The sequence below is a fragment of the Rhinolophus ferrumequinum genome, chromosome 18 (assembly GCF_004115265.2).
Source record: "Rhinolophus ferrumequinum isolate MPI-CBG mRhiFer1 chromosome 18, mRhiFer1_v1.p, whole genome shotgun sequence".
NCBI classification, from domain to species: domain Eukaryota; kingdom Metazoa; phylum Chordata; class Mammalia; order Chiroptera; family Rhinolophidae; genus Rhinolophus; species Rhinolophus ferrumequinum.
In genome coordinates this window covers 39,353,024-39,466,274 of record NC_046301.1, presented here as the reverse complement: position 1 = coordinate 39,466,274, position 113,251 = coordinate 39,353,024, and the positions used below count along the sequence as shown (strand labels likewise).

General features: G+C 49.2%; 1 protein-coding gene, 1 non-coding gene and 1 pseudogene across 12 annotated transcripts; 2 read left to right on the top strand and 1 right to left on the bottom strand.

Annotated features, from left to right (window-relative positions):
* The first annotated feature begins 11,139 nt into the window (after nt 1-11,139).
* SMARCA4 (SWI/SNF related, matrix associated, actin dependent regulator of chromatin, subfamily a, member 4) lies at nt 11,140-96,191 on the top strand. Of its 11 annotated transcripts, none has more exons than XM_033133621.1 (35): nt 11,140-11,285; nt 25,259-25,508; nt 27,558-27,690; nt 28,451-28,855; nt 29,149-29,247; nt 30,174-30,432; nt 32,475-32,601; nt 33,152-33,325; nt 34,810-34,983; nt 36,185-36,352; nt 36,438-36,488; nt 41,249-41,379; nt 41,563-41,620; nt 51,104-51,225; nt 51,564-51,714; nt 53,119-53,282; nt 58,618-58,684; nt 59,703-59,813; nt 61,345-61,587; nt 63,315-63,428; nt 64,087-64,194; nt 65,282-65,368; nt 66,253-66,299; nt 67,435-67,601; nt 69,945-70,108; nt 72,174-72,401; nt 72,658-72,756; nt 73,013-73,090; nt 73,832-74,050; nt 78,152-78,414; nt 92,535-92,643; nt 92,988-93,089; nt 93,832-93,964; nt 94,167-94,309; nt 95,653-96,191. In XM_033133621.1, the coding sequence occupies exons 2-35, from the start codon at nt 25,287-25,289 to the stop codon at nt 95,683-95,685; spliced, it is 4,953 nt and encodes a 1,650-aa protein (XP_032989512.1). In that variant the 5' UTR covers nt 11,140-11,285; nt 25,259-25,286; the 3' UTR covers nt 95,686-96,191. The 11 variants fall into 11 exon arrangements, with proteins under 11 accessions (XP_032989512.1, XP_032989513.1, XP_032989515.1 ...); XM_033133622.1 differs by having other exon boundaries at nt 11,229-11,285; nt 25,256-25,508; XM_033133624.1 differs by lacking the exon at nt 11,140-11,285 and adding an exon at nt 11,307-11,481 and having other exon boundaries at nt 36,441-36,488.
* LOC117037534 (pancreatic progenitor cell differentiation and proliferation factor-like) lies at nt 43,758-44,369 on the bottom strand (annotated as a pseudogene).
* A 13,520-nt stretch (nt 96,192-109,711) lies between the features above and the next one.
* TRNAN-AUU (transfer RNA asparagine (anticodon AUU)) lies at nt 109,712-109,785 on the top strand. The gene has a single exon. It is a non-coding gene; the product is annotated as a tRNA-Asn (tRNA).
* Nucleotides 109,786-113,251: the final 3,466 nt, after the last annotated feature.

Sequence of the window (113,251 nt, the reverse complement as noted above, 5' to 3'; positions counted from 1 at the left end):
CCGATAATCCTCTGCTGTGGGAGCCACTCTACATTCTCATTATATCTGAATTTACATATTCAAGGTTTAGAAGAGTAGCTGGCCCCCAGGAAGTGCTATACAAGGGTTAGCAGTTATTGCTGACTCCCTTGAGCACCTACCCTTTGGCTTGCTAAGCTCTTTCAACTCCTTTCAAAACGGAGTCCCCTCCTAAGTGTCCCTATTTCTGGGTGAGGGGGTAGAAGGTAAATCTAAGTTGAATCTTTACGCAGTAAGCCAAGGAGGGAGGCAGAGAGAGCATTCAGGCTGAGCAATTGTGTGCAAACATCAGGGACCTGCAGTTAGATGTGTATGACTATTGTTATGAAGCAGGTGGTGAAGGAACCCCAAGGGGGGAGGCAGGAGGGGAGCAGGGACTTGTGGGCCTTATTAAGACACAATCAGGGCCTATTTTGAGCCATTCAAGGATTTATGTAAATAGATAAGGCAGGCATTCAGCCCCGAGGGGTGTCATTGTCTTCCTTTCTAGACAATGGCTCCTCCCAGAGATCAGACCAGAGCTCTGCTGAGACAGCCTGCCACCTCCCAGCTCCTCAGCCCTGCTGTGGGAGCCGGGACAGCTTTCTGAACCTCTGGGCTCAGCTGCCTCACCCATGACAAGGGCAGCAGGGTGACAACCGTCTGAAACCTTGCCAGATTGCCGAGAGGATGTCATCACCTAACACAAACGGTCCCTGGCCAGCAGTGACAGCATCACCTGGGAGCTCCTTGGCAATGCAGGTTCCCAGGCTCTACCCCAGATCTGCTGAACACGACGCTCTGTGGGCAGGACCCAGTGATCTGTGTGTTAAGGGGTCTTCCAGGGGATTCTGACAGCCACACTAAACACATGTTTTCTAGCACACATTTAAATCTAGAGTTTAAAAAAATGGTCATTTTGAATTAATCACGTGGCCACAATGTGTGGGAATACCTTGTTGGAGTTCCCCCCCTTTCTCTGAGTATCGGCAAGCAGGTGGGGTACGTCTGAGAGCCTGTGGATATGCCCCACTGAAACCTGCTTCCTCAGCTGTTCACAGACGTTCTGGATGGTGGGACTCATCAGGGGCACTCTTTAGGAACAAATGCGAGGGCCCCACCAAGAGGGTCTCAGAATCTCCAGGAGATTCTCCAGGCTGTTTTAAACAAGCCCCCTTGGCAGTTCACCTACCTGGTGAATGTGGGGAGCACTGCACAGGCCAATGTTATGTCTTTGGATATTTCTCTAAAGTATAATGTCCATTGGGACGGAGGTGGTGCACAGTACATACCGTTTCCCCCAAAATAAGACCGAGCCGGACAATCAGCTCTAATGTGTCTTTCGGAGCAAAAATTAATATAAGACCCGATCTTATTTTACTATAAGACCGGGTATACTATACTATAATATAATATACTATAATATACTATAATATACTATAATATAATATAATATAATACCGGGTTTTATATAACACTGGGTCTTTATAATGTAATGTAATATAAGACTGGGTCTTATATTAATTTTTGCTCCAAAAGACTAATTAGAACTGATTGTCTGCCTGGGTCTTATTTTCGGGGAAACATGGTATAAATAAGCCAAGTAATGAATTGGTTGAATTGTTTTGCCATACAATGTGACTATGGATCCCAAAAGGGAGTCCTTCTTTCCTTTTAATTTTCTTCTAGCAACTAAGGTTTAATTGTAGCAGAGAAGGGACCCAACATATCTTATGAGATCACTGACAAGCGGATGCATCTCCCTCAACCCGATCGGCTATTCATTTGCCCAAATTCATGTGAGCTCCACAAGCCAGATGAAGTTAAATAATCACGTTATATACAGCTCGTGGTAAAAAGCGGAGGTGGTGAGTTCTGTAGACTTCAGAATATTGTGCCTTGTTCCTACGGACCTTGGAGGGAGAGTGACACAATCAGAGTTTAAACTGTGCCCTCATCATGAATGGACTGGGAAGGAGAAGCTGAGTGCACTCACCAGATCTCATTGGTGCTCCCGCTGTTGCCCAAAAAGGCCCAAGATGTTTAATGTCATTAGCCATTAAGGAAATGTAAATTAAGAACACAATGAGAAATCACTACGTCTCTATGAGAATGACTAAAATAAAAATTAGTGACAATGCCAAATACTGGTGAAGATGTGGAGAAACGGGAATGCATTGGAACACATGAATACATTGCAGGTGGAGATGTAAGTGGTACAGCCACTCTGGAAAACAGTTTGGTAGTTTCAGAAGAAACTAAACAGACATCTATCACATGATCCAGTAATTATACTGCTGGGAGTTTATGATAGAGAAATGAAAACTTATGTTCATGCAGAAATTTGTACATGAACGTTCAGAGCAGCTTTATCTGTAATAGACAAAACCTGGAAGCAGGCCAGGCGTCCTTCACACAGGTGAATGGTTAAACAAACTAGTCCATTCGTGCCGTGGAATACTACTCAGCAATAAAAGGGAATGAACTATTGAGTTGTGCAACAACCCAGATGAATGAATCTCCAGGAAAGGAGTGTGATACCTATTCTCTCTCTCTCTCTGCCTGAATAGCAGCTTAAAGACATTCGAGGAAATACAAGTGATCTGAAGCTTTGCTTTATTTAACCTCATCTTAATATTTTTATGAAAATTTTATCCCAAGGATCTTTAAGATCTTCATATATACGTATACGTTTTAAAAATCTTTGAAGGAGACTCTTACACTGCAGTATAAAACAAAATACTTGTATAGGAGTCAAAGCATAAAATAATGTTAGGATTGATTAATTACCTGCATACTGACTTAAGTTTTTAATGGAAAATTTTATTGAGATCATTGTTGATTTAGATGCAGTTGTTTTGTCTTTTCTTTTTTAACCGGTTTTGCAGTTGTAAGAAATAATACAGAGAGATTCTCACACTTTCTCAGCTTCTTCCAGTGGTAACCCCCATTTTTTAATGTGGTAAAATATAAGTAACATAAAATTTGCTATTTTTTAAGTGCACAATTTAGTGGTATTAAGTACATTCACTTTGTTTTGCAAACATCACCGTTATCCATCTCCGGAGTTTTTTCATTTTTCTACACTGAAACTCTGTCCCCATTAAACACTAACTCCCGGTCTCCCTCCCCCGTCCCCAGTAAGCTCTACTCTTTCTGTCTCTATTTGCCTGGTACCTCATATAAGTGGAATCACACAGCATTTGTCCTTTTGCATCTGGCTTATTTCATGAGCATGATGTCCTCAAGATTCATCCATATGGTAGCATGTGTCAGAATTTCCTTCCGTTTTAAGGCTGAGTAATATTCCACTGTGTGAATGGACCACATTTTGTTTATCCAGTCATCTGTTTGGACACTCGGGTTGCTTCCACATCTTGTCTATTGTAAGTAGTGCTGCTATGAACATGGCTGTACAATTATTTGTGGGAGTCCCCAATGGTAATCTTTTGTAAAACGATAGTAAAATATCACAGCCAGGATATATTTATATTTATTTAATGTAAATAACTCCATTATTCCCCCCCCAGCTTTATTGAGATATATGAGTCAGCATACTGACACTGACACAATTCATTGATCTTATTCAGATTTTCTCGGGTTTACTTGTACTCATTTGTACGTGGGGTCATACAATTTTATCATGTGTGTGGGTTTGTGCTTCCACCACTGCAGTCAAGATAGCAAACAGTTCCGATGCTCCAAGGATCCCCACTGCTGCCTTTTAATAACCATGCTCACTTCCCTCCTGGAAACTGCTAATCTGTTCTCCATTTCGAAAATGTTATATAAATGGAATCAGATCGTCTTTAACCTTTGTGAAAATGGCTTTTTAAAAATGCTGTGCTCATCATAATTTCCTGGAGATTCATTCATCTGGATTGTTGCATAAATCAATAGTTCGTTGCCTTTTATTGCTAAGGAGTATTCCACGGTACTGACGGACCTTGTTTAACCATTCAAGGACGCCTGGCCTGCTTCCAGGTTTTGTCTATTACAGATAAAGCTGCTGTAAACATTCATGCACAGATTTCTGCATGAAGTTTTCATTTTTCTACAATAAACTCCCAGCAGTATAATTACTGGGTCATGTGATAGTTGTCTGTTTAGTTTCTTCTAAAACTACCAAACTGTTTTCCAGAGTAGTTATACCACTTATATCTCCACCTGCAATGTATTCATGTGTTCCAGTGTATTCCCGTTTCTCCACATCTTCACCAGCATTTGGTGTTATCACTAATTTTTATTTTAGCCATTCTAATAGGTATGTAGCAATTTCTCCTTGTGGTCTTAATTTACATTTCCTTAATGACTAAGGAAATTAAACATCTTTTCTTGTGCCACTTTGCCATCTGTATATCCTCTTTGGTCAAATGTCTATATCAAATGTGTGTGTGTGTATAAAACCTATTGTCGATTACTCTTGATGGAGGCCCAAAGTGTAATGATTCAAAACTAGTGTTTTAGAAGAGTTTAATAAATTCAACCTAAAATAAAACATACTCTACCTAGAACAAAACACCTGTAAAATTATGACAAATGTGGGTAGTTAGATTTCTACCTGTAGTTGCAGGAAGTGGTATGGTTTAGTGCAAGCATAATGTGACATACTGGTTATTTGATGTGTTGAATTAAAATCATGGCTGCCTGCTAAAAGAAATCTATTGTCCTGCATTTGTAATTTAGAAGAACTGCTTCTTGTTTTCCCACACTACATGTCTCACTGTCTGATTTGGGAAAATTACTTTCTTGTGAGGCCGTTTTCAGGGTAGTAGGTAATGTTTGAGGAATAAATATACATTTGGTTAACAAATAAGCAATTTCATGTTGCAAGGAAGATCTGGAGAGATTACTCAAAAATTATTCACTTTATAGTGACAACTGATGAGGATGTATTTTACATTTTCACATACTGGACATGGGTGAGCTTTTTATTTCAAGCCCTTGCTGCTGAGTCGGAGAGAAATCAAATTTTCTCTGTGATGGTTGGTTTTATGCATCAACATGGCTAGGCCATGGTGCCCAGTTGTTTGGTCAAACACCAGACTAAATATTGCTGTGAAGGTATTTTTTAAAGATGTGATTAACATTTAAATCAGTTGATGTTGAATAAAGTGATGAACATCCATAACGTTGGTGGGCCTTGTCCAATCAGTTGAGGTTTTTACAGCAAAGACTGAGGTTTCCCAAAGAAGAAATTCTCTTTATGACTCTAGCATAGAAACCTTGCCTAAATTTCCAGGCTCCTGCCTGGCAGAATTCAGACTCAAGACTGCAATATCAACTCTTACCTGTATTTCCAGTTTGCTTGGCTGCTCTGCAGATTAGATTTTGGACTTGCCAGCCCCTACAACGTGAGCCAATTCCTTAAAATAAATCTCTACCTAACAACAACAAAAAAGGTCGAATAAAAGCAAACCAACGAAAAAAATCTCTATCCTATCTAAATATATGCATATTATCTCCCCTCCCCCAAATATATATATATATATATATTTTTTTTCCTCTGTATATTTTGTTTCTTCAGAGAAATCGTATCAATAGTATCAATAGGGTGTATATGCATATATCCAACATCTGATTGCTTCTGCATCTCTGGAGACCCCCTAACAGATCCTCTGAGCCACATGAAAAATATGAGAAACTCCCACCTCATAGGCCAACAGATACACAGGTTGTAGACATGGACACAGACTGAGATTGTAAAAACCAACAGTGAGTTTTATCTTCGCCGCGTGGAGAGTGATGCTGGGAACATCTGGTCTTTTACACACCTTTTTGTATTACCAGTACAGCTTTCCCCATGCACCTCAGACTATCCTTCCTACCTGGGAAGGCAGTAGGGTCAGGTGTTACGGCCCCACAGGGCAGATGGGGAAGGTGCCATGGTCAAGGACACGAGATGTGGGCAGAGCCCAGTGCAGTGTAACTCCAGGCCAGGGCCTGCGCCTTCTCCTCCCTATTGGCATCTGGGAAGCTGGGGGATAGTACTGAGGCCTCAGGAAGCATCCCATAGACCCAGATTCCACATAGGAGAAGCAGCATCGAGTCACCCCGAGAGCTCCTTCCTTAGTGCCCACGCGCTCATTCATTCATCCTCTTCTTTGCACCAGGAATCTGGTGCTTTGCGAGGTGCTGGGGAACACGTGGGTGACAGAGACAGACACAAAGCTTATGCTCCAGCATGGGGGATGAGTACCACAGAGAAAAATGACCTGGGCATGCAGGACGGGGCATCTGCAACATTACACGGCCTCTGGGACAGAGCCATGCAGGTGTTGGGAGCATACAGACAGAGGCCCTGGGGCAGGAATGTGCCAGGTTTGAAGAACAACAAGCAAGGAGGTGGGTGGCCGAAGTGGAGAGTCAGGAGGGTAAGAGGAGATGCTGTCAGGGAAGGAGCAAAGGGCCTGTAGGCCCCTGTGGTGACTGACTTTGGCTTTTTTTGTTTACATTTTTAAAATAAACTTTTTAGAGCCGTTTTAGGTTCACAGCAAAACTGAGCAGAAAGCAGTGTTTCCATATACCCCTGCCCCACAGGTGTACAGACCCCTCCCCCAATAATCCACATCCCTCACCAGAGCTGTGTATTTGGTATCAGCGATGGACCTACACTGAATCAGCATCAGCACCCAAAGGCTGTAGGTTACAACAGGGTCACTCTTGGTGTTGTACATTCTATGGATTTGGACAAATGTATAGTGACATGTCTCTACCACCATTGTGGTATCTTACAGAGTAGTTTCACTGCCCTAAAAATTCTCTGTGCGCCACCTATTCATCCCTCCCTCCTCTCTAATCCCTGGAAACCCATGATCTTTTTACTGTCTACATAGTTTTGCCTTTTCCAGAACACTAGTATATAGTTGGAACGATATGGATAAACCTGCCCAGATTGCTTTCTTTCACTTAGTAATATGTATTTAAGGTTCCTCCAAGTTTTTATGACTTGATAGCTCGTTTCTTTTTTAGTGCTGAATAATATTCCATTGTCTGGATGTACCACAGTTTATCCATTCACCTTCTGAAGGATTTCTTGATCATTTCCAAGTTTGGGCAATTGTAATTGAAGCTGCTATAAACATCCATTTGCAGGTTTTGGTGTGGACATCTGTTTTCAGCTCCTTTGGGGAAGCACCAAGGTGCATGATTGCTGGGTCACATGGTAAGAGTATGTTTAGTTTTGTAAGAAACTGCCAAGCTATCTTCCAAAGTGGCTGAACCATTTTGCACTCCCACGAGGAACGACTAAGAGTTCCTCCACATCCTCTCCAGCATTTGGTGTTTCAAGAGTCTTGGATTTCTCCCATTCTGATAGGTGTGCAGTGGTATCTCACTGTTGCTTTAATTTGCAATTCCCTAATGACACAGGATGTTCAACACCTCTTCATATGCTTATTTGCCATCTTTGTATCATCTTTGGTGAGGTGTCTGTTCAGGTTTGTCCATCTTTAAATTGGGTTCATTTTCTTATTGTGGAGTTTTAAGAGTTCTTTGTGTATTTGGTAACAGTTCTTTTTCACGTGTCTTCTCATTCGCTCTCTCCCAGCCTGTGGTTTGCCTTCTCTTTCTCTTGATGGTCTTTGCCTTTTATTCTTGGAAAGATGGGAGCCATTGGGGGATTTTGAGCAAAAGAGGGACATGATGGAACTGAAATTTTAGCTCCTATATAATACTCAAGTGGTGGTGTCTGAGAGGTCATTTTCTGGAGCTCGAGGGTGAGGTCGAGGCAGGAAATAAACATTTGGAAATCATTAGCATGTAGACACTTTTCTAAAAGATTCATGTAACAAAACTGAATATTTTAAACTGAACGATTTTGTAGCATTTAGTACATTCACAATATTGTGTAAGCACCACCTCTATCTAGTTCCAAAATATTTTCATTGTCCCAAAATAAAACCCTTTATCCACTAAGCAGTTACGCCCTCTACTACACTCCGCCCCTGGCAATCTGCTGTCTCCATAGATTTGCCTATTCTAAACATTTGAAATAGATTCATACACTGTGTGGCCCTTTGTGTCTGACTTCTTTCGCTTAGCATGTTTTAAGGTTCATCCACATTGTAGTATGTTTTAGGACTACATTACTTTTTATGGCTAAATATTCCATTGAATATATAACACAACTTGTTTATCCATTTATTTGTTGAGGAACATTTAAATTGTTTCCTGTTTCCATCTCAGCTATTGTGAATAGTGTAGTAGCAATAAACATTTGTTTACGAGTATCTGAGTACATGAGTACATGTTTTCAATTCCTTTGGGTAGATACTACCAAGGAAGTAGATAGTTTTTTCATGTCACAAGACTGGAAGCCAAAGGGGTGAATGTAGAGAGAGGACGAAGGTCTGAATCCTGGGACAGGTCATTATTAAAAGGCCAGTATGGGGCAGACGGGTGGCTCAGTTGGTTAGATCACGAGCTCTGGGCAACGGGGCTGCCGATTCAATTCACACATGAGCCAGTGAGCTGCGCTTCCAACTAGAATGAAGTAAATGAGCTGCTGCTCAGCTCCCGGGTGGCCAGATGGCTCAGCTGGTTGGTGCGTGGGCTCTCAACCACAAGGTTGTCGGTTCGACTCCTCCTCGACTCCCTCCAAGGGATCGTGGGCTGCGCCCCCTGCAACTAAGATTGAACACGGCACCTTGAGCTGAGCTGCCCCCAAGCTCCCAGATGGCTCAGTTGGTTGGAGCGCGGGCTCTGTGGTTGCTGGTTCAACATCCACAAGGGATGGTGGGCTGCGCCCCCTGCAACTAACAATGGCAACTGGACCTGGAGATGAGCTGTGCCCTCCACAACTAAGACTGAAAGGACAACTTGACTTGGATGGAGCTGATGAGTCCTGGGAAAAACACTACTGTTCCCCAATAAAAAGTCCTGGAAATACACACTGTTCCCCAATAAAGTCCTGTTTCCCTTCTCCAATAAAATCACACACACACACACACACACACACACATATATATATGTTGTACACACACACACACACACACACACACACACACACACACACAAGACATCCATTTTGCTTAACCCGGATTCCAATGTACAGTCATGAACCACTGGTATACAGGATTGTTCCCAACAGATATCGTATCCTTCAAACAGGACTCCTGACCCTTTCTTGCCAGAGTTTCCATGTCCCCATCATCCCAGTTGCAGAGAAAGCTGGGAATTCACTCTTGACCCTCCTTTATCTCTTCCTCCTTCCACTCTTCCAATTTCTATCTATTCTTCCTCCAACTCTCTGTACCTCTTCCACCTTCACACTAGTGCAAGCCACCACTTTCTCTACTCTGGGCCACTGCTATGGCCTAAAGGGACTCCCCACTTCCTCTCCTTACCTGCTGGCCAAGTCTCCACCCAGCAGCCAGAACAGCCATGGGGTTCTCCTGATTAAAGCCCTTCAACTGCTTCCCACTGTGCTCCAGAAAAAGCTGAAGATGCTCACCAAAGCCCACAAGGCCCTATCTGGTATGGCTGCTACTCACCTCCCCCTCAAGCCCCCTTGGGCCTTTTTCTGTTCCCACACTCTTTTCCTCCTCAGGGCTTTGGCACATCCTGTTTCCTCTCTAGTGTCATCCTCCTCTTTGCTCTTGCTCATCCTTTGGATTTTGACATACGTACCTCTCCCTCAGAGAAGTCTACCTGACTTCTCCATCCCAGGAAGATCCCATGTCATGACCTCATCACACCCTAGGCTTTTCTTCCGTTGCATTTCGAGTTTTCTATCACGTATTAGTGTGATCAGTATGGGAGACTGTCAACTGAACTCATTGACTGTCCGCTCCATGGGCAGGAGCCCTGCCTTTCCAGTGTGATCACTGCAGGCCCGATCAGCTCAGTGCTTAGCATGTTGAGGGTGCTTAAAAATATTACTTAAAGATCGATGTGGAGACCCCACTTGCCCATTTACTGTGTATTACTCAACATTACGAGGTAAGGTTTAGGGAACTCCAAGGTGACCTGCATATGGACTCCTCATAACCAGCCTGTGGAGATGGGCGCCATTATTATTTCCATTTTACAGGTGAAGAAAGGGTAGTGTACATGAGTCCAATAAACTTGCCTGGCACCCACCAGCTACTAACATAGAGTCAGGTTTTAAATCCAGGTCTTTCTGATTCCAGTGTGCGATCTCCTCTTCTACTCTACGCTACAAAGCATGCTAGCGATGCTGGGTATTCACTAATGACTAAAATTAACTTCTTTGTCATTTAAATTGAGGGAAGGGAGACAGACAGCAGAAAAGAGGGTACCCAAGAAATGTGAAGGGAAAAGGAGTCAGTGGTCAAAAAGGAGGCGAGGCTTGAGTTGGTGAATCAGCTGACACCTAAAAAATGAAGAGCAGGATAAAGAGGCAAGGTGGGGAGAGTCACGGGCTGTGGAACCTGACCTTGGGGAGCGTTTGTCCAGTTGGGGGACTAAATGAGGTGGCACTGGAGATACTTTCAGAACACAGAAGAGGCCGCCTAGAGTTCTGGGCCTTCACACTAGGAACAAGGCTCTCTCACTGCTTTGATGTCGACTCAAATGTCTTCTTCGCATCGGGCCCTTCCCTGGCTGTCCCATTTAAAATGTTCACGACCCAAGATGTCTCTGTCTCAACACAACGTATTTTACTTATTTCTCTTGTCTCTCACTTGCCTCCCTTACTAGACCGTGAGCACCACAGCGGTCTGAGATTTTTGTCTGTTCTGTGCCGCTGCACTTGCGCCTGGGACACAGGAGCAGGTTAATAAATATTTGCTAAACTAATTAATAGAACTAGGTAGGCAGAAAAGACAGGTATGGTGGGGGCCCACCTGGCTTCGCAACAGGCCCCGCCATCCCCCTACCAGGGATGAAAGCGATTCTCAGGCCCGCGCTTGGCCGACTTTGCTCAACCTCAGTCCAGCTTCACGCACAGGGCCTCAGGTCCTCATTCCGACTATCACGACCACTCGGCCATCCCTTCCCTGCAGACGCCACCGCCTCCCCGTCCCATCCCCCAACGTGCCGTCGCCGCCGCCACCACCGCCGCAGTGGCGCCCGCTCTGCGCACGCTCGGCGGCGTCGGGACGCGCGACGTGCGGAAGAAGAAGACGCCTGTGCGCAAGCGCAGGACCTTCCTGGAAATCGGTGGGAGGTGCGTCGGGCGCGTACGCTCTCTCTGGTCCGGCCCACCTCCCCTAGCCCTCGTCCCACGCGCACGCGCGCTGGAAGCGGAAGGGCGGGCGGGCGCGCGCACGAGGCCGGGCGGGCGGCGGAAGCGAGAGAGGCCGTCCGTGGGGGGGAGGAAGCCGGTGAGTGCGCGCGCAGCGGGGACGCGGGAGGCGTGGGGGGGCGGCCGAGGCGGGCGCGCGCACGAGGCTTACTCTCGCTCGGTGGCGGCGGCGGCTTCTTTGTTTCGTGAGGAGAGGCGAGAAGCTTACTCTGCCTCCGGCCCCGCTCGGAGGGTCGGGGGCGGTGCCGGGAAGGCGGCGGTGCCGGCGGCTCCCGGTAAGGAACGCGGGCCGCGGGGGGAGCGCCGCGCGGGGCTTGGGAGGGTGGTTTGAATGGAGCCGGGGGGCCGAGGGGGGAGGGGGCCACTGGCGCCCAGAGCAGGGCTGGGGTACGGCGGCGCCCGAGGGTCAAGAAGCCCGTCCGGCACCGCGCGCGCGGGGAAAGCCACAGTGTAGCGAGGCCGCGGCGGCTGTAGCATCCGCGCGGGCGGGTGGGGTGGGGGCCCGGGCCGCGTGGAGGCCGCGCGACCCCCGCGCGCGCTCTCGCCAGGGTCGCGGGACAAAGCTTGCTGCCCCCTTGGCGGGCCAGGGGTCTCTGCGGCGGCTGCAACAATAGCCGGGCTTCGGGGATTTTCTGGCTATGTTGTAAAAGGTCCGAACCGAATATTGCCCTTTAGGGAGGCTGTGATCGAGGCTCCGTAAGAAAAAACCCAGATGTGTCCAGTGCCTCCTGGCAGCACCCCTGGGTTAGCCGACCTAAGATTTTATTTTAAAAATCACTTATTCTAGGTTTTCAAGGAAAGGTAAATGACTTGGCCCATCCCTTGCAAGTAGTGACTTCAAAATGTTTGCCCTGAGTGGTCGACAGCAAGTGGAGGAGGACCGGCACTGTTTGCTGTTGAAAGCATTGTATTTGTTTTGCATCCTTTTCCCTTCCTCCCAATTGATTTTCCAGATGAAGGCTTTTATTTAAAACATGGTCCTTTAAGAGAGTGTTTTGACGGTCTTGAAGACACCAGTCTTGATTTTTATTTTTTTCTCCCAGTGAATCCTTGGAAAAGTAGGGAATAAATAAGTGTAAGAGCCACTTCCCAGGAATTTGAAACAAGTTTTCAGTTTGAATTGACAGACGGAATTAGGGTTTCATTGCTGGCGCTGTCAGTCACTTAGCTGTGTGACTTTAGGCAAATAGTTTAATCTCTGTACCTCTTAGATTCCTCCTTTGTGAAATGGGAATAATGTCACAAATGGAGCTGGTGAAAACCTGAAAAATGGTTCCTGGGAAGTGAGAAGCCCTGTTGTTACTGTCTGGTTCAATCTCCTTCTTCATTGTTCAGCAAATATCCATTGAGTCCCTAACTGGGTGTCAGATGGTTGGTGGTTGGATGCCCTGAGGAGCCTCTCCAGTCTTGTAGGAGAACAGGTGGTAAATGTGGGAACTACTCCCCTTGGCCTTTCATTTAATCCTCACAACTCTTACTGTGAAAGGAACACAGTGGATACCCAGGGGAGTAGCTGGAGCCTGAGATCAAGGAGGCTGCCTGGAAGAGGGGGCCTCTACTCGAGTCAGGGAGGATGTCCAGGCTTGGCTTTTGACTGCCCTGTAATAGTCATTGTTCCCTCTGCTACACTCGCACGTTGCCTTGGTCCTTTCCTGTGTAGACGTTCACTCCGGGTTGTAATTCCACATCCAGTCTTCTCTGAGGGCCATCAGAGTAGGGTGCTGTCTCCCGCAGTGTTCTTTGGGCCTGGCACATGGTAGGCCCTTAGCAAAACGTTTGTGCAATGAGTGAAGGGCCCTTGGGAGGATTGAGTGAACATGTGCGTGAAATGCTTGGTACAGGACTGATTAGTGGTGGGTTGTAAGCAGGAAACATTTTAGTTGTTGTTGGTTTTTAACTTTCTAGGCTATTGTTTCCCAAACCTCATTCCCCCAGAAGGAGGGTGTGGGTTGGTAGTTAGTGTGGAATGGTGGTGAGGAGTGCTGTTCTGGAATCAGACCTCCTGGATTCTAAATCTTAGCTTGACCTTGAGCAAGGTACTTATCAGTGGGTCCCCCCCAACTTGTGAAACAGGCATGACAGTGATGCCACCTCAAACGGTGGTTGTGAGGATTGAATGAGGTAACATACCGTGTTTCCCCGAAAATAAGACCTAGCCGGACAGTCAGCGCTAATGCGCCTTGTGGAGCAACAATTAATATAAGACCCGGTATATATTATATTAGACCCGGTCTTATAGTAAAATAAGACCGGGTCTTATATTAATTTTTGCTCCACAAGGCGCATTAGCGCTGACTGTCCGGCTAGGTCTTATTTTCGGGGAAACACGGTTTGAAGCTGCTTAACACACTGCAGCACCCGGCATATGGTGAGCTAGTTATATGTATTTTACTAATTTGCCTTACAATCAATGCATACATAATTGTGAAAATAACAAATGTTTGTCCTCGTGCCCTCTAAAATCATTTTGTGTCTCACTCTTCTGGAGACATTGATCTTCCAGGGTTTGAGTCCGGTGGGGGTGGGTGACATCAGTGCCGTGGTCTCCAAAGTTTTTTCTGTCTGTGCAAAGCATCCCACATAAACACATTTTTATTTACATACCTTTGCCACTCCTTGTGGACCCTCAAAACCCTGGGAGGTAACCCTAGAGCACATGTGAGAGGGTGGGAGGAACTCCGTATTTTGGGTGAATGGCTGGTGAAAACATTCTGCTAATGAAGAAACTGACATCCAGGGCTATTTCTTCACCTGGGGCTCTCCAGTCAGCCGTCCTGGTTTTGACTCCAGGCTTTGCTACTTTTTTTCTTGGTGCCTCAGAGAAATGGGGTTGACAGTAGCTTACTGGCACATAGTAAGTCCTCAGATTTGCCAGCTGATTTTGGCCTCGGTCATCAGGGCTGCCATGGCACAGGGGACCTATTCACATTGACGGTAGACCAAACACAATGTGAAAGGTGCCTCCTGGAGTTGTGCAAGACTTGGTCCAAGAGGGACCCATTCACACCGACCACAGATAGAACACACTGTGAATGGAGTTGTGCAAGAGTGGCCTAAGCACTCATGTCCCATTCATACAGTGAACAGACGTGCACCGAGTGCCTGCCACGAGCCAGGCACTGCTAGGGCTGGCGATTCCATCGGCAGCAGGCACACAGGGGCCCTGTTCTGCTTCGCTCAGATCCATCTCCTTATTTGCAAAGGGGGGCAGTAATAGTACCCAACTCGGGGGATTGCTACAGACTCAACAGCAAAATGACAAATGTAGAGTGCTTAGAAAGGTGTCTGACACATATTGGTAGCTGTTGTCATTTATGAAGATTCCTACAATACCTTGGTGGGTACAGAATATATTTTTGTCCCTTTGCAGTAGTTCCATATGTTTTCAAGGTGTTAACGAAGGCATCAACTCCTTCATTTTGTCCTTAATACTTAAAAGTTTGTATGCTTTGCAGTTTCACCATAAGGCACTAGAAAGAGGGAAGTGTGTTTGGTGGCATGGCTTTTGAAAGATATCAAATGTTCATTGTTCACGTATTTTCTCATAACTTGTAACATTGATTGGAACACTTCAGAGCGAATCAAAGTTTTTAAAAAAATATTAGAATAAAAGGGGTGTGGAAAACCTATGAAAAGGAAGTAACAGCTGCAGGAATATGGGGGGAAATGTCAGAGGAGCAACATGTCAGAATTGGGTCTGAGGCCAATGGAGCTGCTGTTGCTGTCAACCTTATAGCTGTCACCCCGAAGAAGTAGTAGGCTCATTAATATGCTCAGTGATACCTTAGTTGGAGTTCTCTAGTTGCACGCTGCTGTTACTAATTTTTCAGGATATGGAATTGACAGACATGGGAAATTTGGCCTCTGCTCATCTTCCTATGTGGGAAAGGGCCTGGAGGGAAGCGCCAGGTGGAGCTGGGTTTGTGGGGGGATTAGATTTCACAAGGCAGAGGAAGGGAGGGGATGCATGGGTTTCCCTCCAGTTATCTCAGGGCAGGGGCTTTCTTTAGAAAACGGGATGTGTTAACAGGACATAAACCTGCCCTGGCCCCTTCCTGGCCTTTGCACCCAGATTTGTTTCCAGAGCTTTACTTCGGGACTCATTTACTTTGTTGAAGGGGCACGTCTTCATTTTTGCATTTTACTGAGAACAGTGAGTTTTGTTCAGTGTGAAGTTCACCAACTGTGAGTGTGATCAAGGAGGATGGACCCCAGTTTTAGTAGCAGTGGCCTTTAAAATGTCTCCTTGGGCTGCTTTAAATTCCTCTTTAGCCAGCAGGTCAGCCCCACTGGCTCAGGAAGCAGGTGGCCACATGACAGTTGCTGCTTCACCTGTGACAGTCTGAGACTTGAGGCGGCAGGGTTTGAAGTGTGCCATCCTGACTTGCCCGGAGTGTTCCAGTAAAGTATCACGGTCCTAATGGTGACACTCACTGCACCCTGCGAGCTGCATCTGGCCCTGGTGACCACTCATCGCAGCCTGGGCTGCAGGTGTGCTGAGTGCCTTTGCCCATCCCCACAGATTACCCCCTACGTGCTCCTGCCTGTAGGAGGGCTTCCCTTTGCCTGCACCCCACATCCTGCCAGGCTCTCTGCCTTCTGATCTCAGCCTGAATCAGTTACTCAGACCTTGCAGTCATACTTGAGGCAGGATTCTACTTCCTGTGTGATTTGGGGCAAATGACTTAACCTCTCTGACCATACAATCCTGAACTCCCGTAGTCTCCCCACTTGTCAGTATTGAACGAAAGGGATGTGAGTTGGGGCTGAAATCTAGCCTGGCTGGGCTTTGCCAAGCTTGGCGTCAGGGCTGAGCAGCCCCAAGTCTCAGGAATAAGCCATTTCTGCAGGGTCACCTTGCTCGTCCTTGACCCCCCTCGCCCCACATGCCCCACATCTGTTCCATTAGCCTGTCCAGAGAAATCTAAAACCATCATCAGATCGAGCCACTGCCCTGCCCAGAATATTCCAGTGGTTTCCCATTGCACCTGGAGTAAGACTCCTTCCTGACCACTGCCTTCAAGGCCTGCGATCTGCTCTCCTTCCCATCTCCGACCTCATCTGCCACACACCCCTTGCCCCCAGGTCCCACCCCAGGGCCTTTGCACTCGCTGGTCCCTCTACCCATAGATAGCCATGTGACTCCCCTTTCACTTCAGGTCTCTGCTCAGATATGTCCCCATCACTGAGACCATTCCTGGCCACCATGATTGAAAGAGCACCTTCCATCAACTAAACTGCTTGATCATTTTCTCATAGCACTTCTACCCCCACATGATGTCATGTCACATTTGTGTATGTGCTTGTCTCTGTCCCTCAGTTCTCAGTCCCACCAGGCAGGGACTTTGTTCTCTGCTAGGTGCCCATTGCCTGGAACCTTGCTCAGCCCAGAGTTGGTCTTTGGGTGGCTGGGAGTGCCTGTCCCAAGTGATACTCGGCAGGTGTGGGGGCCATGCCTCCCAGCTCCCTCTTGCCCACTCTCGCAGTTTCTGAGCTCCTGCTCTCCTGCCCTCTCCACGTGTCGTGCTCAGTGGTGCGTATGCACAGCAGGCACCACAACATACCCAGCGGTGAGGGATGACATCCATCTAGGTTTGACCAGCCTTAAGGGGACCAGGGTGAGGAGGGATTTGTAAAACTTGTTGCAGTTACCTGAGGTGTGTTTGTGTTGGGCCATGTCCTGACTCTGGGTCATGGTCAAAAGAGTTTGAAAAGCGTCCATCTGGTGGATAGATAGGATAGTGTTCGTGTTCTTAACCGTATAGACACTATCCCTATCTTCTGGATTAGAGTGTGAACTGCCTCGGCAGAAAACCAGTGGTTTTCAGGTGAATGAAAAAGTTTTTAAAGAGTAGGGGGTGGATTCCAACGAATAAAGTGATACATAATTCCCAATGCTAAAAATAATACCTGTTAACAATTTGGCTTGTCTACCTTTTAGGTACCTATCCTGCTTCCCTGAAAATAAGACCTAGCCAGACCATCAGCTCTAATGCGTCTTTTGGAGCAAAAATTAATATAAGACCCGGTATTATATTATATCATACCCGGTCTTATAGTAAAATAAGACCGAGTCTTATATTAATTTTTGCTCCGGAAGACGCATTAGAGCTGATTGTCCGGCTAGGTCTTATTTTCAGGGAAACAGTAGAACTGAGACGACATTGTAATTGATCATCATAGCATGACTTTTTCCTTTCTGAAAGGCATTCCCTTTTAAATGTAGGGCAAGGTTTTGCTGCTTAATTATATTGCAAGGAAAATGCTGCAGGACACCCAGCATTGGGGAAGCACAGTCTCAGGAATAAGCCATTTCCTCTGGATCCTTAAGACCACAGATGCCTCGCCCCTTAAGTCCCTCCCAGGTTCAAGGACTAGAGCGCCCCACAGCATCAGGTCCCCTCTGGAGGGTTTTCTTAGTAGAGTGAGTATTCAGAGGGAAATGTTTTGTATTTTAAATGTAACGAATGGGGCTGGTTTTGCCCAGCTGCCGTTGATGGCTTTGAGCACCCTGCCATAACTCGACTGCCCTGTTGTATCTGCTGATGAAACGTGTTGTATCTGCCGATGAAACGTGTTTCTCCACACCCATAGACAACATGGCAGATATCCTGGGCCAACCTGGGGCTGTTTTTCTGGCAGCAAAACAAACCGTAATTCCAGCAGGCAGATATTAGAGGGTCCCTGCCACAATGGCTGGCCATCAGGGTCCTTTTTTATTTATAAGAGAAAAGCAAGGGTGTTAGGAAAGAAGAAACTAGACCTTTAATCCTCCAGCAATCTGGTTCCTCATTTGAATGGCGACAGACGTTTCTATTTTAAATGATAATTTTGATGAAGTTGAAAGTAGATGGAAAATAATGCAGTCCTCAGACCCTTTCATCTTTCTCTTTTATTTCCACAGAAGGCATCTTTTCTGGGTATTTAATTCTCGGGTATTTTTCTGACCTAGGGTTGTTTTCTTTTAAGTGTTTTATAAAAATCTGATTACAAAAGTAATAGAGGGTTATTGTAAAAGACAAACACACATAAAGGAAAAAAGCACTAGAAGTCCGTGATGTGGAAAATGTAAGTTCCCCATCCAGAAAGAGCTGCGTGCTGGCCGCTGCCAACCAGTTTGGTGTATATTTTCTTTGGGCTGGCTTCTAGGCTTAGATTAATGTGTACACAGTACAAATGACCCTTGAACAATGTGTGGGTTGGGGGTCCCCCCTTCCCCACCCCACCCGGTTGAAAATCTATGTGTAACTTTTGACTTCTCCAAAACTAAACTAATAGACTACTAATAGACTACTGTTGACCAGAAGCTTAGCGATAATATAAACAGTCAACTAACACATTCGTTGTATGTTACGTGTGTTATATACTGTATTATAATTTAGAGAAAAAGAAAATGTTAAGAAAATCATAAATAAGAGAAAAAATATATTTACAGTATTGAAAAAAAATCTGCATATAAGTGGACCCATGCAGTTCAAACCATGTTCAGGGGTCTGCCTACCAAAATGGGGCTCAGTCCACGCACCTGGACTCTTTCCCCTGCTTCGTTGGGATAATCCTCTTGGTCCACGTGTACAGAGCTCCCTCATTCATTGTTAATGGTGCCACGACTTCTGCAGCACAGATCATGGGGGCATTTTATGGTGGTTTGGCAATTGAGGTGGTTCTCAGAGAAATCGAGGTAATGTGGCCAAGTCACTTCCAGACCCTTTGGCCCTAGGAACCCGGGAACCTGTTTTCATTTGTGTCCTCCTGAACGTCTTAATTTTCAGCTTTTTGATTCTTGCCCCTAGTAGTTTGACTTCCAGTCACATTCCTTTGGGCTGCACTCCTGGATTCCCAGGCTCTCTTCCTCCTCGTGGAGCCGTGATGCACCCAACCCATGGGCCACACACATCTGGATTAGGCTCCCAGACACACATGCTAGCACTTTCGCCATTTTGACCCCTGCATTCCCTTGTCCGTCATTTCTTTCTCATCCGCTTAGGTGCGGCTGTCTGGTTTGAGATGGATTTCAGTGTTGTGTGAAGTCGTGTTCCCTTTCTCAGCCCAGAGACCAAGTGACACGTCAGAGAGAGACTTGCTGCAAGAGTCCGGGCAGCACCGTAGAAGCCACCCGAAACCTTCAAGACCTGACTTAGGATGACCTCGGGGACCCAAGGAATTTGCTGGAAAAGCCAGCTCTTTAGTTTCCTGTAGAGAAAAGGTCAGGGGTGTTTGGTGATGAGGGAAGAAGGGGTGGCGAAAAGGGGCGTCCCTTGCCCTCTCTCTTCTCGAATTCCTGTCTGGCCCTCTTGGGTAGGCATCTCGCTGGAGGACAGTGGTACCCCATCCCACACCCGTCCCAGCTCTCAGCAGGGCCAGGCCGACCCCCGCCCCTCGGGAAGGGTTGGCTGGCACATTTTGTGGCAGTGGGAACCTAGAAGTTAAGGGAGAGTTTGCAGTACCCCAATCCTGCCCATTGAGTTCCAGGCTGGACTTTGTTTGCACAGTGCTGTGCTGCTCTTCAGGGAGCCGCTGTCCCTCCAGTTCAGCAGTTTGCCTTCTGAAGACTCTGCTTCTGGACGGGACAGGCGAGCATGGTGTCATGAGCACCGAGGGCCGGGAGCATTAATCCAGGTTTGCCCTGCAGGGAGGCTAAACTTAGGAAGTTCTCCAGAGTGGTTACTTATTATATGGCTCGTTCCCTCATCTCTGTATGGGGAAAGAAGGGTGGAAGGACTTTATCTGAGTGACACTTCTAGGACAGCAGTGACCAGCAATAAGCAACTGCTCGGTAAATGTGAGGACCCTCAATTTCAGCAGAAGTGTGGTAGCACTTCCTGCCTGTATGAGCCTTGCTTGTGTTAGCTCATCTCATGCTGGCTGCGACCCCTGATGGAGGCACGGGTCTCAGCTCCAGCCTACAGAGGAGGAACCAGAAGCTCAGGTCACGGCACTCACCCAGCGTCGCGCAGATGGCAGGGGACAGAGTCCATGCTCGAAGTTTGGGTTGCCCTGCAGCCTGGCCTTGTGATCCCAGCCCCTCTGCAGACCTGCTGTGTGGTTGCCGAGCCTCAGGGACCTTTCTGTCCACGAGGCCAGTAACAGTCCTTGCGTGTCGTGTGGTGGTGCAGGCCTGGTGAGGAAATCCGGGTCCTGCCCACAGCCCTGCTTCCTTCTCGGGCTGGATCTTCCGCCCTGTGATTTCTTTGTGACTCAGCAGTTGTAAGTCACCAGGGGCAGGGGCAAGTCACAATCCCCTTGGATATTAAAGTATTCCTTCCCTTCTATCCCATGAGCTTGAGGTAGTAGAGGGAAACCTGTTTCCTCTGCTCACACTTCTGACCCCAGACGTAGATTTCCCACATCAAGCAATTCTCCAAGTTTCTGCACACACCGACTAGGTATTCTGCAGTTCCGTTTTGGGAATATATGCACGTAGTGCAGATTCCACACATTAAGGGCGCAGTCCCCCAGAACTGTCCCCACTTCTGATGCCAGTCACAGCTCGTGGCCCTCAGGCTACCCACTCTTCTTCTGTCTGATTTAGCTACAAATCAGGAGTTCCCAGAACTCACTCCTCACTTTTGAAAATGTGCTAGAACGTCTCATAAAATTCAAGGGACATTTACTTATGTTTCCCAGTTTATTTTAAAGAATATAGATGTACAGTCAGATGAAGAGATACAGAAAGTGAGGTCTGAAACGGTCCTGGGTGCAGGCGCTTCTGTCCTCATGGAGTTGGGATGCATCACCCTCCTTACCTGTGGATATGTTCACCAACCCAGAAGATTCTGGACTGTGTAATTTAGTTTTTATGGAAGCTGCACCACGTAAGTGATCAATTAACTCAAACCCCAGCCCTTCTCTCCTCCCCGGAGGACGGGGAGTTGGACTGCAAGTTTCAAGCTTCTAACCATGGCTTGGTCTTTTTGGCAGCCGACCCCCATCCTGAAGCTCTCTAGGAGCCAACCTCTTTAGAACAAAAGGCGTGTGTATCACCCAGGAAATTCTAAGGGATTTTGGAGCTCTGTGGAATATGCTGCTATCACCCTTGTCACTTAGGAAATTACAAGGGTTTTAGAGGTTCTGTGTCAGGTATAGAAGGTAGAAACCAAATACACATTTTTTGGTATGTCACAGGTAGACAAAAGTCTCTTAAACAGGACCCCCGCAAACCATTAACCATAAAGGAACAAACTTGATAAATCAGACATGATTAAAATTGAGAACCTCCTTTTCATCACAAGACACCAGTAAGTAGCACAGGTGAGTCATAGACTGGCCATGGTAATGCCAACCACTTGTTCCCAGTCAGATGTTAGCGAAAACGTAGAACCTTTACAGAAGTGGCTATTTCAGTGGCCAGTAAGAATACGGAAAGGTGTTCAGCACCATTAGTCATAAGGGAAATACGAATTAAAACCGTAATGAGATATGATTATACATAACGCCCAAAGAACGGTACAAACTAGAAAGACTGACAGCGCCAAGTGCCGGTGTTGACGTGGAGAAACTGGAAGGCTGACGCACTGCGGGGGTGGGGGGGGGGTGGGGGGGGCGGCTTGTCCGACCACAGTCCTACTTGGGAAAGCACACTATCCACCAAAGCTAGTTATGCCTTCCTAATGGCCATCAGTTCGAGTCTTGGATACCCAAGAACAATGAGCACCCACACTCCTCAGATGACATTGTTTGTAGCAGCTTTATTCGCGCTAGTCCAAACCTAGTAGCATGAGCTCCATGAACAGGACAAGTAAGAACAAATGACTGCTACACCCGGTAACATGCATGCCCCCCCAGATAAGCCAGAGGACACTGCTGTGTGGTCTTCTTTTCAGATGCAGTTCAATATCAGGTGAAACCAACGTGCAGTGGTCGAGTCCGCACTGTGGTTCTGCCGGGGAGGAGGGTCTTACAGGGAAAGGGCCCGCGGTGCCTTCTGAAATGTTGGAAGTGCTATGTCTGGTCTAGGCTTCATGCAGCCGTGTGCCTAGAATCGGGCATTTCAGGTGTGCTGCCCCTCAGGTCAGGGAAATAAAAGGAAGAGCCCCTCCCTCCTCAGCACTACGCTGCGGGTCAGAGAGCCATTCCCGGTTCCACTTGTCCTGTCGTCTCCAGCACCACAGCGCATGTCCACTTGCAGGACGAGCACTTGATTGGGCACCTCAGTGTTTGATGGAGCCCCACCCGTTGTGCTGCTTAGGACAGCTTTGTATCGTGTCTGCGCTTTTTTTGAGTCCCCATTACTGTTGCTCCTCCATGTGTCTGAGCTTTCACTCCAGAAGACTTGCTGGTAGTGGCTCTGTGCGCTTCCTGCTTCGTTGCAGCCTGACCCTTCAGAGGGGGCAGCTTCTGAAGCAAATATCATTTTCAAAGTTGTGAAGTGCTGGGCCTCTCAGAAGCCAACATTGCCATATTTGGGCACGGGAATCTTTGTGTGTGCCCTCCAGTGTCAGTGGTGGCCTCTGTGCTGCCGATGAAGTTAGCAGTGCTGAGTGGAGGCAGGTAATTCCTGGAGGTGCCATGCACTTCGATGGGAAGAGGAGGGGGAAGGGCCGATTCTAAGTATAAACCACCTTTAGATGAGCCATCATTCCAAAGACACTTCCAGTGTTGGCTGGTTGGCACGTCTGCCTTTAGACAGGGAGATGATGTCCCCGAGCTGGCATGGAGTCTGTTTTGCTGTCAGTTCCAGTTGGCTTGACTTAGAGTAGAGACCTCCAGGTGAGAAAGAAACCCTGGATTGCCAGATGCTGCAGGAATCCTTAAGGATTTGCAGGACCACTGTGCCTCTTCCCACCTCACTGCAGTGCTCTGTGGACCTGAAAGGGCCAGAGGGAAGCCCTGGGGCGCCATAATCGTCCATGCAGCTGCAGCCATGTCCCTGTCATTTGGCTTCAGACCTGTGAAATGTGACCGCAGGGGCATCCTCCCCTGGACTAGGGGTTTCAGACTCCAGAATCAGCATTTTAGCAAAAGAGATACGTGGCACAGACTGCTGTCACATGGCAGAGACTTAGATGGCATCTCAGGATCAAACAGGATTCTGTTTCCTTGGCAGAATGTGTGAATATTCACATAGAAGTGCATTAGATCAGGTTTTGCTTCCAAATGAATTTGTATCAAATATATCTGTATTTTAAAATTTGTGGGTCCCCCATTCCCCGACCCCAGCTTATTGGGTTTAGATTTGTGGGGAAGTGATTGTGAGCAGACAGCAATTCTCCAGAACTCTGTATGGTTGATTTAAGGTCCAGCACGGAGGCTCTTTGCACTTTGGAGGAAATCCAGGATGCCCAGAGGCTGGGGGAGCGTTTTCCTCACACTGGGGTCTGTTCCCATCAGGCCACTGTGCCGGCTGCTGGTGCCTGCCCTGCTGGCCCTGCCGAGGTTTCGGACCCTCTCTGCTCCAATTATTTGATCAGGAAACTGGAATGAAGAAGTTTGGGCTTTTGATCTATTATCGAGGAAAATGACCCCACCTTTCAAATTAAACCTTTTTTTAATCAAGAGAATTGAAAATGTTCTTACACTTCTTAACAGGATTTGTCCCTTAGAATCAGAAGTGCCCAGTAAAGTTTAGGGGCAACAAGATTCTATTTGAAAACCAAAGCAAAAACCAGATTTGTGACATGCTAACAGGAAAGGGGCTTTCCTTTTCCCCCTTCTAATGCGCTCCCCCTTCAAGCCTTTGTTCCTCAGTCTAGCTGTGTAGGATACAGCTCCCTGGCCCATGTTGGTATTACGAGCCTTGCGCTCCCCTGGCTGAGCCAATTGGTCACCGGTTGTCAGTCGTCAGTCGGCCTCTCACGGCAGCTCTCGCCGGCTGCCAGCCATTCACGCTAGCCGCTGGCCGCTCACGGCAGCTCACAACAGTCGGTGGCAGCCCACAGCAGCTCACGTCAACCTCTGGCTGCTCACGGCAGCCCAGCTCCAGGGAGAGCTGTTGTTCACAATCGTAGCTGTAGAGGGCGCAGCTCACTGGCCCATGTGGGAATTGAACTGGCGACCTCGGCGTTAGGAGGCTGGATGGCTCAGGTCCGTCCTCACTGCTCTGGGGGTTTTGAGGATCCCCACCGGCCCTGTCTCCCCCCACACACCTTCTCCTCCACTCTGCTGGGAGGGGTAAGGAGGGCAGAATTGCTTCTTTCTCTCTTCGGGACCAACAAGCGCTTAACTTCTGTGTCTGGTAGGTGATGAGTGATTTTAAGCTCCTGTATTCTTTTTGTGTTTTCCAGATTTCAGCACTGAGACTGTATTACTCCATCATGATGAAAGAGGTTATCAAAGAGAATTTTATTTAAGGCTGTATAACTACATAACAGATTAAGGATTACCTGAAAATTGAACACTTACTGTAGAGAGCCTTTATAAAATTTATCAGCTCCTCTTAGCAAGCATGATTTATCAACATTAGATATTTTTTTAAGCTTATTTATTTATGGATCTTTTTGGAGGCTCTGGGTCAGAGTTCCGGGTATCAGTTTTTAGTTTACAACAGTGGTCACCAGACTTTACACACTTGATTATCAGTGTTGAAGTGTTTGAGATACCAGAGTGCCATTCATGTAAACACTTATTTTTAAGTGTACCTACTTTTTAAACTTAAATTCACTTATTTTAAAGGAAACTTGGTCTCGCTGCCTTAAATGGAAAACCAGTGTCACTTGCCATGAATGTTTGTTTTTGTTGAGTTTACAAGGGTCCGGTCAGATGCTGTTGCCAGCAAAGGATTTGGGCCTTAGTCATGCTCTCCTTTTTTGTTCAGTTGGAAGGTGAGCATTTGAGCAGTGTGCTGTGAAGTGCAGGCCAGCGTTACCCTTTGCTGTAATCAGAAGCCAGGCACCCACCTTATTTAGGGGACTTTGATTTGATTTTGTGTGCCTGATGTATGTCCTCCTTCCAGGGGAATAGAAGAGAAAGATCTTGTTGACAGGGGCTTGCATGTCAAAGATGCCAGCTTCTTGTCAGATGGGTGCTTCTAACATGACTGGTCCTCCCGTGATACCCTGACCCATCTAGCCGATGGCCATGACCCCCAGACTGACCGAGACTTTTTTCCAGCAGGAGGCCACTGTCTGCAGCTCCTGGGAAGATGTCCACTCCAGACCCACCCCTGGGCGGAACTCCTCGGCCAGGCCCTTCCCCGGGCCCTGGCCCCTCTCCTGGAGCCATGCTGGGCCCTAGCCCGGGTCCCTCCCCTGGGTCTGCCCACAGCATGATGGGGCCCAGCCCAGGGCCTCCCTCCGCAGGACACCCCATCCCAAGCCAGGGGCCTGGAGGGTACGCTCAGGACAACATGCACCAGATGCACAAGGTAGGGAGCCCTGGGCCCACCGCGCTGACCAGCTCGTCTGCGTGATTAGAGTGGGAGGGTGAGCCGTGCATCCTGGCCCTGCTGGGGCTGGCAGTCATGTCTGTGTCCGCACTGCCCCCACCCCCGCACCCCACCCCCGTGTCTCCCACCCCCATTCTACATGGGAAATGTAACGTTGCTCCTAAGTTGCCTTTGGATAAAAATGTTCAGATCCCTAAAACATAGCTTAAGGCACGTGGTCTCCTCCACTGGGGTTGCTCTGCGTACCCAGGGAACCCACAGAGCAGGGCAGTGTAGGCCCTTTGTCCCACACTCGGGCACCACCATCTCACCGCTTACCTGACCTGATCAGGGCTCCTTTTGCCAGTGAGATGAAAAAACCTTTCAACACAAATAGTTTTCCTTTCTTTCTCTGTGTTCCTGGGAGGTGGTTGGAGGAAACAAGGAACTATCTCCTTACATGGATTAGCATTCGCAGGAAAAGGTGCCATTTCCCAGCCTTAGGGATCACAGGAGGCCTTCAGGTGAAAGATGCACGTGGTGTGGCCTGGGGTCCCTGCCGACCCTCGGGGCTCCCCACCAGGGCTGTCCATGTGATTGCACCATATTCCACTTCATCCCCACCCCCATCTATCAGGTGTAGGTGGGTGTTATGCCCATTTTACAGATGAGAACCAGGGTCTCAGAGAGATGGTCGCTCAGCTAGTAGGTGGCAGAGCTGTCTCATCCCTCCGCTGCTCCCTGCATCCCAGGTCTGTGACACCTCAGTGGCTTCCAGCATAGCAAGGAGACCCCCTTCCTGCCTTCTCATCTCCTGTACATTTCTATTAACTTCGGTACAGTATGTCTTGTCACTGCCTTGCTGGGAAGCTGTTGGTGATTCACCCCTCCACACACACACACTGGTTAGGCCAGCTTCTCTAGCACAGCCCTCTCTATCCTTCTCTGTCCCTTTTCTTTCTTCCTCCTAGAATTGCTCATACAAACATGGACATTCACAGACGTCTGTCAGAGGCCTGCCATGTGTCCACCCAGTCTGGAGCCTAGGAGCCGCGTCTGGTGATGACAGGACACCCCCTATCTGTACTGAGCTCATGCTCTGGGTGGAAGCAAGCCCATTGGGCTGTTCTTCCAGCCCAGGAAAGAGGGTGTGGAGGGCAGGCCCGCACCCAGGGCTCCTGTCAGCCTCCTGAGGGCCTCACCCATTTCCGGTATAGGCAGCTGCTCATGTCCCAGCCAGGCACCCTCTCAGCCTCCTCTCACTGCACGTATTGAGCTGCAGTTGACTTTGCTGGGTCACCCATTAAACTAAATTCCCGGAGAGCGGGACGTTTGCGTCACCAGGGCCTAGCAGAGTGTCCTGGAAGGGTCTTGGGACATGTCCCCATAAGCAGCCATTCCTGTAGAGGAAGTGCTCCGTGCTGAGCGTTAGACCACGGCCTGATTAGCCACGGCCTGAGTGCCTAGGAGGGACAGACCGATGGCACAGACAGACTCCCTCAGCTAGCGGGCAGGAGGCTGCCCTCGGCTCAGTGAGGACATCTGACATGTTGGTACCATACTTGTGGACAGGAGTTTCTGTGTAGCCCTCTTATTTACAGTCTCGCAAGGAAGAGAGTCCCTTATCTAAAGATTTGTGGTTATGAGGTCTCCTGTGAAAATGAACAGAGAGTCTTACGTCCTAGCTAAAACTGCCCCAACCAGAACTGTCACTCGTGTCCTTTCCTCATGGGGTTTTGGCCATCTGAAAGTGTCTTCCTGCTCTCGCCAGGCACCCTCATCCAGTTGTCCCCTCGCCTCCGGACCCCCAGTTTCCCAGGCAGTCACCCTCCCCTGGACGGCATTATTTTATGCATCTGCGGGACACATCAGTAGCTGTCCGTTCCGTGTCTTAGACATAAGCTGCTTGGTCATGTTCACGATTCAGTAAATGCCGCGGCGACGTTGGGTGGATGTTTTCAGTGACATTGAACTTCTCTCGGGTACTTTGCTGTGTCACCTCCTCCTGCCCCCACTTGCTGATGCTGCCTTGTCATTGCCCCCTCGCAGCCAATGGAGTCCATGCATGAGAAAGGCATGTCAGACGACCCCCGCTACAACCAGATGAAGGGGATGGGGATGCGGTCGGGGGGCCACACAGGAATGGGCCCCCCACCGAGCCCCATGGACCAGCACTCCCAAGGTATTACCTCGTTTCCCTTTTTCCCTCGTGTTGGTCACCCCCCAATAGTCCTGAGGTCATTTTCCTAATCGGGTCTCCCCCAGGCAGGACTTAGGCCAGTAGGAGACCCTCCTCAGGAGGCTGTGGAGCTTGGCCTTGCTGGTGCCCTGCTCAGGCCGTCTTGTCTCAGAGAAGCCCCAGAAGGGCGGACGCTGGTGGGAAGGAGCCGTGTGAGACGGCAGCCGGGGAGAGTGGGCTTCTCAGGCTAGCAGCTCCGCTGCCATCCTGGAGCATATTCTAAATGCAGATTCCTGGGCCTAATCCTGACCGGCCGAGTCAGAATCTTGTGGAACCCAGGCTCTGCACTAAAGTGCTCCAGGTGGCATTTCTAGAAGTTTAAGAAATGATGGATAGTTGACTTCCTGTCATTAAGGCAGAAAGCTCAGGGATCCCCAGATAACAGAAGTGAGGGGAGTGGCCTGGCCAAGGTGAGGGCCAGGAGGACAGGCCTAGAGAAAGCCTGGATCTATGTAACCTCTCAGTATGGACCATCAGCAACTTACTGAAAGGTGGACCAAACAAAACTAATCATTCTAGCCACCGGTCAGGCTGCTGGTATGTGCACTCTGGGTACCTCTTATTTGGACGAGAATGAAAACATTTGGCTATCCCATGTCTCAGGGTAGGTGCCAGTACAAGCCTTGTGGAAAGCTTACCATCTTTGTCTTAAAAGTCACTGACACGCTGCTGAGTAACCTTTCGGCTCTGCATTTCCCTGCAGGTTACCCCTCGCCCCTGGGTGGCTCCGAGCATGCCTCTAGTCCAGTTCCAGCCAGCGGCCCGGCCTCAGGCCCTCAGATGTCATCCGGTCCAGGAGGGGCCCCGCTGGATGGCGCTGACCCACAGGCTTTGGGGCAGCAGAACCGGGGCCCAACCCCGTTCAACCAGAACCAGCTGCACCAGCTCAGAGCCCAGATCATGGCCTACAAGATGCTAGCCAGGGGGCAGCCCCTGCCCGACCACCTGCAGATGGCAGTGCAGGGCAAGCGGCCGATGCCCGGGATGCAGCAGCAGGTGCCAACACTACCTCCACCCTCTGTGTCTGCAACAGGCCCTGGCCCTGGCCCTGGCCCTGGCCCTGGGCCAGGTCCGGGACCAGCACCTCCAAATTACAGCAGGCCTCACGGTAAGGTCCGCTGTCCCGAGCCCTTGGGGGAGGGAAGGGTCTCTCAGTGAACTGCACATAGTGGGGGCAGCAGTGTCAGGCAGACCTAGGGGATGGCACAGTGCCCGGTGCTCAGGGCACTCGGGTAGGCAGGGCTGCTCTCAGGATACATGCTCGTTCTCCAGCTCCCTCCACCCCCGATGCCCACACGGGATTGTTGGGGTGCCCCCTGGAAATAGGGCTGTCCACAGGGTGGGTGCAGGGAGAAGAACAGAACACGTTTATCCTCTTGTTTGTTTTCTCCTTGTGTTTAGGAATGGGAGGGCCCAACATGCCCCCCCCGGGCCCCTCAGGCGTGCCCCCCGGGATGCCCGGCCAGCCCCCTGGAGGGCCTCCCAAGCCCTGGCCTGAAGGTGAGTTCCCTCTGTCTTGGTCATGTCTGTGTCCTGAGTCCCATCACGAACTTGTGCTGTATAGATCCTGAGAGGAGCCTGGCCAGAGAGACAGCCGAGGACAAGTCCTCACTTCTTGGGGCCTTACCTGTTCTTGGTTATTTCCCAGAGGCTTGGGTTGCTTCCACTCCATGGTTCTTGCCCACCCTTGACCTGTGGGTTGCAGAGATTCTGGGGTCTCTCTAAACTGATAACAAGAAGAGAATGATATGAATGAATGCGTCCCCTGTGACTCCAGGGAGAGGCCACGGGGAGGCATGGCTGCGGCCAGAGACACAGTCCTTCAGGATGTGGTACCTCCAAGCCTGGAGGTCGCAGCTGACCCCCTGATCCTGAGAATGCCCCCTCCCCGATGCTGTGGGAGGCAGGCAGCCTGACAGAGCGGCTCAGGGTTCTGTCCTCACCATGTGTGGCCTCTGTCTGCTGTCAGTGTAGTTGTCAGCAAGTCTTTGAGGGTCACTTCTGTTGGGTTGAAGCAGTGGGAAGAATGGACTCGTTTCCCATCCTCTTAGCGCCGGAGGTTTAGTGAGGGGCATTGACAAGCTCATCGCTTCAGTCAGGTTCTGTGGGCATCGTGGCGGATAGGAGTCAGGAACGTGCTGGTCCTGTGAGGCCACAGCCCAGAAAGCCCGAGTTCAGGGTCGGCCCTCGGGTCAGTGCGGGCTTTAGGCAAGGGCTTGTAGGCTGAGATCTAGAGGGGCTTGGGCCTTGAGACAGGAGCGAGGAGAGCCGAGTGAGAGCGATGCTGCCTGCCAGTTCAGGGGGAGATGGGGCGGTGTGGCCCTCGCAGTTCGTATGACCGCAGGGCAGTGAGCGCCCAGCAGGCTTTCCCTTTCCACCTGGGACTGATCTGGAGCTCGGTTGACCTGCTGCTTGACTCTCCCCAGGACCCATGGCGAATGCTGCTGCCCCCACGAGCACACCTCAGAAGCTGATCCCCCCTCAGCCTACGGGCCGCCCCTCTCCTGCGCCCCCCGCTGTCCCGCCCGCTGCTTCCCCCGTGATGCCGCCCCAGACGCAGTCCCCAGGGCAGCCAGCGCAGCCCGCCCCCATGGTGCCGCTGCACCAGAAGCAGAGCCGCATCACCCCCATCCAGAAACCGCGGGGCCTGGACCCGGTGGAGATTCTGCAGGAGCGGGAGTACAGGTGAGGACCCCGGGGTGCCGCCCCCAGCCCGCTCAGCCCCACACGTTGGTGTGGTTCACAGTGGGATTTGCAACCGAAAATCGCCATCTGCCTCTCTCCCCAGGCTCCCAGTTCCCTGGTTGGCATGTATCCTTCCAGAGAAATTCTGTGCGTGTACAGGCACATTGGTACAGGTAGCCCAGTTGTCCCCAAATGGCTCATGACGTATGTTCCTCCCATAGTGACATTATGGAGATCATCCCCTATCTGTCCACAAGGAGCTTTTCTTTTGTCTGGTTGCACAGTGTTTTGCCTGGTTGTGATACCATCATTTATTCAGCCAGTGACCTGGCTGAATGGACATTAGGTTGTTTCTAATCCGTTGTTAAGACAATGCCGTAGTAAATATACTGTGTGCTTGTTTCTCATTTCACATGTGTACACATATGTCAGAATAAGTCCCTGAAAGTGCCATTGCTGGGGTACAGGGGACGTGCACAGGGACATTTTGTAGATGCTGCAAAACTGCCCCCACAGAGATCGGGCAGATGTGTGTTGGAATGAACGTGCCTGTTTCTCCTTGCCAGCACAGTGTATCCAACTTTTGGTTTATCAGCACTCAAAAAAAAACCAAGAAAAGCCCTGCAAGCTGTGCAGTGGCTCCTTCTCACATGTCAGTAGTGCTGGCTGCTTTGCCAAGGCCTCCTGGGCGCTAGGCGCCGTGTGAGGTGCCTGGGGCACAGCAGGTATGTGGGCTCCGTCCCACACCGCCGGGGTTGTCTGAGATTCACTCCCCAAGCACCTGACACTTCCCATTTCCCCACTGCGTTCATAGCTTACACAGAGCAGGCCTCCCTTGGTGAATGTACGCTCCCTGAGGGCAGGGGCTGTGCCTCGTTCACTGTGTATCCCCAGATGCAGCAGTAAATCTGCCTGATGACCATCTAAGGTGCTTCCCAGCTGTGACAGTGCTTGGAGCTCCAGCTTCTGTACCCAGCCTCCCCGCCTCTAGCTCCATCTGGATGGCTTCAAGATGGCCTGTCCAGGTGTCCTCATATCCCCTGCTTTCCCTGCTGTCTCTGTCCCATGTGCCCACCCTCCTGCAGCCCCTTGACTCTTGCTCGCCCTCCCTCACCCCCGTGTCCCCTCGCTGGATCCTCGGCTCCCCTCCCCTACCCAGGAATGGCTGCCCACCCCTCACTGTAACTCTGCCCCCTGCTCTGCACTTCCTCCCCGGCCTCCCTGCCCTCACCCTTGCCCGTGCAGTCTGTTTCCCACACAGCACTTGGAAGTCTCTCTTCACACTTAGTGTTAGACCTGTTCCCCAGGTTAAAACCTGCTGTGAGCTTCCCTGTCCCCGTCCAGTAAGCTCCATTCAGGTCCGCCCCTGCCCCATGCTCTGTCCTCGCCAGCCCCACTTCCCTGGTTTCAGTTTCTGTTTCCTTAACAGTTTAGACTCATTTCTGCCCTAGGGCCTTTGCGCAGGTGATGCCTGACTCCTTGTATTCACTTAGGCTTCTTCGCTGAGGTCACCTCCTCAGAGAATCCCTGCCCACTCCCTCATCTCCGGCCACCTCCTCAAAGTACTTGCCACTCTCTGGAGTTCCCACAGATATTTTAACTCCTTAATGGCCTGTCTTTCTGATAAGGCTGTGGGCACACAGTAGGTGCTCAGTAAATATGTGTGAAAGACCGAGTAAGCGGATTATCCCTCTGAACTGCAGGCACAGCCTGTGGCGTTGCTCTTGAGGGATCTCCCCAGTTTATAGATGAGGACACAGGCTCCCAGGCTCAGTCAGTTCTCAGGGCTGGGAGAGAGAGCCTGGCTCCTGCCGCTGAAATGCCGTGAGCCAGCTGCACCCCGTCCACTTTCCTGTTTGCTGTGACTCTGAGTGCTCGGTGGCTGCCATCCTTTTCTGAGCCATCTCCTGCCTCATGACCAGCATCTTCCTCCCTTAAAGGATGGATTCTTCTCAGCCTCCAGCTTTGAAGAAAGGGTGCAGGCAGGCTTCTCGTAAGCAGACCTCTCATTGCCTGTCCCTTTCTCTGTTTCTGCCTCCCAGGCTGCAGGCTCGCATCGCTCACCGAATTCAGGAACTTGAAAACCTTCCCGGGTCGCTGGCCGGGGATTTGCGAACCAAAGCAACCATTGAGCTCAAGGCCCTCAGGCTGCTGAACTTCCAGAGGCAGGTGGGCATAGGTGCAGGCCCGTTGCTTTAGGGAAAGGGCCCTTTCTGCCAACGCTGATGCTTAGATTCAAATAACTGCTCACTGGGCAGTTGTTAAATGTACCTCAGCCATTAAAAGCAGCATTGCCCACCGACACTCGTTAGCTCGCTGTGCCCTCCTTCCTCTCCATGCTCTGCACAGTGGTAGCACGTTGGCTGTTCCCTAAGGCGGCAGTTACCAGCTTGAAGCAGAAATGTACGTGGGTCTATTATCTGAGGGTGCTGAACTCTTGAATGACCTGTAAGAAATACTGCTGGTGGCTGAGAGAAGGCAAAGCTGGAGACCTGCGGGTGTCAGAGGGCCTGCTGCTTGGTGTCCAGAAGCAGTGTCTCCTGCCTGCTCCAGCCTTGGGCACTTCCCCAGCGTCCTCCACACACGTATTTGTGCTTCTGGCATTTTGTAAGGCCCCGTGTGGAAGCAGCAGTGTTCTGCCTAGCTTGCACTGTAATTGTGCATGTTGTGTGGACCTGACCAAGGTGTGCCCATCCCAGTTTCTCCTCTTCTCCCGAAGCTGCGGCAGGAGGTGGTGGTGTGCATGAGGAGGGACACGGCCCTTGAGACGGCCCTCAACGCCAAGGCCTACAAGCGCAGCAAGCGGCAGTCCCTGCGCGAGGCCCGCATCACCGAGAAGCTGGAGAAGCAGCAGAAGATCGAGCAGGAGCGCAAGCGCCGGCAGAAGCACCAGGTGCGTCCCCAGCGGCCGCGCGGCTCTCCCTGCCCGCCCACCTGTGTACCTGGGTCCTCACTTCGCGCATCGTGGAGTCTCGTTTGTTTTGTGTCTAAACGTGCAGTTTCTCTTTTTTGTTCGTAATAGTATTTTAGGCAGTAAGAATGTATTAGTGAAAAGAACTGCGTGGCATGGTAAGACGGGCCATAATACAGCGGGCAGGCAACATTGGGAGGTGATAGGATGTAGTTGAGCATGAAGCAGGGGTGGAGCGTGACGGGGAGCTGTTGATACAGGATGGCTGGGAAAGTTCGTTTTGAGAAGGTGAGCTCTGAGCAGAGACCTGAAAGAGAGCCACATAGATACGTTGGCAAAGAGCTTTCCAGATTGATGAGGAGGTGCAAAGGCCCTGGGGCTGAAATGCGCCCGTGTGTCCTATGAAAGGCAAGGATCCCTGTATAGCCAGAGTGGAGTGAGCAAGAGGGAGAGTGGAAGGTGGTGAGGACAGGGAGGGGTGGCTGGAGCGTGCAGGGCCATTGGCTGAGGGGACAACTGGACTATTGCTCACAGTGAGGTAGGAGCCACATACAGTTCTGAATAGAAGAGGGACTGATCTGAGTTAGGTTTTTAAAAGAGCAGTCAAGGAGACCAAAATCTGTACTCAAGTAGGATTTTGATTGATTCTGTTTATTGTTCACTCATTTATATTTTCTGAAGTTTTCCTATGATCAACATCTATTCCTGTATCATTTAACATAACAAAAAGTGGGGTGGCCAGTTAGCTCAATTGGTTAGAGTGTGGTGCTGATAACACCAAGGTTGCCAGTTCGATCCCAGCATGGGCCACTGAGCTGCGCCCTCCTTAAAAAAAAAAAAAGTCAATAATCAGTGTAGTCTACTGCTAACGTTTGGGTATATGTATCAATCCAACCTTATTTTTTCTGTATACATATAGTAATCAAAAGTTAAATCGTGCCTTTTAAACATGCATATACACACATTGACCTGTTTAAAGTATCGTTGAAGCATGATTTTTAATGTCTGCATTGTATTCCATCTTAGTGTGTCCAGCATCCAGTTTATGTAACTGTTTCCTGTTTGGGGACATCTAGAGTATTCTCAACTTTGCAGTGTTAAAAATAACACGGGGATAGGCATTCTCATACTTGAATTTTTCATCCAGTCTCTGCTATTTCCTTAAAATTCCTAGCAGTGGAATAACTTGGAGGGCGGGGGCATTTGGAAACGGTTGATGTCCATGCCAGCGTGTCTCAGCGAGGTTGATTGCCTGTCTGTGGTGTACAGCGGAGGGCCTCTCACCAGCTGCCCACACGGTTTTATCCTCACACAGAGAACGCAGAACCACCAAGGCAAACTGTCACAGTACTGTTCTGATTATGTTCTCTTGGTTTTCAACAAGCTACCTTGAAAGTTTTGCCTCTCTTGGGGAAGTGTGACAGTGACTCCTGTCGAGTAGTCTTGTCTTGTGTTTGTCGCTGCAGGAATACCTCAACAGCATTCTTCAGCATGCCAAGGATTTCAAAGAATATCACAGATCGGTCACTGGCAAAATTCAGAAACTCACGAAGGCAGTGGCCACATACCACGCCAACACAGAGCGGGAACAGAAGAAGGAAAACGAAAGAATCGAGAAGGAGAGGATGCGGAGGCTCATGGTAAGATTCTGCATTTGTGACTTCGTGTCCCTTTGTGTGTGCACTGGGGGGGTCACAGGGACAAGACACCCATCTCCCTGCATTACACTGAGTCGTTTTACTGCTCAGAGTTAGAGTTGGGACAGAGAGAAAGAAAGGACTTGGGTTTCTTCTGAAAGAACTGGCCTCAGACCGTTGCCCGAACACACCAACCGTCAGAGTGACTGCGTGACGTCGGCCAGTTAGCTGGCTGCTGCGTTCTCCAGCACATGGAGGTGCAACCCCTCTTGGCCGTCAGCTGCTGGTGGTGTGCCCCGAATCCCACACCGCACCCACTGTGCGGATGCTTCTCTCTGGGCAGATACTGTCAAGCACTGCTGTGTGTACGGGACACAGTAGTGAGGGTAGGACCCGCCCGGCCCTCAGAGGGCTGGCGCCAGCCCTGGGGGGGGAGATGCCCGGGGGAAACCAACAAATAGTTTTGAATGGTGGAAAGTGCACCGAAGGGAATGAAGCAGGATGAGGATGGGATTGACAGGGTGATACAGGAAGGGTGGGCATAACCCACAAGTGTGGAAATGTGGAAGAAGTGCCCCTTAGGGATAGAGGAACCAAGGGCAAGCACCCAAGATGGGGAAAAACCAAGTGCTACGCACAGCAGGTGGTCCCTGCAATGGCGTGGTGCCCGGGAGAAGTCAGTCCCAATGACAGGTCACGTGGGGCCATGACCCAAGAAAGGCCATGGGCAGTGCTTTGGATTCAATTCTGAACATGCAGGGGAACCATAAGCTAGATGGTGATGTGATCCACCTTGTTCTTAGAAAGCTGGGAGGGGTTTGCCCCGGGGGTCTGTGGGAGCCTTGTGGCTTGGACCAAGTGGAGAGGAGGGTTTGGATTTGGGGTGTGTCTGTGGCCAGAGGGGACAGAACTTGCTGTTGGCCTTTTTAAACATGTCAGAGCAGGGCTGTGTCTGTCCAGCAGGTCCTCCAGGGCCTAGCCCTGGGCAGGAGTTGGGGAAATACTGAAGGGAGCAGTGACGGTTACGTGAAAGGCACATAGTGGCAAATACAGCACAGTGCCACTGTGCGTAAGCGCTACCTAAATGTGGGTCTGGTTGCTGGTTAACAGCCCGCAGCAGACTTCTCGTTCTGGTTTGCCTGCCTTGGGTGCTAATGGACGAGCATGTCTCGCAAGCAAGCGCCGTAACCACACACTTTTGCAGGCGGAAGATGAGGAAGGGTACCGCAAGCTCATCGACCAGAAGAAGGACAAGCGCTTGGCCTACCTCTTGCAGCAAACGGACGAGTACGTGGCTAACCTCACGGAGCTGGTGCGGCAGCACAAGGCTGCCCAGGTCGCCAAGGAGAAAAAGAAGAAGAAGAAAAAGAAGGTGCGCTGGAGCCCTTGGCGGGACCGGAGCGTGTGTTGCCTCAGCTCCGCCATTAGGGAGTGACCGTGTCTCTCTTTACTTCCAGAAGGCAGAAAACGCAGAAGGACAGACGCCTGCAATCGGACCCGATGGTGAGGTGAGGAACCAGGGGTTTCTTTTCGTGGCAATACCAGCCCTGGAGCTTAGGTCTGTTTCATCTTTTAACTTTTTTTTTTTTCTGTAAACTACAAATGCTGTATGTGATGATGGTAAGAAGCCATGTACGTCCCCTGCCACCATCCCACCCCCTCCTTGATCCCACTACCCAGAGAAACGTTGTTAATATTGGGTGTCTTCCAGATCTTTTTCTGTTCACGTGCCACATTATTGATTTTTCAGTTTTTACTTTAACATAATTTTAGACTCACAAGAGAGGTGTAAGAGCAGTACAGAGAATTCCTGCGTACTTTTCACCCAGCTTCCGTTTTCACGTATCATTTTTTCACACGTTTCCGTAGTGCAGTGGTCATCACGTTCACCCACCACATCTCATTTTGTCCTAAGCCATTTGAGAGTCATGTAAACATGATGGCCCTTTACTTCTGTATGTTCTAGTGTGTATTTCCTAAAAATAATGTCATTCTTGTCATAACTGTACAATGATCAAAAACCGGAAATGAATATGGACGCGATACTATTATCTAATCCACAGCCCTTATTAAGGTTTTGCCAGTTGTCCTGTTGTCCTTCACGGCAACAGACAGCCCCGGTCACACATCACACTCGGTGGTGGTCCCTTTCGGCTCCTTTGAAATTGAACAGCTCTTCACTTTTTCTTGCCTTTTATGACCTTGGCATTTCTAAAGAGCACAGGCCATATATTTCCTATAGTGGCCTCCAGTTCGGGTGTGACTGATGTTTCCTTGTGATTAGATTCAGGTTACGTGTTTTCTCAGGAAGACCCTGAAGTGACACTGTACTTGGTGCGTCACATCGAGTATATGGCGTAGATTTGTTCCATCACTGGTGCTGTTGACCTTGATCCCTTGGTGTCGGCCAAGGCATGTCCCCTGTAAAGTTACTGCTTTTCCTTTTGTAATTATTAAGTACCTTGTGGGGAGCTACTTGGGGCTGTGTACACATGTTGTAACTCGTCATACTTCCACCCACGGGTTTCAGCATCTATTGATTATCTCTGCCTGTATCAGGTTTTGCTTCAGTGGTTACGTAATGGTGATTTTCCCCATTGTTCTTTTGGGTTTTGTAGTTGGCTTTCTGTAGGAAGGGAAAGCTTTCTCTTTTTTTTCTGTTTGGCCCATGGGCTGTAGTTTGCCAGCTCCTGGTGCTGATTCCTGGATTGTTATTTAGTTTAATGGAGTTACATAGTTTAATCCTTCACTGTCGTTGTTTATGTATGCTCAAATTGCTCCAGTTTAGGCCAGTAGGAGCCCCTTCAGATTGGCTCCTGCGTTCTTTGACATGTCTCCATCATTCTTTGGGGGCTTCCTGACTTCTTTGCACACCAGAATGGTCCAGGCTCACCGTCTGCTTTTCCTGCCTAAGCCCTGGAGTGAACCATTTCTTCATGGAGCCCTGGCTCCTTTTCTCGGAGAAAGATATTTAGAAACCAGGGTCTAGGAGGGCTCGTTGTTTCTGGAGTGTCATTGCTTCTAGGCCCTCTCAGTGGACAGATGTAGGAAATAGGTGTACGTGTGCTCCACATTTGCATTGCTAACTATATAAAAAACCTTGACATCACACTGATGCCAGCAATTCTCACCCAGTACCATGGGGTTATTTCTGTCCTCCCTTTCCACGTTGAAACAGCAGAAACCTGGCTCCCGTTAGCTACGATGTGTTTCCTTATTTGCTCAGTCCTAAAATATGCAGGATGTATATTCAGAATTGCTAGCATGTTCCCCTCCTCAAAAGGAGTCTCCTAGCTAGAGGGTAGTTTTTGTTTGGAGATACTTCCTCCCGAGAGTCTGTGCTCCAAATACTGGGTACAAAAGTTACTTGGCATAGTTTCCTTCTTGTTCCCCAATAGTGTGGTTTGCTCCACCTTTGTTGGTTTTATTTATTCATTGTTTGTTTATTTAGTGTGTGAAACCCTAGCTTGTTCCAAAAGTCATAACCATACAAAGTGGCCCACTCAGAGACAAGTGCTGTCCCCACGTGCCCATCTTTCCATAACAGTCCTGCCCGCCTCCTGAAGGCAGCCGTTCCAATGTCATACACTCATTTGGAAGAGAAATGTATAAAACTGAGATGTGTCAATAAGAAGCATGTCCTCGTATACCACCTCCCCGGACCCCTCCTCATCCCACTTCCCAGAGGGAAGCCATTAGTAACCATTGGAGTGTTTGCTTCTGGTTTTTTCTATGCATGAGCCACTGGATGGTTTTCTTTTTCCTACCTAGCATTGTATCTCAGACATCTTCCCACGTTAGCTCATGGACGTCATTGAAATGTCATATTTCTTACAGAAAAAATATAAATGATAACGTGAAAAGTAAGAAGCCCCAGGCACGCCTGTTGATCTCTGGGTGACATCTTCTCTGTACTTCCCAAAGTCTTTATGCTTATATCCTCATTGTTTTGTTTTGGGACTATTTGGGTTAATCTAGACATTAGCTAGATTTTTCCCATTTAGTCGAATATCTTGAGCCACTTTCCATATCAAGCCAGTAGTTCTATTTTCATTTTATTGTGTTGATATATTAGAATGAGTTTCATCATTCAAACTGATAGCTCTTTAAGTTGCTTCCCATTGATAGTTGTTACAAAGATCTGCACTGAGCAGCTCTGTTCTTCCTCCCCTATTGGTGTCTATTTCTATTGTTTCCTTTTTCTCCTGTTGCGGACATTGTTGTAATGAACCTCCTTGTACATTACCTTTTGATGCTCTCCTATCTTGGGCTGCCGTAACAGAATACCATAGCACCATAGCCTGGGTGGATTAAATAACAGACATTTATGTTCTCATATTTCTAGAGACTGGAAATCCAAGATCAGGGTATAGCAAGTAGCAAGGTTGGTTCCTGGTGAGGACTCTCTTCCTGCCCTGTAGACGGCTGCCTTCTTCCCCCGTGTTCTCACATGGGATGAGAGCGTGAACTCTGGTATCTTCTTAGAGGGACACTAATCCCATCACAAAGGCCCCTCCCTCATGACCTAATCTAACCCTACTCCCCCCTACCCCCTCTCCAAATACAGTCACATTGGAAAGTTGGGGCTTCTGCATTTGAATTGGGGAACACAATTCAGTCCATAGCAGATGAACACTTTTTCCTGTGGGCCATTTCCTAGGTGGTAACAACTAGTGATTAACTTGAATACATTTATTTCACTTGATTTTATTTAAAATGTTATATTGAATTTTTAGGGAAAAATATGGGGTGGCATTTTACTATAGTATAGTCTTTGTAAGACTGTTTGGGATGTTCAAAGGAAATGTCAGTTCAGGGAATTCTGTCGGGCAATTACTGCAGCTGTTCCTCTTGTTTAGTAACAGATGGCTGTGAATTGTCCTTGTTCCCAGCCAGTGGTTTTCAGCTTTGGCTGTACATCTGAATCACCTGGGGAGCTTTTGTAAAACCCCAGAGCACTTGAATCAGAATTCTAGGGGGGCAGGTGCAGGCATCAGCATCGTTAACCACTCCCAAGGTGCACTCGGGGCTGAAAGTCACAGAGGGTTTGTGTGGCAGGGATTGTGCCACCTTCCATGGTGGGCCACTCTGAGGGTGAAATTGTCATCTCTCTGCTCTGTGGGTTGTGTTGATGGTGAGAGTGCGGCACTCTGGAGGGAGGAGGGGGAGGTATAAGTACCTGGAAGACACTGTTAATAAAATTTGAGTAAATTTGAAGATCTAATTGGCTTCATTAAACGTTTCATGAATTGGGTAGCGTCTCATCTAGCAAGCAGCTAGATAGCCTGAAAATGAAAATGAAAATTCACTGGAATAAAGTAAAAGTTCAGGTGATGACAGCTTCTCATTGGTTGAGCTGGGTTTCAGTTGGCTGGGCTTGTTGCTGGGCAAGAGGAAAACCTTTCTGCATGGGTCGTAAAGTAGATGCACTTCCCGTTTGGGAGTGCAAGGTAGGTCTCTTCCTGTTGGGGTCTGTAATTGACTTCTTATTTGGTATAATTGCTGTAGATTGGTAGGGCGTTAAAGCTCCCTCTAGAGGCCTTCTGGCCTTCAATTTTAGTCCAATTTAATTGTATCCAATTTTTCCTTTATTAATTTTCACAGTGAAAACTAAGAACTCCATCCTGATCCTAAAAGAGCTCTCCAGGAAATTTGAAGGGGGTAATGTTCATCCAAAGTTGATACCTGAAAATGAGAAATCGAAGCATTCCATATTTGTTGCTAACAGGAAATTAGTTGTTTCATTTTTCAAATACTCCAGTTAGCTATTTAACAATAAAGAATGAAATAACAAATACAGTTTGGATGGAAGAAAATCAAGGGCCAGAGAATATGAATAGTACAGTCATTTGTGTAAAAGGGAGAAACCAGTCCTTGTTCCTTGTGCATGGAATTGGTCTGGAAGGATGCACGAGAAGCTGATGGTGGTGGGCGTCTGTGAAGAGAGAGCTGTCAAGCGGGGGACAGGACTGGGGACAATTCACACTTTATTCTAGTCTTTTGAGTTTTGAACTATGAATATATTACCTGTTTGGAAATTAAAACATGTATGTCAATTACCTCAAAGAAACTGCTGTCATCAATGGGTTATATATTTTTCCTGAACTATAAATATGCAGGTAACCCTTTTTCACAACTACCGGCCACGTTTGAGTGCCATTTTCTGGCCATGGAGTTGGGAGGGCACTTTCCCAGTTGGCCATGATTAGCGAACACCTGAGGTACGGACACCACAGAACCTAAAGTCATACAGGTTGCTCTTTTTCAGCCTCTGGACGAGACCAGCCAGATGAGTGACCTACCTGTGAAAGTGATCCATGTGGAGAGCGGGAAGATCCTCACGGGCACGGATGCCCCCAAAGCAGGGCAGCTGGAGGCTTGGCTCGAGATGAACCCGGGGTGAGTTGGACCTCAAGTTCCAGCTGCAAGTTCCAGGGTCCTGAGTCAGCCTCGTTCCCTGGAAGCTGGCTGGCAGCTGGGGGCGATTTTGCTTGTGTTTGGAAACAAGCCAGTTTGCTAAGGAAAGTGAATCATGCCAGTCTGGGGGAGATTTATATTAAAAACAGTAATATTTTTTTCTAGGTATGAAGTAGCTCCAAGATCTGATAGTGAAGAAAGTGGCTCAGAAGAAGAGGAGGAGGTAAGAATCCACTTCCTGCTGTCTAGGCCCTCAGCACTCTGTAGCGGTGACCTCTACCCCTTGTGCGTTTGTCACCCCCAAATGCTGTGACCCTGTCGTACTCTGGCAGGGCATCATAGGGGGCAAGAGCTGGGCAGAGGCAGAGGGCAGCCGAGGCCTAGGCCTGGTGGAAGGTTGGCACTTTAGAGAAGCGATGTCCAATGCAGTAGCTTCTGGCCACACGACTGTTTTAATTTTAAACTGAATTAATCAAATTAGGTAGAATTTAATGTCCTTGATCATAGTTACCTTTCAAGTGCTCAACTGCCTCCTCCCCCGTCCCCCCAAAATAACCAGTGTGAAGTTGTGAGCATTAGATCGTGTACATGTTTGCTTGTTATAATCTCTTCTTTGGAAACATTATAAATGGTTTTGTGCATATTCTCTAAGTCATTTAATTATGCCACGTTAAGGTGATTGCTAGTTTCTCCCTGGTTGACAAAGCTCTGCTGGAGAGCCTGCTCCTGTCCGTGTGCATTGCTTACTTGGGAGGGTAACTCAGGGAGCGCAGGGACAGTTTCTATGGCAGGCATGCTTCGCAGTTAGATGCACTTCCGTCCAGCAACGGGTTCTCCTGCACTCCTCTTCAGCTGGGGTCAGTGTCCTGAGAGGCTTTTAAGGGCCTTCAAAAGCTTCGCCACTCCCATACATTTTTAAAAAGGACATTTTAATGGGCATTTCCTTGATTTCTATTAAGGTTGAACATTGTTTTAGGTGTTACCGTTTAAGTTTCTTCTGTGAATGGTTTCCTTCATTTGCCTATTTCTATTCAGTTGTATTTTCCAACTGAATTTTTAAGTGTTCTTGAGGTATTTACCTCATCCTGAAGTCAGCTTTTGTTCACTTATACGTATCTTTCTCTTTGTCCTGTTTTCACTCCCTTCCCTCCTTACTTACCACTTTAGGTCGTGTGGAATTTATTTGGTGTAGAATATGGGGTAGAGCTCTAATGTTTCCCCTCCCGGTGGTACTAAGAGAATTGGCGTGCCATGTAACCCATCCCTTCTCCATTGACCTGTGGTATTTTTGAAAAATGGTGTATTTGGTATTTATATCCACAAGAGTCCTTTTAGGATTACCTGTTCAGTTTCTTTTAACATTCTAATGATTCTTAGACCAGTGTAACATTTTGTTGTAATTTTGTAACAGAGTTATGGAGGTATAATTTGCATACCATAAAATGCACCCATCGTAAGTGTACAATTCAATGATTTTTAGTGAATTTTTGGAGTTGTATGTATACAATTATCGCTACATGCCATTTTCGTCACCCCCAAAAGCTCCCTCTTGTCAGTTTTCAGTTTGTTCCTGTCCCCGCCAGCCCCAGAGACCACCAATGTAGTTTCCGTCTCTATAGATTTGCCTTTTCCAGGTATATCATGTAAATGGAGTCATGATGTGTAGTATTTTGTATCTGGCTTCTTTCACTTAACATGTTTTTGAAGTTCGTCCATGTTGTTCTGTATATCAAGAGGTCACTTCTTTTTATTCCTGAGTCATATTTCATTGTTTAGCTCTACCACATTTTGTTACCCTTTCACCAGTTGAGCAATTGTGTTTCCATTGTTTGCTATTATGAATAATGTTGCTGTGAACATTTCCGTACTTGTCTATGTGTGGACATATGTTTTCATTTCTCTTGGGTAGATACCTAGGAGTGGCATTGCTGGGTCATATGGTAAGTTTATGTTTAACTTTTTAAGAAACTGCCAAACTGTTTTCTAAAGTGGTTGTGCCAGTTCACAGGTTCCAGTTGCTTCACATCCTTACCAACACTTGGTGTTATCTGCCCTTTGGATTATCTTAGTGGGTGTGTGGTGATAACTTGTTGTGGTTTTGATTTGTATTTTCCTGGTAACAAATGATGTTGAACATCTCTTCTGAGGCTTATGTATCATTCATGTATCTTCTTTTTTTTTTTTTCCTGGATGATGATTGTTTATTTGCCACTTGGTGCAAGGCACACGTTACTGGGATGGCAGCAGGCTCACGTGTGATTCAGAGAGGCTCAAGTTCCTTTTTGGTGTTTTGCTGTTTTGATACAGAAAAGCCCAACTGCTTCCGCTTGCTGCATCCTGCCTCCCCTGTGGGGCAAGGTGGGGAGGGGCTCAGGAGAGCCTAGCGTCTGGAAGTCTGGTGGCTGGTGGTGGCCACTCAGGATGGGGCCCGGCATTGGCTTTGCTGGGCTGGCCACCAGGCTGCTTCCTTGTGGCTTTCTGAGCCAGGTCGGAGGAGATCGTGCTGCTGGAGGTCTGGGGAGATTGTGGGTGCTCTGGGGACTCCAGCACTGTGGCCCTGAATGGACAGTGGACTTCCCGAAAAAGAAGCTCGCCCACCAGTGACCCAGTCAGCCTCGGGGAGACCCAGGTGGTGGAGGATGGCTTCCCCAGGGTACTCGGCACTTCCACAGGAGCTGTGACTGGAAGTGGAATCCAGGTGGTACCGGTAGTAGTTGTTGGTGGCTATGAGCGAGCCACTGGAGGGATTGGCTGCCATGCTCTTGCTTGTGGGCTGGTAGAAACCTCGGCGCTGACTCCTCCTGGCCTCAGTGCGAGATCACGGGTGATGGGGAGGTGGGGCGCCAGGCCCCGGAGCCCATTTGCAGAGGAGACCGTGTGAGACTGCTCCACGATATGCGGGACTCATATATCTTCTTTGCTGAAAGTCTGCTCTGATCTTTTGCGCATTTTTAATTGGGTTGTTTGTCATCTCATTGAGTTATAAGAATTCTTTATATGTTTTTGATGCATGTCCCTGATCAGATATATAACTTGTAAATATCTTCTAGGTGGCCTGCCTTTTTTTATCAGTGGTGTCTTTTGCAATGCGAAATTTTTTAATTTTGGTAAAATCCAGTTTTTCAAAAAATTTTTTTTTTAATGGATTGTGCTTTTGGTGTTGTATCTAAAAACTCAAGTCACAAAGAGTTTTCTTCTGTGTTTTCTTCTAGAGGTTTTCTAGTTTAATGTCTTGCATTTGGGGTCATAGTTGAGTTGATTTTTATGTCTAAGTTTATTATTTTGTATATGGATATCCATTTTACAAAGCACCATTTATGGAAAGACTACTCTCTCCCCCATTGAATAGTCTTGGCACTTTTGTGGGACATCAGTTGACCATAAGTCTAAGGATTTGTTTCTGACTCAGTTCTGTTCTGTTGCTCTCTGTGTCTAACATTGTGCCACTGCCACTCTATCTTGATTATTGTAACTTCTGATTCATTTTGAAACCAGGTAGTGTTATTTCCCTAACTTTACTGCTTTTATTGTCTATTCTAGATCCTTTGCATTCCTATGTAAAGTTTAGGGTCATCTCATCAATTACTGCAAAAATGCTTGCTGGGATTTTTACTAGGTTTGACTTGAATCTATATACCAATTTGGGGAAAATCACAACTTAACAATATTTACTCTTCCAGTACATGAACATGGAATTTATTTTTGATGATCTATTTACTTTGATAATCTTTAATTTTTCTTAGTGGTGTTTTGTAGTTTTCAGAGTATAGTTTTTATACTTTCGTTACATTTTTAAATATTTTATTCCTCTGATGCTGTTATGAATAGAATTTTCTTAATTGTATTTTTGGATATTTTATTGCTATTACATGGAAATACAATTTTTTATATTGATTTTTTAAAATATTGATCTTTTATCCTATTAATTTGCTAACGCTCATATTGTTAGTTCTGATAGTTTGGGTTTTTTGGTAGTTTTTTTTTTTTTATTGGGGAAGGGGAACAGGACTATATTGGGGAACGGTGTGTTCTTCCAGGACTTTTTTTTCCAAGTCAAGTTGTTGTCCTTTTCAATCTTATTTGTGGAGGGTGCCATTCAGCTTCAAGTTGTCCTTTCAGTCTTAGTTGTGGAGGTTGTGGAGGGCGCAGCTCAGCTCCAAGTTTAGTTGCCATTGCTAGTTGCAGGGGGCGCAGCCCACCACCCCTTGAGGGACTCGAGGAGTTGAACCAGCAACCTTGTGGTTGAGAGCCCACTGGCCCATGTGGGAGTTGAACCGGCAGCCTTCGGAGTTAGGAGCACGGAGCTCCAACTGCCTGATCCACCGGGCCGGCCCCTGTTTTTTGTAGATTCTTTAGAATTTTCGCATAAGGATCATGTTACTGTAAATAATGGCAATTTTACTACTTCCCTTCCTGTCTATGTGCCTTTAATTTCTTTTTTCTTGCCATATTGCACTGGCTGGATTCTTCAGTGCAATGTTGAATAGAAATGTCAAGAGCAGACATCCTTGCTTTGCTTCCAAACTTAGGAGTAATGCATTTAGTCTATCAGTGCTGATTGGTGTTAGCTGTTGGTTTTTCACAGATGCTGTTTATCAGATTGAGTAAATTTTCTTCTAATCCTATTTATTGAGAGTTTTTATCATGAACGGGCTAGATTTTGTCTCATACTTTTTTTCTCTGTTAAGTTGATTGGTTTTTGCCCTTTAATAATATGCTTTATTACATAAATTAATTTTGGACATTAAACCAACCTTGCATTCCTGGGACAAGTTCTTCTTTGTCCTGGTGACAATATTTTTTGTATGTCAGTGTTGCTAATATTTTGTTGAGGACTTTTGAGTCTATATTCATGAGGGATATTGGTATGTAGTTTTCTTGTGATATATTTGTGTGGCTTTATATTAGGTTAACATTTGCCTCATATAGAGTGGGTTGGAAAATGTTCCCTCCTCCTCTATCTGGAAGAGTTTGTGAAGAATTGGTATTGGTCTTTTTTTTTTTTTTTTAAATTTTTTTAGTTTATTGGAGAAGAGTGTGTTTTTCCAGGTCCGCTCAGCTCCAAGTCCAGTTGCTGTTTGCAATCTTTAGTTGCAAGGGGCCCAGCCCACCATCCCATGTGGGAATTGAACTGGCAACCTTGTTGTTGAGAGCTCGTCCTCTAACCAACTGAGCCATCTGGCCGCCCCTCTGGAAGCTCAGCGACAGCTCATTGTCTTCAATCTAATTGTAGAGGGCACAGCTCAATGGCCCATGTGGGAATCGAACCGACAACCCTGTTGTTCAGAGCTCATGCTGTAGCCAACTGAGCCATCTGACTGCCCCGGTTTTTTTAATCTTAAAATGTATGATTGAATTCACCAGTGAAGCCATCTGGGCCTGGCCTTTTCGTTGTGAGATTTTTAGTTACTATTAATAATTCAATTAGCTGTTAAATGTTTTATTCTGATTTTTCGGCTTGAGTCAGTTTTAGTAATTTGTGTCTTTCTAGGAATTTGTCCATTTCATTTTAGTTATTTGCTGACATAAAGTTATTTACAGTAGTTCCTGTGGGATTATTTCTGTGGGATTGGTAGTGATATCTCTTGCATTGCTCTAAGCTTGCGTTATTGATTTGAGGTGCTTAAAACTAAATTTATTGATGTGTAGATGCTTAAAGCTATACATTTTCTACTAAGCACTGCTTAAGTTTCAGTCTATACATTTTGATAAGTTGTTTTTGTTTTCATTCAGTTCAAAATATTTTCTAATTTCTCTTATGATTGATTGATTGATTGTTTGACCCTTTGGGTAATTTAGAAGTTTGTTGTTGGGGCCTGCCCAGTGGCTCAGGGGATTGGAACACCATGCTCCTAACGCCGAGGTCGCCAGTTTGATTCCTACATGGGCTAGTGAGCTGCACCCTCTACAGCTAAGATTGTGAACAACGGCTCTCCCTGGAGCTGGGCTGCAGTGAGCAGCTGGAGGTTGGCGTGAACTGCTGTGAGCGGCAGGGACAACCGACTGCCTCAGCCAGGGGGAGCGCAAGGCTCATAATACTGCATGTGCCGGGGAGCTGTGTCCTACACAACTAGACCGAGGAACAACGGCTTGAACTGGAGTGGGGTGGGGGGGAGGCAGAAGAAGGGGGGAAAAATTCGTTGTTAAATTTTAAGCATTTGATAATTTCCCGGATTTTTTCCTGTTTTTGATTTCTAATTCTCTTGTAATAGGAGAAGATACTTTGTATGATTTTAATTCTTTTAAATTTATTGAGACTCATTTTATGGCCTAGCATTCTGGAGAATGTTTCATGCTCACTTAAAAAGGATTCTGCAGTCTTTGGGTGGAGTGTTCTATATGTGGTAGTTGAGCTAGTGGATAGTATTGTTCAGGTCCTGTATATCTGTGCTGATTTTTGTCTAGTTCTATCAGTTGAGAATGAAGTACTAAAATCTCCAACTATTTTTGTTGAATTTATTTTTCCTTTAAATTCTGTCAATTTTTGCTTCATATATTTTGATGTTCTGTTGATAGGTATACTTCGTTTTTATATCTTCCTGATGTGTTTAATATTTTATCATTATAAAATATCTGTATTTGTCTCTAGTAATATTTCTTGTTTTAAAGTATTTTGATCTATATTAGTATAGTCACTTCACCTTTCTTATGATTACTGTTGGTATGGTATATGTTTTTCCTTTACTATATGTTACTTTAAACCTGTCTGTTCATTTGAATTTAATTATTGATATACTTTTGTTTACATTTGCTATTTTGCTATTTCTTTATTTGTCTCTTGTCTTTTTTTGTTTTTCTGTTCCTCCTTTAGTGTCTTCTTTTGTGTTGACCTTTTTAGGGTAACATTTTATTCTGTATGTTTCAATCATTACTAATTTTTTTTAGTTATTTGCTTTATACTTGTTCTGAGGATTACAATATGAATCTTAATTTATCACAGTATACTTCAAGATAAATAATAACTCCATTCTGGTTAAATATAGAAATTTTGCTCCAGTATAACTTCTTTGCTCTTCTTCATTTGTGCTGTTATTGTCATATATATTACGTCTACATATGTTATAAACCCAACACACAGTCTTCTAATTAATACTTTATGTAGTCTCCATTCTTAGTCTAAAGAAGTTAGTAGGGAAGAAGGGAAAATGTATTTATAGAGTCTTTTATGTTGATCTATGTATTTACCATGTATGATGCTCTTTATTTCTTCTTGTGTATTCGAGTTACTGTCTGCTGTCACTTCCTTTAGGCTTAAAGACTTCTCATCATTTATTATAAAGCATGTTTGCTAGCAACAATTCTCTCAGTCTTCGTTTTTGTTTTAAACTTTTATTTTTATTTAAGTGTGTTTTTCCAGGATCCATCAGCTCCAATCAAGTAGTTGTTTCAATCTAGTTGTGGAGGGCGCAGCTCACAGTGGCCCATGTGGGGATTGAACCAGCAGCCTTGTTGTTAAGAGCATCGCGCTCTAACCAACTGAGCTAACCAGCCGCCCCTCTCAGTCTTTGTTTATCTGGGAAGGTATTTCTTTAGCTTACATTTTGGAAGAATAGTTTAGCAGGATATAGAATTCTTTGTCCACAGTCTTTTTCTTTTTGAATATGTTGTTCCACTACTTGCTGGCCTCTTGTATCAGATGAAAATTTAGCCACTAATTGTATTGATGTTCCTCTGTACTTCATGATTCGTTTTCATCTTTCTCGCTTTCAGGATTTTCTATTTGTCTTTGGATTTTAGAAGTTTGTGAACCCTCTCTTTGTATTTATTTTCCTTGGTGTTCAGCTTTTTGGCTGGGTAGTTTTATTCTTTCAATCAAATTTGGGAGTTTATCATTTCTGTCTTCTATTGAGATTCTGTATTTCTTGATTCATTGTGTTTAAAGATGGTTTCCTTTAGTTTTTTGGACATGTTTACAATATTTTTGAACATACTTATAATAATAGTTTCAAAGATTGTATGCTAAGTCCAACATCTGGGAATAAAGACTGGTTCAATTGCTTTTTTCCTGAGAACTTATCACACTTTACTCCTTTTTGCTGGTATTGTAATTGTTAGGGGAAGCCTATTTTAGCCACTCTAGATTCTGACTTCACCTCTAGTGGGGATTGTTTTAGTGTTATTGTTTGTTTGCCTGTTTAGTAGTTTACCTCGGCTAAATATATGGAATTATTTTCCCTACGGTGTGTGCTTCCTTTGGTGTTTCTGATCAATTTATTGTTTGGATTTTATTCTCATTTTTGTTTTTGATCCTGACTCTTAAGGAGAAGTCATTCAATTGGGCAGAGATTGTGCTGAAACACCTAGAGCCAGCCAGTAAGGCTTCTGTCTCCTGCCAATGGGTTAGTGTGTATAGCGGAAACAAGTTTCACATTTAGGTCATTTTCAAGTCTTCCCTGGCTTTTACTTTCTGCCAGGCCCTTTCTCATTTCCTCTGCACATAGTCACAGCCTCAGCTACTAATATGCTTTCCCAATGACTGCTGAGAGCCTCACCGCCACCAACAGTGCCACTGGAATGGCGATTGCCCACCGCCACAAAATGAATTAGTTCCCCATCAGCTTCAGCAGCCAGCCCACACAGCCTGCCTGCCCGCAGAACCTTCATGACGGAGCTGTGGGGCAGGAGAATTGCAAGCAGTCCCAAGTAAGAACACTACAAGTTCCCACTCTTCTTACCCATAGGTCAGTGGTTTTTCAAGCATTAATACTTCTCAGTCTCCTAGAGCTCTGAAATGATTGTTTTTGACAGTTTTGTCCAGTTGTAAAGTTGCATTTTGAGGAGAGAATTTGCTAACCACCTCACTCAGACTTAGCCAGAAGTCTCACCCCTATTTTAGTTTCACACGTGTTAATATCAGTTAGGATAAGTCAGTACCAGTTATGGTTTGTTTTTTTGGGGGGGCGGGAGGGGGCAAAACATTTGTGCTATTATCATCTGTTCATTATTCCAAGTGATCTATGAAATCATTTTTCATGCCCCAAGGGAAATCCCACTGAACTTTGATTAATTACAAATACATTTTTTTTAGTTTTATAGCAGTTCCATTAAAATAAAGAAAATAATTTGCTGGGATTTTGTATATAACTTATACAGGAATACAAGGTTGGTTTAATATTGGGACATACACACGTGTATTTTATTAACATGTCATGCAGAATCCCTTTATCATCTGCTCAGTAAATGCTGAAAAATTGCTTCAATGAAACACAACACTGATACTTAATATATATGTTTATAGAAAACTTCTTAGTAAACTAGGATGCCTGTTATCACCAGTATTATTTGACAGTTTTAGCTGTAGTAATAAAAATGGAAGTAAATAAAGAGCAATAAAGATTGAAAATTGGCTACAAAATGTTTAATACTTAAAAAATCCACGAGATTCAAGTGGAAAACTGGGCAACAAATGTGTAATACTTTGTTTAATGAGTACAGAAGAGCATAAGGAATCTACTATTAGTAACAAAAGTACAAAATACCCTGAGATAGCCTTAAAAAGGAATGTCTGGACTCTGTGCTTGGAAAACTAAAAATAATATACTGAGCAATTAAACAAAGATGCAAAGAACAGTCATGACACATTCCGTGATAAGAGGCGTGAGGGTTGTAAAAACATCACTTGCTTCCAAAAGTGTGATTTCCCCTGTGAGTCCTGTGCCCGTCCCTGTGGGGTGACCTGAAGTGACACGGGCTCATCTATTGATAGGAGGAGGAGGAGGAGCAGCCACAGCCAGCGCAGCCTCCCACTCTGCCTGTGGAGGAGAAGAAGAAGATTCCAGATCCAGACAGTGATGACGTCTCTGAGGTGGATGCCCGGCACATCATTGAGTAAGACATCCCTGCACACGCTCCTACTCCACCAGCTTCCCGCAAGGGGACGGGCAGGACCATTAGAATCCCAGCTTCTCCCGGGATGGCACTCATCGCCGTCCAGTCAGCAGCCAGTGTGGAAACACAAAGGGGAGTCCAGTCTTAGCACCCCCCTCCCTCCCCTGGGTTAGTAGTTGCTGCCTTACCTCTCCTCAGACTGTCTAGTTACGCTTTTATTTAGCTTAAGGCTCAAGTCGTGGGTTATCAAGCAGGAAGGGCTCCAGAGTCTTCTGTCAGAAGTACATTGTCACAAATGGCGATGTGTGTCCTCACACAGTGCTTCTATTTGCTTCCAGGAATGCCAAGCAAGACGTCGATGATGAGTACGGCGTGTCTCAGGCCCTAGCTCGTGGCCTGCAGTCCTATTATGCAGTGGCCCACGCCGTTACCGAGCGAGTGGATAAGCAGTCGGCGCTCATGGTCAATGGCGTCCTCAAACAGTACCAGGTGAGGCGGGGTAGGAGGAGGACGTTGCCCACGTGGCAGTCTTGGCAGAGGGGTTCCCAGGTTGTGGGAGGCTACTGAGGTCAGGCGAGACCCAAGTTCATGTTCCACTCTTTGTCTTTGGGTACCTTGCTCTTTCCCTCTAAGCCTCAGTTTCCCTGTCTATAATGCAGACACGTGATCTGTTAGGTCAGCCACCAGGAGGAAGTGAAATGGTGCAGTCTATCAGAATCTGCTGGGTGCTTGATCTGCCTGATGGGCAGGATAGCGGTGTGTTCTATGAGGTGCCTCTGAATCCCCAGCAATTCTAACAAAGGGATTGTCATCCTCCGCATTTTACAGGTTGGGGGGCAACTGTGGAACAGAGAGGTCGGTGATTCCTCAAAATCACACAGCTCTGGAGTGGTCAAACTAGGATAGGCCCCAGGTGTGGGCCCACAGTCCCTCGGTCCGTGTTCCCTGGAGCTCTGTGCAGTGTGAGACGGGAGTGAGCTTAGAGGTCGGGAGCCCAGAGCCCTGGGCTCAGCCCTTTCGTTCTGTGAGGGTGAGGTGACGCCGGCGCTAAAGCTCTTTGTCAGGCCTGGCCTGGAACAGCCATGAATTGGAGTTGCTCATGCTAGTTCCCTTCTCTGTGTCCCCACGTCCCAAGCTCATCTGTAAGCTCCTAAGAGGCATCTGGTTTATCTCCAACCAAAGAACACATCTCCCTGATTTTCCATTTGGTTGTGACCCCTGAACCCCAGCTTTTCTTGAAAGAACTCTCAGAACCTCCAGGCCAATATCAAGTTCCAAAGAGTCGAAACCACTGACCAGTGGAAATTTCCACTGAGCAGTGTAATCAAAGGAATTAGAGCTTGGCCAAAAGTAACTTCCTTAACGTGGTAGAAAATATCCAAATTTTCCTTCATAACATTATATTCAGTTTGGAAACTGTCTTCTCTTTAACTGCCTATATTGCAGAAAGATCACAAGCTTTGGAAAGCTCTCCATGAATCTTGACATAATGGTTAGGCAGTCGTTGGCCACGTGGTGGATTCATCAGCAGGCTCCCCTGAAGCCCTCATGCTCCCCTGAAGCGTGTGTCGCATGGTTGTGGGCAGGTTTGTCCCAGTGGCTGTGTGGCTTGGTGTCAGTGACAGATGTTATGACAGAAATTTAGCTATTCAGATGAGCACCCGAAGAAGACATTTTCTATAGTGTACATACATTATTAACACAGCAGCCCTGTGATTTGACAGGAATGATTACTGAGGATGAGGCTAAGGAAAAAGGAGCAGGATGGTTCAGAGCAAAGTACCAAATAAAGACGGCTGTGGTGGTGGGTGGCTGATGTGCTCGAGTGTCTGAGGTGCGGGGAGCGTGCTCAGACCCCACGGGGGCTTCAGACTGGCCGCCCTCTCCTTGCAGATTAAGGGCTTGGAGTGGCTGGTGTCCCTTTACAACAACAACCTGAATGGCATCCTGGCCGACGAGATGGGCCTGGGGAAGACCATCCAGACCATCGCACTCATCACGTACCTCATGGAGCACAAGCGCATCAACGGGCCCTTCCTCATCATCGTCCCTCTCTCGTAAGTGCGCCCGCTGCTGGCACCCCGCTGCCCCTGGCACCCCAGCCTTCACTCAGACACCTGTGGGTCAGTTTGCTTGGGCTGCCCCAATCAGCACCACAGCCTGGTGGTGGCTTCATCGGCAGGCGCTGTTTTCCCGGGGCCATAAGTCCGACAACAGAGTGTCAGCAGGGTTGGCTTCTTTCGAGACCTCTCTCAGCCTTGCAGATTTCCATCTTCTCCCCGTGTCCTCACATGGTGTTCCCTCTGTGTCGTCTGTGTCCTGGTTTACTCTTCTTACAAGGATGCCAGTCACTGGATTCGGGTCCACCCTGATGACCTTAGTGTAACTTCATTATCTCTTTAGAAACCCTCTCTCCAAATACAGTCCCGTTCTGAGGTCCTGCAGGGAGGACTTCAATATGTGGATATTAGGAGGCCACAACTTAGCCCCTAACAGCCTGCCCCTGGTTTCAGAGGGCATAATAGAAACAGGGCAGGTGACAGCCTCCATCCATTGTCTCCACTGGGGGAGCTCTCCCAGGATGGCAGGTTCTCTTCAAGCCTGCCAACCAGCAAATCCCACACAAGGGAGTCATGGGCTGAAGATCCTCCTGCTAGAAGAGTGGAGTGGAACTGTTTGAGTAAACCCAGTTTCCACTCCTTACTGGTGGCTCTGGAACCCTGGCAGTCACATCCACGCCTGGCCCAGGGATCACGGATGCTCACGTGTGGATGTGTGGTAGGGCCGGGGTACCCACACAGCGTCCCAGGAGGCTCTCACTCACCACCCTTTTGTGCCGCTGGCCTCTTCCAGCAGACACCCCTCTGGGTCCAAAAGTCCACCGGCCACTCTAGGCACCCCCTTCCCATCTCAGCCTGTGCCACAGAATGTCTTACCTGCACCAGGGTGTTTCCAGAAGTCCCAGGGCCCCTTCTCATTGACCCAGTGCAGGTCACATGTCGGGCCTGGGGATGGTTTGCTCTGATGGTGGCCACGCTTCTGTGTGCACTTGGCCTGGCCTGGAGGGGAACCCCCTTAACTTTGGCCCAGTGCTCAGTGGGGACCCCGTCACCGTCAGACCAGCAAATGAAGGGAAGAGTGCTCGTGCCCTCCTGCCTTTAAGACAGCCAGGCCTTCAGCCACGTGCCCACAGCTGAGGGGCCCCAGAACCCTCCCAGAATTTAACTCGGAGAAATTTCTACTTTCTGCCTTCCCTTCCTCATGGTGGTATAAAATGGTCCACCTTGTCAGGCTTCATGGAGAGAGCTGTTTCTGGTGCGATAGGAGATCCCAGATTGGCAGACGGCCTTGACTTCTCCTACCTCATGGTCAAACCCAACTTTGCTTCTCAGCTTCCTGCTGCACTTGCTTGCACATTGTCACCCATCCCTGCAGGGGTTGAAGTCCCCTCTCTCTGTTTGTTCCCCCTAGACGTGACTTCATCTTCATCGGAACAGCTCTCTCCAATGTGCTGTACTGCGGCCTGGGTTTTTCGTTTTTAACTTTCCAGTTTGAAATGATTTCAGACTTACAATGATTGCAAAAATAGTATGAAGAATTCCTATACACCTTTCACCCAGCCTCTTAAATCTTAACCCCAGGAAGGGAGCAGTGATTTAAAACTGTTAATGAATCTAGAGAACTTATTCTGTTTCCCCATTAATAACCTTTTTGTGGTCCAGAATCCCACTTTGCGTTTTGCTGTCCCGTTTCTGTGGCACGTCTGTGCCAGTTCCCCAGTCCTTCTTTGTCCTTCATGATCTTGACACTTGAATCCTGGCCAGGCATTTGGTAGATGGTCCCTCAGACTATGATTGTGTGATGTGCCTGTTTCTGACACTCTGGAGGCATGCTGTGCCCTTCTTGGGGCCTCTTGTTGGGAGGCGCGAGGTGCCAAGGGGCCCCATCACAGGAGGGTTATGCGGTGCCTGCTGGTTTCCTCACTACACCTAAGAGTTGTCCTTTATAATCCTAAGTATCTTGTGGGAAGGCACTTAAAAACCATGTAAATACCCCATTTCTCATCGTACTGTCCCAGTAATTTCAGCAGCCGTCAGATAGGTCTCACCTGAAATTATTACCGTAGGAGGGACCAAATAAATAGTGGATTTCTCTTTCCATCATTCCTTCCACGTGTATGGCAATTCCTCTGGAAAGAAGAACTGTCTCTTCTCCCCAATTTATCTATTTAGTCAGGTCATTCTTTATATTACAGTGGGCTCTTATCATTATGAGAACCCTGAATGGACACTGTCATTATTTTGTTCCTTAACTTGTCACAGATGTGGCTTTGGGAGACCCTTCCAGTTGGTTTTAACGTGTCCCTGTCATGGTTTTGTGGTTGTTTATTTGAATACTTTTAGATTTATGGAAAAGTTGTGAAGACAGTACAGAGAGTTCCCAGATACCGTCCCCTCAGTTTCCCCTGCTGTTGATGACTTACATGACTGTTACGTTTGTCACAACTTGGGAACCAGCCCTGGCGCATTACTGTTCACTGAACTCCGAACTTTGAATTTCAATGGTCCCCCCCCCCAATGTCCAGTTTCTATTCCTGGATCCTTTATTACCTTTAATTCATATCTCCTTAGTCTTCACTGACCTATGACCGTCCCTCAGACTTTCCATGTTTTAAATGACCTTGATGGTGGTAAGGACGGCCCAGGTGTTTCCTAATTTACTCATGTTTACGCGGCATGATGGGTTTGGGGGTGGAAGACTAGAGGTGAAGTGCCCCTCTCATCGCATCACATCAAGGGCAGTTGCTGTCACCATACTTCTCACGTTGATGTTGACCTTGATCACCTGGCTGAGGTAGTATTTGTCAGCTATCTCTGCTGTGAAGTTGCTCATTTTTCCCCCTTCCATACTGTATTCTAGAAAAAAGTCATTACCTTCAGCCCGTACTCATGGGGTGGGCTCTACCTCCTTGAGAGGGAATAAATGCATAAATTATTTGGGATTCTGTACAGAAGATTTCTTTCTTCTCCCAGTTGCACATTTATTCAAATCATTTCTATCAGCATGGACTCACAGGTATTTATATTATACTTTGGGCTATCCGCCCATACTCGTTTATCTGTTTTGTCGCTCAAATCATGCCAGCTGTCACCATCAGGAGCTCTGTCCCTTTAACATGCCCCCGTCACTGTGGGGTGTTTTGAGCTCTGCTTTTCGGCACCCAAAGAGGCTCCAAGACCAGCTTGTCCATTTCCCACCACAGGCCTAGAGCCCGCCTGGTTTGTCTTGTCAGAGAATGGAATTGGAAACCGTAATGTGGGGATGCCAGTTGTGCTCCTCGCTTCTGGGCGGTCCTGGGCCCTCTGCGCGCACAGCACTAGGGCTCAGCGTGTGTGTGTGTGTGTGTGTGTGTGTGTGTGTGTGTGTGTGTAAGCCTTGTACGCACCCGCCTGGCATCACTGCTATGTCTAGTCACTGACATTTAGTAAGTCAAACACGTGTTCATACTGTTGTCTCCGACTCAGCTAGGACCCCACGGTTCATTCTAGGGCTTAATCCTCGTTCATTGCCGGTGGACAGCACTTTCAGAATAGTTAACCCGTGAGAACCAACTTGACCAACTAGAGTATTGTGTTTAGATCCAGTTCCTTTCGTCTTTCGGCTTAGTTTCTGGTTAAAACCCCGTTTCCCGACGTCATTTACGTCAGCTCTTTTCCCTCGTTCCCTTCAGTGAGGTTATGCCATATGTTCACCTTCAGCCTATTACGCCCGTGTGCTGCCCAGACAAGGGTCCCGTCTGTCAAATGTCTTGTGCTCCATGCCCTAGAGAATGTTTTTAGACTGTGAGCATCCGGCTCCTCCCTCCAGTGGTTGGGGTGCAGCTGTCCACCATGAGTTTGCTTGTCCTGCCCCCTTCTTGACCTCTGGCTCCCCCTAGCTCCTCAGTCACCCTCCTGACTCTCTTTCCCTTCCTGCTGCACATGCTCCCACCCCTGAGGCTTCAGCCCTCGGCTTCTCTTGAGCTGTCCCCCATTGCTCCCTGCGGTAGCAGCCAGACCTCGGTGACTGGGCCGAGGCGGTCTTGCTGACGCTCAGTAAGGGGGAGTCCGCAGCCAGGCCTTCTGAGGCGGCGTAGTGACTTGAAGCTGCTGTCACGGCCCCAGGCTCCTGTTTTTTTGCTCAGTCACTCTTTGCGTGTGACTGCCGCTCTCAGGCTTCTTACCTCATGGCTGCAAGATGGTTGCACTGCCTCTGTCATCTTATCTCAGTTCCCAGCATAATGGGCAGGGCAAAGGGGAGCGGGAGCATATGGTAGCTGAGTCTCCCCACTCCCCACCTCCCTTCAAGAACTTTCCCTGGCTTTCACCCCAGTGACTTGAGCTTCCTTCTCATTGGCTCCGACTGTGAGCACCTGGTTGGCCCTGGCTGCCAGGGAGCTTTGGAGCTGTGGGTTTAAGGTGGAGACAGCACCACCCTCATGGAGTTCCTTGGAGGGAAGAGCTGGATGAACCAGGAGTAGTTGCTACCACTCATCCTTTGCGTTCTGTCTTTACACACCACCCAGCCTAGACTTTTTGAGTGGGTTCACTCCCCCATCTAAAATTTGTGTCCCAGTATTACTGAGAACTCTCCCCCTTGTGAACTTGGCTTTCTTGTTGCCATCACCCTCTCCTGAGGCTGTCTCCGTCCCGAGTGACGTGTGCCTCCTCACCAACCTCTGCCCACCCTCACGTCCAGTCACTGCCTGTCTCTCTCCCCCCTCTGCTTGGCCTTGCTCAGAAGTCCCCCAAGTTCTCACTCCCACCCTGCTCTCACTCTGTCCTCCACCTGAGCCCCGCTTGGTCTCACCTGCTCACTGTCCTCGTTCCGTTTCTGACTGGGCCGGAGCCCCCAGTGGCTCCCATCTTCGTTTCAAAGTGGCAAAAAGATACAGATGGTGTGTCCTGTTCTCCCAGGTCTCCATAGCATAGCATGGTATCTAGCACGATTCTGAACCTGAAACAAAGCACCGTGAGTCTGGTTTTTCTGGCAGTAGGTCCACAGCACATGGCTTGTTCTCACGGGGCTGTGACCCCACAGTGGTGACAGAGGACTGGTCTGTGAGGTCCAGCCATGGGTACAGCCCACTCTGGCCTCCTGGTTTCGGCCTAGGGTGACCCAGGCTCCTCCCTGTCCCTGTACCCACCCCCACCCTGTGTGTGTCCCTGTTCCTCCCACCCAAGGCATGTTGCCCTCCTTCCCTTGCTTGGCCGCTGTTGGAGATGGTTAATTACTCTGCCAGCTCTGAGGGTGACAACTATGTGGGCCTCACTTCCCAGTGGACGTCGGTGTGAGCAGTGAGCTGCTGTTCCCGGAACTAGAACCTGACTGTTCCTTCCTTGTTTCTATCAGAACACTGTCAAACTGGGCGTACGAATTTGACAAGTGGGCCCCCTCTGTGGTGAAGGTGTCCTACAAGGTATGTCCCAGCCTGACGAGGTGCACGTGGGTGAGGGCAGGGTGGGAGAGTAGGGACGTCAGCCTGCATTAATACAGGAGGCATCTGTGCGCATTTTCCTATGTTGTTACATACATAGGATCGTGTCATTGGCACCGCTTTGAGATCACTTGTTTATTTGGGGGTAATGCTCATTTTTTTTAAGTGAAGTTATGCGCTAATTTGTGGAATCTGGTGACTGATGCACTTACTGGAAGCTTTCGTCATCGTCACCTGAGCTTCAGTTAAAATTCATTCATCGTGTATGAGGACTTATCTAGACCATTTCACCCTGTGAAATGGGGCCTAAGTGTACGTGTTGTCCTGGTGGGGACACTGAGGCAGACAGCCTCGCGCAGCCTCTAGTGGCAGAGCCAGGTTATGCCTGACCGTTGGGCTCCCCGGTCCACGCCCTTCATTCTGTGCTGAGGTTCTTTGCCCGTGGGGTGAAGGGGGTCCTGGCAAAGGGAAGAACATGTGTGGGGAGAACTTGGTATGTTTGGAGAGTCAAGTGCAATTCTGGCAAAAGTTTATGGGACCCAGTGAAGATCAGTCTGGAATGTGAGCCTGGAGAAAACTGGGGCCCTGGTCACACTGGCCAGGAGTTTGGAACTGGGAGGGTCTGGGCAGCTTTGCTAATTGAGAAGAGGCTGGAGCCGCTATCAGGGAGTGATCTCGATGGCTGACACTCGCGTGGGAGGCAGTTAGGGGGAAGCTGTGGTTTCCAGCTTGGAGGCCTGAGAGGGGACCCAGGAAGAGGTGGGAGCTGATTGGCCACTGGGGCAGGGGCAGATGGTGGTGCAGGCAGCAAGCCCCCCAGAGGGCCCGGGCTGCCAATGGCCCACATGCCTTCCTCCGCTCCCTGCAGTTGGCACTTGCGTGTTGGGGTTGGAGGGCATGAGCCAGCAGCCTTGCCCAGCTCGCCTCCATCATCAGGATGCTGGGACTCAGCCTCTGGGGGCCTGGGAGGCTTACGTGTTCATTCTTCTCTCCCTCATAGGGCTCTCCAGCAGCCAGAAGGGCTTTTGTTCCCCAGCTCCGGAGCGGCAAGTTCAATGTCTTGCTAACAACGTACGAGTACATCATTAAAGACAAGCACATCCTTGCAAAGGTAGCGTGTCCTTGTGTAAAACAACCAGGTCCAGGTACTGAGTGCTGTCAGGGGCACGTGATCCTGCCCGATGCAGGGTTATCATGTCTGTGTCACACATCTCATCATCTCAGAGCCCCTCGCAAGTAATTTTTCAGTGATTCCCCTGCATGTGTGTTTAAAGACAGCTGCTCTGTGTGTGTGAAAGGTCCCGGTCAAGTTTGCCTCTGACTGTTCCCAGGTTCAGGTCCAGAGATGGGACCGTCTACACAGCCTGTGGGCTCGCTCCTCCCAGTATTTCTGCCCAAAGAACCTAGTCACACAGGTGCCTCTTGACCCACCTGCAGAGTCCCTGGCAGGGTCACTAGAAGTCCAGCCTCATCTCCACCTGTCTCTAGAGGCCTCGGCCCTTCCTCCATGGTGGCTGTGCCTCCCTGATCGCAGCCACGGGAAACCAGCCCATGACTCGCTCTGAGGCCCTGTGTGGCGTGTCAGCCTTAGGCTGCGGGGCTGGCGCATTCAGTGGGAGGCTACGCAAGCCTCTTAGCTGATGTAGTTGTGAAGGTGGCTCTAGTTAAGCCATATTCAATTACTGAGAAGAAACTGTGACCCGGATATAAAACAGACACCGTTCCGTGCCTGCCTGCAAAAAGCTGGTTTCCTGGTTGGGGAGGTGTCAAGGCTGAAGATGATGCACCTGGCCTCACACGAGCCATCCAGTGAGGTCAAGGGTAGAGCCTGACCCAGGGACAGAGGAGGTGTTTATATGCTACGGCGCCTCTGGGACTCGGTCAGAATGCTACTGGGTGCTTGACGGGCATCCCGAAGGCTACAGTGAGGAAAGTGAGGGCCAGGGAGCAGCTGTGCAGTGTGGGGCTCACCGTCTAACTCAGTACAGAGCCATCCTATGCTTCTCTGGCAAGGGCTTTAATTAACGTAAATGCCATGTGATGGAGGTTCTTTGTGGGAGGTGGCTCCTGTGTACTGCCTCACTCAGGCCTCACTGTGTCCCCGGGAGACTAGCGCAGTGTGGTTATGGGGCTCCCATGCACCCATAGACTCGGCATGGAACCCATACCCTCAGGTGTGGAGCCACCAACAGGCTGTGTGGCACAGCCCCGGCCCCCCAGAGCTCACACTCTGTGCCTGTCTGTGCCGCTCTTGCCTTTAGAGGCATAGCCTACTGATTAGAAAACGGACTCATTATCGCACCGTGTCCCCTCTAGACCCCTGGGGGCCTCTAATCAGCGAAGGGTGTGTTGTTGGGTATTTTTCTTGCTCCGTACTAGCATATGTCATTTTGGGGGGAGACCAAAGTACTTTTTTGCAACATGCTTTTGTCCATCCAGCAGCCTGTCTTATCTGTCCTCACTCCGTGCTGACTTACGGAGGTGCATTGTGTGGTACATCCGTGTGCTGGTCCCTCATCGGGACGTTGTCATGCCCACGTTCTCCGCCTCGATGGGCTCTTCCACCTAGAGCCTCTTGCTTATTGGCTGTGAGAGTCTTGCCCTGCGGCCATTCCGCTGAACACCTGCTCTTGGGCCTGCAGATCCGTTGGAAGTACATGATCGTGGACGAAGGCCATCGCATGAAGAACCACCACTGCAAGCTGACACAGGTCCTCAACACGCACTACGTGGCCCCCCGCCGCCTGCTGCTGACAGGCACGCCGTTGCAGAACAAGCTTCCTGAGCTCTGGGCACTCCTCAACTTCCTGCTGCCCACCATCTTCAAGAGCTGCAGCACCTTCGAGCAGTGGTTCAATGCGCCCTTTGCCATGACCGGAGAAAAGGTGTGTGTGTGTGGCTGGCCACGTGGACCTGGTGGGTCGTCCTCAGAGGACCTGTGCCTGTGTTGACAGTCCTGGACCCAGCTGCTTGCCTCAGTGGGTGCATGTTGAGTGCCCACCACCATGGGCCAGGCCTGTGCTGGGTGCCGGAGCTGGAGTCCATGTGTTCATGGAACAAGTCAGCCTTGGCCTTGAGGCTGGAGCAGCCACGAGGACCCCAGAGAGAGGCAGAGATCGGGAGGGTGAACTGTGGGGAAACGCTCAGGGCTTCCCTAACGCTGCGCTCCAACACAGGATGGGCACAGTGAGGAGACGCTCAGGGCTTCCCTAACCCTGTGCTCCAGGCACAGGGCGGGCACAGTGAGGAGACGCTCAGGGCTTCCCTAACCCTGCGCTCCAGGCACAGGGCGGGCACAGTGAGGAGACGCTCGGGGCTTCCCTAACCCTGTGCTCCAGGCACAGGGCGGGCACAGTGAAGAGTATGGCCTTGAGGCAGCCGTGGGGCCAGAGCAGGGTGTGCCTGGCAGCTGGAGTGTATGAGGGGCCTATCGGTCCCTTCAGGGTGTTCAGGTCCCACCCTCAGGGTGGTGGGAAGTTCAGGAGTTTTCAGTCACAGAAGCAACATGGTCAGATTCTGTAAGTTTTGTTTTAAAGAGCTCTGTGACCAGTGTATCTCATCTGTATGGCCGTGGGAGGCACTGTCAGTCTGCAAACCAGATTTTGGCATGAGGGCTGTCAGCAGTCAGGTCTTCATTATGTGATGAAGTCCCCAAGCCAGCTCCAAAATGAGCCTCCCGTGCTATTGGGTTTGAGCTGTGTTTGTGGGCCAGCTGCGTTTTCTGTTGAAGGCAGTTGAGCCACCAGAGCCTGGTGACTGAGGAAGTGGGCACAACTGCAGATGGTAACGAGGTGTGTCACTGCTCTCTAGTTCCTGATTAGGAGGTTTTCCTCAGGCAAATGCAGGACAGCTGGGGCCACCACACTATGTGTGGTGGGGCTTCTGCTAACCTCGTCCCTGGGGTCCTCCCTCCTTGGCATCAGTTGAGACCGAAGCCCTTCTGAAGAAGAAACAAACCTCTCCAACAGTCCCAGGACCCCCATCCCAAGAGTTGGGGAGCACATGTTCTAGTTTTATCCATTTTCAAGTTGAGCAAAAGCTTTGCCAAACGAGATTTTTTCAGGGAATCCATAGAAGAAGCGTTCAGGTGTCGTCTTATTTTCACTTTTTAAAAATTTCATCAGTGTAGCAGGTGCCCTGGGAGAGCAGTATTTCTTGCCTTCCATCTCACTCCGGCTGAAAGGAGAGCGGATATCGGGCTGCAAGTGGTGGAGCCTCTGTGAGAATCATCCAGTATATACCAAACCTTCTATGAATGTGGCCCCCATGGTGCCACTTAGCTTTCGTTAGGACATATTGGGGGGTGTCCAGGCACGAGTTTGAATTACTTTGGGGAAGCAACACAGCTTGCTGCTGTGTTACTCTTCACAAGACCTGTGGCAGGTGATGCCCAGGGGCCTTTAGTGCCACATCCCAGGATTTCCAGGGAAGGACCAGATCCTTGCTGTTTTCTAAAGGCAGAAGTGCCCTGCCAAGCCCCATGAAGAAGAAAGCAGTCTGAAAAGGAGAGGCTGGGCGTAGGCCGACTCCAGATAACCTTTAGCTCGCATGCACACGCCCCTGCTCTACCTTCAGAAGTCATGCTTGGTTTACATCTCTCTTGGTGTGCCAGGTGGACCTGAACGAGGAGGAGACCATCCTCATCATCCGTCGTCTCCACAAAGTACTGCGGCCCTTCCTGCTCCGGCGGCTCAAGAAGGAGGTTGAGGCTCAGTTGCCCGAAAAGGTAATGTGGGAGTTTTAAGCAGAAGCAGCTGCAGTGTAGCACCGTGAGGGCTCCCCACTGGGCCGGGTCAGGTGCCTCTCCCGTGCGCCTGGGCCTGTGGTCTCATGGCCCTGGCCTTGCCCCGTTACTCTAGAGTCGATCCATCCTAGGGACAGCCACTCACCCCCTCTGGGTCACTAAAGCATCTGAAGCAGAAGACAGAGGTGTTAGACTAGAGCACAGAATCCCGTGTTGTCAGTGGTCCAGATGCTTGGGCAGCTCCTGCCCGCCCGTGTCACAGGAGCTCGGAAGCCATGGGCTTGTTGGGTTGGGCAGCTCCCCACCATGAGATGGCCCTGGGTTCTTGCTTAGGGAAGCAGCCCCAGGATCCCCCTTCTGCCCCTTGGCAGGGCTTGGCCACAGTACCCCGTTCAGTCCTACTTGCCCTTTGTGTCTGGCCGTGGTGGAGAGGCCTTCGGAAGGTGGCCAGGTTGCTTTATTCCCAGACCATCCTCATCATCCGCCCTCCCTAACATTTCTGTCCTGGTACATCTACCTTAGTCCATGAGGCCTCTGATGCCCCCAGCTATGGGGGCTCCTCACTGTTACCTCCGATCAGAGCACACATCCCAGGGCCCAGGATGCTTCTGAGAACCTTGAAACCATGTGCCCCCTGCAGGTGGAGTACGTCATCAAGTGCGACATGTCTGCCCTGCAGCGTGTGCTCTATCGGCACATGCAGGCCAAGGGGGTGCTACTGACCGACGGCTCCGAGAAGGACAAGAAGGTTGGCCTGGGCCCCACTTCTCCACCGGGTTGGGGGCAGCCAGATGTGGGGAGCTTCAGCACGCTGTAACCAGCAGGCGAGCCTTCTACCTCCTTGATTCTTATTGGCCCAATCTGGTGGTGCTTCTGAGGGCATGGCAGAGCCATTGCTGAAGTCATAGCGGGTGTGAAAGCGCCCGTCAGTAGGACTGCGGGAGCAGAGGATCATGGCCTGTTTATGGGGCACACTTACTTCCCCAAGACCCTCTGAAGTAAGCTGTTGTCTGGTGTCCCCTTAGTTTATGACATTTTGGCCCCTACAGGTGTGACCATTGGCAGCCTGGGGCACAGTACTAACTCCAGCAGAGTTAGAGTGTTCTAGTGAGCCCCACCTTCCCCGATCTGGGAAAAATCTGCCTCAACAGCCATGACCACTTAGCCCCTCACCTTGTTACCAGGTGACTTGGGGTTGGGGTGGGATTACAGTGGAGAAGAGGGGGTTGGGCAGGCTTCTGCTTTCTGGGATCGCTCTGGGGTCCCAACCCCACCCACCCCTAGCTCCCCTTACTAGGACTGAAATTATTCTCCCAGGTCCTTTGATTCCGTGCCCAGTGCCTCAAGCGTGACCCTGTATCCCCGTTTCGTCCTCTAGATGTTTTGTTTGGGCCCTGTTTTACCTTAGCTGTGGCAGCAGGGTGTTTGTTGGTTTACTTCTGGCCCCTGGCACCCCGCCACCCCCACATCCTCCCTTTCCCCTGCAGCCAGAGATCTTCCTAAGTCATCATGGCCCATCTGGCTGCAGCCCTCCAGGGACTCCCCATAAAGCCCAGGACAAAGCTGGCCTCTTAGAGTGTTTGTGATTTGGCCCCAGCTCTGTCAGTCTTATTTCCCTTCCTCCCCTCCTCCCACCCCTCCAGTGCACCAGGGAGGCTGTGCTCCCTCCAGAGTTGGTTTCAGGCCTCTGAGCCCCTAGAAGAGCCAGCTCCTCACTCCTGATTTCCCTGCTGTGAGCCACGCCTTCCCCCGAAACTTCTCCCTCCATAGTCCTCCCACAACCCACCCACCCAAGGACAGGACCTGATTTGGAATCCTCTCTTCTGCCTCTCCAGGGCAAAGGCGGCACCAAGACCCTAATGAACACCATCATGCAGCTGAGGAAGATCTGCAACCACCCGTACATGTTCCAGCACATCGAGGTGAGGCCCACTCTGCCCAGCCCCGCCCTGCCCTGAGTACCCATCCATCATGGGGGACAGCAGGCCCAGCAGCACCCCACAAGGCCCTCCTCTCAGAGACGTCTGTTGGTGCTGAGCCCCTAGGCAGAGCTGTGTTGCTTTTCCCCGACAATTTGAAAGAAAAATAATTTTTAATATTTTGAATAGGTGATGCCTGTGTGTTTGTCTGTTGATTTTCTGTTTGCAAGTGCTTATGGGAAAGAATCTAAACAGTGTAGGGAAATGTGTGATGAAAATGGAGCCCCTTGAAAGCTCGCCCTCAGATAGTACCTCAGGTGGAAGTACCCAGAAACTCTACTTTGGGGTCATTTCCCACCTGGTGAGGTCACACTGCGCCTGCTCGTCAGCATACTAGCTTTTTCTGCTATTTGACACGTGGGGCCGTCCTGGGGTAATGCGTTGAGAGCAGCTTTCCTCTTCGTGAAGTCTCTGGGTCAGAACCTTTTGGGCCACAGTGCCCTTGAGAATCGGGATTCCTGCTTCTGCAAAGCACGTATATGTCCCTATTTTTCGGCGTAATGTTTTAGGGTTGTTGCAATCCCCTGGTGCCCCTGGGATTCCATTTTTAGCACTCCCGAGATGACCTCAGGGGCACACTGTCCTTGCGTGCTGATTTGGATGGTTAAGAGTCACTTCCAGTTTTTTTTTACATTGTCACTTCCAGTTTTTCATCGGAGGAGCATGAGGGAAGGGACATGGGTGGGATAGAAAAGCAGCATTCGGGGTCTTTGTGTGGCCTTAGAGCCAAAGTGGGCGGTCGCTGAGCACTGGTGTGAGGGCTCAGAGGCATGGCGCCGGGTGGCCTGTTTCTGCCGCCCACTGAATTCTCTCTCATTCCATTGCAGGAGTCCTTTTCCGAGCACCTGGGGTTTACCGGTGGCATTGTCCAAGGGTGAGAAGCTTCCCAAATGGATGGGACGGGCAGGCGGTGTTTCTCACTTGTTTTGTTGGCTTTATTGCCATTGTTATATAGGTCCGATTTCAAAGTACTTATTCATGGCAGAAAATTTTAGAAAATATAGACAAACTCAAATAAGAAAATGAAAAGTCCTCCACGCTTTGAGAGTTGCCCACCATTAATCCCAAGAGGCAGAATTCCTAAGGGAGACTTGGCTTCCAGGCCCTGCTGTGCCACCTCCAGGCTCTGTGAACCTTGGCAGCTTTCTTAACCATTCTGAGCCTATATACTATCTGCCAACAGAGAGATTCTCTCCCCACCTTGCTGTGGGTGTGTTTTCTCCAGTTTTGTTTATAATTATAAAGTACAGCCCCTGGTGTTGGACATGGAAACTGCCTCTAGATTTCACCATTGCCAACAGCCTTGCTAAAACATTCCTATAGCTAAAGCCTCAGTCATTTCTGTGGGGTACTAAACCACTTCCAAGAACAGAGGCGCCACATCAAAGAGCAAAAAGTCCAATTATAATTTTATATATATATGTGTGTATATATGTATGTATATATTTACAAGAAGTGGAATACAGCATTAGGAATAGAGACAGTGGAAATGTAATGGCTCTGGGTTTGAGTCCTTAACCGGGGCACATCAGCAGCCATGTCCCCCATCAGCACTGTCCCGCCAGCCTCAATGTCCACATGTGTAAACCAGGGGTTCTTGACTGGAGTGACTTAGAAAAGCTGCAGTGGCCCCTCGCCTGCTATGGCTTGGGGTGGGCTCCACAGCGTAAGCCTTTGCTCCTGGTTCTTGAACGAAATGGTGACATTGTCCCAAAATAGTTACTAACAGCGTCTCTTCTCACTCTTGGAAGTATCCCAGTTGGATGATGATTATAGGGTCACCCTTGACCAAGGATGGACTGAGATGATTTTTAGCTCGGTAGAAATGGCTTTGCTGAAACTTTATTGGGTGGGGGCGGTCTGCCTAGGAAGCATTTCTGTGCCCTTGACCATGGTGACCAGCCCCTGTAGGCTGGCCCAGGTCAGGCTGGAGATGGGAGCGGGCCTCCTTTGCCCACCGACAAGGTGCCGTTAACACTGTGTTCTTCCCTCCTCTCTCCACTCACCAGGCTGGATCTGTACCGAGCCTCGGGGAAATTCGAGCTCCTGGATAGAATACTGCCCAAACTCCGCGCCACCAACCATAAAGTGCTGCTCTTCTGTCAGATGACCTCCCTCATGACGATCATGGAAGATTATTTTGCATATCGTGGCTTTAAATACCTCAGGCTGGATGGTGAGTATGACTGAGAGAGACACTTGTTAAGGGTCCTCATTATCCACTACTGCTGAAACTTCTGGCCAGCGTTCCCTCCCTCGCAAGGCAGGGTGAGGCCCTGAGACGCTGGGTGTTTTGGTCAGAGTGAGCATCACAGCATGCTCAGTGACACAGGCTTACGGGACTGGGAAGTCCTGTGGCTGGATCAGTGCCCATGGCCTGGGAGACTGGCTGGGTCTTTGTACTGCAGCATTGGGTCCAGTGGGTGAGGGGTACACAGCAGTCCTGTTTTGATTGGAAGTGACAAACCCATTTCCTGTGTGCATAAGGAGAAAAGTGTACACACATAACAACCCCAGTGCTTATCTTTCTGGATCCGGGTGTCCAGATGATGTTGGAGCAGCTTTTCTGGAGCTCGAGGCTTCATTCTCTCCAGGCTTCCCTTCCGCCTGCTCAGTGTACCCAACAGAGAGGCAGTCCATTTCCCCAGAGGTCCGGGGGCTGACTCTCATTGGGCTTCTGCGAGCCACGTGCCCATCTCTCTCCACTGCCCAGGTGGCCGTGGAGCTGTCACTGATCAGGCCTGGAGCTGGAATCAGGCTTGTCCCGTCGGAACCGTGAGCACCAAGAGCAATAGGAAAGGAGGGAGGGGAGCACGTCCCCCTGGGAACAGCACTCTGCTGTGACCCCGTACTCATGGGAAGTTCTGCGTCCCTGCCTTTGTCCCAGCACATGGGAGCTCGGGGGACGAGGGGGCTGAGTGAGATGCTGATAGCACGTAGGACGTAGTGTGACATGTCAGCTGGGCAGGGAGGCCATACAGAGAGTCTCCACCCTCTGTCAAACGGTGGGAGTGAACTTGGGAGTTGCTGGGGCGAAAATGGTTACGTAGGTTTCTTCTTCCCCACACTTCTCAGAGCCTCTATCTAAGCTCATTGCCAGGTGCGTCTCCATTGCTGAACGCCCCAGTCCTCTGTGCCCATTTTGTGCAACTTGGGGAACTGTGGTTTCACAGACCACAAACTTGTGGTTGCTGGACTGACCATCTGTCAGTGTGTGCTCTCCTCGTCCCCACCCAGAACCTGCCCTGTGTGCCCAACGTGCCTTCCTCGTCCTGTTCTTGGAACTCCATCCCGGGCAGCTTTTACTAACACACATCTGATTGTGTGCCTCACCTCATCCCTCCCTCTGTTCTTCGGCCTCTCCAGCTGCATCTCCATCCTTCAGGGGCCAAGCCTTTGGGAGGATCCATTCTTGTCTGTCACTGTCCCAGCTCCCCAGAGAGGCCGTATGCAGAGTGAGTTCCCTCCCATCCATTCCAGTGCCTGGATATCCCTTTTTGTTCTCATCTTTTTCTCCACGAGAAGCATTCTTTGCAAAAGGATGAGTACTTTGTGAGCTTGGCATGGTTCATCCCTAGTACCGCTCGTGGTCATTACTACAGAGGTAGAAACTCTGGTAAAGAACGGAGGACGGGTGGGGGCTCAGTGAAATGGAACCTTCCACTATCAGAGTGGTTAGAGTGAGGGAGCAGGCTGGGCGTCTGGGGAGGCAGCCCCTCCACCTGGGCCTGCCCGTACCCTGCTCACGGCCTCCACCCTGCTCAGAGCTGGGGCAGCTGTGGACACGTCTGCAGCCCAGGCATGTCCTGTAGGTGAGTGGCAGGAAGTTTTAACTTTTGTTTCACCAAAAATGATTCCTGAATTTGCCAAAAGCAGCTCTGCTATGAACTGACAGCAGCCCGAGGAGCTTAGATGCTCATGATGCTGAGGCTCTCGTCCTGGGCCATCTCCTGAGAGTCCCTGTGACTTGATGAAGAGGGGAAGCCTGTCCTGCCCAAAGGAAAAGGAGCCCCTGATGCAAGGCGTCTGTGTGCCTGTCTCTGTGGACCAAGAAAGCCCATCGCAGTAGGCTTGAGGGCACTGCTAGGCCTCTGGCTGGTTGCTTGTTTCACGTCTTGGGAGTGAGCAGTATTACCGACCTCAGCGAGGGTGTATCCCATCACCTGGGGGAACAGCACGGATGACACGGCCCTTGCGGCCCGAGTGTTGCTGGGCTCCAGCCCTTGACTCGTCTACTTCTTGTAGCGGTCCTGCTTTACAAGGAGGTGCAGCCAGCCCTGGGGCTCCTTCCCACCTGCTGAGGCAGGAATGTGGCATTCAGTAGCGTCAGCATAAATCTGAGTTGCTTGCTGTCATCGCAGCTCCGCCACGAGCTGAGGGGAGTGGCCGTGGCTTAGGTGGCCCCTGTGGGGCACATGTGCACTGTCTCCGCTCTGCAAAGCCTGGCTTCCTCTGTGTCTCCTCGCCACCATCCACCTCCCCCGTCCCCACACTAACCGGTGTTCCCTGCGCCCGGTAGGAACCACGAAAGCGGAGGACCGAGGCATGCTGCTGAAAACCTTCAACGAGCCCGGCTCCGAGTACTTCATCTTCCTGCTCAGCACCCGGGCCGGGGGTCTCGGCCTGAACCTCCAGTCAGCCGACACTGTGATCATTTTTGACAGTGACTGGAACCCCCACCAGGTAAAAGCTGCCAGCACGCTGGGGGGAGGGGCTCGAGGCCTCAGAGAGACGCTGCCCGTCATCACGCGCCGCCAGCCTCCTTGGGCCTCCCGAGGCCTTGGAGAGAAGCCCAGAGTATTCCTTTCCCTGTTTCTCAAACCAAAAGTGGCTTTTTGTTCTGATGGTGACAAAAATATATTCCTTTGTTATCTGTTTTTAAAAATCCTAGTGTTTGATAAATTCGTAAAGAAAGGGGGAGAGGCCTCAGTCCTGTCAGCCAGCAGTACTCACGCTGTTCAGTGATGCAGGCCCTCCTGTCCATGCGTCGTGTGAGTGCTGTCCCTCACACGGCTTTGTAAACAGCATTTGGCGCACGTGTGTGCACTGTGTATGCTGCTGTTTCTCACCCGTGCGTCCTCCACGGGGCTCATGCCAGTAGATACCAGGATGTGGTATTTTATAGGTACAACAGTTTTAAGGTATTTAACTTTTTCCTATGTTTTATTATAAAAGTAATGTGTTTTTTAAATGTAAATATCAGTGACTCAGAGTTAAGAGTCCATTCTCCCCCTTCCCGACTTATCCCAGTCTTCTCTGAGCGTATGACATCTTCTGTCTGTATGTTCTGTTTTCCACAAAATTACAGCATGTTCCAGCACGTGTCCCTTCCCTTGAGCAGCTGGTGTCTTTTGCCTCCGTGTGAGCATACTGGGTCTCTATTCAGCCATTAATCAGCTGCTGGCTGTCCCAGCTTATGGCGGCCCTGAGACTTTTAATTCTGAGACTTTTAGGCAGGCGTCTGGGTTTCTTTTTCTCAGCACGATCTCTAGCCCCTCTCAGGAAGCCCTGTTGTTCCCTTCTTGGAGCACCGGCCAGGCCAACCCTGAGAGATTCTTGGTCCACGAATGTGTCCCCTTCATGATAATGTCACTTCTGCCCAAGTGGCCTCTGAGAGGCTCTCCAGGTTTCTCTCCCACTGACGACGTATGAACGTGTCCCTACCATAGCCTGGTGGCACCAATTATCAGTGTGTAAATTGTAGCTCATCTGATGGGCGAATATTCTGGGTGGTTGTAGTGTCTCTACTGTCAGCTTGGGGAATACTTTGGGTCCAGATCTCAATGACTGGCCAGTTTCCTGAGAGTTGGTTGAGATGTGCTTCCCCTATTAGCAGACAGCAGACAGTGGTTCCTGTGAAACCATGTCCTCCCTCTGTCACACTGGGAGGCACCAGAGGCCACTAAGCTCACTGCAGGGCCAGGAAGTGTGTCACTGAGTGCTGGCCCTGCCAGGAAGCCAAGCAGTAGATACAACACACTCCTGTCTCCCACCAGTTGTGGCCTCTGCCACCCCCGTTGGGTGCGAATCTCGAGTTCAGCCCCACACAGGCCAGGCCCCTGGCACAGGATTTCGTGGGAGCCCTTCTGGTAGTGTGTTGGGGGTGATAACACAAACAGCATTGGCAGCCATAGCTACCACTTTCACTGCAGCTTGCTTCACGCCAGGCACTGGGCTGAGCACTTGATGCCCGTTCTGTCCTCTCAGGCACACAATAGCCAGGAGACGGGATTGTGCTGGCAGAGTGGTCCTGAGGCTCGGAGGGTTGGACTCAGGCCCGGGTTGACAGCAAGGAAGTAGGGTCCACGGCCAAACTGGGCATCGCTAGCATGCTGCTCAGCGTGGGCCCCGTCCTGTGAACGGTACCCTCACCGTATTATGGCCATGCTGAGCACGGGGCTCTCCTGGGGCAGGCGAGGGGCCCCTTGCTGCTCTGACGGGAGATGCTTGGAATATAACCCCCCACAGGCTTTTCCTCCAAAACTGCTTTCTTCTCGAGAATCTCTTAAATCCCAATAGGGTAGAAAGTGACACTTCTGCAGGAACTTGGGGTGAAATCGCCCTGGCACAAGCTCTATGTCCTGTACCTGAGCTGCCAGCCATGCAGCTGCTGGTTGGGGCAGGCAGGATGTCCAGGCAGGAGGCAGGCTTGGAGAATCAGAAGGTCCCCACCACTCCCGATGGCTTCACAAGGTCCCCTTAAAACTGGAAAGAGCTGGCTTGGGACTGACCGAGCTCTCTTCCCCAGGACCTGCAAGCACAGGACCGCGCCCACCGAATCGGGCAGCAGAACGAGGTGCGCGTGCTCCGCCTCTGCACGGTCAACAGCGTGGAGGAGAAGATTCTGGCTGCGGCCAAGTACAAGCTCAATGTTGACCAGAAGGTGATCCAGGCCGGCATGTTCGACCAAAAGTCCTCCAGCCACGAGAGGCGCGCCTTCCTGCAGGCCATCCTGGAGCACGAGGAGCAGGACGAGGTGAGGGCAGCGCCGGCCCCGACCCCCTCCCCAGCGTGAGTGGTGGACGCATGAGCGGCTTTCATTTTTGTTTTTTTACCTTTTTTGCACTTTTTTTTTTTTTTTTTTGCATCCCTTTGGAGTAAAGGGAGTGTGGGCTGAAAGGAAAGAGGATGAGTACTTGCTTTTTCTTTGAAGTGGTTTTTTTTTTCTAAACTGCTGGTAAAAGACGCCGGATTGACAGCCCTGGAGACTGAAGTCCTCTATTTATCCACAGAGCAGACACTGCAGCACGGGCAGCGGCAGTGCCAGCTTCGCCCACACTGCCCCTCCGCCAGCGGGCGTCAACCCCGACTTGGAGGAGCCACCTCTAAAGGTGAGAGGGGTAGTTCAGTCTCCATGCCCATTCAATCCTCGGCTTCTCGGCTGAGACGGCCAGCAAGGGCCCTGATCCCACGGAGCGTGCGTGTGCGTGTGCGTGTGTGCCTCTCGCTGCCGTGTGGCTCCCCATCCACCGCAGCCGGACTGGGACCACCAGCTCATTTCCCATGGACGCCGCCGCTCGCCTCCGAGCCCGGCCGCCGCCCATCCCGGCCTCTCCGCCCTTGAACTAAACATGTGAAATCTTGTAGGAAGAAGACGAAGTGCCAGACGATGAGACCGTAAACCAGATGATTGCCCGGCACGAGGAGGAGTTTGACCTGTTCATGGTAAGCACTGTGGCCAGGGGCAGAGTCGCCCTTTCTACCTTGCACACACTTACGGTGCTCCGTCTCCCACCTACATGAAGCAGGGCTCTCGGGTTCACACGCCCCACCCTGATGACCTCAAACAGCAAGAGGTCTCAGTGACAGTGGTATCTCTAGCAAGTGATGGAGCCAGGGGTGGCCTCACAGTGCCTCCTAACTGGCCTACGTTCTGTGTCCTAAGCGTGTCAAGGGTGTCGTGAGACACACACACACCCAGCCCTCCTCCTGTTTGTGACCCTCGTCCCCAAAGGCCTGTCCTCCTCAGTCTGTTGTCCTTCATGCTCCCTTTCAGAGGGTGTTAACTGTCCAAGGCCGAGGAGCTGGCATGGCCCTTGGTCATAGATACCTTATGCCCCTGGGTGGAAAGCATAGAATCAGATGGGGCTCCTGGTCCCAGCAGGCTTTGTGCCTCTTGGCAAAGCTATACCTGGAGCTGTCACCCCATTTCAGCCCCCTTTCTGTGACCTTCCCATCCTTCCCAGTTTTCTCTGTCCCCCAAGCAGAGCCCCTAGCCAGGGCCTGACGTAACAGTCAGGCTATCTTGGCCACCACAACACCCAGAGCTGCTGTTTAACTACCATTGCGGTATTGGTCCCCGGAGGCAGAGAAGCAGCCCCTTGTCTTCATGCCGCCTCCACATCCCACTGGCCCTTGCGCGCTGACGCCTCTCTCCCTATCCCCACCCCTTCCCTCGCTCCCCAGCGCATGGACCTGGACCGCAGACGTGAGGAGGCCCGAAACCCGAAGCGGAAGCCGCGCCTGATGGAGGAGGACGAGCTCCCCTCTTGGATCATCAAGGACGATGCTGAGGTGGAGCGGCTGACCTGCGAGGAGGAGGAGGAGAAGATGTTCGGCCGCGGCTCCCGCCACCGCAAGGAGGTGGACTACAGCGACTCGCTGACAGAGAAGCAGTGGCTCAAGGTACATGCCAGAGAGGGCTGCGAGGGCTGGGGCTGGGGGCAGAGGCTCGGCCATTCTTGGGTTTCATTCGTGACGGCGACACTTCTCACACGGGATCAGGTTCGCTCCGTTCCTCCTAACCTGATGTGGGAAGGGCCACCCATGCCATCCCCAAGCAGCTCAAAACTCACTGCTGGGAGTAACTGGCCTTTTCAGGTGTGAGGCTTCACCTCTTCACGAGGTTAATACAAAACATTGCCGATGTCAGCGTGGTGCTGGCCTCCTGAGGGCCTGTCTGTGGGAAACCCAGCGAGAGACTCGTGAGAGTCCAGTCGCCCTCTGAGGTGCTCAGGAGGACTGATGGGATCAGGCAGCCCACTTTGGGCACGTCACCCCCATAGCACGTCACACCTGGGGGCTGGGCTCCTGGCCGGCTGTGAGGAGGGGGCAGGGGGGCGCAAGCCCCTCATGCGACTGGCGGCCGAAGCTGCTGATAGAGGTGGTATGAGCACTCATTTTCAGCAAGTAGTACCGGCCCTCGTAGCCGCAGCTGCAGAATTCTGAGTCAGGGCCACGGGTGCCTGGGGGCCCTCCTGACTCAGCTCCCCACCCCAGCCAGGGGCCCACTGCATCTGCACATTCCCCAGCAATGAGGTCACCACTGGGGTTATGGTGATAAATCAGACCCCTCTCCATGTTCAGGGTTCAGAGTGCAGAGGTGACAATTAAGAATCCAACCTGAAAGTTGTTTCATCAAAATGTCTCTGAAGCAACACTTCCCAGAAGGCAGATGGCAGCTTTCAGCTGCACCCTGCTGAGTGCCACACCCCTGAATGAGACATGCGGCCTTTTGGCATACACCCTGAAGTTCCCCTGGCTTAACTGCAGCCCTACTCCCCTCCTGGCAGTTCAGATGACCCCAGACTTGTGACCTCGCCCACTAAGGTGTTTGTGGGAGCGGCCATTGAAACATGCCGGGGAACCAGGCAAACCTTGGGGTCGGGCAGGTGGGGTGTCCCATTTTCCAGCCCAGGGCTCCAGAGCCAAGAGGACCCCTGACGAGGGAACTTGGGCCCAATCATAGACCCATAACAGCTCTTATGGCGCGTCACCAGCCCCGCATTTTTGACAGTGGCTGCCTTTTGCCCATAATGTTGTTAATGTTTTGTGCATATGTCTTTCTTTTTATGTTTTTGAGGTGTAATTTATGTCCCATAGAATTCAGCCATTTAAGATGTCAGTGGTTTTTACTATATTCAGTCATGCAGCTTTCATCACGAATCAGTTAGAACATTCTCGTCACCCCACAAAGAAGCCCTTTCCTCTTTAGCTGTCTTCCTATTTTTTTATTCCCCCTGGCCCTTGGCAACCACCCTGTCCTGGACTTTTCATGTAAATGGGATCATGGAATATGTGATCCTTTGGTGTCTAGCTTCTTTCACTGGGCAGAATAGTTTCATGGTTTATCCACGTTGTAGTGCATCTCATTCCTTTTCAAGGCTGAATAATCTTCCGTTGTGTGGATATACCACATTTTGTTTACCCACTCATCAGTTGATGAACACTTGGGTTTTTTCCAGTTTTGGGGTTGTTTCCACTTTGAATAATGCTGCTGTGAACGTTAGCGTACAAGTTTTGTGAGGACATACGTTTTGATTTGTCTCGGGTATAGACTTAGAAGTGGAATTGCTGGATCAAATGGTAGTTCTGTGTTTAACCTTTTGAGGAACTGCCAAACTGTTTTCCAAAACGGCTGCACTTTTACATTTCTACCAGCAGAATATAAGGGACTTTTCCATATCCTCATTAATCCTTATTAGCTGTCTTTTTGATTCTAGCCATTGTAGTAGGTACGAAGTGGTATCTCACTGTGGTTTGAGTTGCATTTCTCCGATGGCTAATGGCGTTGAGCATCTTTCCATGTGCTTGTTTGCCACGTGTACGTCTTCTTTACGAGATTCTTATCAGATGTGTGATTTGAAATGTTTTCTCCTATTCCATAGATTGTCTTTCACTTTCTTCATGGTGTCCTTTGGAACACAAAAGTTTTTCATTTTGATAAAGTCCAGTTTCTCTATTTTTCTTTTTGCTTGTCCTTGGGTATCATGTCTGAGAATCCATTACCAAATGAAAGGTCACAACGATTTACCCTTATGTTTTCTTTCAAGAGGTTTAGATTTCAGCTTTTACATTTACATCCATGATCCTCTTTAAGTTCATTTTTGTATAGGCATTAAGGCAGGGTCCACCACCTTCGTTTTTCAACATGTGGATAACCACTGGTCCTGGTACCGTTTGTTGAAAAGACTATTCTTTCCCCATTGAGCAAGCACATGCCCTTTTGTGTGTCATACTCAATAAAATTGACATTAATAAAAAATACATTTGCCTGAAACAGGTACTTTCAGTGGTGAGCATGTAGTTGGCACCACTGTTTCGGTGGCCACTCTGATGCCATATGCGCCCAAACCCTTCCAAATGTCCTGGTCCTAGTCTCGCTGGCCATGCAGCCAGAGACCCTGGTGTTATCATAGATATCCCTAGGGCTGCCATAGCAATTACCACAAAGCTGGTGGTTTAAAACAACAGTCATTTATTCTCCCACAGTTCTCGGGGGCTAGGAGTCAGCAGGGCCCTGTTCCCTCCGCAGGCTCTAAGGGATGGTCCTTGCCTCTTTCAGCCTGTGGTGGCCCCAGCATTCCTTGGCTTGTGGCACATCACTCCATTCTCTGCCCCCGTCTTCACATGGCCTCTCCCCTGTGTCTGTCTGACTAGCCTTTTCTGTCTCTCTCGTTGGTTTTGGAGCCCACCCTAACATAGGATGAATTTATCATGATTCTTTAGTAATTACATCTGTAAAGACCCTATTTCTAAGTAAGATCACATTCTGAGGTTCCAGGCAGATACGAATTTTGGGGGACACCATTTAACCCACTATCCCCTCGCCCCCCATGCCTGCCTTCCCCCGTGCCAACCTTCCGTCAGTCCCTCCTGCCTGCCACGTGCCCTCCATGCTGGTCCTTTGGCCTAGATCCTTTTCCCTCCCTCCACCCTGCAGATCTCAACTTAAGTGCCACCTCTTCTCCCCGACCCCCGAACAAGACATGTCTGCTCCACAGTCAGAGCCCTCACCCTTCTCCTAGCACTCAGCACACTTGCCACCATGTTTGCGGGAAGTCTGTCTGGTTCGCGCCCACCTGCTTCCATTCAGTGCTGTGTCCTCAACACCAGGCCCCAAGCCCAGGTCATGGTCACGGCCAATAAATGTGAGATGAGCGACCAGCACATTTCTTTGGGTCCAAGCCCCACTCCCTTTTCTGATTCCAAGCTTTCCTGGGAACCTGACTTCCCTTCACTTTGTTTTCAGAGGTACAAGTGCAAATTACTTATTGAGAATGGATAAATCAAGATTATTTTAAAATTATTATTGTTCACATTCATGTCCTTCAACCCAGCAGTTTCACTCCCAGGAATTTACCTACGAGAAAGAGAGAGATTGGTCATGGCGTTATGTAGAATAGCCGTGTCTGCCCAAATCATGGAAACAACCCCAATGCCCAAGAACAATTAAAGCCCTTTGTACAATGAAATACTAAACAGGCATTAAAAATTATGTTGCAGAAAAACGACAGAAAATATATCCAGGATGTAGTAAACAAAAACATCAGTCACGATGTGGTATGTGGATGCAATTCCGTGCGGACTTGATAGTGCGCTGTGTGTGGGGGACGGCGGGGAGGTCCCTGAGGTGGTGGCGGTGGTAGCGGTGGTGGCCACACACAGTGTGAATATTCCTAGTGCCGCTGAACTGTGCACTTAAAATTGGCTAAAGTGGTGAATTTTACATTATATCTGTTTTACCCCAGATTTTTAAAAAATGTGCAAGCAGAAGTATTAGCATTGTCACCTCTGGGTGGAGGGATTCCACGAGTCCCTTCCTTGGGCTGCGCACAGTGAGGCTGTGACACTTTAACTCAGACAGTACAACGTTTGTGTGTGCGGGGCACACGCTGGGGAGGCAGTGCTGGCCTCGGCGTCTGGGAGCTGTGCCCACCTCTCGGGTTTGCGCCGCGGCCGCTGCTTGTCTACCTCGGTGCTGGTTGTCCTATTTTACCACTATTGACCCTGAAGGCCATCGAGGAGGGCACGCTGGAGGAGATAGAAGAGGAGGTCCGGCAGAAGAAGTCATCGCGGAAGCGCAAGCGGGACAGCGACGCCGGCTCCTCCACCCCGACCACCAGCACCCGCAGCCGCGACAAGGATGACGAGAGCAAGAAGCAGAAGAAGCGAGGGCGGCCGCCCGCTGAAAAGCTCTCCCCCAACCCACCCAACCTCACCAAGAAGATGAAGAAGATCGTGGATGCCGTGATCAAGTACAAGGACAGGTAAGCCGAGGCATGGGGCGGGCGGACGTGCCGCGGGTCCTCCAGGCGCCGGGAGCCTGGTGCTGGTTGGCTCGCTCGCTCCACAGACATTGGTTGAATCTGTGTGTCTCGGTGCCCCTGCCCTTGTGAATCTTACGTTCTAGAAGAAGAAAGCACATGAGTAGTGTCAGCGTGAGAAGAGGGAAATAAAGCGAGGTGGGGTGGGGGGTAGAGAGCCCTGAGGAGGGGAGCTCTGGGGATGAGTTCTCCAGCAGAGGCAGGAAAGGAGTAGCCGGTGGGTTCAGGGGCAGGGATGGAGCAAGTTGGAAGGAGAGGGGGGCGTCTGCGCTGTGCTGGGTGCCTGTCTCAGGCCGGTGGACTATGGTGGAGGCTGGTGTGGCTTTCCTTCTGTAGACTCTCCCGCCCTTGCTGCCCTCTCCCCATACTTCATGACAAGCAAGTCCAGTTCTCACCCTGGGCCTCTGCGGGTCAGCCATGTGTTATAAAGGCCTCGCCCCAAGCACTGGGACCCGTCCTCATAGGCACCAAAAACAGGACAGTACGTGCTTTCAGCTGCAGTGGATCTATATGTGGATCACAAGTACCATTTAAATAATAAGAAAATAATGGTTCTACCACAGCCCTCCAAGGAGACGTTACACATTCTGCCAGCGCAGGGTGGGTTGTGTGGAACTGCAGAAGGTGGCCAGGGACGCAAGGCCTGCACCTTGCCCAGAATTCGGCTTGTTCTTCTGCTCCCATGTGTTATTCCACTTCCTGGTACATACTGACTGTTATGTTTGTCCCCATATCAGAAGGGTTGTATAGCTCGACTTTGTAGTAGCGCTTTGCAGTTAGTCATAAAGCAAAGTAAGGGAGAATTTTAATCAGTAGGAGAGAAAAGTGTCGAGGTGTGAACCCTGGGTGCATCTTTGGAGAGAGACTTAACAAGCGCAAAATTTTGGTGATTGAAGGATACAAATTGACCTTTAAAAATAATTTATTAGAAGAGAAACAGTCGAAATGAAAAAGATTCATGTGCAAGTTCAACTGCTGAACCTAAAAATGTAATTAGTTTCAGTATTGAGAAGAAAATATTGATGCTAATGTGCAAACTTGACCTTTGAGGCAAATTCCACAAGAAAATTGTAGAAGGTAAAATATGAAATGTGCAAAAATCCAGTAGACCCCGGTGTCTTCTTCCCAATCATGTTCTTGTGGGGGAAACTTAAAATTACAAAGTGAAAAAGACCCTCGAAGGTTAGTGGGGCAAGGATGGACTTTTCAATAAGTCATGCTGGTCATTGGATATCATTAACGCTGCCTCACACCATACAAGTATTAATTTGAAATGGATAATAGACATAAATGGGAAAGGGAAAACAAAGTTCTAGAAGAAGGCATGGGAGAAAAACTTCATGGCCTCGAAGTAGACATAGACTTCATCAGGACGCAAACACCACTTCTCACTAAATGTCAAACATCAAAGGACGGAGGGCAGTGAGAACTCCTGCCACAGACTGGGAAAAGAAAACCCAATTTTGAAATGGGGCAAAGGCATGAACAGACACCTCCTGCAAGAAGATGTCCTGATGACCAGTCAGCCTGTGAAATGGTGCTCAGGACCTTTGCATCGACCACACCAAGGAAATGCACAGTAAAACGAGGGTGAGATGCCTCCACACACCCAACAGGATGGCTGTACCACCTTTAGATGTCGATGAGGACGTGGAGCAATCGGACCTCACACGCTGCTCATGGGAGCGTGCAGCTCTTCGGCTGTATCTTCCAAAGCTCAACAGCAGGATGAACAGGACCTTCGAACCCAGCAACTCCAGCCCTCGTTGTAAACCTGAGAGGGCTGAGTGCGCGTCCACCAAGAGACTTGTGTAAGCGCATCCACAGCAGCTTTGATTGTAACTGCCCCAAAGAAACAGCCCCGTGTGCCCCCTGGGAGAATGTGTGGAGTTCTCACTGCCACAAAAACAAATATCACTGCTCCATGGAAGAATCTTCCAGACGTTTTCATTGCGTGAAAGAAGCCAGACACTAATGAGTACCTACTGTATGCTTCCAGTTCATACAAAGTTCAGAAGCTGGTCCATTATAATGGGCACTGAAGAGTGGTTACCTTGAGACGGGGGAATTAACAGGGCAGGACCACGAGGGAGCTTTCTGGGATGTTGGGAAAATTTATCTATTAGTCTGAGTTTATACACAAAAACATTCATCAAGGTGTACACACACGTAAGATGTGTGTGCTTTCCTGTGTGATGTTACACATCTGTTTGTAAAAAGCTGAACTCGTTAATGAGGCCTGGGATATTTTCAGATTTAAAAAAAAATGTCAGTCCACTTTCTTAGTCATCCTGTGACTTACTGAAAAACCTTCCTTAGCATCTTATTTAGCTGTATATCACGTGCCAAAAGAGAACAGCTTCCCCAGCTGCTACAAACAGTTGTTCTTCCAGACTGTGTAAGATGGAGTGTTAAATCAGGCAGTAAATTACAACTAGCTTTTCGGTTTCACTGACCCGTGTGGAGACTGCTGTTCAGGGGGCTGAGATCCTCGTGGGGCTTCTGACGTCCAGTTCAGGGAGAGCAACACTGGAGCGCAGCTGCTCTCCCAGCTGACGTCACACCCACGTGGCGGGATGCCTTACCGGAGGATGTGATGCTTGGTTTACATTTAACCTCAGATCCTCCTGGAACAGATGACATCACAGGACTGAGAATTCTCCATTTACAGGGAAGACCTGTAGGGGAGTTAGTAAGGGGGCGATATATACGAGCATTGAAGGAAACTACCGCGTGCAGGCCTTGAGAAACGTGTGGTTCACGGTTGGAACGGGGCTGTCGATTCACGGTTTTGCTGGTGGTCACACAGGAAGAGCTCAAGCAGGCACACAAACTCAGGACAATACTCATGTTTTCCTGGTTGAAAGCTTTCGTAACCTGGCAAATACTTTCAAAAGATGTTTGGGTACAAAGTTGACCTATTTAATGGATATTTTTGTTGTTCGTGACAAACTGAGTTTGAAACCACGGGGAAAACAACAATATGGTTCCCTCGGTCCACAGACTGCCCTCACTTCTGACCCCAGTGCAGAGTTCAGGGGTCTCAAAGCCACCCTCAGGCTCAATGATTCTCTAGAAGACTTGCAGAACTCTCTGAAAGCTGTTCAACTCTTGGTTGTAAGTTTATTACAGCAAAAGCATACAGATTAAAATCAGCCAATGGAAGACGTGTGTGGAGCAGCGTCCAGGAGAGCTCCACGGCTGGCGCTTCCTGTTGTCGTCTCCCCATGGAGTCCCAGACAGTGCCGGCAGCTTTATGAAACAACATACGCAGAGCATTGCCATCCAGGGAAGCCTTGGTGTCTGGAATTTTTACTGGAACTTGGTCACATAAACTTAACCAACTGCCCACGTGGCTGACGTGTCTCCATCCCCTCTGCGGGTCGAGCTGATACCACGTGACCCAACACCCCTGCCATAAATCACATTCTTAGACTGTCTGGGCCCAAGGCACCCGTGAGGCAGACACTCCAGGGGCTGAGAGATCACCTCCCAAGAGCCAAGGGCAAAGGCCAAACCTCTCTCTGGGCCAGGTTAAATTATTTATAAGCTACCTGTCATACCTGGAAGGTTCCAAAGGACCGGCCACTGCACCACACCAAAGGGAACTGGAATGGGATAAAATTACAGGTCGCTTTACTTGCACTTTCTTCTCAAACTTCTAGTTAGTTGCTTCTTTCCAGAAGAGAAAATGATTTAAAAAAAAATGCGTTTTCCAGAACCCAATTATAATTAGCTAAATTCTGTACTTGAGTTAAATCTGGAGCCTAAGGAGAGAATGAATTCTTACAGCTTAGTTCTTCCTGGACACCAAAGAATGATTTCACCGTGTTGTCAGCATTTGGATTTAGTCAGGAGCCTGCTTTGTGGAGCAGGAGGGTGTGGTGCCGCGCTCACTGCCCAGTGACCACAGGTGGAGCCAGGGTTGCACCTGGGTGAGAGGCCTCCGTGGTAGCGGCCCAGCTGTGCCTCTGCTGCATGTCTCAGCAGGGCCGCCCTTCCATCAGCTTGGCATCACTCCAGCCGTTGCTTTTCACTGTTCATTTCATGATCCCCCCGTGGTATTTAAATGCCAATGCAGTCTCATATGATAGTCCCTTTGTATGTACGTCCTCGTTCACCGGAACGTAACGTCCTGTGTTGGAAGCTTCGCTCCCTTCACGCCTCCAGAGGTCCCATGCACCCTCTGAGTGACACTTCCCGGAGTTGTGTGGCATCTGGCTTTTACAGCCACAGCCCTCTACTGGGTTGTGGTGCAAATTCCCTTTGCACTCTGGGGCCACAGCGGGAAAGCTTGGAGAGCTTGCGGTGCTCTGCCTTTGACCGGAGTTGGCACAGATGGCCCCGGGTCCAGGGCGGCCTCCTGGAGAAGCGCCTTAGAAGCAGAGCCTGAAGTCAAGCAGGAGCCCACCAGGAGAAGAGGAGGGAATAAGCGTCACGGGCAGAGGGATCAGTACATGCAGAGGCCTGCAGGCCAAGTGCACAAGTGTTCCAGGCCCAGAGGAAGCTGAGGGGCCCCCAGAGGGGCCAAGCCAGCATGCAGGGCCTGGGGATTGGAAATCTCAAATGGCATCAGAGGACTCGCTGGTCAACACCGAGAATCAAAACCAGAATTCAGGAATTAATTTGGAAGGAGGAGTTTGCACTTACACGCAAGTAAGTCAGGCACGCACAGGATCCTGGGTCTGGTTTGGGACCTTGTCTTGGGGTTATGCGTGCTGCCAGTGATCTTTGTCCCTGATCCTTCAGGAGCATTCAGGTACTATCTCCACGTGCTGGTCAGCGGAATATGCTCTGGGCCACACCCCTGGGGCCCTTGAAAGGTTTCAGAGAAGTACATGTGCTAGAGATACGGCCTCAGCAGGCAGCCTCCAGAGGACCCCACAGAACCTTCTCCGTGCTCTCCAGGCCACAGTATAGAGTTCAACTACTACCCGCGACAGGGCAGAATCGTCTCCTCTGTAAAGACTGCACATGGGGCAGGTGTCAGCACCAAGACTCCTAACTTGTGGATCATGCTGAGACCCCAGAAGGAACATCTTTGTTCTTAGGAGACACTTGCAACTTGCACCCAGACAGCTCAGAAAGGTGGTGATGTATACAGCGCAGGCTAAGCTCTCCACAGCTGAGCCTACTGGGCAGGCTCTCGGGGTCCCCTTCCTTCTTCCCGCAGCCAGAGACAGGCAGCAGCCCTATAGGGACTTCGGGGCTTGAGTGTCACAGAGATGTGACTTTGACATGCATCTCTCTGCCTCAGTTTCCACGTCTGCAGCACAAAGTAGAAGTCTCTAAGTGGGGTGAAGGAGACCCCAATGAGATAATGTGGGCCAGACACGCAGCCCAGAGACCAACCCACATCCACTGTGGGTGAAAAAGGGCACCAGCCGGATTTGTGGTGACGCCTTCGGCCCAGGCCTGCGCTTGGCAGCACTTTCCTTCTGCTCTTGCATTTCCTTGATTAAAATCAAAAAGAAGGTGGCTCTTCAGAGTTGAAATGTTATGCTTTGATTTCCAAGGAAAGTGGAACAACATAACAAGTCCCAGGGAAGCATTCTGCAGGAGAGGTCACTGCAGTTGGCTCCTGGCTCCTCAGGACAGGCTTCTGAGGGGAAGAGAGAGGCCAGAGTGTAGGCAAGTATGGGAGCCCTTCCTGAAGGGGCTGGGGCCTCAGGGTTCTCCAGCCTCAGCCTTTGGAAGGCCAGATCGCCCTTCATCTGGAGGCTGAGCTCAGAATGAGCGCGCTCCAGGAGGATGTGGGCGTCTGCCTGCGGGTCCAGGACTGAGGTCAGCCCTATCTGCTTGGCGCCCAACCTGGAACCTGTCATAAGAGGTGTGAGGTAGCTGGAGAACAGCGTGATCCCCAGCCCAGCGTCAGGCCCTGGGCCAGCCTGAGCGTGGGTGCGGGCCAGGCTAAGGGCCCAGTGGGGCTCAGAGCCACAGGAAGAGTAGCCAGGGTGGCCTTGGGCAGCCATGCAGAGGTTCTGAGCCTGCCACAGAATTTGCTGGAAGAAGCTCTACCTGCCATATTTATCAGACTGCTCCTATCCCCAGACTTCGCTCTCTGCCAGTGATCACCATGGTAGAGACAGATCACACCAAAAAAAAGGACAGCAGGTTTAGAATGGTCTTAAAACTAGAATTACATAAAGCTTCAAACAGGACAGGGCAGATACCTGGACTCTGGAAACAAATAGATTTGGGTGAGCAGGTTGCACCTGGAGCCCCTGCCCGCCTGCTTCCCCTGGAGACCCGTCCATGTGAGATCCTTCTAAAGTGCGCAGTGCATTTCAGCAAGCACATGCCTCTCCTTTGCGCAGGGAAAACAGTAAAGAGATGTTCGTGAAAGGAGGATAGTAAACAGGTAACACAGGAGGTATAAAATGGAATATTCAAAAGGGCTAAAAAACGAAAGAAAGGAAAAGGATGAAAAAAGAGGTCTGAAGACAAGGTCGAGTAAATGAGAAATTTAAAAGTAGGTAAAACTTAAAGCAAGAGACAGATAAGAGGATAGAAAGATGAATTGAGAAACGTTGAACTGTAAAAAATGTAAGTCAGCTAAGGTGAAAACTTAACAGGAGGAAGGAAGAGTGCGTGTGAGGGTCTCCAGATGGGTGTGGAGGTGAGTCTGTCAGCCTCGTCCCGCAGCAGCTTCCCAGCCCGCTGATCCCCCGACACACCCCTACTCATTCTCTGGATAGACCAGAGAAAGCCCGGCACTCTGGGTTCCCAGGGTGGGGGTCCTCTGCCGTGGGCCTGCTCAGCACTCAGAGCTGCTGACGCTGATTTATTCAGAAAAGCAAGCTCACTTCTCCAAGCCCTGGTCCCCCAGCCCTGCACAAAGTGGTCTCGGACCTCCCTGCACTCAGGTGACCAACTCCACCCGCCATAAACTGGTCCCGGGTGCTCCATTCATTGTCCTGTCACCCACAGTGAATACCTGCTGAGCGTGTCACAGAACACAGCACAGTGCCATCCCTTGTGGCGTTCACTGTCTGCTTGGGGAAGCCAGCGTGTACACGCAATGTCGCTGCCACACTTAGGAGCATGCCTGGATGACGACGCGGCTTCTCCCCTTGCTCTGTGACCCTGGCTGGGCCTTCTGTCTCTCTTCTCCAAAGCTGAGGATCTGGCCTCCAAAATAAGGTTTTCACACTGAGTGGTTTCCCAGCTTAGGTTACTGTGGCAGGGGGGCAGGGGTTCTTTAAAAGGAGATTTGGATTTTACTGTTGAACTGTATTAAGAAACGTGTCCCCCAGATGTGTCATTGGCTCATTTGAAACTATCAGCTTATTAGACGATCACCCTCAGAACCCATAGCCAATCTAGCCCTCTGCACGCGGCTGCCACAGCAGAGCTTCCCCAAATCTTCCCTTTACAGGAAGAGTGCTGACAGTGCAGGGCAGGCGGTCTACAGAGCATTCTCATTGGCAGGCTCCTTGGTGAATATCATTTTCTTTTCACTCGTGCTTAGTCAGGATTTTTTCTATACAGCAGAGCCATAAATCCAACACTGAGATGCATCTTCTAGGGGTGGGTCGGTGCCCCGCAGGTGGAGGCTCTTAATAGATATTTGTAAGTAAATGGATCTGCCCCACATTGCTGGCTTTTCTAATCATCAGGATACCCTTGACTTGGTACTGTGTCTAAAAATTGAACCTAAGAAATAATTCTGTACATTTAATGTGTTTCAGTGTGTCATTTTCCTATTTTGGTTACGAAGTATCTTTTGAGATTCTGTTTCAGGTAAATGTTCTGCTAAATCAATCTTGAAAGTCCTGAGCTGCTCATGTCCAGGGCCCTTGCTGGCTCCGTTCACTGATTGAGAGTTAAAAGAGAAAATCGTCCAGGGCTACGTGTCATTGAGAGATGTCATAGGAAGATGGTGAACTGGACTCCAGGAAGGAGAGCAGGACTCAGGGGCACAGGGATTCCTTCCAGGCAGCTCGGGACCACTTCTGTACTTAACAAGTCTTATCTCTTGAGCACCATCTTCCATTGGCTGGCCGAAGCCATGGGAACTCAGTGCATAGTGCCGTGTTCCACTTTTGGCGTCTGCCCTGGTCCGAGGATGCAGAAGTGAGGACACGGAGCAATAGGTTACCATCCCTGTTACAGACATTCTTTCTCTAGTTTTCACACCAGGGATCAGCAAATCTGCAAATCGGCAAAAAACCAAATCTGGCCCACCGGCTGTGTATGTATAGCCTGTGAATTAAAAAGGGTTTTTTTTAGATGATTTGGAATTAGAATTAAAAGGAGAATGATATCATGATGTGAACTTATATGAAATTAAAAATTCATTGTTTATAAATGAACTTTTATTGGAACACACCCAAAGCCATTTGCCTACATAGTCAGTGGCTGCTTTTGTGTAACAATGGCAGAGTTGAGTAATTGCAACAGATACGTTATGAGGCCCATAGCCTAAAATATTTACAGTGGCTATTTACAGAAAAGGTTTGCTGACCCTTGATTTAGAGCAGTGGACGCGAAAGGGTTAAGAGTGCCTGACTTAGCTTAGGGGACCTCTGCTCCAAGTTTCTATGTGTCGGCAGCCAGCTTTCATAGCCTCTTTGGTTTTTCCATCTGTTTAGAGAGGGCTATGGATGGATGATCCCTTAGATACTGAGAATCCATGGTTCTGTCCTATTCAAGGCGCTGTTGGTCTCTTCTGATTCTCTTTGTTTCTTCTCTGTGTGTTATAATTTTATCTTAAGGACAAATACAATACTATAGTCAAAGGGATGTGTCAGTTTGGACTTTTTGTCTCTATATGTCAGGAACCCAGTTCTAAGTCCCTCGTCAGAGGAGGGATTCCTTTGCCCCGGAGGCCATGGAGGAGTTAGTGAAGACTAGCTCTCGAGGCCCAGCGTCATCAGCCATCTCTCCCCTCCCACCCAGTTCTCACAGCTGAACCGTGACTACCACAGCTTTGGGCTCCTTCCTCAGTGCCTCATACCCCAAGAGGAAAGTGACGGTTGTTCCCCAAATCCTGGTAGAAAATCCCAGGGAAGGGCTCTGATTGGCTGGCTGTGTTTCAGGCCCTTGCCTGGACCAATCACTGAGGTGAGATGGGTGAGGTGTTGTGCTTGGTCCTGTCTGTCCTGGGAGAGGATGGGACTCGATGATGGGTAGCCCCACCAGCACCGAGTCGGTGTGGGGGGGCCACATTTCCACAGAGAGGCAGACACTATCTAGGCAAGTTAAATAATAAGGGTCCAAGAAGAAGGTCTCATGAAACTACATGGGGCCTTGGTCTCTCTGAGCCTGTCCTGCCTATCACGTCCCGTTGTAGTGATGGGACGGCGGTGACGAGGTTGAGGAAGCTCCCTGCTGTGGGAGCTGACATCTAGAGGCATCACTGTTCTCATCGTCATAGCGTTGTCAGCAGCAGCCACTTGTTGCCCAGTCAGGTGATCGCCCAGGCTGGAGGTATTAGGGCCAGGGCGGGCACTTCTTCCTTCGAGTCTAAATTAGAGCTGATCCTTCCAGCCTCAGGATTTTTCCAGGCTCTTCGTTCCCATCCCTTTCCCTGCCGAGGCAGGCGGACACGGGACAAGGGCCAGGGGTGGACTTCCAAGCAACTCTGCCTGCAGAAGCTTCTTCAGAGCAAGTGTCACAAGATAGGAAGCTGACGCAGCGTGCCCTCTGTGCAGTAGGACTCCTGGTCGTTGCTGCCAGAGTCTTTTTTGGAACAGGGTGGTGTATAACTGACCACACAGGGATTGAGGGGTAATGAGGCATCCTGGTTAGAGGTGACCTTGGTGAGACCCAGGTTCAAACCCCGCCCCCTGGCCCTGAGACTTTCACCCTGAGCTCTTTCTTCCTCCATTCAACAAATGTTTGTTTACTAAGCGCCTACTGTGTACTAGCCTTTGTTTCAGGTGCCAAAGATAGAGTGGTAAGTAAAACAGGCAAGGTCTCTGCCCTTGTGGTTCATGTTCTAGGTGGGGTCAGGTGGGGTGGATGGTAACTTTTACAGACAGAAACTAATCAGGGCAACTGGCCTCATAGCTAATGCAAAAAGTTGAAAATATCAAAGCTTCTAAAAAGAAAATGCTATATATATAGCTCTGTGACCTTGGGTTAGGCAAAGATTTCTGTAACAGGACAGGAGAAACATCAAGTATAAAAGGAAATGTTGATAAATTAGACTTTGATTAAAACTAAGATCCATTCACCAAAAGACCCAAGAGAGTAGGAAGACACACCATACACTAGAGAAGGTGTTTGCAATCAATGTGTCCCACAGAGAACTCCTGGGAAAGCAAAGATATGAGCAGGTACTGCCTGAGAGGCCTGTCAGCTGACCCGTATGCCTGTGAAAAGGTGTCCAGCGTCATGCTCATCAAGGACCTAGGAATTAAAACCACAGGGAGATAGCAGTTCCCACGACAGATGTAGAGCAGCCACATCGAGGAGTCGTGACAGGGCAAGTGTCAGTGCACAGAACCACGACAGCTTGCCCGCTGCTGCAGGGGTGGACACGCACTCAGCATCTGCCAAAGCTGAGTGTCCCCCACCCTGTGCCCAAGCGCTTCCACCCCCAGGTAAATTCCCGAGAGATGCGAGACCACAGCCTCTTGCTTCGTAATATCCAAAACCAGACACAGTCTCGGTGCCCAACACAGCAGATGGACAAGTGGGCTGTGGCAGGTGCCCACGCTGGGGCACAAAGCAGTTATCTGAGCGCATGAGCGCACACCAACAGGGATAAATCCCACAAGTGATGACTGGGGCGCGGGGGGTTGCTGCCAGGCCTGGGAGCTCTCACCCCGTGTGATCCCATAACATGAGGAAGAGGCCAAACTCAGCTGGTATCAAATGTGAGGGACGCTCACAGGCGCCTCAGACCCCTCAGGGACTTGAGCGCTGAAGATTTGTGCCTTCGTCTTAACAGCTCAAGACGCCTTTTTTATTAAGAGGTGTGAGGGCTAGATGGACGAGCACTCGCAGGAGAGGTGACATGTGTGCTGAGGTAAGGGTGGGAGTCTCATTTCCTTGGGAGAGCAGTGGTTTCGTGGGCCCAGAGATGTGTGTGAGGAGGTGCAGAGAGGGACGCTGACGTCAGAGGCCATGGGCAGCCCTTCCTGGCGGATCATGGGACCATTAGAAGGACTTTGGGATTTATTCCCGGGAGGTGGGGAGCTGTGAGGTGTCCACCTCTAACACAGAGGTGAGGAAGGTTGGTGAGGCAGCCTGCACGGCGCTCGGCCCCAAGTGTAGCAGCAGCCTCTGGGGGGGAGGGCTCTAGGGAACTTAAAAGCAATTAAAATCTTACGGCGGTGGCTTTCCAAGAGGTCTGGGCTGTCTGAGAGCGGACAATTTTAAAAGTCCCCTGTGGTCCTGGCACTTGTCCCTCGCTCACGTACACCCAGTTCCAGGCCATCGGCACCCAGAGCTTGTTGCAGCAGACTAGGCTTGTGGGGCCCAGTGTGGGGTGTGCTTTTATGCACAATTTCAAGGTTTATAAGAGGAGCATTTGTTTGTCCCCGTTCTTTTCTATCAAACAATTTTTTAGGGCCGGCCCAGTGGCTCAGGCGGTTAGAACTCCATGCTCCTAATTCCGAAGGCTGCCAGTTCGAGTCCCGCAAGGGGTGGTGGGCTCCGCCCCCTGCAACTAAGATTGAACACGGCGCCTTCAGCTGAGCTGCCTCACAGATGGCTCAGTTGGTTGGAGCGCAGGCTCAACTACAAGGTTGCCAGTTCAAAAAAAAAAAAAAAGATTAAAAAAAAAACAAAACAATTTTTTAGCCTGACAGGAGAAAGGTTTTTCTTACGAAACTTTCTGCTGCATTACAGCACTAGAGTCCCACTTTCCTAGCTGCTTGGAGGGCCACACACCCCCGAGGCTGGCCACCTGTGTGGATGCCACAGACGATGGGGCTGGAAGCAGAGCTTTTCAAGCTGGGAGGCTACCCATTAGTGGACTGCAAAATGAATGTTTTGGGCCCCAAGTGGCATTTCTCAATGAAACAGAGTAGAAAACCTCAGAGTCCTTTGTACTTTGTTTGGGAGACAGACTGTCACCCTGCGGAACTTGTTATTTTAGGCCTGTGGACAGGAGTCCTGGTTCAGAGTGTAAAATGGAGGGCTCTTTGCTTAGAAGGTTCCATGGGGAGAGCCAGATGTGTGCAGCTGAGTTGTGGGCGGGGTTCCGATCCAGGCTCTGCCTGAGCTTTAGGACCAAAGTTTCCCAGAGCAGAGCTGGGATGACCTCTTTTCCCTTCTCCCCAGTCTGCTTATTCGTGGTGGAGCAGCCAGCGTGTTTTGTTATCTGTTCTCATTTTTGGAGTTGACATAAATTCCGGTTGCCTGTGGCCAAACTTTACCCACAACCCGTTCATCAAAGAAAAGAAACCTGTGCCTCCAGGGAGGGGATCGCTGACTGGGAAGATGGCCTAGAGGTGGCATGTCCTCCCTTATCTGTGACAGCTGGACCCCGCACAGGGCAGGATGTGGCTGAAAACGCCGCCTGGAAGGGAAGCTGCCACTTGCTGGCGTCCTCACGTAACACTGGGAAGGAAGGCTTGGAAGGCAAGGCCCAAGAAGGGCTGTGCCCAGCCAGGGCAGGCTGAACTTTTGCCTCAGGTTCCTCATTGCAACAATTAGAATAACAGAGCTTGGTGGGAACCAGTGTTAAGGTGCGCTTGGCCCAGAGCAAGGACTGAGTGATGGCATTTGTCCAAGGCAAGTGAGGTGCAGGGACCAGGTTCCAGCCCGGCTGTTGGGCCAGAGGCCTCGTGATGCACAGAAACCCCAAGTGAGCAATGGGCCGCCTGGGATCCAGCTGGGAACAGCCTCAGGGGGCAGTCCTGGCCAAGCTGCTCCTTACGGGCATTGTGAAATCAGAGTATCCAGGGACAAAACCCAAAAAGCAATTGTACTGACCCTGCTGTCTTCCACAATAGTCGACAAAAACAAGAATGGGGTGCAGTCATGATGGGCAGCAGCAGGATGGAGTGGACGGACTACTCTGTCCTTTGAGAATAATCTTGAAAAGAAAGTAAGAGAAGCGGAGCAAAACAAGCTTAAACAGCCCGCTGGCAGCGCTGGGCCCAGATCGACCGTCTCTGAGAAGTGACTGCAAAGCCCAAGTGGTGAAGCAGCAGAAGGAGCCAGGGACAGCGGGGCAGACACCTTGGCTGTGGGACGTGGATGAAACCCCCGCCAGAGTGTGTGGGCGCCTGGGTGAGGAAACGGCACCTGTAAAACAGGATCGGCACCAACTCACCAGCTCCCTGGGCCGTAGCCCTGGGCTTCTGCTGCCTGTCTCAGGAGTCACAGCAGGACCCCTGGGGCGGGTCAGGCAAGGCTGTGGGAACAAAGGGAAATCGCGCTAGCGAGCTTGTTTTCTGTCCTGGTCTTTCAGTCCTTGATACGCCTGCTCGCTCCCTCCTCAGGCAGACCCCCAGAGTGATGTCGCCTCTGAGTTCCTGTCTCCAACACAGCCAGGCTCAGGTGTGGCACGACCTGGCTCAGTGCATGGGTTCCTCCAAAAGTGAGACCCAAGAGACAGTGCATGAGGCCCTGTTGCTTCTCAGGGCCACAAGTGGCACGTCTTTCCTCTGATCCCTTGTGGAAAACAAGTGCTTTCTCAGGGGAAAGGACTAGAAACAGCCTTTTATTTTCCATTAACATCTTGCTAGGGGGCATCTTCCCTCCTGGGGTTTTTGCAAAATGCTCTGAAGTTCATTGCTCTTAAGTGCTGCCCGCAAGAGACACACAACATGCTCGTGGGGGTCGCACAAAAAGTGCTTGCAAAAATCCATCTCTGAAAACGCTGGCACTTAATGCTCCCAACATGAGCGAATTGATTTTTGCATCGTGCGAGATTGTGATCTTTCAAATGCCAAGGCCTCTCTGCCTGGTTGCCTCTCAGGAATGTTCCAGCACTCCCAAGGCAACACGTGTACAGGAAAGAACTCCCAAGTTGCCTTTGATTTTTCTCACCCTCTCTGTCCTCAAACAATGGAGGGGAGCCCCGTGGGAGCTGCCAGACGGGGTGGGGGCTGCCCCAGTGGGCAGGGCCTATGATTGACGCCCACTGTGTCCCCTTGCAGTAGTAGTGGACGTCAGCTCAGTGAGGTGTTCATCCAGTTGCCCTCTCGCAAGGAGCTGCCCGAGTACTACGAGCTCATCCGCAAGCCTGTGGACTTCAAGAAGATTAAGGTAACAACCGAGTGTGGGGGTGGACGTTTAGGGGAATGTAACCCAGGACCTTGGGCCCCCTGGCCAGGGATCCCACCATTGGCTCTTGGGGTTCCTCATGGCCTTGAAGGTGTTGGGGCTGTGTGAGCAGGTAGCCAGCGCTCAGGCTCCTTCAGGGTTACCCACAGCTCAGGCCTCCAGGCGTGCATGAAGCCCTTGTGTTCAGTGGGTCTGGGCTTCTGCGTCTACAGAGGAGCCTGGAGCCTGGGCTGTGACCTTGTTAGGAGAAGGAGTCCCCGCCCGAGTCCCCAGGCAGGAGGCGGGGTCTCCAGGTTAAGACTGCTTCTCCCGCCCCCCAACTACAGGAGCGCATCCGCAACCACAAGTACCGCAGCCTCAACGACCTGGAGAAGGACGTCATGCTGCTGTGTCAGAACGCGCAGACCTTCAACCTGGAGGGCTCCCTGGTGAGGACATGGGGGGAGGAGGCACCCAGTCCAGGCTTTTGCCACCTTCACAAAGCTCCGCCTCAGGCCAACATGCCCCTTGCTCCCTTTTGAATTGATTGGTTTAAAAATAATTCCCAGCAACTTGGAATATTTTACAAATTACAGAAGCAATATGTGTTCGTTACTGAAAAGGCAGAAAAACAAATGACAGGTGAAATACAGAAAATAGACTCAGTCCCATCCATCCAGGAGGGCCCTGGGAGGGATCTGTGTATATCTTGGAATTTTTGAACTTCACTAGGGGACTACTTGAAAATCCTGTGGATGTGTCCTTTTCTATGATGAGATTAACAACACACACACACACACACACACACACACAAAACCTCAATGTAGCAAAGTTTTCCCAAGAGTGTTTGGAATAGTTGCCTTCTGGAAAAGAGATTTTACAGTCAGAAGGTTGGGGGAAGTGCTGGCTTCAATGGGGTGTGCGTTTCTAGTTGCTGTAGACCTCAGATCCTTTAAAAGGGGATGCTGACTGATTCCTGGGGAGGAAGGAACCTGCGGCTGTTTCCACACTAACACACCTGACCTTTTGTCCAGGACGATTTCATAATCCTGACGCGCTCTCAGACACCGATAGGGAATGGATTATTGAAAAATCCCTGTGCCATGCCCCACATGGGCTGTCCTGGCCAGAACTGTGGCTCGGGTGGGGTGGGATGGGCAGGCAGCCCACTCGAGCCTGTGTCTCCACCAGATCTACGAAGACTCCATTGTCCTACAGTCCGTTTTCACCAGTGTGCGGCAGAAAATAGAGAAAGAGGATGACAGTGAGGGCGAGGAAAGCGAGGAGGAAGACGAGGGCGAGGAGGAAGGCTCGGAGTCCGAGTGTGAGTCCTGGGGTGCCTGGGTGGGTGGGTGGGGCTTCCGAAGCCAGTTGGCATCTCGGGGTTCACACTCGCCTGTGAGAACCAGAGAGGCCTTGCGCCGCCCGTTCACAGCCCACCCAGCTCCCAGGTGCCCCCAACTCAGGAGGCGTCGTGCTCTCCTGAGCTCACATCTTTTTTCCCCCCTTTCTGGTCGCCACCCCAGCCCGCTCAGTCAAAGTGAAGATCAAGCTGGGCCGGAAGGAGAAGGCACAGGACCGGCTGAAAGGGGGCCGGCGGCGGCCAAGCCGCGGGTCGCGGGCCAAGCCTGTGGTGAGCGACGATGACAGTGAGGACGAGCAGGAGGAGGTGAGGCCGCAGGGCCCGGGCAGCAGCCTGGCATCGGAGGTCCATCCCCACGCCAGGGCCTGGGCCCTCACCCCACGGTCCCTGTGGGGGTAGATGCTCTAACACCCCCACTCCACAGATGGGGAAACTGAGGCTCAGCGTTCCCTGGCATGTAACTCAAGCCCAATTCCATGTGACACTTAGCACCAGTGGGCACCTGGGGGATGGGGTGGCTTCCTTTTCCCGCTGCCACCTGCAGAGCTGCCTGCCCAGGACGCCTCCTGTCCTACCGCAGCCCTGGGTTGTGGGGGGGGGTGGCGGCAGGAGACACTGGGACTGAAGATGCCCCCACACAGTCCCTGCCCCCTCAGCATATGTCCTCCCCGAGCAGACACAGTGCCATCCAGTCACGGCTGTCATGGTGTCCTTATCCCACGTGACACACCCCAGGCTCCTCTGCTGCTGCCTAGGAGGATTTCCAAACAGTGTTAGTGGGTTGAAAAAACAAGAACTCCTGGCTCCGCAGTTACAAAAACAATGCGAAACAAACACTGAGTGGGGCTGAGTGGTGCCACGGTGATGTGTGTCCCCTAGTACGAGCTGCAGTCCCCATAAACGGGAGAAGCTACATGCATGTCGAGCCCGCAGTGGACAGTTTCGGGGGTGTGAGGGGCAGACCCACTTGCTGGGTTTAAGTAAGCTTTGCCCCCTGACCCTTCCCTGCCGTGGGTCCGGGGCAGTTCACTTCACTTCGAAGCCTCAGTTTCCACTTGTACTGAGCAGGGTGGTGGAGTGGATTATGGGGCCAGACTCCTGGCCAAGGTCAGTAAGCGCCTTTTCTGTGTTGCTGGTCCTCTATAGACATTTGTGAGAACAGCAAAACCCTTGGCATAGATCTGACCAAAGACACACATGACTTCCTGAGGAGGTCAGTGACATCCTGATGGGGAAAGGTGGCCCATGTTTCTGGAGAAGACGTCTGGGCTATAACGGTGCCCCATGTGCCCTGTGCGGACCCTGCAGGCTGCTTTGTGACCTTTACCAAGCTGCTTAAAATGTTTAAACGGGCAAACCAAGAGCCTGCGTGGTCAGGAACAGCCACAGGGAGGCAGACAGCAGAGAGACTCCCAGCTCCCAAGGAAGAGTCATTGTGGGCACAGGGGGCCCAGCCTCAGGAGGAAAGTGACATCAGGGTGTGGTCGTGGCAGAAGGGCCGAGGCCGGAGGCCGCTCCACCTCGAGCCTCACGGCACCTGTGCTGCTCACGCAGCCCCAGGAGGAGCGGCTCCGTTGCCCACATTGGTGTTTACGTTTCAGGGATCCCTCGAGGGTACCCACTCATGCTCTCCTCCTGTCCCCCCGCAGGACCGCTCAGGAAGTGGCAGTGAGGAAGACTGAGTCCCGACATTCCAGAGTCTCGACCCCGAGCCCCTCGTTGCAGAGCCGAGACGGTGTAGCCCTTAGCAGTAATGGGTAGCAGCAGATGTAGTTTCAGACGTGGGAGAGAACTGTATAAACGAAAATCTTCCATATTTATACAGCAGAGAAGATGTAGGACTGTTTGTGTCTGGCCCTGCCCTGGCATCAGTAGCATTTGTAACAGCATTAACTGTTTTAAAATGACAAAAAACAAAGTTGAGAATTGGGGAACACACGACATCTGTTTTTCTTTTCCTTTCCTGACAGTACTGTTGCGACCGCAGTTTGGAATCACTGTAGTTTAAGCCGTGGATGCATGTGTGTAGCCGTCCACTCCTTGTACTGTATTTTATTGGACAGGTCACGCTCGCCGGGCCCGGCTTCCGCAGGCCCAGCGAGGGTATGTCAGTGTCACTGGATGTCAAACAGTAATAAATTAAACCGACAACAAAACTCACAACCGTGCCTTCTTCTGGTGGACTCGTCCCGGGTCCTGGCGCATTGGCGGTGCGAGGCCGTGGCAGCCTGTGTGGAGCCTCCTGTCCTGTCACCAGGTCCCAGGTGACCTCTCCCAGGGGAGGATACTGAGGCAAAGGGAAAGGACTTACCCAGGCCTCAGACTGTCTGACAGCAAGCTCAGGTGCCTGGCCCTACGGAGTTCACTGGCATTCCCCATGACCTATGCAAGCCGCCCTGCCACACACAGCCAGCAGCTGGGTCCCTTCCCTACCTGCAGCCCAGGTGGGATCGGGACGGTGTCACACGAACAGGCAGGTGCCATGGCGAGCAGTGTCATGAGGACAAAACCCGGGGCACCTGGGAGCCCAGTGAGCAGGGCGGGCTTCCAAGTCCGGAACTCCTTTGGGTTGTCTCTGATTTTCGTCTCTTCATTAAGACCTTGTGTTCCTGAGTCACTGTTGTCATACTTGCCTTTAATTCTTCAAACATGGTGTCCTTTAGTTCTTTGAACATATTTATAATGGCTGATTTCAAGTCCAACATCTGGACCCCCCTCAGAGAAAGGTTCTATTGACTGCTTTTTGCCTTAGTGTAGGTCACGGTTTCATATTTCTTCGCATGTCTTGAAATGTTTTTGTTCAAAAGTGGACATTTTAAAAATAATCGGTTGTAACAAGTCTGAATTCTGATTCCTCCCACAGGGAGTTGTGGTGTTTTGTTTTGTGTTTCTTTAGTCATTGCTGAACTGACTGTAGGATCTGTCTCCCCCGCAGTGTGCAGCCACTGGTGACTCTGTTCAGTTTGGGGGTTGTGTTTTAATGCTTATTTTCAATCTGGCTTCCTCTAGGAGTCACCCCAGGTCGGCCAGTGATGGCTCAGAGGTGGTGCTCAAACACCTGAGTCGTGAGGCCCCATACCAGTGGCTTGGGCTCAGTCATTTTGCAGGTTAGACCTGCCTTTGCCCTCTGCCTCTTGAATTTTCTGTCATGCACACGGCCTCCTGTTGAGCAGGTTGAGATTTGTGGATGCGGGCACTCTCCAGCTCTCCTGAGCATGCGCGCAGACCCTTGGAATGAATGGGCCCAACTGAGGCTGTCTGGTTCCTGGACTTCCTGGCAACTGCGGGCCAGTTAGGAGACCGTGGCCTGGCCCGTTCATTCTACTGTGAGACCCCTGCTGTTTCCAGTGTGCCCAAGGACCTGAGGGTTTGCCACTCAGCTACAGATCAAGCCAGCACCACTGCCCCAGCAGTGATATTTACGGTCTGCAGGCAGGAGCCGGGAGTCCCATGCTGGGGGCAAGCCCAGGCAAAAAAACACCAGTCTCCCACTGCTCGCCATTCAGGCAGTTTTCTTGAGTAAACACTTACTAGTTTGTCAGATGCCTTTGATAAATCCTGAAATGGTTGTTTTTGACAACTCTGTCTAGTTTTATGGTTGCTGTTAGGAAGCAGATTTTCCAGGATCCTCACTCGATCATTTTGGAAATCCACCTTTTTTTCTTTGAATAGCTTTGACTTTATTTTAATAGATTTGCAGTTATTTTAATATTTACAGAAAATCAGTTCGCCAAACCCTTGATTTCATAGTATTCGAAATGAGGTCAATTGAAAAATGAGTCCTTTGAGAGGAAAAAAGTACACTCAGAACTTGAAGATGAGAACAGTATGATGATACAGTTTGTTTGTGAATGGCAGCAAAATCCAAAGTAAAATTGACTTTAGATGTGACTTTCTATCTCATGTCAGAGTGTACAGTTGGTGCCTCACAGTGTCGGAGAAAAACTCCTGTCTTGTTGCTTCACTACGTGCCACCCTTATGTTCAAGGTCGCCTCATGGCCCAAGATGGCTGCTGATGCTCCATCTATCCATTCCACGTTCCAGCTGTCAACAGGAGGCAATTGGGGAGGAGAAGGGCCCACTCTACTCCCCCCTTTAGAGACCCTCTCTAGAAACTGACACATCACTCTTACGTGCCCCTTGGCCCCTTGGCGTAGTAGTCAAATGGTCACATCTAGCTGTATCACACCCTTCTCAGGAAGCTGAGAAATGCCACCTTTCCACTGTTGCCTGTGTGCCCAGCTTATGTGGGTTCTGTCACTGAGGGGCCAGGCATTGGGGGCCACATTGAGAAGGAGGTTCATGAAGCCTGAAAACACAGGAAATGAGGTGTGAGCTCACTACCCACTGGTGGTTACCCCGTTTTCAGATGAGAAGCCAGGCACAGAGGAGGGAATCATTTGCCCGAGGCTGCACCCAGTCCTGGAACCAGTGGTTCTCAACCGGTGCTCAACTTCCACTCCAGGTGGTCGTGGGTTTGAATCCTGGGCCTGCCACTTCCAGGCTGTGTGACCTTGGCCAGCTCTCTGCACTTCTGTCAGCCCAGTGGGAGATAAACCAAAAGATGCTCGGGAAGATTTCTACTTCCTTCTTGAGGCATTTCTGTATTTTGTATGGTGACTAAAGGAAAATAATTTTTTTGAAGGGAAAAGGAAGGGAATTGACAGGAGTTAGTTTGGCTGAGCATCCACATGTGCAAAGCCAAGTGTCATGGTCACCCAGGGACACGTGGGCTGTGGTGGGGATGAGAGGTCAAAGCTGCAGGCCTGGCTCTCCCACGTCACCCTTGACCTGAGGTCCTGGAACCAGCTTGGCCCTCATGTGGACACTGGCCACAAACCCGGGACCTCCACCAACCTGAACTGCCACTCCTGGTGACAGCTGCTTGCTGCCTCCCCTCCCAGCACCCTTCTATCTGGACGGCCCTTCTCCTCCATCTCTGCCCTGCTGGCCAGTGCCTGCCTTCCCCATTTATTCCAACAACCCCGAGGGGTGGGGAGACTTTATTCCCATTTTGCAGATTGCAGGAGGGGCTCAGAGAGGTTGAGACTTGCCCGAGGCCACACAGATTTGAGCCCAGGTTTGGGAGGCACAAGAGCCCTCAGGGAGAAAAGTCTTGCCTGGGTCTGGCAGAGTGAAATAGCCCCATGGAAAGGGTGGTGGGTTGAGCAATGGGGTGCAGGCTGGGGGGACAGAGGGAGTCCTCAATAAGTCATGGGTGCGGATGTCCATGGAATGGCTTGAGGATGAAATGTCAGATGTCAGGGCAAGATGGGGGCCGTGGAGTGCCTGACAGAACTGAGACTTGGGAGCGGGGCAGTCAGGAAGAATATGGGACCTCACATGTGACAAAATACCACAAGAATATCCCCCATCCCACGGGCAGTTCCAGAACCTTGCAACTCCCCGCATCAAGACGTAGACTAATTCTCTTGAGTTTAGCTTGGGACTCACTGGTAACCCTTGGAGAGCAGTGGAAATGATACCATGACTGCCGAGAGGGAGACATACAAGGCACCACAGCTTCTACCTTTGCTTGTTGGGACACTCAACTCTTGAAGCCACCAGCTGCTATGAAAGAGCCCAACTGCCTGGAGACTTCCATGTTGTGAGGAAGCCCAAACAAGCCTATGCTGAGACCACCCAGACCACATGAGAAAGAGAGCTGGCCAATCTCCAGCTGCTCCAGCCCTCTTCCCCGAGCTGTGTGCACCAGCCTAGTTGAGTCCTTCCCACATTCCCGACACATGGAAACCATAAGAAAGACTAAACTGTTGTTTGAAGCCACTAGGCTGATGGGTGATTTCTTGTGCAGCGACAGTAGTAACTAGAACATCCTAAAACAACTTTTCCAATGACACAGGTCTAATTAAATTAACATGTAAAGATCTATAGAGCATTGTTAAGGATAGAAAAGCAAGTGGCACAATGAAATGTCCAGCAAGATGCCATCTTTAGTGCACACCCAGGATCCCAGATATTTACTCTAGATCGTGTCACTGCCACATTTAGAGAAAGGTCTATCAGGATACATCCCAGACACACCACATCCCAAACTGCTGGTACCCCTGGGGCCAAGGGATAAGAGGATGGAATTGGGAGCTTCTCAAAGCTGGTGAGGTTCTGGACACATGTTCATACATTTTAAGAACCATTTCTAGATTCCTCATCAATGTTTAATTCAACAGAATAGTTGGGTTTTAAGTTTATGTCATGGTCTCAAAGATTTCTACTGCCATAAGGCCATTTATATCTTCCGGAGAATTAATACTTACGAGGTGGCCAGAGCCTAACTCATCACGTTCCTCTCACGTCTGATTCTGCTCCTGTATCGCCACCTCACAGATGGCCCCAAAGGCCCCCAGCCGTGCAGTCAGTGGTCATTCCTTTCCTTCAGGCTCCGTCATCCGGTCAGTCCCCCAGCTCAGCCCTTCTTTCTCAGTAACTCTTCAGTCTATCCACCTCTCCTCCCCCACCTGGTCCACCACCCTCACCATTGCTGGTCTCGACCCGTGCGGTCAGCTCCCCACTGGTTCCCTGGCTGCCATCCTCACTCCCTGCCGGCTGCTCTTCCCACGTAGCCAGGGGCTTCTAAACTATTGCAATTCCTGAGTGCACATGAGCCTGATCATCTGAACCTGGTATCTCTCCAGCCATATTCTAACCTCAGCCACACTGAAATTTTATACCGCAGACTTCTGAGCATTTGCACGTGCATGTCCCTCTTCCCAGAGGGCCTCACCTGGCAAATCTTTTTCCCCTGTGTCTCATCTCAAATGTCTCTTTCCTGCCCCTTCTTGCCTTTGTTGACAATCGGGGGGAGGAAGTATGTAGGCCCTCCCTAAGAGAATCCTAAAAAGGTGTTTTCAGAGCATACTCCGTGACACCCATGAAGGCTTGTTGATAAGTAACAAACGCGGGGGCTGTGGTAAATATGAATTGGTGGAAACTGAAAAATAAATGCTAGCTTGTTTGCTGAATAAACAAACACTGAGGAACTGACAACGGTGAAGTTCTTCCTATTTGCTCCACAGAGGAACCACAAAGAAGAAATACAAGTGCGTGAAACAGGATTTTATCCTATTGACCACCAAGTAAATGCAAATTAAAACAATGATAAAATTTATTACCATTATTATTATTCGGCTTAGCAAATTGGTAAAGATTTGTTAAATGATAACACGCAGTGTTGGCAAGGTGGTGGAAGGCAGGCCCTCATACCCACAACTGCACCCAAATGTGGCTTTCTAAAAAGCAAGTTGACAAGATGAGTTAAAAATATTTATGCCCTTTTCTCAGGAATTTCTCTTAAGGAAATCATTTGTGATACAAAAATACATGAACAGGTATCATTTCCGTGTTTTTGATGGGAATGAAAGTGGTCAACAGTAATGGGGTGGCGATGCCTGCCAAGGTTCATCCAGAAGATACTGAACAGCCATTAAAGTTCATATCACGGGCATGAGGAAGGGTTCATGTATGACAGAAAGGGGGGGGGGACGGGCCACAATATGGTATCAGTCATAAAACCCAAGTCAATTCTATCGTCTTGTTAACTGTGTTCTACTAATGCCAATCTCCTGAGTTTAATAAAGTACTACAGTGAGGTAAGATCTTCTGTACCCTGAGGGGTGTTAGGGGAAGGGGCTATGCGCGGCCTCTCTACTATTGGTGCAACTTCTTGTGAGTCTATAGTTATTTAAAAATAAGAGTAAGGAGACATGTTACCAGCCAGGACAGGCTGCTTAGATGCTGCTATAACAAACATCCCCAGCATCTAAGTGGTTTACATCAACAAAAGGCAATTTTTTTCTTCACACATGAGTTTGTGTTGTTTAGTCACTCAAGGACCTGGGAATATGGAGGCTCTGTCTTGACATGTGCCTCCACGGGTTGCCAAGCTAGGAAAACATCTCTGGCTCAATCAATAAGGCCACGCTAACTACACTTGGGAACAAAAAAAGAGCAATCCTTTTTGGACCTAGAAGAACAAGCTTAGTGACTACCACATTGTGCATAGAGACTAATCTCCTTTCATAGAAATCTACATATTTATATATTTTATATATGTATATATACATATATATGTGTGTGTGTGTGTGTGTGTGTGTGTGTGTGTATATATATATATATCGTTAGAGAGACAGAGAGGAGATTAGAAGAAATACAAACAGCGATCACCTTGAATTCATTGTGGGTGTCTGTCTATTGACTTCTTCTAAGAAGCTTCTAAGTTTTCTACTTTCTAAGGTTTTGACATTTAGGTACGTGCTATAATTAAACAAAGATAACAATGAAAATAAATGGAATTCAGATCAACCTCAGAGGAATGTTCCAAGTAGGAGATCATGAAACCAAGAATTTGAAGGGACATGAGTGGTTGTTTTAGCCCCAGACGTGGGTTACTTCAGTTCAGTTTTAATCTAATAGACATTTTATCAAGCAGATTCTTGTTTGCAGATGTCACAAACAAGATTGGGTGGTTTCAGAATCAAAAGGACAATGGGAGCCAGATCTGCAGTCTGGCTCTGGCGTCAGTCCTGGGGGAGGATATAATTGGCTGAATCCAGGTCACATGCTCGTGTTCTTGTGCAGTGGATGCTGGGAAAGCAAATATCTGGCCTTTGGAAAGTCTAAAGTGGCAGGCAGCTGGCAGATCCCCAAGCGCAGTAAAGAGGTTCAGATCCTGAACAAAATAAAGGGGGGGGCATAGCTCAAAGAGGGGGAGACCAGCTCTGCCACCAACCTGCTCTGTGACCTTGGGCAAACCCCTTCCCTTCCCCATGTCTCAGTTTCTCCATCTGTTAAAGTAGGGGATGAATGATTTTTCTCATTCTCCTTAGGAAGACAGACATTTAATATTTTAAAGACTTACTAAAATCAGTTTACGCAATGAAAAAAGTTCAAGCTCTGGCTGTTTTATGTAAGGTGGACACAAATTCAGACTGAATTAACTTCCTGACCTCCATCTCCTAGAGGGACTTTTTTCGTAAGGCAGAGGTTGTAAAACTCATTCTTTGGCAATCTGATGAAAACTAGGACCCCTCTCTCCATAAAAAATTCACATTGCACAAAAGATTTCATTTGGTTTCAGGGGGTTTTAAATGAATAAAAATATCAATTTTCATTCTTTAAGTGATTCTTGAGGTGACTTTGTGGAAACCCCCACTCTCTAATAATGCTTCTCAAGGAAGTATTGCATTTATCATTCATTCATTCATTGTGTATCGAGCTCCATCTGGGAGTTGGGGCTGCTGCCATGAACAAGAATGAAGTCCCCGCCCTCAAGCAGTTCCCATTCTAGTGACCATATGGATGTACAGAGTGATCGTGGCAGAGCACTGGAGGGACACTCGGGCCACCAGTGATGGAGAGGAGGCTGTTGGGGTGTGGGGGAGGAGGTGATACTTGAGCTGAGCCTTAGAGGACAAGAGTTGGTTTGTCATGTCTGGCAGGGACTTCCGTTAAGTGTAGCAGAAATTCAACCCAAACTGGCTTATGCAAAAAAGGAAATATACTGACACATGTAACTGAAAAATCCAGGGGGTGCCTTTCAGGCATGGCTGTATCTAGGTGCTCAGATCTAGCCATGAGGTCAGGACTCCCTGCCTTGTCTTTGTTCCTGCCTCTCTGGGGGCCTCCCTCTTGGCAGGCCCTCACCTAGTGGTGGCAAATGGGATGCCTTCCCCATTGCTCCATCCTCCCTAACCCAGCTATTCCAACAAAGACAGCTCCTGTTTCCTAATCCTTTTATTGGCTGGCTTGAGTTACATGCTCATCCATGAATCAATCTCTAAGGTTGGGAGTGATTTTTTATTTTGTCAGGCTGGGGTCATGTGGCCAGTTCCTTCAGATTGGAAGCAGAGACTGGCTATTCCTTCCCCAAAGTATATGAACTGAGGATCAGGGAGAGGTAGTCTCTCCTTCCCCTCTGTTACAAGAAGTAGGGAGAATGGCTGCTGGGCAGGCAAAATCTCAATATGCCCACTAAGGTTAGATGAGAGGCGTAGAAAGAAAAACATTCTGATAGAAGAAACAGCATGAACAAAGTCAGAGTGTGCAGTGCTTAGTGTTCAGGCTGAGAGATGAGACCTGAATGCCAGGATGAGGTGTCTGGAATCTCCACAACGACAATAATAGTAAGACCAGCTAGGGGCGGCCAGATGGCTCAGTCAGTTAGAGCGCGAGTTCTGAACAACAGGGTTGCCGGTTCAATTCCCACATGGGATGGTGGCTGCACCCCCTGCAACTAAAGATTGAGAGCGGCAACAGGACTTGGAGCTGGGCTGCGCCCTCCACAGGTAGACTAAAGGAGAAACACTTGGAGCTGATGGGCCCTGGAGAAACACACTGTTCCCCAACATTCCCCAATAAAAAGAATAAAAATTTTTTTAATAATAATAAGACCAGCTAATACCATTAACACATTTGACCCAAATGCTAGTCCTAACAAGTGAGGGTGATCCTCGTCCCCATTTAATGAAGGAGGAAATCAAAGCACAGAAGAGTCAAGTAATTTGCCTAAGGTCACACAGGAAGTCTCAGAGGCATCAGTATGTGCTCTCCATGGTTCTTTACCGATAAAAATCAAGGCAAAGTTAAAACATTCTTTCCAAAGATTCCTGAAGCGCAGTTACCTCAAACCTTTCAGATCAGTTAGGATTTCATTCAGCTGCATGTAATAGAACAGCTGACTTAAATAACTTGGGACTTATTATTATTTGCAAATAACATGGCAGGCAATCCCGGCCCTGGCTGCTCTTAGTATTTCCAGAGTATGACTTTCACCTCCATGCAGTTGAGACAGCAGCTTCACTTCCAGGCACCAATGTAACATCCAGGCAGGAGGAGAGGAATACCAGGGGCCAAGAGCCAACAGTTAAGGATTGTATTTTTAACAGGGCAGAAATTTTCCACCTGCTTCATTGGTTAGATCTGGATCTCAGGACCACCGGCTGTGGCAAGGGAGTCTGGGAAAGTATTTTTAACTGGGTACATTGTAGGCTGAAACAGAACTGGGATTCTATAAATAAAAAAGAAAAGGAATGTCAAATGGTGTAGCTGCTGCAGAAAACAGTGTGAAGTTTCCACAAACAATTAAAAATAGAATTACCATATGATCCAGCAATCCCACTTCTGAATGTATACCCAGAAGAACTGGAAACGGACTCACAGAGATGTCTGCCCACCCATGTTGATAGCATTAGTCACAGTAGCCACAGGTAGAAGCAACCCAAGTGTCCACGGATAGATAAATGGCTAAACAAAACGTGGTGTATCAATACAGTGCAATATTATTCAGCTTAAAAAAAAAAGGAAATTCTGACACCTGTTACAACATGGATGAATCTTGAGGATATTAAGCTAAGTGAAACAAGCCAGACACAAAAGGACAAATACCGTGATTCCCTTTATATGAGGTCCCCAGAGGAGTCAGATTCATAGAGACAGGAAGCAGAAGGTGGGGCCAGGGCCTGGGGGAGGGGAGTGAGTGAGGGGAAGATGAAAAAGTTCTGGAGATGGATGGTGGGCATGGTGACACAACAGTGTGAATGAGCTTATGACCACAGACCTGGACACCTAAAATGGTTAAGGTGGTAAATTTTATGTTGTGTGTATTTTATAATTATTAATTAATTCTGTAAATTTTGGGGGGAAAAGGAGAGCGCTGTAGTTGCAGGCAGCCTGCAGACAGGTGTGACGTCTCCTGTACCTAACCTAAGATCAAGAGTTGCATCCATTCAACCCCGGAGGAAGGAGCCCTGGATTCCAGGTGGACAAGTGGCCCAGGTGTCCTCAGGTGCAGAATGAGAAGAGCCAGCACAGGGCTGCAAGGCCCCTTCGGAAATTTCTGATGGGCTTTGTTTATCTCCCTGGATTCCTCTGGGTTCCTGGCAGCAGGGTGAGGGTGGCCTGAAAGAGAGTTCTGGGAGGCTGAGCTGCCCTTGACCCTGAGGCCTAGGCTTGCGATGGCTGACGTAGGAAGCTGAGAGCCAAGGTTGTACATGTGGCTTGCGGGAGCTTTGACAGAAGGGTTTTTTTCCTCTTTTCTTTCTTCCCTTCCTTTTTCCCTCCCGCCCTCTCTCCCTCCCTCCCTTCCTTCCTTTCTTTCTCTCTCTTTTCCTCCCTTTCCTTCCTTTCTATTTTTTTATGTACTTCTTTTTCTTCTTTTTCTATTTTTAATTGTGGCAAAATACACATAACGATAAAAATTACCATTTTAGCCCCTTTTAAGCGTCCAGATCAGTGGCATTCAGCACATTCACACTGTTACGCAGCCATCCCCACCATCCATCTCCAGAACTTTCTCATTTTCCCCAACTGAAACTCTGTCCCCATTAAACACTCACTCTCCTCCCCCGTCCCAGCCCCTGGCACCACCACCTACTTCCTGTCTTTATGAATCTGACGTCTCTAGGGTCCTCCTGTAAGTGCAATCACTTGTCTTTTTGTGGCTGGCTGGTTTATTTCATTTTTTTCTTAATCACGCAAGTAATAAATTATACATGAAAATGTCACATCCTTGTGAGACATCGAACATCATAGGAGGATATGGAATGAAAAGCACCCTTTCCCACTCACCTTCTCAGATTGGAACTCAGGACTACGCGCTTCCCAAGGGTGTAACCACTTGCTACCCAGACAGCTGACGTGCAGTCTTGACTGGAGTCAGTACCTTCATCCCACCTTCACTCCTGCTTACATCTGTGTCTCGACCTTGTTTCTTCAGCAGCCAGGGAAACTCAGGTATATAAGTCTGTTCCCAACAACCATGGGGAGATACACGCCCAGCTCTGCCATCCAGGGGGATCTGTGCCTGGAAATCCTTGTAGTCAGGACTTTGCAGACCAACAACAAACTGCTGGCAAATGAAAACCTGATTTGGACTTTGAGACCCCCTGTGGCATCTCAGCCAACATGTAAACAGAATCTGACCATTGCTAACCTCCATGGCCCCACCTGGGTCCAGCCCCGGCTGTCATCACTCACCTGGACCGGTGCAGTCACCTCCTCCCTGACTTCCCAACTCCCACCCTGGACCCCTTCAGTCTGTCCTCCCCAAAGCGAACAAAGGGACTCAGGTCCCATCCCTCCTCTGCTCAGAACCCTCCATGGCTCCCATCTTACTTGGGCAAAAGCGTCCTCCCTGCCACCCACAAGGCAGTGCACACCTGCCCCTGTCACACCTTGCCCTCGCCTCCCCCCACTCACTCCATCCAGCCACGGTGGCCTCCCTACAGCTGCAATGTGTTAACCTCAGTCCCTCAGGCACCTTGCACCTGCTCTTCCCTCGGCCCATGATGCTTTTCCCTCAGCCAGGTCCATTTTGTTCTCCAGGTCTCACCTTCAATGTCTCCATCCTCAGACAGCCCACCTTTCCTTTCTGCCATCTAAGGTCAGCCCAGTAGCATGAGGGACGATACTAATATTCTCTACCTTGCTCCAGGTGGTGGCTACACAGCTGTAATTATTTAAAACAAATCTCTGGAGCTGAACACCTGAGGTTTGTGCACTTTATTGTACGTATGTTATGTCTCAATTAAAAAGTAATAAAAATAGGCACCTCCCACACCAGTCACTCCTCCTCATGTTGCCATGAATTTGGTTACTAAAATCATCTTGCTGAAGTGTCTCCTGCCTTTCTCCCCAACTGGAACATCAGCTCCACGTGCGGTGGGATCCTTGTCTAATTTCAGCTGAGTCCTCAGCACCTAGAATGTTCGTTCCTGAAACAGAATAGATACTCAGGAAAAGTTTGTTGAATGAGGAATAAATAAGAAGAAACCGAGACCCAGAAAAGGGAAGTGGTTTGTCCAAGGTCACAGAGGTGCCTTAATCGAGATGGAACACTGATTCTTCCCACTTCTGGCCAGACTTCCCATACTTCCGAAGCTTTCCAGGGTCTTCCAGATCATTCCAGATATTTCAAAACCATACAGGAAACTCTCCACCTGGGAACAGCTGTATGCAATGCAGTCCACATGGATGTAATCCATAAACCATGACAAAGCCAGGACCATTCATGACCAAGCTTTTCATTTCAGGGTTCATGGAGATTAATAACCAGCCCGTGACTTAAATATCAAGTGAAACTTAAGAGGTGTGAACTTCCCCCTCATTGCTGTTTTCCCTGCCCTGCCTCAACTCTCACCCAGGCCTCCTGTCACTCTCCCTTCCTCTTCCCATGACCTAATTACTCAGCCATCTGCCCAATTTACCACTTCTGTCCTGCCACTTCCAGCCTTGATGACGTCAAAGCATTCTCACTACCCCTAAAATAGTTTCCTCATTTAAGAGGCATGCCAAGGCCTCCTGTGTCACCCCAATTTTATTTGCACCTCCTTCAATTCCACGAAGCACGCACCCTGCCCTTCAGCTAAACTCTCCCATCTCCACCTCAGCATCTCTCCAGTCTGCGAAAATCCTGTCCATCCCTGGCCGGATTTGAAACCCACCTTCTCCTCCAGAACATTCTTTAGGAGAAAGCCGGGGTTGCTGAATGGGTGCTACACTTTTATAGAAGAAAAAAGGAGGGGATTCCAACATGCTTACTTCCTTATAAATGATTAAAATGTTTCTAAAGGGATACAATTGAAACTGGAGCTGACGCACTCGTCAGAGGGGAGGGGGATGACGGCTGGAGAGCAAAGGGGTTTTTCACTATATTCACCTTTTGGACTTCTTAACCTTTTTTTTTTTTTTTTAAATAGACTTTATTTTTAGACCAGTTTTAGGTTCAGAGCAAAATTGTATGGAAAGTTACAGAGATTTCCCATATACAGTAGTCCCCTTTTATCCATGGTTTTGCTTTCCTCAGTTTCAATTACCAGCAGCCAACTATGGACTGAAAATATTAAATGAAAAATTTCAGAAATAAGCAATTTATATCTTTTATATTGTACACCGTTCTGAGTAGCGTGATGAAATCTGGCACCACTCTGCTCCATCCAACTTAGAATGTGAATCACCCCTTTGTCCAGCGTGTCTATGCTGTATGTGCTCCCCGCCAATTAGTCACTTCGCAGGTGTATCGGTGACCAGATTGATTGTCACGGTATCTCAGTGCTTGTGTTCAAGTGACCCTTACTTTTCTTAATAATGGCCTCAAAGTGCAAGAGTAGTGATGCTGGCAATTCAGATATGTTAAAGTACTTCCTTTAAGTGAAAAGGTGAGTGTTCTTTTTTTTGGGGGGGTGGGGAGGGGAACAGGACTTTATTAGGGAACAGTGTGTACTTCTAGGCCTTTTTTTTTTCCAAGTCAAGTTGTCCTTTCAATCTTAGTTGTGGAGGGTGCCGTTCAGCTTCAAGTTGTTGTCCTTTCAGTCTTAGTTGTGGAGGGCGCAGCTCAGCTCCAGGTCCAGTTGCCATTTTCTAGTTGCAGGGGGCGCAGCCCACCATCCCTTGCGGGAGTCGAACCGGCAAACTCGTGGTTGAGAGGACATGCTTCAACCAACTGAGCGATTTGGGAGCTCAGCGGCAGCTCAGCTCAAGGTGCTGTGTTCAATCTTAGTTGCAGGGGGTGCTGCCAACAGTCCCTTGCGGGACTCAAGAAATTGAACTGGCAACCTTGTGGTTGAGAGCCCACTGGCCCATGTGGGAATCAAACCGGCAGCCTTAGGAGTTAGGAGCATGGAGCTCTAACCATCTGAGCCACCGGGCCGGCCCAAGGTGAGTGTTCTTGACTTAATAAAAAAAAAGTAAAGTGTGGCCAGTTAGCTCAGTTGGTTAGAGCGTGGTGCTATTAACACCAAGGTTGCCGGTTTGATCCCCACATGGGCCACTGTGAGCTGCGCACTCCCAGGAAGGAAGGAAGGAAAGAAAGAAGGAAGGGAGGGAGGGAGGGAAGGAGGAAAGAAAGAAAAAAAGAAAGGAAAAAAAAAGAAATCAGATGCTGAGGTTGCTAAGAGCTACGGTAAGAATGAATCTTCTGTTCATGAAATTGTGAGGAAGGAAACAGAAATTTCCTTCCTCAAACTGCAAACTATCTCATCTTAACAATATTAAGCCTTCCAATCCATGAACTCAGCATGTCTTTCCATTTATTTATGTCTTGTTTTATTTCTTTCAGCAACATATTTTAGTTTTCAGTGTACAAGTCTTTCACCTTCTTAGTTAAATCTATTCCTAAGAATTTTTTTCTTTTTGGTGCTATTATAATTGGAATTGTTTTCTTAATTTCCTTTTTGAATTGTTCTTTGCTAGTGTGTGAAATGCAACTGTTTTTATGTGTTATTTTACATGCTACAACTTTGTTGAATTTGCATATTATCATGTTTCCCCGAAAATAAGACCTAGCTGGACAATCAGCTCTAATACGTCTTTTGGAGCAAAAATTAATATAAGACCGCATCTTATTTTACTTTAATATAAGACCGGGTCATATAATATAAGACCCGGTCTTATATTAATTTTTGCTCCAAAAGACACATTAGAGCTGATTGTCCGGCTAGGTCTTATTTTGGGGGAAACGGGGTAGTTCTAACAGTTGCGTGTGCGTGTGTGTGTGTGTGTGTGTAGACTCTTTTAGCGTTTTCTACACATACAACTTCTACTGCTTTTCTACCTCTTCCTTTTCCATTTGGATGTCTTTTTTTTTTTTTCCTTTTTGGCTAATTATGCTATCTAGAACTTCCAATACTATGTTGTTGAATAGAAGTAATGAAAATAGGCATCCTTGTCTTTTTTCTGATCTGAAAAAAAATCTTTTTGCTTTTGAACCATGGGAATGTTTTCAACTCTTCAAACTAAATGCAAATATCCTTTTTCTCTAGTAGCCTTCCACTTCTCATACTAGAATTGGCCTCTGCATTCTCAGGCACTGCGTGGCCTTGTGTTTATAAGTACATCCTGCCTTGCTCTCTCTCCTGAAGTCCTTGAGGACAAGGTGATATCTTGGTCAGTGTGGGGACAGAGCCAGGAGTGCAGTTTCCAGGCTCTCAGCCTCACGTGGAAAGGTGCTGGCTCAGGTAGTAAATGGCCGTCAACTGTGATTGGATGGCCATCAGCTGTGGCTAGTTGGCTGTCAGCTGTAACCAGTGAGCCATTGGCCACTAATATAACTGCTATGGCCACGCTAGCAGCAAATGGGGACTAGCAAGCAGATGGTGGCTGAGCTAGCAGGAGCAGACTGCAGTTAGCATGGCGGATTACAGCTAGCAAGGAGGTAGGTTGGCAGAGAAGTGGACAGTGGGTTGCAGATCGTGTGGCTCCTGCTTCCTGTGTCTCCAACCCAGCTGCCAGTGAGACTATAGTGGTATGACTCCCCTATCTATGGCTCTGTGGGTGTTCCTTTTTGACCTCACCATGTCCTGCGTTCTTATGTGGGGAGCGGGACCAGAGACCCTGCATGACATCCTGCATGACACCCCGCATGACAGTCAGTTTTGAATCTCCCCCAACCACCGACTCAGGGCTGTCTCTGTGTTCTCAATATAGACTTGTTATCGAGTCTAGAGTTCTATTTGAAAGGAAGGACTCACAGCCCAGGACAAAATTTGAATTCCAAATTATCAAAATCCCAAGGACAGTGGAATTTAGAAATAGCGCATCTCTGATGTTGCAGCCACTCCCATGATACTTTCTCTTATTTTCATTTATTTATTTAACCCTTACTACAGACAGGTGCTGGAGATATAAGCCATGGTCTCTGCCCTCACGTGGCTAACAGGTATTTTATGGAGATAATTGATGGCAACCAAGTCAAGGCAGGTCCCTAATCGCACCTATTAAAAAGCACCAAGGCACCTGTGGTTGGTTACTCACACTCTCTCTGGGCCAAAGGCCAGACCGCAGCTGCCATGGCTCACCTCTGCCAAAAGGCCTGACTTCTTTGGGTGGAGCCTTATTGTAGTCTGAGCCTCCTGGTGACTTAGCGAGGTGAAAACCGGGATAAGGCGGGCTGTCCATTAGAATAAGGAAAATGCCTAGCCTGGGTTGTTTTACACGACTTTGTAAGCCCAGGAACTTTCAAATGAAGCGGATTCCAGGAAAGGATTACTTTTAAGTGCCTATGAGAAAGAAAGTCTTCCTTGAAGAGAAGAAGGAAAAAAGATGCTGTTGTAACACTAAGACAACCAAAAACAAAAAGCGAACCCATGTATGGTGTTTATTATGCCAAGCACGGCTCCAATCACTTCATATACATACATATGTAAATTCACTTAATTCTCACAACCCTCTGAGCTAGTTGCAGAAGAGCAATGATGGCTCCATAGAGGTAGAAGTTGAGAAATGAATCGGCGTGACCCCTTCACAGGGTACTATGTGACCATGTCCATGTGTGGTGTTAGGGACAGAAGGGGCCTCACGATTTCCGCAGGCAGGTCAAGAGAACTGGGGAGAACCTCAGCAATGTTCTTTTCAGAGTTTTTGTGGCCCTTTTCCAGGCCTGGCCTTACATCTACATAGGACTAGCTCCGGAGACACATTAAGCTAAGTTCCCTTCCTGAAGAAAACCTCTTCCTGGTCACTCTTTCCAGGCCTGTGAAGAGGAAAGGACCTCCTACCCCCAGGTGGTTAAGAGAAAGCTGGGCTCACAATAGAAACAGAGCACAATATGTCTTGTACTTTTTCTGAAAGGAAATCAAATCTATGATCCTAATTGACTGAAAGAAAATGTAGCATATGGTATAAGGGATGGAATTTAATGGTGACACATTGAAAATTTTGCAACAACTCCCAGAACTTGTCCATCCTTGTAAATTTATGTAGGTGATGGCTAATTATTGCATTTGACTCTGACACTGAACCTGCCAAGTAAGGGAAACAGGCATATTTTCCAGGTTGTGAAAGCTAATTTACTCACCCATGCTCTGTCTGATTCTGGAGTTGGGGCTCTTAACTGCCAAACACTCTGTTTATAAATTTCTTCCTCTGGATTAATCACCATTTTTCTTTCCAAGTGTTCAGTTGTCCCCTTTCTGTCTTCTCTCATGGGTTTCCCCATCAGCGTACTAAGAGCTTAGCATGCCCCGCCAAGCTCAGTTTGTAAGCCCCAGAGAACTCTGCTCATTCTTGGGGGAACCCTCCAAGAAGTCCAGATGTTGTGGGAGCCTTTTTTGGCAAGGGGCCATTGGCAACTGCAGGAATCCCACAAGAGACTCTGATTCTTAAAAGCTGCTCTCTATCAGCTCTGTTCGCTATTCACTTGACCCAGAAAACCCCACAAAGTCATGCAAATCAAGAGATTCAAATCTTCGTGTTCACTTTAAAAACACTCATGATACTGCACAAGCCATCAAGGGTAT

Bases quoted from the DNA above. Each gene is read 5' to 3' on its own strand.
- SMARCA4 (XM_033133621.1), top strand. From the start codon at position 25,287: ATGTCCACTCCAGACCCACCCCTGGGCGGAACTCCTCGGCCAGGCCCT. The intron at 28,856-29,148 runs GTAAGGTCCGCT...CCTTGTGTTTAG, and splicing joins AAATTACAGCAGGCCTCACG to GAATGGGAGGGCCCAACATG. The intron at 70,109-72,173 runs GTAAAAGCTGCC...TCTCTTCCCCAG, and splicing joins GTGACTGGAACCCCCACCAG to GACCTGCAAGCACAGGACCG.